Source organism: Centropristis striata, chromosome 19 (genome assembly GCF_030273125.1).
Source record: "Centropristis striata isolate RG_2023a ecotype Rhode Island chromosome 19, C.striata_1.0, whole genome shotgun sequence".
Lineage (NCBI taxonomy): Eukaryota > Metazoa > Chordata > Actinopteri > Perciformes > Serranidae > Centropristis > Centropristis striata.
The window spans coordinates 17,189,343-17,333,521 of record NC_081535.1 but is presented as its reverse complement, the minus strand read 5'-3'; the positions used below and the strand labels follow the sequence as shown (position 1 = coordinate 17,333,521).

General features: G+C 39.1%; 3 protein-coding genes and 1 long non-coding RNA gene across 5 annotated transcripts in view; 2 read left to right on the top strand and 2 right to left on the bottom strand.

The window, feature by feature from the left end:
• Positions 1–53,351, top strand: part of LOC131992978 (uncharacterized) — a 68,053-nt gene extending 14,702 nt beyond the window's left edge. The window contains exons 2-3 of the long non-coding RNA XR_009396257.1: positions 37,634–37,726; positions 52,011–53,351. This is a non-coding gene — a long non-coding RNA (uncharacterized LOC131992978). The remainder of the gene's footprint in view (positions 1–37,633; positions 37,727–52,010) is intronic.
• A 6,016-nt stretch (positions 53,352–59,367) lies between these two features.
• klf4 (Kruppel like factor 4) lies at positions 59,368–64,870 on the top strand. 2 transcript variants are annotated; one of them, XM_059358701.1, is made up of 5 exons: positions 59,368–59,474; positions 60,411–60,522; positions 61,185–62,061; positions 62,755–62,925; positions 63,353–64,870. In XM_059358701.1, the coding sequence occupies exons 1-5, from the start codon at positions 59,368–59,370 to the stop codon at positions 63,526–63,528; spliced, it is 1,443 nt and encodes a 480-aa protein (XP_059214684.1). In that variant the 3' UTR covers positions 63,529–64,870. The 2 variants fall into 2 exon arrangements, with proteins under 2 accessions (XP_059214684.1, XP_059214685.1); XM_059358702.1 differs by lacking the exon at positions 59,368–59,474 and adding an exon at positions 60,030–60,295.
• Positions 64,871–66,486: 1,616 nt separating this feature from the next.
• rad23b (RAD23 homolog B, nucleotide excision repair protein) lies at positions 66,487–74,390 on the bottom strand. The gene is made up of 10 exons (XM_059358474.1): positions 74,189–74,390; positions 72,518–72,599; positions 71,197–71,276; positions 70,077–70,258; positions 69,910–69,965; positions 68,740–68,867; positions 68,016–68,139; positions 67,769–67,896; positions 67,202–67,390; positions 66,487–67,011 (listed from the first exon to the last, which is right to left on the bottom strand). Exons 1-10 carry the CDS (start codon positions 74,252–74,254, stop codon positions 66,898–66,900), a joined length of 1,149 nt encoding a protein of 382 aa, XP_059214457.1. The 5' UTR covers positions 74,255–74,390; the 3' UTR covers positions 66,487–66,897.
• Positions 74,391–79,469: 5,079 nt separating this feature from the next.
• znf462 (zinc finger protein 462) lies at positions 79,470–140,278 on the bottom strand. The gene is made up of 13 exons (XM_059357611.1): positions 139,998–140,278; positions 114,320–114,567; positions 108,302–113,535; positions 106,810–106,944; positions 102,926–103,350; positions 101,004–101,122; positions 98,160–98,357; positions 94,088–94,343; positions 93,267–93,406; positions 92,466–92,689; positions 86,970–87,276; positions 85,320–85,446; positions 79,470–83,877 (listed from the first exon to the last, which is right to left on the bottom strand). Exons 2-13 carry the CDS (start codon positions 114,525–114,527, stop codon positions 83,655–83,657), a joined length of 7,596 nt encoding a protein of 2,531 aa, XP_059213594.1. The 5' UTR covers positions 114,528–114,567; positions 139,998–140,278; the 3' UTR covers positions 79,470–83,654.
• Positions 140,279–144,179: the final 3,901 nt, after the last annotated feature.

Genomic DNA, 144,179 nt, shown 5'->3' with positions numbered 1-144,179 from the left:
ATATTGATTAGGGATGATCTGCCTCCTATGAGGAGAAGCTCGTTAAAAAACATAATCCCCTGAGCATCCAGCCAGCAGAAAAAGATCAGACGGAGGTGTTTATGCTGAAGTTGACCTGCTGAATTAAAGATCAACAAAAATCAAATGTACCCTTAAATGAGCATCAATGATTTATGCCTAAGTCCTACATTCAAAAACAAGTATTTGTTTAATATATTTATTTTTAAATGGACACAATAATGTCTCAGAGGTGTTAGTATTTGACATTTTCTTCCATACTTTTTTGGCTCATATCACATGTATTATTAAGTTATATTGCTTCTCTACAACTGGCAAATTTTTGACTATCAAGGTTATTTTCAGCTTCGGAAAATGAGAAAATAGCAGACAGAATAAGAGATGAAATAAAGAGGACATTAAATATTTTTATGCCCTCATGAAGACGTGTGCAGATAAAAACACTGCAGTGTTTAAGCACTAAAGACCAGCTCCTTCCAGTACACAGTTTGCTCCTTGGATAGTAATATCTTTGCACTGTTTTTAGTGCTTGTTAAGCTGCGGGAAAAGCAGCACATGATGATGCGGCCTGCAGTGTAGCATGACCAGCAAGGTGTGCTGTAAAATACGGTCTTTATGTTGCAGTTTATTGAGAGGGAACTCTGTCCAAACAGGTTTAGCTGGTTCCTCAAAGCAGCGATCCACAGTGAAACCTGGGAACACGAGCGTAAATCCTTTTCTATAGCTGCGTCCACGCCCTTGTATGCAGCCGTTGTTTCTAGTAATACACACGCAATGTCAAATGTGCTTTGTGTTTGCATGGTTCATTTTCCATGATGACAGTGAGGGAATCCTGTAGTGCAGCTGAGGACAAACCTTTTGTAATTATTATCTCTGTGAAAAATAAAGAAGATGTTGACAGTCGTCACATGACAACATCAAAACCATTCATGTCTGTGGATGAAGTATGTGATGCTGCCAAGGGGTGATTAGCTTAGCTTAGCATTAAAGCTGTGCAACTATTTTTGTAGGGGAGTACTCCAGTATTCTTTGCAATAAAAGTGATATCTTGATTATTAAGGATCAAGCTCCAAAAACACTGTATCCTACACTTCCCATAAGGCAGCAATATATTGTGTTAAAACTAGGGCTGGGTGATATATCGATATAAAAAATATATCGATATATTTTTAAATGTGATATGGAATTAGACCATATCGATTATATCTATATAGATCTTTTTTTCTCTTTCTTTATATATAAATGCTGCCCATAGGGTTTGTCATATTTAGTTATTTTGTAATGTTCTTTATTCTTTTTCTCATATAAATATATTTATTTCAGAAAAAGATTGGCTTATTTTATTTCATAGGCTATTTTTATTTAAGATATTTTTTTATTTAAATGTGCACTTTATGGAGCTTTGATTAAAAAAATAGGTACTCCTGTTATACAGTATTTATGTTCACTTAAATAAACAGATTCAATAAAACTATTTGTCACATCTCATATTTGGCTTTGACTTTGACTGAACATTTGCTCTCACTTTGTGATAAAAATATTGGGATATATATCGTATAGCAATATTCAGCCTAAATATATCGGGATATGACTTTTGGTCCATATCGCCCAGCCTTAGTAACCTCCCTGTCTGGTAAACACCCACTTTCTAAAGCTTTCATTTTAAAAGTTAAGTTAGTCTCCAAGACCAAACTAAGACACTCAGGTGATGTCACTTGAGTGATTTCCACAGACTTGGCAGAAGACATTACACCACTGTTTTCGCAGGATTAGCAGTACAACCCATAATATAATGATTTAATTGACTTTGACATTTAAAATGACGGACTGCCCCTTTAAGACAGACTGAGCTGAACTTGACCTAACTTTGCCTCTGTAATGACCCCACTCATGTTCTCTCTGTACTTCTAGTGTTACAGGACTGAGCTAACATTATGGTGGATGCTCTGCTGGCTTCAGGTCACAGATGGCTGACAATTACAACTCTCATTGTGTCTCCAACAGTTTTCGTACTGTTTCTCCCCCCCGGCCTTGTCTTTTCTATATCCCAGCTTCCCAGCCGCCTTCTGCCCCCTTAATCAAAGCAGAGTAAGATTTAGAGAGGAGGTAAACACTCTGGTTTTATGATTGGGCCCCTTCTTACAGCGTGGCCTATGTAATTGAAAAGCCCTCGGTGACTATTTTAAGACACTAGTGGGAACAGACTCCCATGTGTGTGTGCTATGGCTGGGAATGGGGCTCTCTTTTTCTCTTGTGTTCACTGATTGCTAAACAAGTTTGGTGTATTTGGCTTGTTCTTTTCTATGATTACCGTATTGTACTGAATATACAGAAAATCAAACAAAAGCTTCAAACAGACAATCTGCTGTCTCACCAGGGCAGTGATCTGTCACTTGTGTAAGAATTTCACAATTGAGAGGGTTAAAAAAAAAAAGCTCTATTGTCACAACTGGCTGTGTTTTTCAGCAGGTTTTTTACTCAGACCATCTGTTCTTCACACCGCTCTACAATCCCCAACCGCCAACATCCCGCAAACCAAAATTAACGTTGTTTCACTGTGAGTAAAATGTTTAAACAAACAGAAATATCAGCAGTCAGCGTCTTCGCTCCTTCCCTGAGTCGGCCATAATAGACTCTTTGTTCAGCTGAAATTATAAACTCTTATTTTGGATGTTGTATGCATGTGTCGACTGGTGCCTTGTGCGTCATGATGATAAATGCTTTGTACCTTAAGTTAGAAACTCTGTAAAGGGAGAAACATGTCCTCAAATAAGTCACAAACTGAGTTCATCACTCTTTAACAGTGACATATGAGGAGAGCAAAAAAAAAAAGAGAAAAAACAACTGAGGACATCCTTTTAACAAAACTCATTACATAGCCAAATTACTCTTCAACAAGGTGAAGTGAGGTAGTCTAACCGCACATAGTGACAGATTTATGGTCCACAAGAGCTTCCCAACCTGAAGTGCCCTGAACTCATTACATTGGATAATGAAGGTGGGGAAATCTGATTCTAGATGCAGCGCGAGTTGGCAGAGTTGAGACTACGTATTCCCAATGTTGCTGAAAATAGAACTGTCAGACTGACATCACTCGCCCACCTTAAATATTGTGAATCACACAGACAGGAAGCACCTGCTGCTAAATTACTAAACTTTCCCCAGAGTTTTTAATAATAAACAAGACAAAAAGTCTACAGCCATGGACGCGGCTGTGTGAGCATGTAATTTGGCACTGGGGTGCTTTGAGCTATATGCTAACATCAGCATGCTAACATGCTGATCCCAGCAGGTGCAATGTTTAACATGTTCACTAAGTTTTTCTAGGGGGTTGCATGGTAACATTTGCAAAATAGCGCGAAAAACACACAAAAAAGGCTGGGAATGGGAATGATGTGTTTTATAAAAAGGGTCTTTTTTGGGTCTTTTTCAGCTTAATTTGAGAGTGGTAGAGATGCATAGTGAAAGGAGAGGACATGCAGCAAAGGCCTCCTAGCTGGATTCGAACCTGAGCAATTTGAAGGACTAAGTCTTGAAGGTATGCCAGATAAGACACCGTGACGCCCCAAAGGAAAGAGGTATTGGACAGAAACAAATTCAACCAAGTAAATTAAAGTTCAACCTAAGGGGAACAGGGATGTGTGTGCAGAATGTCATGAAGATAACAGCAAATGGGTTATAAAATTTGGGTTATAATCATACTTGAAGTCAGTTTATTTTGAAATGAAAAAATTATGTAGTAGGTTGAGAGAGAAACCAAGAGCTCTATATCTTCACTACAAAATGCACAGTCACATGTAAAAATCCCTCCATGGTACTTGTGGTGAAACAATCTTTTTTATATATAGAAATATAGTCCCATAAAGCCATTTAAGTAACATGAAGGGACGGTCCCCCAACTCCAACAAATAGGCCTATTACCACATGAAAGACACGCTCTGCTCTAATTCCATTTGCCATTATAGCCTAACATGCCTCAAGTCCCGGCTTCACTGGGTGTACGTCTTCAAACAGAGGCTCATTTTATCAGTGTTCCAGCATATACTGGTGTTTGATGACTAGGGAAACACAATGAAGAAAGTCCCAACTAGTCAACAGCAGCAAAACCTATATGTAAAATTATTTAGTAAAGAAAAACAATAAATAAATGTGCAGCAGGTTGAAGTGATGTTCTGTTACTAAGAGTTAATGTTATCATCAAGCACAAATAATGCAGAAGATGAAGAGTAGGTATAAAGTGAGGTTGCAATCAACCTTCACTGATTTAAACAATACACATTGCTAGTGTAGCAGCAGTCAAATGAAACTGTATAACATTGGTGAACACACAAATCACACTTTCCAGAAATAAATAATTCAACACTGCTTACACTGTGGCCCACTAATACTCTGATGCAATGAGGTTCTGCGAGTATGCCGGATTCATTTCACCCAATTGTGACGCATGAATTCCTGCGTGATGTAGTGTCAGGACTGAGTCACACATGCAAACTTTGGACTTGAACTTGCTTGTGGAGGCGAAGTAAAATGTGGTGGTTTTATGTAGAGTTTGTACTTTGGGAGCTTTGGTATCAGACTTCCTGCCATTGACCACTGGCAAACTGTCTTGACGGTATTGACCTTTTGAGGGAACAGAGAAAATTGAATGCTCACTTTAAACTTGGTAATCTTTCCCGACCTTTTTAAGGAGCTAGAGCCAGCATTATTTAGAACTGGATACCGGCCTTAAAGATGGTGCCTGTTCAAACCAATGAAAGTTGCTTGCCTGGTGCACATAGTACACCAAAAAAAGTTTGTAGGTTCCAGGTTTACTTTCAGGGTATGTGCGGTAGTTTCTCTCCTCCTCATCTGCGCCCGCAAGTTCCTGCTCGGCACATAGACTTAACATTATGATGATTTCAGTAGTGATGAAGTAATAATTTAACTTGTTTTCGGTTTGATGTGTCCTATTAACAGTTTTAAATTGGCCTCTTTCACAATAGTGTTCTATGGGGAGGATTTTTTGTTGCAATACCACGAGTGGACACTGGAAAAGAATTGGCAACAAGGGTGAATAGCGGCTCTTCATTCAGTTCATATACATCCATGCGACGTGGTTAGCTTCCTTTAGCATACAGACTGGAAATAGGCACATGTTTGAGCTTTAGAGGGGTTGTTGGGTATATTTTTGAACTTTGGAGAGAACCATGCAAGCTGTTTCCTCTTTTTTTCAGTCTTTATGCCAAGCTAAATTAAACTTCTCCCAGCTCCAGTTCCATTTGCATAGATATAAGATATCTTTTCATCTAACTCTTGGCAACAAGGCGAATAAATGTGTTCCCTTAAATGTCAAACTATTCCTTTAACAATCTGGTGCAGTCTGTTGACACAATGAACACCTCATGACACCTCTACACGAATGAGACAGAAACTGGTCATTGGTTTATTGTATTTAATCAAAACGTTCCAGTAGTTCAGATGAATTAAACAGCAGAACACAGCAGCTCAAATGTGCCAGTGAGAACCGTGCAAAGCAGCTCTGCAACGAGACACAGCAAGTGTGTTTCCAGATTTCAAAGTTAGCCACAATCATTACATTTGATTCCAGAAAAAGATCAAAGAAAGTAGAAGGGAGCCCGCACACTGCAGGAAAAGCTCCTCACCAGAGGGCTACAAAAATAGATGCTTTTATACATTTTAACCAGGCTCAAAACTCACTGCACATTTCCGTCAATGGATCCTCCACAGTGCACTGTATCATATACAATGAAAAAGATTTGAGTGCAAGAGATTTTGCCACATGTGTTACATGCAGTAAATGACAAACAAAATTAGAGAATGACTTGTTTTATGGGTGTCCGCTGTGGCAACAACCAGCATCGCCACACTGTCTCTACACAATAAAACCCCATGGCAGTAAGTTACTTGACAGAGATTCTGGCCACATTCATTGTTACAAACACGGATACACCAGATTTCCAAATAAGGTAAACAATGTTTATGAAACTTGTGCAGCAGTTCACATAAACATCTGAGCACATGGATGGCTCATTAATAATCTAGGCGTCCTTTTACTCTTTAAATAATGTATAATGTAGATATATACTTTATCCAAAATGTATATTTCTCTTAATCTAACTCTGTAAAGTCTGAATAAAATGTAATTTATAGCTCCTTACTCAACTTTGAGCTTGTTTCTTGCGTTATAAAAGCGAGAACGCTTTATGACTGTAACTAAAACACTTTGTGGGAAGTCTTTTAAAAGAGGCAGTCATTTTTTAGTTAATTAGCCAAGATGGTAAAACAAGGGGTTTCCAGATACAGGTAGGACATGCTTCTTTTGATTAAAATAAATGGGAAACATTATCTTATTAGTTACTGTTTGGATTAAATGAGATAAAACATATCTATAGTAAGCTTTAGAAGTGCTGCACAGCAGATTTTTTTCCACCTTTGGGCAGAACTGGGGAAAAGTAGCTTCAACTACATTGTTACTGTACAGGCCATAGATTGTATGAAATAAGTGGACTTAACTATGGTGATGTCATTCATTGGTTTCATTGGTGCTGAGTTTGGCCTTTTGGTTGTATTGAAGCTGAAACTGTGATTGAGAACATAAAGTCATTAGGAAAATGTTGATAGTGACAATAAATCAAGTAAAAATTAGGATCACTTTCTCTCATTGGCTTCACTTCTCAGACTTGGAGGTTGCTGCTTCTACTGACTTTAGAGCAGTATCAGCCTTCTTATCTCATTGCAGAAAAAAAGAATATTTACTGAAATGTTGAATTATTTCTCAAAGCTTTGCTTCTTAGGATGTGTGCAAAAGCAGAAACTATATGGTGCCTTTAAACAAATACTGCAAGCAAGCACTCCCTTTCACACAGGCAATCTTCAAAAAGTATTGCTGAAGAGTGTACCATGATCCCTAACTCCACTCACTCTTCATTATAGTTAGCTTAAATTAACAGCCACTTCAATAACAATAAAGCAACAGTAGGCAAGCTAATGAAACACTGAGCTGTTTCCAGCGTGCGAGTCTGACCCAGACTTCACTCACACCCACCAGCATACTTTCCCCTTACATCAGCAAACAAGAAAACGGCAAAGCTTTTTATTATTCATAAAACAAGATAATATAAGCTGTCACTGGCATCGCAGACAACATTGTGGAGGTTTTTTTAAACTGTGCATTACGCTCTCATAAAATCCCCACTTTTTATTCAATACAGCATGTCTAGACTATATTTTTATTATCATTATTGCCAGTAGCTAATTAGGATTTTATTGTGCAACTCAAGTGGGGTTTTGGTGTGCCTTTTGTTTTTCTAAGTTTTTGTCATTCCTCGTGTCTCTGGGGGAATGCCAGTCGACCAGCTAGTCAGCCACCCACTCAGATTCAGAGCTGATGGAGGAACCACAAGGAACCAGGAACCGTCTGAATGTCTCCTCCAGCCTCACACCAAAATAGAAAAAGAAGAGCTGTGCTGTGTATCACACACTGAAAAGAAACTCTACAGCCAGGATGTTTACCAGCTGATATAACAAGACCGTGTCACAATGAGATATAAAACTTTTTCTACACACTGTATATTTTTTACATACTGTGTTTACTCTACATAACTTTATCTCAGAAGGTTGTCTACTCAGTCCTAAAAAAACTTGAATGGGTTGCTAGTTCATCACAGGACCAACACACAGTGAAAACAGTAATTATGCTCCTGAAAGAACTTGGCAATAAATATTAATAGCAAACATATTTTGAAGAAGAATGGGCTGCACCTTAAAATCATCAATGTAATTTATTGGCAAGTTAGTGTCTCCAATTCACCTGAGCGGTGGAGCATGGGAAGAAACTCAGGCAAACAGTGAATCACACTGTAGACTTTTGTGTATCTAGTACTATTCTACTGTTAATTAATTTGGTTTTAGCTATGTTAGTGGCTCTATGGGTGGCAGTTTCAGCTTGTCGGTGGTTGGCTCAATAAAATGTCCATGCTGAAAAATATTAGATTAAGGGTTGAATTGCCATGAAATCTGGTAGATCTGGACATTCATGGTCCACAGAGTTTGAATCCTACTAAGTTTGATGGTCCTCTGTGCCACCATGAGGTTGCCATTTGTGGTTTTGAGTGATATCTTCTAACTTTTAATCTAGCATCACAATCAGGTCAATATTTCAGTTTCTCCACTACTTTGGTTGATATCCAAGTACCTGCAACTCTTAAGACATTCCCATCATCCGCTGCTGTGCTTGGTACGTTTGCGTAATAAACTAAGTTGGTAAACTGTAGACCTCTTGGCCTACTAAACATCAGCCTGCTAGCATTTAGCTCAAAGTAGGGATGGGCGTTTGGAAGAAACCTGCCAACTCGTTAACAATCAGTCGATTAATTGCTATGAAAAAACATGTGTACATGGGCAAAAAAAAAAAAAGATATATATATATATATATATATATATATATATATATATATATATATATATATATATATATGTATACTGATACGCAGTCATAGATAAAATTAGGAGGAAACAATAGACAGATCGATTGAAAATTCAATGTGATCGACCAAATTCTTAATGACCATTCATCAATTAATTATTCTTACCCCTAGCTCGAAGCATCACCACGCCCATAAGTACAGCCTCAGGAAAGAAAAAACCAGCTGGGGTTCCTTGAAACTTAACCAATTAGTTATATATGCATTTTTTAGCCTGACATCTAACACATGTGTTCAGTTCAACTACTCTGCTTTGCCCTCAGGCATGCTGAGACTTTCACACATTACTGTATCTGCATTTACCCACACACACACACAGTTAACTTGATATCTTAAATAACAAAATATATTTTGTTCATGATTTAAAGCCAGCTCATGGTAACCCGTTTCCTCTGTAATGTAGCTAATGGTCTTCCCCACTAGTGGTAGATGAGTAAATGGAGCACATTTCTGCTCTCACAGCCTGCATGTTTTTGATGCTATTTATTTGATGCTGTTGCTCCATGTAAGTACCCAAATCCTGAGCTGAAATACTCATATTATATCATAATATATGAACCATTAACACAGTGTATAATAAACCAGTAAAGTCTTTTGTGCTAATCTACACTGAAATTTACATACTGATGCATTTCCCCCAAAAAGTGAAATGCAGCGAAATTTTCAGCTTCCTCTACAAGAAATGTATTCAGTCATCTCCAGGGTGCATTAAACCTTCACTTATGAGCTCATGCACTTGAATGTATACACACCACTCTGTGACAGGTAGTAAAGGGGGGGCTGTGGGAAGCTGTGGAGCAAAGACGATTGAGAGTCTCACAGATCCAAAGAAAGAGGGGAAAACTGAAACTGAAAGCAGCCCACAAGCTATATATAGTGCAGATGTGGTGCTGGTGATGCTCCTTATAATAGAGGTAGTGGTTGGTGTCAGGTTACCCCCCCTCCCTCTCTCTCCCTGTGTCTCTTTCTTGCTCTCTCCCTCTCTCTGGCGACTTTGGTCCTGGCCTGCAGCTCTTTACTTACCCCCTTAGACCTCACATTTACAGCGCAATTACCCCTGAGGACGTCATCAGCTTGCTCTCCACTCCACAGCTGTTGGTGGTGGAGCCCAAATGAGAGAGAAAGAGAGAGATGGGGGGAGGGAGCACAGAGGTGGGGTCTGAAGATGTCACCCTCCATGTGCTTCCTCGATATTCAAGAGTTTCATCGAGCCAGTTTGTGTCCCGATGACTGAGAGGTAAACAACAGGTGTTACATATGAGATGCCCGGGGCGATAATCTAAGAAGGGATTAGCTAAAATAGCATACAGTAGATACGGTGACACAACAAGAAACTTGAAGCATTGTTTGTGATGGCTGTAATGCTTAAGTGACCCTCTGGCGCGCACGCGCACACACACACACACACACACACACGTATGCTGCTTGCGTGCACTTTTACATCTCTTGTCTGTTCGTTTGTTTCTTTCCTCCGGGAGGTGAAGCCCCTGCAGGACAGTCCATTAAGTCCTTTCATATAACATCATCATCTCGGCTGCACTACTGAGATAATAAATCAGCTTTAAAAAAAGTTGTCCCCAGTTGCTCAGAAAAATTAATATACTACTTTTTTTATCATTTCACACGAAGGCTCAGTCCTCTAACGGGGCTCTGTGGGTTTAACCTCTCATCCAAGCAGATCCAGATACACTGAAATTAGCATAATGCACGTCCAACCAGCTGAACCATTAAAAAGGAGACATTCACTGACCACAGCCGCAGCCTCAGACCCATGTCCATATTAACACATGACCTCTGGGTGCTAGAAGCTTCCCATAATGAGATTTTATATTGGTTGTTGGCCCATCTAAGAGCTGATTACTGTCTTCTTTGATCGTTAAGTCTGTCCATTTCTTTCTCATTCATAAAACGACAGCTACATTTGTGGTATTAGGATACAGCTTGCTATATTTCCTCTAGTCAAGAAGGTTACACTAACAGCTACTGATACAACAAATAAACACGAGATAAGATATTGTATACTTTTTGCATAGATACTTGCAGATACCTTCATAGATCTGTAGCTTGTCTTTGCTCTTAGCAAGCTGCTCGCATTGGAGGTTGAGCTCTGGACCTGGAGAACTAGGAGAACCTGCTCAGGGAGAACGGATGAAGTTTGAAAAAAGCACCTCAGTTCCCAAGTCTTTATCCAATTTAATTCTTTATGCCACACCTTACCGCCTTTATTATAGTAGTTATATCATAGCTAATTACCTAAATGAAAGATCATTGAGTGCACAAAGGCCTAGTCCACATATACACAGGTTTTTATTTTATTTTTAAAGTAGCTCTTTCTATGCATTTTGGCGTTTTAGGCCATGGAAAACTAGGGACGGGAACTGAAAACTGTTTCCAAATTTTCCAATCCACTGGAAAGGATGCCTCCGAGCTTATCACTTCCTCTTGTCATTGCCTGCGTGTTTTTCTGACAGTTGCGCATTGCAAAACAATGATTTGAAGCTCATGTGTCGATACTGCTAGAAACTTGCAACAAGAAGGAGTCATGGCAGAGAGGAAGAAACGGTCCAAAGTGAGGCTTCTTTGTGAGAAAGGCCTACTTTTTTTCAGCACAGAAAACTGACCAGAAATTAACTAGGAAACTGATAAAGAATCTGACCTACAAGCTGAATCAATGACGTTATCAATACAATCCTATCAATTCCCATCCTTACTGAAACAGACCGTATATATTTATAAAAGGAATATGTGTTATCACTGTATAATAAATGAATGTAGTAAAGTAAATATTATGTCTCATAATTCAAATTCTATAAACACAGACATGGCCCTCAAACTTTCTTACTGTGCCACTCTACAAGATGCTGAACTTTTCTAAATATGGACTCAATAATTTCTAAATATATTTACATGGATGGAAGGTTAAACCCATAAAGCCTTGATAGAGAGACATTGCTGATTTTGTTGGGCACTTCAAATTGCAGAGAAGTTGAGGAAATAATCTCTGCTTTTCATTTTTTGGCTCTTTCTCTTCTTTTGCCTCTATGTATCTGTCGGTCTGTGCCTCTTTTCACTCTTTTCTCTCTCACACACACACACACACACACACACACACACACACTTGGCCGTGCAGCTGCGTGCCAAGCAGTAATCTGATGGGCAGAGCTGTACCCAGATGGTTTGATTCATATTCCTGCTGTTAGTTGCTGATGTTAAACAGGTGCTACCTGACCTTCATTCCACCGCTGCTCTGCCCTCCTTCGCTCCACCACATTTCCTCTGCAGAAAAATCACACTGTATTACGCCTCTTCCCAGCCATGCTATTTTTACTGACTGTGGTGTTAACAATGAAGTGCTGTAATTACTGAATGGCAAATTGACTTTTAGTGACACACTGATGCCTTTTTATTTTGCCATTATTTTAATCAGAAGCCAATCACTGTTTTGTATAAACTCGGCCTGAAGCCACCGTCTCCCAGACTGCATTTTGGTGCCTACAGTTATTATCTTGTGTTAATGAGGGCTTCTTTCCACTGTAGTAAACAACACAGTTCTGTATGTGCCATTATGGCTGTTAATGTTGATCAAAACTGTTGGCAGTACTAAACTTAGTTGGATTGCTGGGCACAGGCATATCGAGGCGTGTGCCCATTTTGCCTAATGATCCATGGTGTGATGATTGTTTGTCTATTTCTCTAAGGGAAACCATTGATTAGGCAAATATTTTTACTGGAAGCAAATCTGATTAAAATTCAAAGACCATGCATTTCAGACGTATTTGTTTTTTCTAATTCCAGGCCTGTTTTTGCCTGTATTTTCTTCATGCCGTACAAATGATCATGTAGCCTTATCTAACCGATGCCGATATGATTCAAAGCAGCGCAGCACTAAAAAAAGCCTCCACATTTAATTACTGGGCTTGCGGGCAGGCTGATACCCTCTATTTATTTGGCCTAACATTACAGTTCCGGTTGGGACAGATTAAACACACTCCTGCCATCAGTCCCCTCTTTGGTGATGCTCTGTGAAGTGTTTAATTATGTCAGAAATTTATGTTCTGAGAAAGTGGATCATTCAGATTAAGTTTCCCATGGCCTGAGTAAACATCCATGGAAAACCTCCCCCACTCCACATGTACGGGTTTAAAAAGACCTCTGGTGTTTCCCTCGAGTGAGTACAGAGGTGGGAATGAACTGTCAACTAACTTTTATAAAGTGTTTTCAAACTGTTTAAGCCAACAAATGTTTTAAAAGTCCTTCCTGTTTAATTCAAAGGCGGTGCTAACGAGCCACCTCAGTTCCCAAACGCCGTTAATCTCACCTCAGGGCCTAAAGCAGCCCTAGTTATCTCTCTCCCTGCTGAATGGAGACGTGAACAAAGAGAAGAGCGTAAGGTGGTAACCCAAGCTTTGGGCCTGTGTTGCTGGATAGCGTGCTGACTGTGAGAGGCCTAGATTGCGTCCTGTGTTTCCCGTGCCTTGGAGAAAAGAGTCAATTCTCTTCTGTGGTGTCCGATGTCACTAGATCCACTAGCTGCTCTGGTTACCGGTGTATCCTAGTGGGAGAAAGCTGAGGGAAAGAGCTTTTTAATATAAATTGTTCTACATAAAATTTACATGACATATTTCTTACATAAAATGGACAATTCATGCCATTTTATTTTGCAAGCAAATGGAGCCTATTGTTAATATACTAACATAAAAAATACATCTTTATTATCATTTTTAATGAGTTGCCTGCTATTTTAGAGCACTTGGCAATCATCCCATACTCGTTTCTGGGAAGGCCAGGATAAGGTGACGAGAGAGGATGTTCTGGGATAAAGTGACACAAAGCAGCAGGTGTGGGAAGAAATAGCTCGGTCTATTCTGCCCAAACTCTGGCATTTCCCAAGGTAACCATCAATAGCTTAGATTTCCAACCGTCTACTTGACCTGAAAATAGGGGGAGGGAAAGGTTGCAGAATATGAGTAAGGGGTGAGAAGCATGCAGAAGTGTGACACCAATGACTGTGTGCACTGTGCACATTAATTACATCCTGAAAGGTAACGCAAGACGTCGTGATGCTGGATCTTTGTTGTTGTTGTTGTTGTTGTTGTTGTTGTCTTTAACTCTCTGATTATGCCGGCGTGAACAATTCATATGTCTTTTTACAGTTATTTTTGTCACAACAACCCTGCTTGTTGCACAATTTTGTATGTAAGTTTTATTACTTTTGCAAAAAAAAAAGAATTTGAGAAAAAAAGTTTAATTCGCATTCTATGTCATCTATGTATACTGTATTATTTTAATTCAAACCATGATCTTTTTTCCCTAAACTTATCCAAGTCATTTTATAAAAAATATTTGGAAAACTGTGATCATCACATGTTCAAACGTTTCAACATTTTACATGGAACATATTCATAGGATATCATATACATTTTTAAATGAGGATATGTTGGGCTACAGCAAGGGGGACAGTTAGGAGCGTGTTTAGCTTAGCATAAATCAGCTAAAAAATAAAAAAAACAGTAGCCTGGCACTGTACAAAGCCCAGTTCACTGATTTACATGCCATCTCATATGGAGAATCCGTACAAAAACGAAGTGTAAAAAGAACAAGTTGTGTTGAATTAGGAGGGTTAACGATATGCTAATTGTCTCTTGCTTGACATTTAACAATATGAAAGTGGTATTGCTCTTCTCTCTGCAAGAAAGCAATTAGTATATTTTGATAAATGTCAAATGCCTTTCTTGAAGGGGCAACAAAAGGAGATAACTTGATGTCCTCATTACAGAGGTATTCAGGTATAGCTGGAATAAGACAAGACACAGCATAAAGTAGACAAAAGATCAACATGTGGAAGCCTGTAGAAGTAGTCTGACAGTCATTATTTGGCTCATATTACACTTACTATAGCTCTCTTTACAGCATATTAGCAGCTTGTGGTTTGAGGATGCATACGTTCATGAGGCTTTGAAGGGCAGAAACATTTTTTGCTCTGATGTGTGTGAGGCTGTTTGGTTCAGCATGTACCCCCTCTGGCCTGTAATTACTGTAGTTGAAATATGGAAGAGTCCTCACCAGAGAACACAGGGTTGTTCATTCGCTACGAGAAAAGCTCAACTCATTTCTCACACTGCTAATGAACCGTACCTTGTATCTGCACAAGACGGAGAAGTGGAGTGGAACACGACAAGCCTAAAACAGACAGATGACTTGTCATACACAAGTTTGAACTCAAACCTTGATAATACATAGCAGCTTCATCCTCAGCCCACAGCAACACACACTGAAGACACTCCAGAGAGAAAAGCAAATATGCTTACTCAGTTTCCCTGGATTCCCTCTGAAGTGTTCCTCGCTGTTTGCTGCCAAACGAACAGCATGATTTTGTCATTATTTCTTATCCTTGTTTTCCTCTCCTTCGTTTTTTTCCTCACTTTATGGCACACCAAAACCCTTGTTGCTGTGATATGCTGCTTTGTTTATGTGTCATCTAATCTCGCCTAAGTAAATGCATCATCCCTATGCGTTCAGTGAACCTCATGGGAAAGCCTTGTAAATGTCCCAGAAGGTGCACTGACATCGAAGAAGGAGTTTATATGAGGGTAAAGTACGTAACTGTACATGGAGGAGAAGCAGAGTGAGGCAAGCGCAAGAGCGAGACTGAGATTGGATGCAAAATGTCACAAACATCTGTTCCTCGATGATGCAATTGCATCAGTTTTGCAGCTCATTGTAGCAGGAGCTTTACGGTTTTTCTGAAATGGACCAAACCCTTCACATTGAGGTTGCACCCGGAGATCATGTGTGGACATGTTATATGCAAACCTGAAAAAGAAGTCCTACCTTTCTTAAACGCTCACATGAATCATCAACAATACAGAAGCGTGCTGCCTTTACACACCCTTTCCTACGCAGCGAGGAAAGCCCTTTTGTGTAATCTTATTGATTTAAAGCGCACTGCTATGCATTTACACGCACAAAACAAGTGTGACACCTTCGTCACATGGCGTGATGCCCAGTAATTCCAGATCCTTGCTCCTGCCTTGATGCCAAAAAAGAAGACTCCCGACGCCTTGATCTTGCCTGAGTCAGCAGAGCGGGGATGGTGCCCTGCAGATTTAGTCCGTGTTTGTGTGAGCGGGGCACAGCAGACTTTGAGGGGGGGTTGGAGACATAATATCATACACAAAAGCTGAGCTATAGCTTAGGCAACTTTAATGACATAGTGTGTGAGAGCGAGTAAAAAGGTATTTAAGAGGTAATTACATAATCATAGGAAAGCAAGGGCTTCAGTTCTGTTGTACTTCAATACAATAGAAGTGACTTAAACAGTCTTCCATATTGAATTCAAATAATCTGCTTTGCTTTGTCATGCTAAGCAGACCTATGAAATCACCACTTCTGGATTATTCACAGGTAAAAATCTGACATCAAGGGATATGAAATGGTAACCATAGTTTCATAATATTGGCAGGAGAAGGAATTTTTTATGTATCGGTGATGAAAAGGTTGGCAGGAACGCCCACCACAGACATTAAAGGGATAGTTCAGAAGTGGGGTTGTATGAGGTACTTATCCATAGTCAGTGTATTATCTACAGCAGATGGTGGTCTGGGTGTCCCCAGTTTGGAGAAGCAGGCGGGAGTACAGCCTAGAAAGCTGAGCAATGTAGTGTTGTTAGGGAACACATTAGAATGTATTTTGGCACAAAAAAAAGTTTAAATGTATACTATATTTTGAATATTTTTACTGCTTTACCTTGACATTAAACAACCTTGTTTCATGTTCAGGCAGGGGGAACTGAAGCTGCACTCATCAAAGCCACCAGACTCCATTGACAAAAACAGCAATTTTACCTCATAAAACACATTTATTTTTTTCTTTAGGTGGGCCTTTTTTTTTTTTTAGGAGGGTAAAATTATTGTTTTTGTTAAATGAGTCTGGATTTTTGATGACAGCGTAGACCGGCTTCACTCCCCCCTCCCCCCCGACACTTCAACTGATATTGATTTTTTTTGTAGATAATACACTGGCTATGCAAGTAACTTAAGCACCCCCACTTAAGTAAATCAGAACTTTCCCTTTAATGGAGCTGAATTTGATTAAATAGTCTGGTCAAAATTCTCATATAGATTTGAATTTATATGTCACATAACAAAAGGCCTTGTCTCTGACATAAGTGCTTGGAGCTTGCTTCACTTCTCTCCCTTCATGGAGGTTGGAAACATTGACACTATCATAATTTTATTACTGAATTTATTGCGCCCGCTGAGACATACATTACATGTCGCCTGTGTTTTAGAGGCGAGTGTTGTTACTCAGCTTTCTTTAAACAGCTGCTCGGCCTCTCACGAGCAACATAAGGCTGATGTATTTCAGGGGATGTTTCAAAGCATCGTTTGGAGATATGAAATTTTATATCAGTCATATTCTGGAAAAGCTCATGGAAAATTACTTCTCGGGCGTGTTATTGGGTTCAGGGCTAATTTATGGACATATTGAGTGCATAACACTTCAGCCACTCTGTGTTTGTTGACAGATATCTGGAAAGTTTCGAGTCGATCAGTAAAGATGTGTGTTTACAGAGTGAGACAGCATTCAGATCTGAAATGATCCGGACATAAATAGCTGAAAAGATACTTTTACAAGCTGAAAGCAGCTTTAGAGACAAATTCAGCATTTTACAATGTGAGATTGGCCCAAACACAATACTCAGAAGTAATGAAATTAAAGCCTTTTTGTTAATAGGGCATATTTAGCTTATGTTTCTGAAACGTCTCAAAAAAAACCATGTGTGCAAGTACTTTAAAATGCGAGTGCGTATGCATTTATATTAAATATAATAATTTCATTAAAGGAAAAGTTAAACATTTTTGGATATACACTCTCTTGCTGTAATCCATATAAAGAAAAATCAAAAATGGTAAAAACAACACTTTGTTGTTTTATGGGGGGTAATGATCTAGACTATTTCTTGACTGGGCTTGGTGACTTTCTATGGTCTCCGTTGGTTGTCTTGCAACCATATTCCAGAAGGAAAGTTGCGTCTGAGTCAAGACAGAGCCAGGTATCCTGTTTCCAGTCTTAATGCTAAGCTAAGCTAACTGTCTCCTGGCTTCAGCTGAAATTGGATTCTTTTTTGGTTATTTTCAAGAAAGTCATGGAAAATGGCTAGATATCAGCTCTTAAATTAAACTTGTATGAGCTATTTTTGTTGTTATCATTATATTTGTCCAAATGTACCATTAGTTGAACAAGGCATTAAAATGAACAAGAAATTGAAGAAAAAGGGTGGTCTAATATTTTTTTCCATGACTGTATATAATACATCATGCCTAGTTTGCTCCAGTTAATTGTTTTGTAGTATTACCAGTTGGAGTAGCAGTAGCTGGATGTTTCAACCAGTTATTATTTTAAGCAATTTCAACTGTTTATCCATATTTTAGCCAGTATTTCATTGTTTTATCCATTGCCTTTAGTGTACTATTTCGACTTCTTCTACTCCCTTGCTAACTCATTTTAGAAACTCTCAACTGCAACATGTGGTACTAATATGTCAAAACTGACTCCATGTGATCTCTCCATGTGGGCATCTTTGTGGGCATTGTAAATTTATTAAGATCAGCGTCACTTAATCTGTAATCTTATTTGGCTGTTTATTTTCCTCTTTAAAAGTAAGAAACTATATGTGGAAATTCTTTGGAAGTCTTTAGTTGAGTTTTCAGCTAAACCTGGTTGTTAATGCTTTATATCAGTGTTATAAAACATTTATTAAATGTTTTTATACTGCTTATAAATGCTAAATAGCGGGCCTTAAAGTTCTCCGAAAACATTGAAACACAACACTTAATGGCTTTGATTATGTTATTATAAAGGTTAAAAATGTATTATACCAAACATTTACTATATATCATTGTTGGACATTTAATAATTTTGTCACAAGTTGTTCTATGCTGAAATTGTGCTTGTAAAAACCTTAATTACTAACAGAATGATGAGTCACTTATCTGCTGTTAAGCTATAACATAAATTATGTAGCAGTCAAACTTATTTTTTGCCTGATCTTACCTGGATAAACACGCCACCAGAGAGGATCAGAATTAAAAAAGGTGTTTATGTCAGATTACAACTTATGAGCAGAATCATTTTTATTTTATTTTCAATTTTCTGCAAATATTTGATTTTACTGGAGTTTAGCCACATCCTAAACCTGATCTGTCACTTGGCTACATATTTTTTGCTTTATATCATGTTGCTCCTCTGTAATGTATCCAACTGTCTGAGGTCAGAGCTGTTTGTTAGTCCACAGAGAGAGAAAGAGAGAGGGAGAGAGAGAGATGATTGTGAACAAGAGGAAAGAGAGAAGCAGATGCTCCCTCAGGAGGAGGCTGGAGCTGCCCACCTCCTCTCTCCCTCCATTCCCCTCTTTTAATTCTAACAACATATGGACACTAAAGAAAGACCACAGGATAGGACACATGCTGGAGAGGACAAACAGAGTGAAAGCAAGGGTGTCGGAACAACAGAGAAAAAGAAAAAGGCAAGAATGTTCGTGGAGGCAAGAAAGAAAGGGAGAAAAAAGTGGTAAAAACATACAGAAAGAGGTGTGAGAGGGACCGCATGTTTTGAATAAATGTGTTTTCTTTTCTGAAATTAGAGCTGGAATGAGACTGAACGATGGAAAATAGCGAGCATAGTATTGCGCATGAGGCAGCAGGCAGCACGCCTGCTGAGGCAGGGTGCGGTGAGGATATCCTTGACTTAGTTTGCACCCTTTTCTGGCCTGAATCTAATCACGGTCAAGCTGTAGGAAGTCTCTGAGGCTTATCAGTTTAATAAAACCATGTGCTTTGATTGGGTGATTGGACATTTAGTGAACAATGACAGTTTTGCTTCACTGAGAGTTTTAAATGTGCCGTTAAATCTGTGGACAAACTTTCCTAAGGAGATATCCTATAAATCAATCTAGATAAAATTAGCAGTGCTATGAAACTGTTATTTTCTACAGACAAAAAATAAAAGATTTATGAAGACTGATGGCTGGTCTGAAAGTTATGTCTTATGAAAAAGGAATAGACTACAGTTCAGATGAATTACACAGACTTTCAGTCTACCCAACATATGTTTGGCTCAGAGGTTTGAAAACTTGGAATCAATTTTTGTTACATGCACTCTATAGCCTGTGCATGTTGTCTCACACCAACCTCATGACAGCATGATGTCTCCTCTAAGGCCTTGTTCAAACTGCAGCCCAAATCCATTTTTTGGCATTTTCCGACTGTATCCAGATAGATGTTTTAGAATGTCTGGACTGCAAAAAAACACATGAAATGTGCTTTTTGTAAATCTAAACCACTTTTGGAAGTAGTTTGAAATGTGATTCCAATCGCATTTCCAAAGATGCATGTCTGTCTCAACACTATGTGCACGCTCTGACGATGGATTTAGCGTCGCTAAATGTCGTGGCTCATTCTAAAATTTGGAAGCTATACCTGCACCATCAATCATTCCTACTAGTCCTCAGCAGTGGCACCACACCTCTCTCAGCAGGTCTGAGGCACCTCTGTGCAACTGACACTCCTTTTTTGTAGCATCAATAGCTGCATTGGTGAATTTTGCTTTGCTTGGAGGAGACTGGATGCAGCTCTGGGGATGGCTAGTTAGCTCGCTAGCTAACCAGCACAGTAGTTTACCAGCGAAAGGGAGAGAGACAAAGCCACTGCCACCAGTCTGCTGCTTTGTTCAGTTTTTCGTAACCAGTGTAGAATGAAAGCATGGCAGATTTAGCAAGCTAACTAGCTATCTAACTGCTACACAGCTGGGTAGTTAGCTTGCTTGCTAATTCCACCATGCTTTCATTCTATGATAGGGTGACCAAGCATCCTCTTTTGCCCGGACATGTCCACTTTTTACGTCCTGTCCGGCCGGGTTTTATAAATTCACGAAAATGTCCGGTGTTCACTGTTTTTCATAGGACCAGTACACGTGCACGTAAATTGACCGGCGCTTTGCACACAATATTGCGAGACGTAATTACCAAGAGGCTGCCTAGTGGGCGGGTCAGCGCCGCGCACACACACAGAGAGAGACAGAGAGCAGAGCAGACAGAGGGCAGATCGAACAGCGGAGCAGCATTGCACGGGAAATTCCGAAGCGTAAGTGCAGCTTCACAGATGAACTGCAAAAAAAATTTCCGACGTACCGTCCCGGTCGGGACAGGTGGGAGGCGAATTGCACCATGTGCAATGCTGGCACAAATGTCTCATTGTCTAATAAAGGTGCTGGAGATCTCAAAGCTCAAAGACAACTAAAGATGAAAAGTATAGATCCTTTTTTTTTGTTAAGTTAGTATCTTTGTGAGACTCTTCTATTATTTATCTTATTGCAGTTATTAAGAGATATATTGTTGAAGCTAGATTTTCTAACAGAAGAGTTCATATTTAGAACATTATTTCATATTATTTATTCATTTATTTGAAAAGAGTCTACGAGAGCTATTATTTTGTTACAAGTTTTTACAGATTTCATTTTATTTTATTACAGAAGTTAATTTTGCACCATTGAAGCATAATAAAGCATGTTCATCAACCTCCGAGAAGCCTGTCTGAATTTGTGTCTCGAGGCCGTGCCGATTGTCCTCTTTTTTGGAAATCAAAATATGGTCACCCTATTCTATGAGCCCAACAAAGATGCCATTCATCTGGTGATAGCAACATGATAGAGTGTGTGAATAAAGCTGGAAGATGTTAAATTTTACTCATTTAAAAGCTTGCTCATGCTTCCATGTTAGAAAGCCACGTTACTGGTGCCTGTGTTTTTACTGCTTAATTTCACCTTGCACACACACAGATTCATGAACACACATACATGCACCACCCCTTATTTTTTCATTAGTCTTTTTTAGTATATCTTGGTATTTTTTTTATTTTTTTTTTTTGTCGTTTGTTGTTTATTCCTTTTCTTGGAGATCCTCATGTGGGGAATACCAGTTTGCCTTGTATATATGTTTGTCTGTTTACCCTATGTTTTGTTATTTACTTTGTGAATATATACCTTAAAAAAAGGGGGGAGGGGGGGATGCAAGGTACAATATTGTAAAGAAAACGAAATGACTGATCATGTTTGTGAAAGTAAGAAGCCTTGCAATAAAGTATTTTTAAAAAAAATTCACATTGTGTACAAAATGGACTGGCAACTATAACAAGGCAATTAGCTAATAAGTGGATATGCAAATTAAATGAGATGTAACAGAACATACTGTATGAGATATGATGTGAGTAAGACAGCTGGAGTCATTGCTTTTCACTATTGAGGGAGCGTTCCCAGCATATCCAGTTGTTGTGCAGAGCTTTATGAACTCATCCTGGAGGTACCACTCTGACCTACAGGCATGAAATTGTTATTGATATTCTTGACTGAACAAGACAGAAAACACTTTTATCTAATGTTCCTCTCAATCCTAAATATCTCACCGCTGTGCTTAATGAAATATTCATGGTCATAAAAGAAGAGCAGCACAAAGGCCGACCACTATTATGTTTGATGTGAGGTCATTCTCTGAGTGCCGTACTACAGTGTACTGTCCTGATATTCAACTTCAGTTTGCTTACCAAACTCTGCAGGAAGTCTGGAGTCATAAAATCCAGTTTAAGGTTTATTTAATTTTATCACAATAATCAATTAGGGTTTTATTACCTGGCAAGGGAATAAAAGGAATATATGTATTTTTTTTAGCACCGGGATGTAATGAGAAGCATATTGAGGCTTAATAACATATGTTGTGTTTGTTTTCTTCGCTTCATGGCACCTTGTAAAAATTTCTGTAGCTTCCTCTTTATCTCACTCTGTCCATCTCCCCTTTCTTTCATGCAGCACACATGCGTCCAGTCTTCCAATGGTTATTTAGAGGAACACATTTATTGTCAGCATGTTATCTGTGTTTCATATCAAGTTTGTGAAGTCTTGAAAGCAGAGAGGCATGATGCTGCATTTTACTGCTCGTTTACTGTGATTTCACATGTTGCATTTTGGCTTATTGGACATTTATATCATTGTAATTTATGGAGGGTGTAGTGCTCTTTCCAATTTTACACAGAAATCATTAGAAACTGGTTATTTTTGTTCGTTTGTTTTTGTTTGAATCACAAAGGCTGCCTGACTGGCCTGGCCTGTTGAACTTAAATTCCTACTGACTCCACAACTATGTCCAGACCAACCTGGGGTTGCCAATGCTGTGAGATTTGTTGATTCTTGGGTTCTGCTGCAGCCAATGGGTATCTAGATAACAGATAACAAATTAAATTATAGCTTAGAGAGATGACAATGAGGCAGATTACCTTTTTTTGGGGGGGGGGGGGGGGGTCTTTGAGTGTGGCTTTTCTCTGAATTTTGATTTGAAATGTTTCATATTTAGCAATGTATCATTTAAAGTAAAAAAAAAACCTCAGGATTTGAAAAGCCAAGTTTTCAGTGGCTTTAAAGGCCCCCAAAACAGTTTATTTTTCAGTGTCAATGAACAATGAGGTCCTACAGGAACAGTTTTCTGCCAGATTTTAAACAGTTTTTTAAATTTATTATTTCACTTGCAAGATTTCTATCTGTGTTGTATCAACTGTGCTCTCCTCACCGGTTTAAAGGGAGCCGGACCCAGTACCCTCCTGAGTACTTCCGTGCACCAATCAGGATGGAGCCAATATGCAATTACTATCTGATGACAGTTGATGGGTTCTTGCCAGGCTGTCAATCAATTTGGACGAGCAACAGCCACACATGATGAAGCAGATTTTTTGGGGGTTTAAAACTCCCTTTAAATGTTGCATACAAAGTAATTGATAATTAATGTTGGAGATAAAAACTCTAAGTCTTACATCTGTTTTTAAAGGTGAAATGACTTTCTCAATCAGAACTGTTGCAGTTGCTCATTACACCCCAGATGTTGCCTCATGCGGTACTGATGAGCTCATTTTGTTGGCCAAGCGACAAATCAAGCTCCTTTTCACTTGCAACAAAACAGTATCTGAAGCGCTCGCCTCGGGTCAGTGCAAGTATTATTTGTCAGATGAGACTTTTTAACCTCTGAACTTGGCGAGAAATATCATAAGAGGAGCATGCACTCATTTCACAAGAGGTATGGCTCCTCTGAGCTGCCTCAAGGTGACGCATGGAGCCAAGAATGTGCTGATTTCAGATGTGGCGAATGGCAACCATGATGATTGTCAAATCATTAGAGTGTTGTTATTGAAACCATGTTGCGCTCGGCAGGAGACGCGATCCATTTTTGAGAAGGCCAGTGAACCACAGCAAACGTAACAGTGAATAATTAGTAGATCTGAGAGCTGATTTAAAAGCGTGTGATGAGTCAGATCAACACTTGGATAAAGCAACAGTGGCATATGATCATACGATGATTGATTCCCTGCCTGTTGCAATTTCAGCTTTTAATCAGCTTTTTGGATTGAACCACTGCATTTTATACTGTAAACAATCTTTTATTCAGTGTGGGATGTGATGTTTTCTGGAATTTAGTTTCCTGTTGAAATATTGGCGTCGGTCTAACAAAGCTCAGAAGAAATCCAATGAAGCAAAGACTCACTTTGAACAAATACTTTTCTTTAAAGCACATAGACAATGAAGGATTGAGCAACATAAACAGAAATGACGCAGCACATTAAAACAATGCAACAGCAAAAACCCCAGCTGAGTCTTTATATTGGCTTACAATTATATTTGTGCTGTCTGGAGTTTGGTATTTAACCAGGATTAATAGCAGGAGTTTGTCAAATTCCTGTGGTTGAAGCCCCCAGAGAAAGTCATTGTTTGCAAATGCTAATTCATTTAGCAAGTAAGAGACGTTAGTGTCGTATAACTGGTTTAGATGGAGCGGATTGCTCTGAAATTATTGCATCTTATTAGGAATTAGGAATGTTCCCCTCGAAAGGCTGTAAATCATTTTCACAATCTTACTGGACAGCTTATTTTATAAAACTCATAATGAATCTTTGTTATATCAACATTGTTGCAGGGTTTCAAAGGGTTCCTCGGGGAACGGTCTGACTGGCCACCATCAATCTTTCTGTGTCGAGGGGGGAAAAATTGGAGGTGGTTAGCACATTATATCATTATAGTAATCATAACTTCACTTAGGCAGAGTGTTTGTGGGTAAACTCAGTGATCCTATAAAAGTGTTTTCAATAGCAATCCTAAACATAATGCGAGATCATGCTGACTATAGTATTACTCAATCCACAATGTTCTGCTATTATTAATTTTGTTATAATTACTGTTATATCTGGCAATGCATCTCCTGCTAACTGCTCTGGCCCAGTATTACCAAACTGAATCGTAAAAATAAATGTAGATATAACAACACCAACTTCTATACTATATTGATTTAAACATGTTTACACATGTATATATGTATGCAAGCTTGTGTGTGCGTACATTTTTGTGTGTATTCTATAGCTTGTTTAACAGTGGTGGCCTAATGAAATGGTTTGATCTCATTGTGAGCTGCTGCCATCAGCGCCTCAAACATGTGTTTACTCAAGCAAAGGGCTGCTTTTCTTCCCTGGCCTGAATCCATCTAATCATCTTCAAACTAATACTGCTGCGGGGTTTGTGGCGCTGCATTTTCATGATAGATAGCAACAAAAGATTGTCCCAGAAAAGAGGAGGAAACAGCAATAACAAAGTAATATATCCATATTAGAGAGGTATATGCTGACATTGTGTGTGTGAGGGTTTTGTTTAACACATAAATAAATTGAAGCAGCATTTATTGTCAACACAACATAAATGTGTTGTCATTCTTTATACAGCAGGCAAACAAGTGTTTTTCTTGCTTCTATTGAACTATTAATACTATTTTTTATGTGTCACAATGAAAAATGCACTTTAATTTTAGAAAAAAAGTCCAAGTTAACCATTTTCAGTCATTTCTAATGTCTTAGCAGAAGACATTCTGGACATACCTGAGTGAATTCAGTGTCCTGTGTCAGCGCTAATCCTTTTCCGTCTCACTGACTTAACACCAAGAAAAGATTACAGCTTCTACTCCTCAGGAGTGGATCCAGGTTTGCTATTAGGATAATTAAATGAACAATACTAAGAGTTGACAGTCGTGCCAGGAGCTCTGCAAAGCGGTAGTTTTAAACAGCGGTGCTCTGAGCTAAATGCTAATGTCAGTATGCTCACATGCTCACAATGTCAATGATAACATGTGACAGTTTAGCAGCTATGAGGCCAACACCAAATGCTCTATCTCTCAGTGTTAACAAATCATTGATTTTTGCTATAAAGTTGGGCATTTTAACCTGGATGTTTATTGGGAGCCAGCCTCAAGTGGTCATTCGAGGAATTGCACTTTTAGGCACTTCCACGTCATTTTTCAGCTCCAGAGGTCGCTGTTTGCTTTTTCCTTGGCCCATACCACACCCTTTCACTAAATTCAATAAAAAAATCGGGACACTAGTTTTTTCATTATCTTGCTGACAAACGGGAAACTAGAAAAAACTAAGAGATTAGATATTCTTTATTATGCTTGAAGAGTAATTTGGTCTGCAAACAGTAGTTCACACGCTCAATACATATAGTAAAAGAGAAATACATGGACATGAATTCATTAGTAAAGAGAAAAAACACAAAAACATACAACCATACAGTGGATCTCATCATAAAATTGCAATGATTTATGAAAGCCCAGGAGTCTAGCAACAAACAGACAAAACAATTAGTCAAACAATAAAAAATAAAACTTCCTTGGTTTTTTTCATTACTAAATGGAAAGTACAAAGCTCAGGCTGATGGGAGTATCATTAGTAAATATTGGTCAAATTGGACCTGATGGTGGCACTAATTGGTTACAATTTATCCTGAGGGGAACACGAATGCGTGCAACATTTTGGGACAATCCATTCAATAGAAATTTCACCCAAAACCCCAAATGTCAACCTCCTGATGGCACTAGATAAAAAGTTCGGGAGTAACCAGAGTCAGTTGGCTTTATCCTCTGTGGAACAGGCATGACTGTACAAAATTCAATTGGCAATCCATCCAATAGTTGAGATATTTTAGTCCAAAGTTGGGGCTAACTGAAAGAGCAGCATTGAAACCAACAAACCAACAGCCACAAAGCTAATGTGGCATTTTTGTGACAGAGCTGGATAAAGTTTGGAGTGAAACATGTTACTTATGTTTGTTGGATTCAAGATGATTAATAATGGGACATTTTTCAGCTTTATTGCATAGTGCACTGACAAAATAAAATGTCTTTTGTTCAATATGCTGTCATCCTACCCAGAGTTTATAATTGGGGACATAAATTTTTGAGCAAACATTTAGTGAAGTTGGCTGTTTGCTGCATCCTAACTAGTGGATTTACTGTACTAATGATATGCACATGATCCAACAAAGTGAAATGAACTCTTAAATTCAGATGGCATGTTCTCGTCGTAAATCAAGAATCAGCTATAGTGTTATGCTCAAAAGTATTATGGTTTGGCATGTAAAGCAATTTGGTTCAGATTATGGTTAAAATTGAGAAAACTGGAGTTAGGACATGGTTTTGATAACGGTTAAGTAAGAAATGTGTTTCCCTAAAAGCGAAACCCTCACTCTCACAGGAGAAAACTTCTCGGTATGAGCTGAGAATTAAACCCAGGTCACCAGAGTTTAAGGCCCTATCCACCCATACCAACCTGACCACAACACCCTCACTTTCCACCACGTTAGTCCGATGTGAAAACCACTGGCTGTTTCCTTCACATAATCCTCATGTGGTGGGAAAATACCTCTGCCACTTTTCATGGATGAATATATTTGCATTTTAGAATTTTTTGAGAGATTTTTTAATACATTTGAGTGGTTCATATGAAGGATTTTTTTTAATCTCTGGTGGAGAAACGAAGCCCTCTTTCTCAACTTTTCTGTGTCTCTGTTCCAAACAGCTCTGACAAAGTTCCTAATTAGAGCCAGATATGAGCTGCCAAATTCTTCTCAATGGTTAACGGAGTGCTGATGTCAGAGATGCAGCGGAGGTGAAAGTTGAAGCCAATGATTCAGTTTGCATGTTAAACTATGAAAAAGTTAATAAGATAATATGGCTTTAACTTCTACTCCTTGTTTGTTTTCGACAGTCTGCTGTACTTCGTGTGGAGTTTAAAAAGTCAGTGTAAATCTACAAAGCTTCTCACTCATTTAGATTCATTGTTTTGTGCAGAAACTTAATAAAAATCCAATTAACGTTTAGCCTTTTAGTGTTTAAAGGCTTTAGGCCCAACTGGAATCAATCAGCTTGAAACAATTATATTTAACTTACTGGGTTTACATTGTGGACTCGCCAAGATGACAACATTCTGACTTTTACAACATGTACCTTCATTTTGAGTGCTGTATTTTAACTCTGGTTACTTTAAACGTTTTCCTGTTCGTTTTGTTTGTGTTTTATTGTTTTTTTTAATACCCTTTTTATTAGTTTTTAACAGATAACAAGTGCAAAACAAAACAAAACCTCCCCAACATCCTCTTATGGTTACAGAAAGAAGAAGGACATTTTGAAACGATTAAACAAATAGTCAAACATTATTATAGCTTATTAAAAGAAAGCAACATGTTCTTTAATAATCCTATAACCGACAAAGAAGACAAAACTAATCCAGAGTTGTAATCTGCTTTCCAGGATTGGTCAACCGTGTCCTTTTCATCTTTTTGAGTAGAATACACCTTTTCAGCACAGACACAATCACATTATGCATATTAGAGGACCAAGTTGCATTGATGCCAAACAAGGCAGTAATGCAACAAGTCCTCCAAACCATACAACCACATTTGTTGTATGTTCCTTCAAAATTAAACAGTTGTCATTTTGAACGGGTTGTTAATGTTGTTCATCTTCAGCTGTCTATATTGTATGTACGTTGTTCCCAATTTTATATAATTGTTTAGAGTGTTTTACTTTTTTATATTTCTTCTCTGTCTAAATTATTAATCATTTTAAATTTCTTGTTAACATTGCTTGTTTCAATTTTTTGTTATTTTATTGATTGCTTTTATTTTTACTGCTGTTACACTGAAAATTTCCCCATTGTGGGACTAATAAGGGAATATCTAATCTAATCTTAAACCGTTGCAGTTTGACTAGGTTTAGGCAACAAAATTGATTGCTTAAGGTTCGGAAAAGAAGCTAGATGGTTGGGTGTAAAAGAAAGAAATTGGAATAAGTAAAAGTAAAAGCAAAGTTAATGGTAAATGGGGTGCACTTATATAGCGCTTTTATCCAAATCGCTTTACATTACACACTAAGCTCATTCACCCATTCACACACACATTAATACTGGTGGCCGAGGCTACCAGGGCACACTGGTCCCACCTGCCACCATTGGGAATTGTTTCACACACCAATGAACGCAGCATCGGGAGCAATTTGGGGTTCAGTATCTTACTCAAGGATACTTTGACATGTAGGCTGCCACGGTCAGGGATCGAACCACCGACATTGCGATCAGTAGGCGAGCACGTAGTTACGTAGCTCATGTAATGTATGAGGTAGGCATGCGTTACACTACTTTACTTTTGCATGTATGTTGTTGCAGAAAATCTTTGACTTTTGGTTTCACATGGGGCACAAATACCAGTCTCCTGGGTCAAAGTACTGGGTTGTTTGATGCATCCACCACCTCTCCCGCCCCCTAAACGGACCTTGTCATTCTTTATACTCCATATCCCTGCTTTTGCATTTGCTTTTACCCTCAAACTTGGCATCCTTCATAATTAGTGGGGAAACTAGAGGGTATGCTACTTACAAACATATGCAGTTTATGTATTATATATACGTTGTAGGCTGCTGTACAGACGACTTGTGTGTTTTTTAGGGAGGCCCATCTACAGTAATGGGCTACACACCAATAGTGATACCAAATGCTTCACGTAGAGAACAACACTCTGCCATCCAGAAAACACAAAGTCTGGGGTTAAATATGTTTTGTTTATAATGATATTTGGCATCTAGAAAAGAGTTTGAACCTTCTATGAGCCTGGTGACAAAAATACTGCAATCTCTTAGTATCAAGAAGGAAGACAAAGAGGTGTTTCATGCAACTTTAACTGATTAGCCTTTCTTAAACATGGGGTCATATGAAAGCTCATCAGAGTTCTATTAGTTTCCTCTTTGGGCCACACATGGTTTAGATTTTAAAGAGGTCAGGGGTCATCATACATCTTAATCAGCCAATAATAAGTATCAGCATGAACTCTCACCTCCATCATCTTTAGCCTGTTGCTCTAGACGAAAGGATTAAATCTCAAAAGTCTTTCTCATAAAATTATGCTGCATTGAAGTTCACTTGCACCACCATTCAGTCTATTTTCTTTACCTTACTAAACTCAAATGCATCATTTTTTAACTATAATTCTCCCTCCTTGTGTGTTTTCCTCAATAGTATCTACATTAACCTTTTATACACAAAGCTAAGGCAACAAAGCTCGTTCTTTGTTGGATTTATGTGAAGAGGTCACAAATAGAGGCTTACAGAAAATATATATATGGACAGTATGATGCACTAGAGAGACGGAAAGGACAGAGCAAACATGACACCCTCAGGAGAGATAAGTCTGACAGACCCCCCAGACGTCTGTGTGTTCTGCAAATGTGATTAGGGGTCAATTAGGGGAGGAACATTTTGACACATGTCTTATATTTGGAGTGAGAAGAATGAGATATCAGCGGCGCAGAGGAAGGTGGAGAATTTGTGGTTGATATTCAATACACTGCTGATGTTAGAGAGGCCATGAGGTACTGCTGGTGTATTTAAGTTTGACTTGCATTCCTACTAAAATATGACTTTTAGTGAAATTGCTTTCGCTAGAATAAAATGTTTAAAGGGGACTTATTTTCCTCTGTTTTAGGTTCATGCTTGTGTTTTGGGTTTCTACCAGAACATGTTTAACTTTTTTAAGTAAAAAAAATTGTTGAATTCTTTGTGTTTTTTTCTATTATTAGTTGTAGTTTTATTAGTTCTTGTACTGTGGACCTCCTTTGAGTTGTGTCCTTAATAAGATGACAACATTGTGACTTTTACAACATGTTCCTTCATTTTGAATGCTGTATTTTAACTCTGGTGACTTTAAATTAGTCTTTTTTGTTCGTATTGTTTGTGTTTTAATGTTTTTTTAATGCCCTTTTTATTGCTTTTTAACAGATAAGTGCAAAACAAAAAAAACCTCCCCAACATCCTCTTGTCGTTCCATTTTGAAACGATTAAGCAAATAGGCAAACATTATTATAGTACTTATTAAAAGCAAGAAGTCTGTACTAATCCAGAGTTGTAACAGATTTTCTAGGATTGGTGAAACCAGTTCTTTTCCATCCTTTTCAGTAATCTCATTATGCATATTAAATAACACATTTGTCATTAGTATGTTGTCATTAGTATTTTTTTTGTATTAGTATTAGTTGTGCTATGGACCTCCTATGAGTTGTGGCCTTAATAATGCCAGTATTTAAACACATCATACTGCCCATAGCTGCTGCACCTACTGTATATTCACCCTCTGTCTGAGACACAAAACCCAGTCTGCTCTAATTAGTCAGCTTTTCTTCCACATAAGTGTTATGTTAGCAATATTAATGTTGTTAAATGGTTGCTTAAGGTTAGGAAAAAAGTACATGGTTGCAGTCGGGACATGACTGTAACGTAGTATCGTTGCACTTTCTGCCGTTAAAGTCACCAATGAAAGCTTTTTAAACCAAAAACTGCACAAATCAAACATGTTCCCACAAGATTGTGATCTGAAATTTGGGACAAATTAACAACATTAGCAACCATGATTCTAGATTTCCTGAAGTTAGGATGTAGCTACATGTAGCAGTAATGTAAACGCTGCATAAGGTTATCTGCCTGGGGCAGCACAAACTGTTAGCTTGAGCTGAGTGTAGAGAAAGCTGTTGGAAATGGCGTGTTCAGAACAGTCAGAAACCTGAGAGTTTTGCTCTCAGGGATTACTTTTATATATGATGACTACATTATTTGAAACTTTAGCTGCATTTAATAAGAACGTCAGACTAGTATATGTATATATGTCAGGAAACAAGGAAAAGCTTTTGCAGGCAACAATTTTCCACTCTTTTAATGTTTGGAGCAAAGTTATCTTAACAATTGTGCTTGTGATCCATTGCAGGACCAGGCTTTAATTCTCTTTGGGCATCAGTCCACAACATAGCACATTCTGGTGAGAAAGTACACTTACAAGACTGACATGACCTCACATTTCTTCATGCGTACATAAACTCAGTAATATGTCGAGGTTTCCTACGTCACTGGAGAGCTCTGTGAAACCGCTGAAGCAGAGCTGGAAGTCTTGTTTTGGTAAACACTCCTCTAGAAACCACTCCGATCAGAATGTGGCTCGGCGGCTGCTGCCAGAATTAATATGCGGTTAATGACATGGTTTGGCAAGCTGCCCTTTGCTATTGATCCAATGAGAATTCTTCCAGTCCACTTTATTGCCCTAATGTAAAACATTCATCACTGATGATTTCTGCTGTCCAACTCGGAAGAATACTGTACAGAATAGGCAGTATTTTCCCCTTGGCAGCCACAGACTTCTCTTGCAGAAACTGCATATTTGAGATCATCAGATTTGCATCAGATTTACATACTTTTGTCCTCTACTCCTTTAAGTGGGTTAAAGGCCACTGCTTCAGTCATACAGTAAGATATGCAACATCTTCCTTCACAAGGAACATTTTTTCAGATTTCTGTTAAGTTAAAAGACTGCAAAAAAACAGTCTAAAACAAACATAATAAAAGGCAGTTTATGTCTCACATCATGTGCCTGGAGTGTTTTGCTTTAGTGAATGTAAACTATACGTGACAACATCTGGAGGTGATCTGTGCAGCACGATGTTAGCACTAATGCCTGACAGCCAGCAGGATGGAGAGAGGGTCCCTTAAAAGCAGCATGGGCTGCTCTGAATGAAGCAATTAATCCAGCTTTAGGCTTAATTTACAGAGTGAAAAGAGCTGCAGAGCTGTGAGAGTAGGGGGGCTGTCACGAGCTCATCCATCCGTCTCTGTCTCTCTGTCTGTCTCTCATTCTCTGTCTCTGTCCCTGGGATGGGCTCCAGGTGTGTTGTAACAGTGTGGTTGTTTCCATGGTATACACTCACCGCACAGGCGCCAGAGTGCTGCAGTTCTTCACGATAAGTTTTCATGAACAGTTGGTTTGGATGAGCCAGAACCACTTCCAGTGATACAAAGTCATAAAGTAACACAGTCTTAGTTAACTGTCATCAAGGAAGTTTGGGGTTGAGCTTCTTAGATTCATGCCGAGCTCATCAATATGCCTGAGTCCAGCAGCTGTGTGGTATAACCAGTGAACTTTTTTTTTTTTTTTTTTTACAAATTCAGCTCACCCAATGACAGTTGCATGGTTTGATTTATCAAGTTACGAGATAGAGCTTCTTCCTTTCTGCCATAGAGCTCCACTGTTGTTACAAACAAGAGCAAATTTCCAATAGCTGCAACCTTGTTCATACATACATCCACATGTTCATACATTCACACACACACACACACACACACACACACGACCTCACAAACACTTGACCTCCATGCCAAATTTCAGCCTCCTAAGGCAAAAACTGTCTGCCAAAGGGTGGGGAAATTTTTGTAGACCAACCAACTGACCACCCAACAGAACGAGTTATGGGGCTGCCTTTCGCAGCTAAAGCCACATCATTGCACAGGGTCACTTGTTCCTTCTTTTTTTTGTAGCTTATTATTCCTGTTTTTACAAATACTCGAACACTTAAGCACCAAATCCACCAAAAATCTTTTAAGCAACGAATGCCTTATTTATTACTGTTAGAATTACATTTTATGAAAAGCCACTGCCCAGCTGTTACTTACTATATTTGTGAGCAGTTCTTAGAGATCCACGCCTTCAGTAGGAACAAATGTGCTCGGGGCCGAGCGCAGCAGAGAAGGTTGGGAAGTTGGAAAATATCGAGAGACAGAACACATTGTTGGTTTTTGGTCTTTTGAAGGGATTTGTTAACAGTACCAAAAATATAGACTGTCGCCAGCCTTCCCTTTTTTCAGCATTGCTCTCTTTTGGTATGCGCCAGATGGTTTGTTCCACAGATCCATCTGAGAAGCCATCATTGGAAACTGATTGTCAAATGGAGGTCAGTTGCAAAAAATACTTGGCAGGTGATTGGATGAACCATCTGTCTATCAACATCCATAACGAGCAAGTTGGGAGAAGAACGAAAACGTATTTTCCATCGAAAAAAGCCTTCAGCGCCATTCTTTGGTCTACTTTCAGTGAAGAAATACTCTCCAATTCTGCTATAACTGATGCTAAATTTGTACAAATTATTACCCATAGCTGCCAGTAGCTCCTGATTGGTCGCAAATGCATGACTTGAAAAAATGTATTCTCTTGTGATATTGTAGAAATATAGCTAACATGCAAGGTAACCATTTTGGCACTTGTTTGTAATTGTAATAATAAGAATATATCTAAAAAGATAAATGCAAAATGCCTTTTGGTCTCTACATATTATTTCACCTTGTTTTCCTCTCAAAGTTCCTTAATCCATCCATCCAATCCACTTTTTGCACCTGTCTTCATATTTTTGAACCACATTTCCTGCCTCTACCCACCAAGTGACACTGCACCTCACCCCGCTGTGCCATTCCCTGTCCTGTCCCATCCCATCCTGTCCTGTCACTCCTCGTCTTTCCCTGTCATCCCAACCCATCCTGTCCTGTCCTGTCCTGTCCCCTCTATGCCATCTTATTCCTTTACTCGGACTACCACCTTGCCTCTTCTTATGTCTATCTTTTCTCCCTTTCCCCCCTGATCTCTGCCTCTCCCAAGTCTCACATTCAGCTCTCCTTTTCCTTTTAATAAGTGCTGTAACTGTAATATGTACCTCACGGTTGAAATATTGACAAACACGATGTGAATCTGCCCAGAAAGCCCTTTTATAAACAGGACAAAGTAGCCAAAGAAAGCCAAGCTCCGTCTGGCTCAGATTGTTTGAATTAAAGCAATTGCGTCTTTTAGCCTCCCCTCTGCTCCCTCTGCGCGCGCACACACACACACACACACACACACACACACACACACACACACACACGCACACACACTCTGACATGTGCAAAGGGGGAAGGAATTGTTACAATCCAGCTGCCTCCCATCCGATGCTCGTCCACCGCTGCCAAGGGATGATGATGCTGATGATGAAGTTGCACTGGACAGCATGCCAGCATTGGTCCCATGATGACATCACAGACTGATGTCATGCAGTCGGGTGTGGTGATTGGACAGGCAGCTGAGAGGGGTTATGTGTGTGTGTGTGTGCGTGCACATGTTAGGGCAGGGTGAAAATATGCAGTATCCTCTGGGGCTCTCTGCAGTCAGTCAGAGTTTTGGATGGACACTCGTTATTGCGTTTGTGCTGGAGGAGGAAAAGATTGAGGAAGAGAAGTAGAGGGAGGGGGAGGTGGGAGAGCAGGAAGGAAAAGGATAGAAATTGTTGATGTAACTGTGGAAATGGTAAAGAAACAAAACTCTAGAGAGCAGCTCTGTGAGGCAGCAATGCTTCGAGCTAAATGCCAATGTCGGCATGTTAACATGGCATGCTGATATTAAACACATAATGTTTAGTAAATTAGCATCCTAGCATTTGCCAAATAGCATTAACAAAATGAACTAATGGGTATGCAACAATAGTGTTGCAGAGATTATTTATTTTTGTTGGCCAACCCGGAAGTTAACATCGCCCTGGTTCCCCTGCCAAAAAGCCAAGGGGATTTTTCCATTGGATTTTGGATTGTTGCAGAAAATACTTACATGTTTTGCACAGCAGATAATCTTCACAAATGAACACCACATTAGACTATAAACAAACTACCCCACAGCTGCATGACTTCAACACCACTACTGCTAAGCTGACGATGACATTTAATGTCCCAGATGACCTCTGTAGTCTCATGCATTACTGTCTTTTTTAAGACACGTAAAAGCTTTACCACAGACCTTATTTCAGGCATCTAACTAAAAACCCATTAAAAACTTTTTGACTTCAAGGCAAGAGAACCGGAAATGCAAAAACCAAAATTAAAGAAAGACCAAATTATGGCCCTTTATAGAAAGAAAGGTAGCACTTGAATTGTTACGATTAAACCTGAGGGTAACATGAATGTGTGTATAATATTTCATGGCAATAAATCCAATAGATGCTGAGATATTTCAGTTTATTTCAGACGGAATCAATTGAATGCAATATAAGGAAATTGAGCATTAAAATATAAATTTAACACTACTGTGTTCCCTCTGTAACAGTTAAACAAGTTGAGAGTAATTACACTGGAAGTGAAAAGTTCTGCTATGAGGTATGCAGGTCACTGGAAACCTTTGAACAAGCTGTAGTCAGTGATTCACCTCAAAGGGAATCCAGAGCACCACATTCCTCTGATAGCATGTTTAATCTAATCTCCCAGTGTCCCATCGGAGACACCAGGGGAGTGGGTTTTCCTTAAAGCTTGTTTTTTCCGTTCCTGAGAGGTAAACCCTATGTCATTTCTTGGACTTTGGTTGGCCTCCTTGTGGCAGTAAATTGCAGCACAAACCTCCCACGCAGTCCACAAGCGATAAGAGCATATCAGCAGTTGTGGCTGCTCATAATTTGATGTTGTCACAACAGTGAAGGAGACACACCGTTATACTGCACTGACCGCACATAAAGTAAAATATATAATGGATCTGTGTGGAAAAAGTAACAGTAGACAACGAGGTAGACAAACTTGTTTCCTCAAAATAGAGGAAAGCACAATGAGTCTTTATCAGATAGCAGGACTGCGATGAGTCATGTGTGGGTGAAAGTAGGCCAACCTGAGAATGAGAGACACAGGTATTCAGGTGTGGGACGTAACCATGGAGTTCTGCCACACACCAGGACCTCACCCGAGTATTTGTACATGGCAGGATATGATGGATACGTGTGTGTGTGTGTGTGTGTGTGTGTGTGCGTGTGTGTGTGTGTGTGTGTGTGTGTGTGTGTGTGTGCGTGTGTGTAAAATCATTCATACATCTGAAAGTTGGAGGAGTGGATAGATATAATGATTTCCAACTAATTTCTATAAATAGTGGAAATCAGATATCCATGCAGAAAATGTAAGGGGAAGTTGTGATATGACATTTATTTACCAACGGTCTGCTGGTACCTGATGAACAGACAAAGCTTGATTACAGCAAACCTGTTTTTAATGTTAGAGTTCAAACTAACTAACTAACTAACAACCTGTGCTCTAATTTCCCTTGATTTTACTTTTGCTTGGAAAAAGTTGATGTTAAACTGTCAGCACTGTGTTGGTTGTTAAGTGGGGCTGAGATGAAGCTTAGGATAACTTACTTTGTGATTGGCGGCTGTATTTAAAAAATATATATTTTTATACATATATTGACATATATTCTTTAAGCACTATTTTTTTTACTGAATTGAAAATAATTAACCTCTAGCCTGTCCAAGCAAATATCACCTAATCCTTGGGATTTACTAATTTCAACAATGACACAGTTCAAGATTGTGTACAGGTAAACACACTGTAAAACTTGCAATAAAACTTGCAATTTCCTCAAGAATTTATAGTGAAATTTCCCAATTTTCCGAATTACGAACTACTAACTAACAACATGGCATACTCATTAGTATTCATTTATAGTATTCAGCCTTCAGTTTTGATTGAAGATTGCTTAGCTCAGTTTCTCACAAGACTGAAAAAAACAGCCCATGGCAAAACCATATATCAGCACTATTTGGAAGGTTTGTGTTGTCATTAATAGCCCTAAAGATATCTCCAACGGTGGAAAGACACTCCAATCTATACTCTTGTTTTGGTTCTTTTTAAGACACTTTTTTGCCATTTTAAGGCATTATTGACAGTGGGAGAAAGATGGAGTGAAAGGGGGAGACAGAGGGGAAGACATGCGGGAAATGGCTCTGAGCCTGATTTGGACCCTGGCCGCTCGCTCGTGAGGACAAGGCCCCTGTAGTTTGTGCTCTGCCAGGTGTGCCAATGGACCCACAAATGTGGTTTCATGCCTGGGTGTTTACGTTGTGTTTACTGTCCCACCAGGAGCTTTATTTTCAACGCGTCTGCGGCTCTACTTCTTGATCCTCTCCTGCTGGACTGACTGGACGCTACAGTGACTCACTTTCGCCTCTTGAGGTACAGTTGTTATTAAAAGACAGCTGGGACTAGCTTGTTAGCATACTTATTTCTGTAGACACCTCTGCAACACAGTTCATAATTAACTTTGATATAACGACAAAACTGTTACTTCTGCACATTCTGTTAATCATGTTAGTTAATGTTTTAAATTTATTCTTGGCATATCTTACACATTGCACCTTTAAGTAGAAAATTAAGTTTAAAGGCATTTAAAACTGAACACTGTCTTATTATTGGGGTCTAACGAGTCACAAAATGAGGTGTTAATGGCAAAAAGAGATTATAGGACTGAAGACTGAAGCAATGTCTTCACAGTTTTACTGTAGACTCACATCCGTGTGTGTTTGTGCGTCTGCTCACATGTATGCCAGAGGAATGTGGGCTTTTGTCAGACAAAAAAAAAGGATCATGAACCAGTGAGCGAGATTTCTTAAGAGGAATAAATATATTTTATATCTGAATACCAACAGCTGCTGAGCTGAGAGAACCACCACGACTGTGTGTTACATAATTTAGGGTTTGTTTTTCTGCTATGACGCAACTTCAAATATGGTCCCACAAACCCAGGAGGTTAGTTTATAGACATGTAATTTACTTTTATAAGCCCAGCTTTAGTAGTTGGGAGTCAAAGATGAAGCAAGAAAAATAACTGGCAATGTTTGCATGGCCCACTTGAGCAACACTCCTCTGCAGAATGATAAAAGTTTATATGAGAAAATAAAGACATGGCTCTTCAGCATGTGTTTTTGCTGTTTAAAAATTGTTCATGAATTTATTCTTGAAATGAAATGAAAAGTATTGGATAACAGGGAAACTGGTAGATAACAGTAAACATACAGATTTACTGATACAGTGCAGTTTGTAAGTATTTGGACAGTGATATGACTATAATTGTTTTGGCTCTACTCCAGCGTGTTGAATATGAAATAAAACAATGGCTTGTAGGTTAAAGTGCAGAATTTCAGTCTTTAGGGTGTTCAGAGTGCGGGACTATTACATATGTACATTAAGGTTCAAGTAAACAAATTATCTCATTAATTAGCTTGAACCTGTTTCTTGTCATTATGTAAAATTAAGCTAACAATCTCTTGGCATTAGCTAGCCACATGAGGCCTGTATCGATCTTTATTTTTAACTCTTAACAAGAGAGTAAATAAGCACATTTCCCAAATTGTTGAACTTTAAAAGAGACTAAGGGTGTCCTTGGCTAAAGAAATTCTTAGACGACAAGCACTCGTCCAAATTTGAAGTCTAATGGATAAATTTATTTAATCGACAGATCTATAAAAGTAAGTTCCTTTACAAAGCATCATGCTGTAGCACCATTTTACCAGACGGGCTTATTCGTTTCATGGAAATAATTCATTTAGCATGAAAAAAATAACTAATGGATCAAAGAAAACTGAGTCCACCAAGACCAAAACGACCGATTAGTTGAATCGACTAAGACGAGGGAGCCCTAACAGAGATTTTAACACCCACACATATTCTGCACTGCTGGGAGATTAATGTCTGACTGCTACACTGACATACAAGGCCGACAGGTAGTGAGGTCTGCAGGAGTTGATCCCTGGCCAGCAGGGCGTGGGTTCACTTCCTCTGCCAGCACTGTGTCAAAACTCTGGCACACACAGGGCTCCACGTCCTCCGGTGGGTGGAGAGATTGTGTGTTGTCTGGTGATGAAGTGTCCCGTCATTGCACATGAATGAAGGAGGGGATGGGAGACTTGGAGAGGGCATGGACATTGTATGAGGTGCATTTATACGCATCAGTAGGTGTATACAGACAGAAAGATATCTAGCATGTACAGAGGTACTTGTGCTTGTGTTTGTGTGCACAGGAACATGGGCGTGTACGCATTCCTTGATCATGGCTGGGCCCTTCTTGTGTGTGTCCCTCCAGCTGACAGGAGCTTCCTGTTGTAGTAATTGTCTTTTTATAGCCAGACAGAGGCGCCCCTTGGCCCAGGGCAGACAAACAGGCAGGTACTTTAAAATCACCTGCTAGTCAGTGAAGAAGAAGCTCACTAACTGACAGCTAAGGAAAGTGAAAGAGATCAGACACGACTAAGTGCTGTGAGGTGATTTTAGGAATGTGTAAATGTCGTAGCGCCCTGAGGCCAATCAGTAAAAAACTATAAGTGGCAGTAGCCACTCAGCCGTTGCATAACTTCTGCTTCATTTTGTTTCTCTTGAACTACACTTATCTGAATCATGGCCCCCATAAAAGGAGACTTGTATTGTTACTGAACAGAATAGTAACAAGATTAGACCTGGCTGGGCTTTGTGTGTATAATAACTCCACCTCTGTGGCATTCATAACACAGGCCTGGGTCACAGCTAAGAGGGAGAAAGGATAAAATAAAGCAACGGCAGCGCTCTTATCCGACGCTCCCCTCCCTTCTCCTTTCCTTCCTGCGAAATCAGATCTGAGCCCTGGCCTGTCTCTCCACCCGGCCCCCCGAGAGGGTGGCTGTCTGTCGCTTCCTCCCCGGCCTCGGCAACACGGGTGGCGCTAAGGCTGTTGCGTAACTACAGACTGAAGGCATGATGTTATGAGGTCATCGCCCTGTGACCGACATTATGCCTGCCTACTCCTCTCCAGCCGGGCTCAAGCTCCAGTCTGTTCCTCCCTTCCTGAGTGCATCCTGTCATGTAGTGAAAGTAGGTCTGAGTCTGAGGTTAAGTCATGCTCCTGCTACAGCAGGCACACATACAGGGGGTGGAAACAATTACATGAGGCTGTTTATATGTCATGATTCAACACAGCGAATATATCATAAAGTTGACCTTCTGTTGAAGATGATAAGCATTAGATAGTTAGCATTAATTGAATAGCTTTGTGCCGTACCTTATTACATTAAATCCTTGACATCTAAATATATTGTTGTGCTGTATTTGAAGTGTTACAAATATGACAACTTTCCTTTGAGCCACTTAATCTGTAATCCTCCTAATCAAGGCTGGTCTGAAGTGATGTGATTGATTTATCTTACACGTATTTATGACTTGAAATCATGTTGTACGGTGAAAGGAACAGCAACCAGATGTTGCATGCTTGTGTAGGAGCCACTGTAGAATTGTTTTTCAGAAATGTACTGTATTATTCAACAGATCAAGTGCAAATGCCTTAGAAACTGTAAATTATTTTTTATTACAAACAATAAAATGGAAGTTGAAGTAAATATATATATATATATATATATATATATATATATATATATATATATATATATATATATATATATATATATTACAGTATTATTCAATAACTTAATGGTCTTGAATGTAAAATTTCAGTGAATTCTATATAAAAAAAATACAATAAATACACATTATATTGCTGAATGTAAAATAAAACGTTCTGTTTTCTCACAGTAAAACCTAAACTTAAAAAAAATGTGAAAAGAAATCTAAAAAAAAACACTCACCGTCACTGTATATATACATACATATACACATACTGTATACATGTATTTTCCATATTTTCAAATAAATTGTCTGTAAAATTACTTTTATTTTACAGACAATTTATTACAGATTCTGTCTTCTCAGTCATGCCTTTTTTTTGTTGTTGTTTTTCAGTGCACACAAGTGCAACGTTCAGACAAAGACAGTCCTCCAGTTATTGTTGTTTTCTGAAGTCCCCTTTGATCATTGAGTCTCTGTGACTTCCCAACTCCCTGGAATCGCCTCTCTGTGGGGTCCAACAATCTGAGTGAATCAATTGAATTTTGTGCAATCTTAAAATTAATCATTATATATCTGTAGTAAGATTTGCAACCCTCTAGTGTTCACCAGACATTAGTTTTATTGATGATTATTTCTGTCACTTTTCATAGAGATGAACTTAACACCAGTGATGCCTTTGAGGAGAGCCGGCTGAAAGTATGTGGCATTATCCACGTTTTTACATACGTATATCTTTATGTCAAGATAAACAAAGAACAAAAGATACAGAGCTCCTGGAGAGAGATAATTGAGGCAGTGTGATGCAGCCAGGAGGAGGCTATGACGGCAGGCTTCTCACTCCGCCTTCCAGTGGGGCAATTTGGTACGAGTATAAATACTTTTTCCTTCAGACGTGGTCGGACGACACGTATTAGCTCATTTCAAGCATGTTGAACTCAACTGTCTGCCACAAACAGAATAATGCTCTTTTATGCTTTTTTGAACTTAGCTTAGGTCTGACTTCAAGGGGCCTTGATAAGCAGATGTTACATTGGGACAGTTTCCCAAAATTCACCCTTTATCATAGAACTTCTCTGCTTTTGGATCGGCGCCTGCACTCTCTGACGACACAAAACTGTGTCTTTGTGTTTATCTACCAGAGCATCAGTGAACTCAAACAGGAAATGTTTTTTAAATGACCAATCTGCCCTTGTACCGTAACGCTGTGCTAGCCAATTAGCTGCCAATAATTACATGCCTGTGTGTATTTCAGAAATGGACCCTGGCTCTGAACAGAGTTGTTAGTTTTGTTTAGACAGCGAGGGGGGACAAAGTCACAAAAGGTCTCTTTGAGAAGCTCCTCAGGTGCAGTTTGTCACTGCGGTCTGCAGCCTTATCTGATGAACTGTGAGATGAAGCTCACATTCTGTGGTCCACTTTAACATTTCCTATCATAAAAACTACAACATTTCGACCTGTAAATGGTCACGACATGGAGTGGAGACCAAGTGGCGCACAGTAATAGCGATAAGCATCAAATTGCTCCCGTTACTGACAAACACTGTCTCTGTTTCTCACATTTGTGGCTCAGGCCGTGGTCCCCAGAAAAAGGGCGCCTTTTGAAATGGAGCTGAATAAGAAACATTATGGCAGTGGAGAAAAAGCATTTAGGTAAGAAATGATAAGTGGGCAAACCATTTAACATCTATCTTAGCATGCACGTTTAATGTGTGAGTGGAAAGTTTTTATAACTTTTGCTTGGCTCATTTCCTTTGCCATATTTTCATGCTCATAAATGAGAGTTTTTATAGGGAACCTTAAAATGAAGTACCTCAGAAAAAGAATTCAGTCATGTGTGAACAAGTGGCCAAAATCACTTCAACACCTAAACTGAAACAGGAGAAGCCCCACAGACTCTCTGTGGTATGGCTGGATAATATGGGCACAGCATATAACATGCTATATGGGCCTGAACTCAAACCGATGCAATGATTTAAGTCACATGTTACCAGTGTTGTGCATGACCCTTGTGCACTGTGTTTTTAAGGCACCTGATGATTTACAGAACACAACGTGCAAGTGTTGAAGTCTGTTACCTCGATAGATAGTCTTCAGATCCTGTTAAAATTATATTTCCATTAGTGTCAACTCTCTGTAGTTACTGTTGGGGATCAGGTTTGATTCAAAATTAGAAAGGGGGAAACACCTATCGATGGGGACACCGTCTTCGACACAACAACTGGCAATTCGGACAATTTCAGTTTGACAAATGACTGTGTTAACTGATGACTCGGCTACATGCATCGTGGCTGGCCATAGAGACGGTAGCTGTTGAAAACACAAACAGAACTTGTAAAAGCCTTTATTTTTACTTGAATCATTTTTAAATACAGACTTGTGTGATTATTATCGACACCAACCATGTACGTGAGCTACTGCAAGTAACCACAGACAAAGAAAAATTCCAATAGAAAAAATCTGACATTTTTTAAACATTGTGCACTAGGTCTGAAAAAATAATTGTAAAGTTCTGCCAAATGGAAGAAAAGAATGTAAACTACATAGTTTTTTGTAAACTTTGTTCAAAATTGTGAACTATGAACGCAAACTACTTAATTTGAATCAGTGTGAGCTGAACTTTGAGCTAGATCATCTGAATCGTGAACGTGCACTGCACTGCATATCATTAATTCTTGATATTTCCCGTTCTCACTGAAGATGCTCCATCAGCTTTTTCTCACTTTTCAGTGCTGCTATTTTTCTGTCCTGTCACTGTTACTGAGCCAGTGTGTGTACAGTTTAAGATAAAAGGCTGCTCCTATCTGTGGGCAGAGGGTGTGTACACCAGATCAGCACGCACATTATCGTCAAGTGAATATTTACTCTCTGGCACGGTGCCCTGGCTTCTCTCTCACGATGGCATCTTACTTGGTTTTTCTGCCTCTGTGCTCACTGACACACTTTGATCTGTCAAACATTCTTTATTCTTGTACATTTTTTCTCAATTTTCAGAAAATAACCAGAACTAGGTTGTATATTGTCATATAGACAAGCTGATACAGTGACAGCCTTGATACGCCGTGGAGCCAAGTGTAATAGTATTGCTGGCAGTGTCCACTGTGACATTATAATTTAGGTAACACCCTCATTATGGCTTAATGGGGCTTTAAGAGTGACATAATACTACAGAGACCGTCAGCTCAATGGAAAACCCCCTCGACAATGATCTGTCTTTGACCCACAGTTGTGTTACTACGTCCTCAACACCTGCTGCTTGCCATTCTGCTGCTTTTCAAACTTTTTCTCCCCACATTCCTCTTTTCTCTTCGCATGTTTCTACTGCCTCTTTATTCTTTCAATCTCACATCCGCCTTTCTTATTTCATAGTTGTTTTTTATCATTCCAGTTTCAGCCTCTATCCTTGTTTCTTACAGTGAAAGAGAAACATGCTGTCAGAGAGAAACTAAAATAAACAGCCAAACATTTCCATGGAGATGCATTATCTACATTCAGATCTGAGCCTGGCGGCCACAGTTGCTTTCTGTTTTTTAACATTAATTTACACCAGCCTGGCACAGGCAGCCAACAGTACATCAACAGTGATGATGAGGATGATGAAGACAATAATACTGGTACGAGTAATGGAATACTACTCTCAGGTCTGTAGTGGCTGCTTACGCACGCATCAGAGTGAGTCACAGGGAGCGGAGGTCCTCCCTCCCTCTGCAACTCTGTGGTGAGGTATTAAAATAGTGAGGCAAAAAAACAAAACTGGTTTGACAGACAGTTACACAATCTGGATTCTTTGTTATGGAACGCAGGGTGAGTTGCGGTGGAAGTGTTGATGAGGGGTATGTGTCCACATTACTGCACTGTAGGCCCAAATATGAAGAACAACAGGCAGGAATTAAGGAGACAGTTAAAAGCAGAGAAAAGGAAAATAAATATGGTAGGGATGATATTTTAATCCAATCAGCTCTTCATAAAATTATCTTGCTGTGCACTTCACATTAAAGGGGTCCTATTTTCATAGTTTTTACCAAATGATCGCGTTTTACTCACCAAAGTGATCACTGAGATCTGGGAACACTTTCACAATGCTACAATAAATTCAGATGGGGCAAGAAACCATTAAAGTAGAATAGTTTTGGCCTTATTTATCCCTGATTCACCCCTCCTTGTGATTGGAGGAGGAATCTGTTCTGGGATCTTGGTTCATACCGATGTTTGTCCCAGATTACCCGCTAATGTGAGAGTTCTTCAGATCTAGTTTTAAACCCACTGAACTCGTCACTCACTCATTGAAGCTGCATCATTGATGTCTGATATTTAGTTAAAATCAGGACCACAAAAGCCGATGAGAGAGACTATCTGGAGCAGCTGACGGTGTTGCCTTGCAACGGTAAACACTCTAGCCCCTGAGGCTAGACGTAAATGTTAGCTAGCATACTACTGTTGACAGATATTAAAACTGACACTTAGATTCTCACCCCCAGGGTTCTCATCGGGGTTAAATCTTCTGCTTTTTTTTTCTTCTCACGGCAGAGCTTTACTGCAACAAATTGTTGCACCATGTCAGTCTCCACTTTGTTTACATGTGTGTCCCCATGAGACCAGTGAAGTGTTGCATGGCTGCATCTGGCAAGATGATCTTGAAAATACCCTGTAGTGTGTGATGCACCATTATTTTATAATCTTAGTGGGTGCGTGTGCGAGAAGAGCATCTGGCAAGTTTCTCTTTATGTGCATGATGAAACACGGTTTCAAAATCAGTTAGGATTTTATAACACAGTAGTCTGTAGTCTGAGCCCGGCTTTAGAGAGATCAGACGAGTTGTGGACAAGCCACAGTTAAGCCAAATAATCTAAACCACTTTACTGGGAGGTAAAATAGTAAGGGAACATCAAATGTTAGCAATAATCCTTCATGACACAGGAAAACTGTGTACACACACAGCGGAGTCATTGTGCTGTTAAGTATGATAGGTCAGTTGAAGCAGCAGGATGGTCTGTAAACTGTGTCGGATGTTTACAATAGACAGTTGTTTAGATGACTAAACCTAACTGATATTTTCTCTTCTGAAAGGAATCTGGCTGAGGACTTGATTAAAATCATTATTTCTTACTCGTATAACCTCTTTGTAGTCATGCTAACTACAAGGATAGCTGCAGTTTGTTAAACTAAAATATCTAACAACTATTTGATGGATTGCCATGACTGATTTCATACAGACGATGAACTAAAACTACTTTGATGGTTATCTAACTATTCATCAGTTAAAATGTTCGCAAAACAAATTACATTCCTCAGCTGTACATGGGGCCTCATTTATTGGAACAACTTGTACAAAAAGATTTGTTCTTGAGTGGATTGTACAAGGGTCATGAGCAGTTTTTCACTAATGGATAGTATTGTATTGTATTGTATTTCATTTCTTTAGATGATTAAATAAGAGGAAGTTAAGATAAGAATACTTGCACAAGGAACATTGTGTCTCGTGCTGTGTAGAAAATGCTAGCACGCTAAGATGGTTAACAAAGCAAACATTACACCTGCTTAACATCAGCATGTTAGTGTAGTTATTCTGAGTATGCTAGCATGCAGACAAACTATCACTCTCCATTGACTTTGTATTGAAACAAGCTGCCTCCTTGACAATTTCGTCCGCTAGCAAAAGAACAGAAAAATGGTCAAATGCTGTTGTGTGGTAAAAAATGTACTACCAAGAAGTTTAAGAACCCAGAACTAAGTTTTTAAAATCTGACATTGTATGACATGTTAAAGTCTAATAGTTTTAGCTAGAAACAGATATTTTGTGTGTGTTTCAGCCCAAGGTTGTCTTAAAGTTAACTGATTTTCAGTGTGCCACAGTAACTGCTGATCTGTATACATCTGTATCCATATCTGTCTTTTTCTAAAGTTATTTTTTTCAGTTCTGTATTTATTAAAAAGCTACTGTCTGGAAGAATGCACTAACATTCTTCCAGACAGCAGCTTTTGGCCATTTTTCTGTTTTTTGCTACCAGACAAAAATTGTCAAGGAGGCTCCGTCTTTCAATACAAAGTCAATGGAGAGAGATGCTTTGTTTTCCCCCGTGAAGGTGGTGGGGCTTAAATGTGCGCTGTCTCTGTTTCACCTAAGAATAGCGTACATAGACAATAGACAATAGCAAAACCGTTGTCATAAACTGTAGTCGTCATTAAACTCTTCCACAAACATTTACAAAACATCTGCCTAAATAAGCATTTTTCATATTTTTTTATTATAATTACATTGTGTCATGGCCTTGTTGGAAATCCTCTGGGGCAGTCTTTAACCCAGATGGGAAACAGAGGTGAGCTGCTCCAAAAATAGCTTAATGTCCTCCCTGCGGTGGTTCCCAGGTCTGTGACAGAGGAGAGAAACTAACACACTAAACTATAATTTTTCCAAGGTATACAGTACACTGCTCCTCTATTCATGACTCTTTCAGACACACACACACACAAGCACATGCGGAATGTGGAAATGAGGATACTCATAGCTCCTGGGTATGTGTGAGCACAATAACGCAACCGCTTAGTCGTAACGACACTTCAGTCACAACAAGGACACACACTGTTGATTGTTCCTCTCTTCACTGTGGAGTCCTGCACTTGTTTGCTCTGTGCAGGAAAGTGCTCCTTACTTATTTATCAAGAAAACACAAATACAAGGCCAGCTGAATGAATCCTTTATTGTTAACATGGGTGTGCTTTAAATAGCTAAATGACTTCTTCTTGCTGTATGTGTATGTGGTGACACTGGCGCTAAAGCCTCCAAGACAAACAAAAAGTTGTATTTTTCCCTAAGCATTCAGAGTGGAGGTGTGCAGGAGTGTGTGCGCATATGCCTACATGGTGTTTGCATGCCCACGTTCTACTGGCTTTCTGTGAAGTTCCATTTTATGTCGACATTTCACCACAGCGCAGTATCCCACATCACATTTTCCCTGGTACAGATGTGGCTAGCTCACGTCTGCCATGTATGTGAGCAGGCATACATTCTGTAGCTTGGCATTGTGGGGTAGTGGAATAAGTCCACACACTCTCACACCGTCAACAAGTTGGACAGCATCCACTCTGGCTGTAAGGTCTATAAAGCAGCGCAGAGCAACGAGGTCACATAGTTAGAAACAAGACCACTGCGTGAGTCACACGGTTCTCTTAAAAAAGGCTTGTGGTTTGAGGTATCGTTGGAAAAGCACATAAAGAATTCATGTTATAATAAAGTGAGAGAAAAGTTTGATATGTTTCAAGATAGTTATCCAAATATTACAAATCTGTCAACTGATGAAAGCTTTGATTTAAAAACAGTTGTGGATTTCTCAGTTAAAACTCACATCTCCTTGGGTTCCAAATTGGCATGTTCATAAAAGGAAAAATGGCAACTTTGGAGCAAAGTATGCTTTAAACACTGCAGCTTGTGGAGGCAGTAACCAGCAAAATATGTCAAACTTTTCCCAGTGTCTCATTCACAATCTCACCATGAACCAACTGTAATGTCAACAATAGTGTCTGATTCCCTGTCTTTTCAAGGGCATCAATTTCTCATTTAGATCTTTGGTTGGAGGAGTTTTATGCTGCGTTCACACCGAATGTGAAGCAAATTTTCACATTGTGCTACTTGTTTGTTTGAGCGTGGGATCGTTTGTGTTTATTTGTATTAGGTGCTGGTGTAGATGCAACAGTGTCTCTTTCTACCATTTATTTCCATCATCAACCTGAAATAACCACTATCGCTGCTTTGTATCTATTGTGAAAGTCACAGATACTTTCATGCCTATTACAGCAGTATAAACCCAAAATTAACAGAATTTGCTTTGATTTGATTGTAAAAATTTGATCAAAAAGATGCAAACCATTTTTTAAATGCTTGTTTTCTGAATGGAGATCGTGTCAATCAGGGCTATGCCATGCAGGAAAACCCAATGTTTATATTCTTTGTGTCACATTATTTTCTCGCATTAGTTGAAAAATTTAAGCTTTGTTGAATACGTGTCCATTTGGTGTGATCACCATGAGACTCACATCCACTCTACTCCACTTAAAAAAAGAGTCACAGTTGACAGTTGAGTACCACTGTATAATCTGCTACAATTACAGCTCACAATCTCCTCCAATAGCAAATATGCCACTAAACAGTCATACCATACAGTCACGATGAGTAAATTGGCCTTTGCATGCAAATTCAAAAGTGGACCGGAAAATAAAAGTGGCTTAAGTAACAGCAAATCCATTTGTGGTTTTATAATTTATTTGTCCATCTCTTACGGAGTTAACTTCATAGGAGGTAATATTATTAAATATTTGTTAAAGCTCTGTGTCCACTTATGTCAATAACATACATCAGTCTTCCTGTAAAATTATCTAAAACATGTTGCCAACTAATGTGACCAGGATCAAGTTTCTTACTGATGATACTTTTCCCCAATCTTTCCAATATATTTAAAAAATAATGACCTTGTTTTCTACTTCTCTTCTAGGCCATCTTTACACAATTTACCCAGTTCCCACAAAGGAATATGATAAATAAAATATGTGGGCAAAAAACACACTGTTCCGAGTGTTAAAACAGACTTGCATGTACTTCCACTGATGGCCAAGCTTTAATGATTACCATGCTTTTGTCATGTTTATGGGCATTTATGTGGAAGGTTTTGCCAGGGAAGTCCTAATTTAATTCCAAAGAACTTTTTTTTTGCCCTTCAAGCCTATTTGATTACAGTACCATAGTCTACAAGCTGCAACATGAATGGCATTAACAGTTGGTGAAATTACTTTAATGCCTTTAAAGTACACTATTGATCGCAGTTGGTATGAAATCAGAAAGTCTCTGAAGTCTTTTCAAAAATGCCTGCAACTGAGGAGTGCTTTGCTGATGTGGCAAATTTCCCATTTTAGTTCTAAAGAAATCCATCTGAACCTACTAATTTAGTTCGCTTCTAACAGCCAGTTTCTTTCAGACTCATTAAATCCATGTGTCTAATGAACAGCGTGTAGTAGCTCTCTCTCTCTCTCTCTCTCTCTCTCTCTCTCTCTCTCTCTCTCCCTGTATGAGTGTGTGCACATGAGTATGTCATGTTGATGCTCTGTATTGGAGCTTTATTTTTGACTCAAAGGAATAGTTTGACATTTTGGGAAATAAGCACTAAATATGTTGCCGGAGCTGACAGCCAGTTAGCTTAGCTTAGCATAAAGACTGGAAACGGGGAAACGGCTAACTTTGTTCTCTCCAAAGATCAGAAACCTCCAAAGCTTACTAATTAGAAGTCCTTCTTTCTTTCCCGCCATTGAAATAATCAGCACATAAATGTTTTCACACTTTGTTTTTTAATTAACAAGGTAACTTGTTAATTAGTGAGTTTCAGAGGTGATGGTATGTGGATTTTATACCCATTGAGAACGAGACTAGCTGTTTCAATTCAATTCAACTTTATTTATAGAGCGCATTTCATGCACAAGGCAGACTCAATGCTTAAAAAAAAGGTTAAAAAACAAAACACAGAAAAACAAACAAACAATAAAAAAAAAAATTACAAATTAATTGAAGAGTGCAGGTAGACAAGCTATGCCATATTCACCACATATACACTTACTTACTCACACATGCGCACCCACTCCCACAACCACACTTTCTTCTGTTTGCAGTCTTTTTTTCAGCCAGTTATCAGCTAAGCTAATGCTGCGTTCCTTTTTAATTCAAGAAGCAGATCTGGGATGATGTCACACCTGAGTTGACCGTGTTCCAGTACAAGGAACCTGAAAACCAAGATAGATTTTTTTTACTTCACAGGGTGGGATTTTTTGCTCCAACCAGGTTAGCCGTGTTTAGAAATACCAGAAATAACAATGCATTATGCCGTCTTTGTGCATTCGAACACCACAGTTAGTTGGAAAATACTATATGTGCAAGCAATTTATGGGACAAAAGACAGGCAGACAGAAGTGCTATTAAACAGCCGTTTTGAATTCTGAAGTTGGGGTTGGTGAGGTTCTTCTGACTGCTCAAAATGAACGCAACATTTGCTAACTGGATGGCTCTGGCTACATATAAAGCATACCTGCATAGGAGTGGCATTAATCTTGTAATCTAACTCTACACAATAAAGTGAATAATCTGATTTTCCAAAAAGTCACATTTTTTTCTTCAAGTGGATTCATTATTCTGTCCCCAAAGGAAAATTGATACAATATCCATGAAGTTCGGCATGTAAAGATAATGCTTTCACCACTTACTTTCCATTGCCAACTTTTTAGTGTCTTTATGATAAATGGCATGGTATCAGATTCTTACAATGAATTTAAATTTGACCAAATAGGTCAGTTTTATGACATTTCATAGTTAAGTATTTCATTGAGCCAAAATAGCTGTAAGAGAGGGAGAGAGAAAGTGGTGGGTGGAGAGAGAGGGGAGCTGTTAGTTCATGAGCTGGTGGCCCATCTGGTTTGAGTTACTGAAACCCCCCTCCTCAATTAGACTCAGCATGATGTCAATAAAACGTCAGACTGGAGAAGCTATCACTTAAATTGGGCCTGTCAAGTATTGTTCTTTCCTCAGCATTCCAGTGGGGACGATCAGTCTGAAATGATTTGTAGTTTGATTAAGGTTACCACAATGTGCCATTTCTGATTTGATTTGGGCGCCTGGCTTAAAAATGTTGCCATAAAAGTTGTTTGCCTATTACTTGGAATATAGACACAGAGAAAGGAAAACTAATGGTAGTGAGTGGGAAAAAAGCAAGTTGGTTTCAACTTTGAACTGTTCTGACAATAATTTTCCATGTCTCTCCTGTTACTCCTTCACAGCATTCCTTTTTTATTCCAAAGTTTTGCCATCTAACTCCCAGATTTATGCTAGAATATTAAAGCTCATACCATAGGGAGGTTTTGAGAAACAGCGGTGACATTTATGTTTCTCTTCTCATATTGCACTGCAAATTTATAAGGAGTTCCCTGGTTTTAGCGACGGGAGTTTCCCAACAAGGCTGTCTCCTCTCTCCTACAAACCATGGATCATCCTGCAGCGCCTACGTGCTGATATCCAGAATCATTATTGTCATTCTACATTTCTGTTTGCACCGATTTGCAGGCATGTTTCCAGAGAGTCAATCCAGGGCCTGAAAAGCGGCTATCCGTGGAAAAGGTCACACATTCCCAACCGCTCCCAGTGGGAAAACAGGAGAGTCCACACCTTCTCAGGAACGCAGAGGCCTACTACCCTGAAATCTGACAACAATTACCACATGAATTTCGGCATATTATAATGCCAAACACTTTTTTCTGCAGACCTCGACTCAGCAGTGTTCAGCCAGTCTGGGGATCATCAGGCTATTTTGTAGTTTTAACTGCCCATTTAAAGTATTTAGGCTTCGACTAAATCTGTTGGAGGACTCAAACTTCACATTACATTTGCTTAAAATTCCAATTCACAGGCTCAAAGCTCTGTAAATCACAAACTCTACACGTCTATGTCATGAACCACTGAGCCTCTATCAACATTGCATCTCGGGTTCCAATGTGCCTCACGAACATAAAGATTTAATCAAAATGTGACAGCCACGGTTTAACAGCAGCGCATTGAGAGCAGAGACGACCTACTCGCTGCCTCTGTATCCGTGCCAGAGTGCTCTTGAAGGTTTAAGAATGCTGGTGATTGCGGTAATTGCTGTGCAGCAGAGGTTTGATACAACTCGTACAGAGAAATAAAAAAAAACTTTCAAACTCATATGTTTCTATAGGAACCTCTCTAACATTGTAAAGATGTGGTCTTGGTTTAGTGACAGCCTATACACTTAGTTTTTATGGTACAAGCGTGACTGAAACGGTATGTGTTAAATTGGATTGTTATGTAGCTCATGTTCCTTTGGAATATACTTTATAAGCCATACATACAGGGGTGGACGAAATAATAGAAACATGTTAAGATAAATTACTTAATCACTAACATTGTTACAGACGTGGATTCCATTAAAGCAACAATTTGTTGAATTTGTATATTATTGCAGTTCTGACACAACACTGATTTTGAGACTGTTATTTTTAGGTTAAAGGTTGCATAATGTTGTTTTATGTTGCCAATACACTGAACTGTATAGATCAATGTACGATAAATGCCAAACATACTGTACGCCTGTTGATCAGCCTCCATCCTTCCCACATGTTATCCTGCTTTGTGAGATTGTTCTTGTTACATATTTATTTTTCTGCACCTGCACTTTAGGCACAGATGACTTGGCCTACTTGCAGCTCTGTTAATTGTCTCCTTTTGCGTCAAAAAACTTTGAAAACTCATATCAAAGAGCTGATTGCCAGATTGTTTTTATAGCCGACAGATGCTGATGGCTGGTCTTCAACCTTAAACGACCGATTTGTGAAGCAATGTTTGTAAATGTGATGAAAGTACCGCCGGAATAAAGTTATTTTCCATGTTTACATTATATTGTCTGCAGCCTGTGGATAGATGGTAAACATTGTATCGTTTTTATTAAGGACGCTGCCTTGTTTATACAGACGGATCAACAATTTGGGCTGTGAGTCACTTTTAAATAAAACAATAAGTTTACAGCATGAAAAATCAGGTTGAGGGGATTCAGTAACTTCAAAATGATTGTATTATTAGTAAAAGTTTTACACAAGCACAATATTTCAGTCTGAAATCCCATGGATTCAGAAGTGTTATTTCTCTTGAGAATTTCTTTGATTTGCACTTTATTTCATCATAGGGATGAAACATCCCCAAATTTGAATCCTGCTTTGTCTTTAAACTTTTAGTTGTTGGTATCAAAGTGATGCACCACCATTTGAATGGTTTCAACATCAAATATGCTGTGCACTGATGAACACATGAACACATGTTTATGGTGGTTCTATATAAATGCAGATATGTTTAAAAATAGATAAAAAGAAGGTTAAAAAGAAGATAGCCAAAGAATGTCATGCCTTCATATGCAGAAATCTGTTTACAGAGGTTAATATAGCCCTGACACAACTCTAGTTTAACTTAAGCCAACTTTTTTTTCATGCCTCCGCAAAGAGTTTTACAAAAAATAGGATAATTATTTTGTAATTCTTATATTTCTGCTACATGTTGATCGCCTGTTGATTTTATTCCCTTTTGTTTCATCTGTGCAGCCACAGGTTGAAAATCTGATTTAGATTTATTTAATTAAGAGCTTTGGTACTTTCAGTACTATTAAATTCATAATTAACAGAGATCGTATGTAGGCATGTAGAACCAGGAAAAGTATTGAAATATCCACACCTTTTTCTTTTGTTTGACAACCTTAATACTCATGATTAAAAAAGGTGTTATTCTTTATATTAGGTTATTTTTTTAACCTTAAAACTGTTTTATATGTATCTTGAGTTGTACAGAACTGTAAAGTATAAAGAATTATTGACAATCAGTACTTATGGTGACATTTAAGTTAAAAAGAAGCGAGAGTAGAGACCAATTTTTAACCAAGTTAGTTTTAGTAAGTGTTTGAGACAAACATCCAATGGTTTTGTGTGTTTTGAAACTAAATTAAGGATGACATTCTGTATACTCTTCTATTTAACTGACATGTGTCCACTGTGGAAGTGAAGCAGTAGACATCAGTCAACATTACAGTGTATGACGTGAGCCTGGTACTAATTTTGCTGGTCGTGAGGTTGGTGGAGATTGAGACATGAACCAGTCCAAGTTCTCTGTATGTCAACAAGGTGAGCTCATGGGAAGTCCCTGATTCTCCCATGTCAGACAGACAGAGAAACACATTTTCTCCAGCTCTGGCAGCCCAAGTCCCAAGCCTTTTCTTTTTAGAGGCTTCTAATCCTGGCGGGTCCCTGGTCTGACGTCACAGGGCTGTCCCCCACCCCTCTGTCTGCCGATGTGCCGTACCCACACTCTCATTTCCTCCGCAGCTCACGAACACCAATCTCTGCTTTGGTCCTGACGTCTGAACATCTGATTAAAACAGACTGCCTCATCTGGCCAGCTGAGGGGTTAAGCTTTGGAGAAAGGCGGTGCTGAGTGAATATGTGGGCTGGTGTGGGTATGAGGCAGCCAACCAGGCTCCCCCTACTCCCCTCATTCGCTCTTCCCCACTTCCCCTGTTGTATGGCTCCTAGAGCTGCATCATGTGACCAGGAAGTGTGGCTCCCCTCCATTTCCCCTCCTGACAGAAAGGAAATATTGTAACAGAGGGGGCCGGCGCTGGGCTCTGTTACGTAGCTGGTTAAAAATAACTGGCATATTTAAGGCTGCCGAGGAATCCCAGGGCAGGCAAAGGCTGGACAGCCTGCCGCCCGGCAGGAGCTCTCTCCTCCCTCTCAGTCTGTTTCTCGCTGACTTCTCGCTCTCTGCTTCCTCTTCTTAACCCATTTTAAGCCTTCAACATGACCACGACCACCACCCCATATACCTCAACCACACTTTCCTACACCAGTGGAAGCCCACCACTAAATTATACGACGCGATGAAAGCTCAGTGTTGGTCCGTTGCATCCTAGCCCAACCGCAGCTCTGTCCAGCTATAGAGACTTGGCTAGGATTGTCCAAACAAACAGTCCCCACTGACTCAGAACTCATCCATATGCATACCATCACACAGCAGAACTGTCAACCAGCCACGTCTGTTAACATAGGAGCCCTTTAGAAAACAAATACAGGACTGTTTTGTCATGAAAATGACCAGTGCTCATTTTTTTCGCCAGTGATTTATATACAAGGCTCCGCTTGCTGGTGGATGTCTGGACCACAGTAACAGGTGTGGTGAACTCTTTGGGCCTTAAAACAGTTGAGCTGAACACCAGGCCTGGATCCATCAGAACAAAAACAAAAGAAATATAACTAATCAGAAATCGTGATGTGTAGTAGTTTTTAGAGCTCCACAAAGGCTAAATGCCCTATCTCTCAATGATAATGAAAATCAAAGTCAATTTGAGTAGATCCACTCTAAAGTCCAGTGGGTTCTTCCTTGGCCAAGGCTACACTCATCCACCAAGTTTTATGCAAATCGTGCCAGTAGTGTTTCTGGAAACCTTGCAGAATGAATCTGCAACTAATCATTTGATTATTTCAGTCATTGTTACAGGATTCACTGCTTCCACTTTGTCAAATGTTATAATTTCCTGCTTTTTGCCATTTTATATCACTGTGTTAATTGCATATCTTTTAGGTTTTAGGCTTTAGGTCAGACAAAAACTAGCACTTTGAAGCTGTCACTTTGGAGTTTAGGGAATGGTGATGGACATTTTTTTGTTTGTTTTTACATTTATAGCCTAAAAGATTAATTCATGATCAAAAAATAATAAAACATTTTTTTTTCTTTGCATCAGATTTTAAGGATTATCTGATCGGCAATATGGAATGGGGTTGATTTTGAATTGGTCCTGCCTGGAAATTAGTGTGATCTCTGAACAGATGTTGGGGTCGAGGCAAAAGGAGGAGTTTGAATTTGGACTTCAGGTGAAGGTTTTTATTGCAGATGGGTTTTTTTTGTGTTTTTTTTTAAGATACAGCACATAGCTCTGCAGTGAAGTCTTCAAATTATTTCTGAGACGAGGGACTAAAACACTGAACTAAACAAAAAAACCTGCAGTACCAGAGGAAAAGAATATCATTTAGGGCTGTTCAGAACGGGGCAGCTGTGCCCCGTGGAAACCCCTCAAGAGGACCAGGATCGGGTTTCGCCCGTCTTTTAAAGAAAAGTCCTCCAGTTTCTTCCTTGCTGTGCAGTCACTTCTTCTTTGGATGCTTCTCTATCGTCGTCCATGGACGAGAGGAGCTCCTTTTCTTGCCCTCCACTTGAAAAAAATATCCCTGCAGCATTCAAATACTGATTTGGATGTCGATTATATTGGCAGTGGTCAAAGCTTCGAAGCATTCGGGTCAATTAGACCTGTCCTCTGTGCTTTGTTGCCTTGGTTGTTCAAAGGTTCTCTGGCTTTGCACTGTAGAGTTCCTACATATATAATTGCATTACAGTTAATGGGAGGTGGAGTGGAGGGAAGTGCAGCACGGAGAATCAAAAAAGCTTGACTCAGCTTTCAAGAATTAAGGAAAGAATGAAAGCTATTTTTTAATTACTGAACAGCATCTGGAAGAGAGCACTGAGAAACCTCAATATCTGGAGTTATGATCCGCTGGTACTCATATTCACTTGGGTGCTTTCCAAGAAGGGGGAACCACCAGTGGAAACCATGGCAGTCACATGCACACTAATGGGGGGGAAAACCAAAATACTAAAGATTTGTGCAGTCCAGTTTTTTGACCACTTACACTTTTATTTACTTATTATCAATGTGACTGAATTATCAACTGTGTTTGAGCTTGATTTGAATAAAAGCAAAACCACAGATCACGTCAGCGACACTGTGAAAATATTAAACATCTCCGCAGTCAAAACTATCAGCACTGCCAAGAACAACACCTGAGCTCACCTTTTAAAACAGTAATCATTTTGAAGGTGCTTCTTTAGGGAGGTGTCATGACGCCCACTCTCAATCCAATCCACACTGATAAGCGGAGTCACAACATAATCAGGAAACTTGTTGAATTAATGAGAGGAAAATGTGACTCTAAAGTATCAAGTTAGTACTCAACAGTTATCCATGTTTCTACAAGCACATTACCTCACATCCGATTCTTGCAATTATGTCACCAATGGCGTTAATATAGTGTCAATATCTGGAACTGTGTAACACGTAAAATGATTCATTGTGGTTAGAGTATTTCATATTCTCAGCACTGCATCCAGTTAATACTGTACATGTTGCATTAACATATTCCACACAAGAGTTTGGTGTGAGTTACTAAATTACCATGACTTCATTGTGTCAAGAAAAAGCACACAGTGGTGTCATCTTCTCTTCCTTTATCTCTTTTCTCTATTCCTCATCTCTCTGTCATTATTGCCATGCAAAGCACCTCAGTTGTCAAAGTCGAGCCTTTTGTTTTCAGGATCATTTTCAAAACCATTATCTCCCACCATAAAGAATATGGCTATAATGACACAGCTGCCATTGTGTTCCTACCTGCTGTAGGAAGCAGGTCTTCAAGGAAGAGACATGTAGTTCAAACATGTTTGAAGTCATTGCTTCTAACCACACAGTTGGAGAAGTTGAAGACAATACACATATTACTGTTTGGATGGTCATTAGATGTAATGTCTTACTGTTAATATATCAAACGATTAACAATACTTTGCCCAACAGGATACACTTTTTATAATTACAATGATCCATTGTACTCTATACTTTTTCCCACAAGCTTTTGTTTGCCAGCGGGGAACCGTGCATTCATGCAATTTAAACCTTTCAAGGAAGAGGCCGACATACACTGACAGTAACTGTGTCCTGTTGGAGTGACGGCATGTTTGTTGACATGCCTAACGGACAAGATCCTGATGCAGCAGGATCAGTGGCGAGCTCTTTGTTTGCTTTTACACTGAACTCTTGAGTCAATGTGTCTAATTATGTTGGAGAGAGAGAGGTTTGTGTTAGCTCGCTAGCTCTGAGCAAACACTGCCTGAACCCAATTCAAACTCAACACTGAACTCATTTTAATGTTCCCAGGTAAGGTGAGGTTTTTTCTTTTCCTCATACTGAATTTTCTTTACTAACCCGTAGTGTTGAAGACTTGTCAGTGGGCCTTATTTTAATAGTAGGCAAGAGTGTGATAAATAGTGTTTATTGGGTTTATAAGGGTTGCTTACTATAAAATGATTGTCCCTAACACCTGTTTCGAAAAACATTACTGTAAAATTTAGACACACAGCAGCTCAATGTATAAATTATTATTCAGATTAGACCTATTGATAATTTTATAAATCTCAATTGTCTTGACAGTTGTTTTGTGAAAATAGATAGATAGATAGAAGTAGGCCCTATTTAAGTTAGATACATGTATCTAAGTACCTGGCCGTTAATACAGTTTTCCTAACGGTCTCTCCATTTCTGCATCATACCTGTCTGCATGTGTAATGTAGAAATATAGACTACTTCTGTTGGCTGCTAAATTATGCATATCCATAGAAATATGATAATAATAGTGTTTAAAAACCCAACGTGTACCCACAGTACTTTGCTTAATTACCCATAAGCTCTGGTTAAACTCATCTATTATCACTTGCAGACATACAAGTGGAGCAAAAACAGTTGAATGCCAGGGTTTAATTAAGATGCGTTTTTATATATGTATTAGTGTAGGCTATTGTTATTATTATTATTATTATTATTATTATTATTGTGAATTAATTAATTCATTATCCACAACCGCTTATCTGAAATCGGGCCGCAGCGGGGGTGGGGCCGATCCCAGCTGGCACTGGGTGAGAGGCGGGGTACCACCTGAACAGTTCGCCAGACTGTCACAGGGCTGACACACAGAGACAGACGGACAGATATTCACGCTTTTATTCACTTTTACGGGCAATTTTAGAGTCACCAATTCACCTAAGCTGCATGTCTTTGGACTGCTTGAGTAAGCGGGAGGACCCGGAGGAAACCCACGCAGACACGGGAGGAACATGCAAACTCCTCACAGAAGCCGGATTTGAACCCATGTTGCTGTGAGTCCCCAATTTTTGATTGTTATTATTATTATTATTATTATTATTATTATTACTCTATTCTAAGTAGGGTGAATACTGGTAAAGTGGGACAGTTAGCTTAATCAATGTTATCTTTACTTGTAGATAGGCTACTTCCATTACTAAAAAAATCTGAGCTAATCATAGGTAAAGTTTACGATAAAAAACATTGGTTCTGACATCACTTCTGACGCAGAAAGTGTCCCACTCTACTAGTATTAACCCAAATGCAATAGGTTATGGTAAGCTTTTGGCAATCCAGGTGATGCTCGTGCTTGCAGGTGAGCCTCCAGGTGAGATTAAATAATACTCACTGTTATTATCCCCGCTGCAGCCGGTGTGTGAAGATGCGCTTCTTCACCCACATTTCTCAGGGATAACAGCAGAGGATAGGTAGCCTACTGTTGCTATGAATACAAACAAGTGCCTCCCTCGCGCTAATGTTTTTCCGTGCCTGTTGCTGAGCAACGAGGGCGTGGCCAGCTCCAGTGATTTAAGGATACCTCTCACGCGTTTTCTCAGTTCAGGCTGCCGGTCTCTGCATGGCTACAGGCGCGAGGGGTTCCCCCGTACGTTGCCGTCTCTGTCTTTGCCGTACAAAATAGCTTTAAAAAAGAAAAAAACAATCAATCCGGCTGGCTGCTTCTTCTCCTCCCCGGCGCGCCCATCATGTACTACTGCATGTACTGGAATATAGTATAACGCGCGACGCGGAGCAGAAACTTTAAACCCGGGGATTTCAGTGCAGTCTCAGCGACTAGCGGCAGAAAGGACTCCACATACAGATTCTTATTGATGAGGTGTGGACCCAGAGAAACTTTTAACAACATTGTGACTGATGCACTTAATGTGGACTATGGCAGCTGCTCCAGGATCCCTCCACAAGGATTTACCATATTTTCTGTTTAATTTCAGGCAGCCTCCAAATGACGTCGAGATGGCTTTAGGTGGGACGCTTCTGCCATCCATATCCACGTTCGCTAGCGGACCCACTGTCAAGAGTAAATCCATAGGAAGTGCCAATTTAGTAAGTAGCCTGTGGTCACTTCTTATTACATGTCAAATAACCCGAGGCATCAACGGATCTGTTAGAGAAAACATGTAACCTGTGCAGTTTATTTACACTGTAGTTGTTTTGTGTCGCTCCCATGTTTATTATAGGCAGTTAGGGCTTGACACCACGCTCTACTGGGGCGTGCACCAGTTTACACAGGCTTTCAGCGAGCATAAACGCACATGGGATACTGCACAAAAACATCCAAATGCCCACTATGATTATTATTGATTCTATTCAGAATTGGTTGTTCAGATGATTTTTTTAAAATAATTTGATGGCAGTTTGAGCTAGGTGGTACTTATATGTCACCACTAGTGCAGTTTCTTTTCAAGAGAGAATAATCTGTATTCTAGGAAGTGCTCAGTGCCAAGGACACTTGCTGCACCAGACTGAGCTCTGTAGCTTTGCTGTCAAAATAATCATCTACATTACACAGCTTGCCTCTTTTCTCCTTGAAGAATTGACTTATACTTTTATCTGATGCTTTTATATATTCAAAACAAGCACTTTCGAAGTAGGGCAGGGAAAGTGTGGTTTTCTTTGCAACTGTCTGTATTTTCTAAACAGTAACATGACACAAACAAGCTGCTTCTAGTGGTACAGTCATTAATCCCTCTGTAACTTTATTCTAGAGATGGAAGGAGGAGTTGTCCCTACTTAAGAAACCCAGCGTGCCAACCGGAAGCAGCTGCTCTGACCCAGACCATCCCACTGCCACCAGCACAACAAGCCCCAGCATGTCCAAAAAAGACACAGAGCCTGACCTGGACTTGGACTACGACTTCATTCTGTCGAATTCCATCCTGCAGCAGCAGCAGCAGCAACAGCAGCAACAGCAGCAAGAGGAAGCCATGGCATGCAGCTCTGCCCAGACCCTGTCTCCTTCCCCCAACTCTTTCTCCTCATCTTACCCCCTCCCCTCCCCTCAGAGCACTGCCAGTGAGCTCCTCTATACCATCCCAGATATCAGTGACGTCTCGCCCTCTGGAGGTTTTGTGGCAGAGCTCATGCGACCCGAATTGGACCCGGCGTACCTCCACCCCACCAGCCTCCACGGCAAATTCATAGTAAAGACAACAATGGACATGGGAGAATACAGCCAAGGCGTGACCGTGAGCAAGGCCTGCGTTTCTGCTGTGTCAGACCCAACTCCTTCACGTGCCTCACAGTCCTTTCCAAACCACAGGATAAAGCAAGAGAATCCTAGTAACTGCACCATCTCGCAGCCCATTGACCTACACCTGGCGGGGGTGAACTCCCAGGGCCGAGGGAGCCAGCAGCAGCGCCCATGCCAGTTAGAGCTACATGGCTTCCCTGGAGGAGGGAGGTCCATCACAGGCGGCAGGTTATCCTCATCCTCTTCCCTCTCCCCAGACCATCCTCTGAGCCGGGAGCACCAGATTCTGGGGCATCCCCACTCTCAGATCCCTCTACCTCCCCAGGGATACCACCATAGCTCCCCGCAGGGCTACACCTCCTACCCTCAGCCGTCCTCCCTGCAGTACCAAGGTTAGAGCATTTCTCTGTTCCTCATTATTCTACTTTTTACTTTTTCTTGTAATCCCATGTGGCTACTGAATGCAGTAAGTTAAATGTGGGAAAAACTTAACACAGAATGGATTAGACAACAGGAATATAAAGTCTGTAGAGTCTATTTAAATACATCTTATACAACCTTAAGGGCTTTAATTATACTCCAAAACCGGCAGTTCAAAAGGAGTAAAGCCTACATGGCATGGCCTTGGGCAACAAACCCTCTTTTCATCTTAAAGTTCTTTAAACAAAGCCAAAAAGGTACAAGACATTACCAGATGTTGAAAGAAATATACAGTTTAAGTTTATTTTGTTAATTTAGTTGTTTTTATAAGATTGGTGTTTATTGTCCATTGTTGTGCACTTTTTACACCATAGTAAAACTAAAGTTAAATTTTTTAAACAAGTTTTAAGAGGTATACTTTTTTGTTTTTTTTCTATTCAAGCTGATGGCAGAAAAATATGGGGCGTCCTGTATTTCCTACTGTATATCGACCTATGCATGTAAAGTTACTAAGTGCAGTCTTTACACTATGACGGGCTTTATAACCAAAGTATAACGACCTGTGACCTTATCACACTGTTATATGTGATGCATTTATACACTTAATATTTTTTCTATACATGTGGTAGCATGATGATGACCATTATCTTTCAAAACCCCCACAGAGCCCCTCATGATCTCCAGTGGCGACTGCTTGCCAGAGGAACCAAAGCCGAAACGTGGTAGGCGCTCCTGGCCCAGGAAGAGAGTTGCCACACACACGTGTGACTATGTTGGCTGTGGGAAAACGTACACAAAGAGCTCTCACCTCAAAGCGCATCACCGCACGCACACAGGTATGTTACTATATGTTAGATATTCTTTACAGTGTTTTTATCAACCATGTATATTTGGTTAAAATTAAATGCAAGTAGCATTCTATTCAAGAAGCGTTTTTTATTTTTTTGTTTACTGTTTAACAGTTGTTTTGTACTTTTTAAATTCTTCAAAGCTAATTATTATCTAAAACAAGCATGTCACAGTGAATAATCATGAATGCGGGTTAGATAAATGGGGGATGGGGAAGGGGACTTGTTTGGCAGGTGCGGTGAAACAGGTTGATACTGATCCCTGTTCAAATACAAACCCCAGGCTGATTAACTTGGCCTTTATACGCTAGCTGTAGGACAGGACGGACCTCTTTAGGTGGAGGAGGTTGGGCCAGTTTAACCACAGGGCCAGCACTAACTGCTCCATGTGTGTATTGTGTGTTTTTCATCAAAGGGGAGAAGCCTTACCACTGCGACTGGGAGGGCTGCGGTTGGAAGTTTGCACGTTCGGACGAACTCACACGCCACTACAGGAAACACACAGGCCACCGGCCATTTCAGTGTCAGAAATGTGACCGGGCCTTCTCAAGGTCAGACCACCTTGCTCTCCATATGAAGAGACACTTATGAGACTTGGCGATGGATGAAGGCTCCGTATGTTAACATATGTTAGCAAGAACTCTGAACAAACTTGTGACCTACACTTTACGAAACCATAATTTGCCTTCAAGCCGTTGTCAAGCAACAAGACAAGCTGTGGTGTTCACGGCAAAAACAGCATTACTCCCTCAAGAGCCTAGAATTTCTCTCAAGACTGATCCCGGCTTCGCACATTGTGCAGGTGACTTGAAAAGACTTCTCAGTCAGGGTTGTAAACTTTTATGAAAGGGACCAAACTGGAATTTGTCTTATTTAACCGACAAAACTTGGAGGACCAGGTGCCAACAACTTTTAACTGGAAATGTATTTTTGTCAGGGAAACCAGGAGCAACAGACAAACATCTCCAGAGGCCTTACACCAGCAACATGCCAATATAGGCTCTGTTATCAACTACACACTGTTCAAAATACTGTATTAATAAATACATCTATATTTATATACACATTCCACCTGCAATGCCATTAATTTCAGGTACAATGTTAATTTATACAGAAAGGTGCTCAGTGACTCTGAAGAAGGTTTTTTTAATTAAAGAAAAGGTACCAAAGATGAATGAAAATATACAAATGGTAAAAAAAGAACTATGAAAAAAGTGCCATATGGTTGTTTGTGTGTTTCTTGGAAACCTCTCTTCCACAATCTGACTTAAATCAGGTGAAATCTTCACTTATGAATGGTGATGGCAATCTTCAATGCACTGCAGTTGCAAAGTGCAATAATTTATATGAGACATTCATATTTTTGTATTGAATGAGTAACTCTGAACAAAGATTTTTTTGTTTATAGCCAAAATATGTAATATAATCTTGAATTTTGTACATTTGTAAATAAAAATGCTTTGTTATTGTTTTGTATTTTACACTATCATAAAATAAAATGTATTTGAAATAAGAAAACAATAAGGACTTAATGCTATTCTACCATATCAACAGCATTATCTCATTGAAAACATGATAGATTTCCCTGGTTAGTGTAATGGAGAAGCACATTTAAATGGCAGCAATATCTCACAGTTGGCTCACACATAATATCCCCCCTGATAATAGCGATATCGCCACAGGCAAACTAACACAATGTTGCCGTTAAAAAGATTTTCAAAAAAATACACTCCTACAATGTCCTGTTTCCATGGGATTCTCTTTCCACCTGTCAGTGGGAAGAATGGGGAGGACAACCGAGTTACCGGCTGACATTCAAGGGTGACACCAAATCTGACTGCCGCTCTGTGCTGGAGCTAGAGCTCTCAGGTGCACAATGTAAATAAAACCCATTAAGATGCTACAGTGAGATAATGTCTTGATATGATTATTTATCATGTGTGTAATGTATCCAGCTGCATGCAAAAGTTATGACAATACTATGAAATTACATACATGAAACCCTGCTTAGTTTCCACTTAACAAGTGAGTGACTGCCCAACACTGAAAGGAACTCCATATAAAGTTAATTTAACTTTAATTTTAATTTAACATATGCTTTTAACGTATGCGAAAATAAATGTTATTTTCCCCCATTACACCACACCATTATTTTTCTTTAGTCAATCGAGATCATGATTGAAGTTTAACAAACATTTTGATAATACGTTAAAGTAGTTTTAAATTGATTTAAACTGTGAGCGCATAATCTCCAAACGATTTGCTAGCCATTCATTTATAAAATTACATTTGTCAAGTGTGTAATCTTATTTTACATTATGACACCAACATAACACTCCGCAAAACATGTCTTAATACATGTCAAAATTCATAAAAATTACAAAAAGCGACTAAAACAAAGATTAACATTCTATAATTAGTGACAAATGCTTTTAAACATAAGAGCCTATGTTCGACGTGTACCATTTGTTCTCAAAAGGGTCACAAGATCTTAAATATGTATTCAAACTGTGTTTAAAGTCACGGTTAAAGAGGTTAAACTACTGCACTGCTGTACTTTAACTGCTTATTAATATAAAATCAGTTTATATGTTGCCACATTTATTTCCAAAGAGTAAAAAATAAAAAGCATTCACTAATTTTGTGGCATACAGGTCACACATGTTCAGGCTGGCAAATAGAGCTTACTGTTGATGGTGTTGACATGTTGTGGTCTTTGTTGCCCCCTATAGGTTTACCCGGTTTTGAGCACACTCAGGACTCTGGTCGTTCAACTTTTATTACTGAATGGAGCATTGTGGAAAATCCCTTTTAGGCCTTTAAAAATAATTCTACATTTTGTAGCTCACTATAAAACCTGAGGTAAAAGGAATATAAGGAGTGGGTTAGATGCCACGGACACAGCTCACACGAGAGTAAATTATTCTCTGTACTGTCTAGAAAGAGTAACTTATCAAACTTTTTGTGCAAGAAACTAAGTTTGTATATTATGAATTATCCTGTTGTCTGTTGCATAAAGCCAACATCCTAAAAAAAGCCAGGCTTATTTGTTAGTCTGACCCCTTCTTTTGAGTTTATTTGGTTTCATAAAGCAAATCTCACTAGTTTCTGAGCATAAATTGCCATCATAACTGAGCTTGAACTATGTTGAATTCACTTTATTGAACCAAATCCACTGGTGGGCTGAGTTACTGGACTTACTCTGGAAAAAAGGCAAAAATTGCCAATAAACTGGCTTATTTGACAATGTAATAAAGTGACTTTACACATAATTTACTACAAAAAAAATGTTAAGTGCCTAATAAGTACTTCAGTGTTCTGCAGTCACACCCCATGGAAACACAAAAGGCAATTCTCTTATTTTGAAAACTTTATTTTTCTGTAAAAATTACATATTGCAACTAAACCTTACCACATGTATGTAAATCATATACATGTTTAAATGCCTTCACATATTGTGCATTGCAGTTCGGACTACACAGCTCCTGCCTGCACTCATGTTGGTTTACATGCAGATGTTAAATAGAATAAGAACCAGTGCCATGTGTGTTTGTTGTGCACAGCTTTAATTTTCAAATCTCCTGTCAACTTAAAAAACAGAACAGTAAGAGTGCATGAATACTGTCAGATCTACCCTGAACAAATCACCTTATAATGTGACGCATACTGCAAATCATATTTATTAACCAAAGTATTAAGAAAAAACAATAGCACACAGGTGATTTCTAATGCAAAGTTATTGTTCTTTAATTGTTCCTCCATTTCGAACTGATCAAAAACAACAGCCTGTCCTTGTACACCAGCTGATAATGATCCAGTGTTATTAAGAAAAGTAAAGGTGGAAGTGGTGAATTTTTTTTTCTTTTTTTTGGAAATGTAAAAGGCTTGTTGTACACGTATATTTAGCAATCAAAAAATAGAAGGAAGAAATAAGAAAAAAAAAAAAGTCAAAATGACGATTTAGTCATCGTCAAAATTCTGTTGTAAAAGGAAGTTGGCGGCCAAGTTCTCGTTCTTCTCACAAGCGAAGTAAGCTTGTATAACGAGTCCCTCTGGAAATCCTAAAGCTTTTAGCTGCAAATAGGAGAGAGAAGAGTTGCAAATTAGCCAAACAATACTTCAATAAGCACATGATAATTAGTGCTTCATGTATTTACTACTTGAAAATGAGAGTGATGGTTTTTGATGAGTTGTGCATCATGTTAAAGCACTTCTAATACAGCTGTAGTAAAAGGAAAAGGTTAGCGACTTAGCGAATCCTCACCCTCTCAATGGCCTCTTTCTCCAGTGGCGTGACCTGGATGTAGCTCATGTGGCTGCCGCCGGATGTGTCACCTCCCATCCCGCTGGCTCCTCCTGCTCCTCCCGCTCCACCTCCACCACTTGCTGGCACTGCCTCTGGATTGGGTTCATTCAGCATCTGGATGAACTGCTCCTGGTGGCTGCTGATCTCCTACAAAGGTAAATGAACAGTTAGGATATTGTCTGTGGGGGCAAAATGAGTTTTAGTCTCTAATATAGGTCAGACTTCAAAATGCTGGATCCTACATTCCTATAATCCCACAATACAATTCAGTAGTTTGTAAAGCAAGCTTGGTCAAACTTTCAACCCCCGTGTCCTAAGTGCAATATTATTTTTTTAAAACTGGGGGAAGCTCTCTCTCAGCCACAAAGGACATTACACAACTGTTTTTGAATCCTGGGTAGTCCCTTTGTGGCATTTACAGAACTTCACATGTAAAATCAGTGGTTTGCTCCTTTTAAGTGAACTGTGACTGCAATGCTTAAACCAAGAACTAATTTAATCAGAACTGTGTCAAGGCTGCCCTACCTGCAGCAGCTCGGGGTTTTCCCTGCCGATCTCCTGCAGCAGGGCAGGAAGCAGAGCGGCATTCTGCTGGATCAGCTGTCGCATCACGTGGAACTGGGGCTGATTTCTTAGGAAACTCAGAGGGTTGCCTGAAAGGATGAAATGTTCGTCGGAAAGTTTAAGCAGTAAGAAGAGAGATAAGAGAGGATAACAACTGAAACATTTTGCTCACTATGCTGGAGTATGCAGCATAGTTTGGGCCACTTACCTCCCCCAGAGCCCGGGTTGGCGGGAAGGCTGATACCACCGGAGGACACAGCTGAAACTCCACTCACTGGAGGCACCACTGCATCAGGTCCTGTTGCTTGGCCTGAATCTCTTCCTGGAATGCCCTGAAAGAAAAAGTCATGATATACAGGAATTATTAAACAAGTTTTAGTTTGTCTGGGGACATGTGGGTGGGGAGGAGGGAGTGCAGCTTTATTTAAGGTGCATAGAATCATTGAATGGCATTGTAACCAAGCGTCCTGGGTTTGCCTGACTTTACAAACTTAATAAATGGGTCCAAAATGATCAATTTAAGCATTGTGACTGATAAGATTCTGGTGGTATATGATAAAACAAAAACATTGTGAGCTGTCAGCTACAAGCATGGAATCGTTATGATGGCTGTGGTGCATATCCTGACCTGTTTCAGAGAGACAAGAACGCCTATTTAACAGTTTCTAAATGTGAATCCTGACGCTAACTTGAAAGGTTCAAATGGCAGAAAAAAGCATTGTCTGCTCACCCTTTTCTCTGTCAGAAACCGTATCTGATTCTAAGCAAAACTTTTCAAGCCACAAAGAATATCCAATGCTACATGTAGAAGACACAGAGTCTACAATTGCCCCAAACCACACAGAGGTATAACCTGTCCTGGCTTATGTATCAATCCAGTAATATGCTCAAAGACACATTTGCTATGTCCACAAATTAAAAACTGTTCTCACCGTGAGCAGGTACTCCACAGCTCTGTCTGGGTTGTTGAAGCTCGCTCTCAGAGCTGCCACCACCTGCTCCCTCTCATATCCCATGAGCATCATTTCGTTCACCATGGCGTCGTAGGATGGGCCCGTTACTGAAGGGGGATGGGGACAGACGGACGGACACACACAGACACACACACACACACACATACACATCAGTGGTGGGACTAAAGAGCTTTGTAGTCAGTCAAAGCATTTGTTTTGTCCAGAACAATGATTGGTCATTTCTTGAATTTAAGTCCAATCACTTTTAAATGTTTATAACCCAATATTTGCTAATTAATGTCAAGTTGTTTTAGTATTGAGCATAAAAAATGTGCATTAGTCATTTACTTTAAAACGTGTCAAACTGTCAAGGCCACCAGAGTGGAAGACATTAACATTTTTAAATTTGAAGAAAACTACTTATCTTTAAACATTAATTCATGTGGCACTTAAATTAAATGACATAAAATATCAGCATGCTGTCAAACAGAAAACATGCTGTTTATGTTTTAAGTTTACAAAAACAAAAATTAATATAATTTTTGTACTAAATTGAATACTGACAGCATAATAAGCAGTTGAGCTTTAACTTTAATGTTTTTAGGAGTAAGCAAACATAAAGTTCGATTTCTCTACAGTGTCCCATAAAAATAAACAATCTGCCCCAAATGCTGAAAATCACATTGATGATTACACAACATAATTAAGACCTACAGGATTTACTCTGAGCAAAGCTAAGCGTTTGTGGCCATGGGGAACTTTGGTATTATTTTTTGGTCGAGCCACAATATTTGGCTGTTTATTGATTAAAATACTAATCTAATATGGATATCTATAGGAAATAAGGTGGACCAGTAGCCTTGATTGACATGTGGGCCCACAGATTTATTACATACAAGATAATCCTTTAAGGCATTGAGGCAAAAAGTAATTTTTTCCGAACAAATGGTGTGGTATTTGTGACAAAGTTCTTATAATTAAGATTACTTTATTAATCCCACAATGGAGAAATTCAACCTCTGCATTTAACCCATCCTTTTTTACACACAAGTGAACACACCCACACACATTACATTTCCGTCAGATCTACCACTGACTAAAAGCTGTACACTAATGACAGACTAATCGTGTTCACAAATGCAGCCTTACCTAGATTTGAAACTGCCTCATCAATCAGGTTTGTGTTTGTTGAAGCCTCAGAGCTCCTGCAAGAGACAACAGACCTTGGGTGAGGCGCGATCTGCATGTCACTTCTCAAAAGAAGACGCATTGAAACCAGATAGATAGTTCAAAGACAAACATCTACCCATCTTTACCCGACAGGGGTGGAAGCTGGTTCAGCAGTGGAAGACTCTTTCTCCTCAGGTTTTTCATCTGTAGAGGCACGCTCTGATGAGGTTTCAGAGCTGGACGATGAGGCAGGAGGTGCTGCGGGAGCTGCAGTGCTGGAAGCTGAAGTGGCGGGGGAAGGCTGCGGAGTGGCTGAGGCCGTTTTAGGCTGTGAGATAATTTTTAAATGAAAAATATTACTTTTTTATTTCTGACCAAAATTACAAACTCAAGATGTTAAAAAAAAAGTAGTCCACAAACCAATGAGTGACATCAGAGCGGATATGTCCTTCTTTCATACGATCTATAGACCCCTTATCAGAACATGTCACTCTATTGTAACACATGATTGCGCATGCACGTCCGTCTTCATTTTTATACATATACATATACATTATTCTTTTATACTTGCTGAGTGACAAGTTGTTATAATAGAGACAGTTTTGTTATAGGTGGTCTGTTGTTTTTTTTCCAACCGGCAATCAATAATTGGTCTACACATCAAAATTGATTTTACTTTGCAATGTCTTTGATAAACTAAATTATACTAATAATGACCATTACTTCCATGATATAGCTTTCTTCGATATATTCTAATTAGAAATTTTATTTTACTCCTGATTTGCCTTGCTTAAATAATGTTTTTAATATTGTGCATCAACAGATACAAATCCCTCTGATCTCTCTATCCAGCATGGAAAAAAAAAATCAAGCAATCAAATTACATTAAATACAACAATATGAGTTAAATATGCTAGGAACAAGACTAACTCGTCTTTTTGGGAACAAGTTCACTGCAGTGTGTAGGAATATATATAGAAGTAAACCAGAGCCAGGCAGTGAGGACACTGACCCCACTCCAAGTCAGCAGACGTGATCACATTGTGAGCCAGCCGGTTTAGTGCCCCATAAGAGGCTGTTCAACAGCTCCCACAGACAGACACAAGTGGTTGATGGTTGAATGTGAAGGTTACAAAATGTAATCACAGTTCAGTGTTTGCTCATATTTATAACATTCAAGGGCTTGCTGCTCTACAAAAACCATCATGAAATCTGTTCGATAAAACCAAACCTACCATTTACCGAAGCGATTTCTAATTTACAAACCTTTGTCACCATGACAACCACAAAGTTCTTCTCATTGATTTTGTATTCTTTGAGGGCTGTGTCATCGCTGAGGACTTTACCTGTAAAAAAACAAAAAACAGGGAAATGAGTCACAATGCTATTGGCTTTACCGTGGACTCTGAAACAACATGCAGGGATGTTACAATAGATAACATCATATTTTATCATTGAATAGAGTTGAGAAATAACCTGCCTGTCACCACAACTGGTTCTTTTTGTTAGATTGTTTTTAATGGATTATATGTCTGACAAGTCACTTTAAGTACGCCACACACACACACACACCCCTCAGTCTAAAATGCTACAATATGCTGATTCATGAACAGTGAATGTATTCCGCCTCCCTTTGCATTTGACATGTTTGATTCATTTGAAACACAAAGTACAGAAGTGTATTTGGGAATTTTTGAGTTTGACATAATCTTTATAACTACCTGGTTTACCCCGTGTTGCATAATGTTTATCTCTTTTGAAAGACAGATTACCGCGGCTCTTGTTTAAACAGCGAGTCATGAAACACTTGCTCAACCAAACTATATCCTTTGCAGTAATCTTGCAAACATTTTTATTTGTCCAAAACACTGACATGTTCTTTGGCAGCAGGGTTCTTGCTGTAAGTGTTGCACCACTGGCAGGAGGAGATTATAACGGTTTGAGAAAACCAGCCTTTGCTGTAGCTTTATCTGCTAAACAGACACTGCAAGATAAATTCATGTAAACCTCTCAATGCAAAAGTAGAACAAATCCAGTGCTTTCAGCAGCATGACAATGCACTGGTTATAATATATGTAGAAACAGATCTTTATTTATAATTGCATAATTTACAACAAATCAAAATTTGGCATTACTTGATTGATAGGTTATCAAAGAGTTGGGCAATTTCTGTCTCACTGAAGGACATTTAAAGGCTAATTCCTTGTGAACAAATGCAGTCAACAACAACTTGCAACAACATGCCACACTGAGTCAGTTTTCATTTTTAGTAATACAAATGCTTATGTTAAAATTATTACAGAATACCATTAAAGGAAAGCTGTAATACACTCAATATAGTCCCACTTCAGGCTTCAAGAGCACTGTGAATCAAATCTACAAGCTTGGAAGATCCATGTTAGCTTTCATGATACATTTCGGTCCCCTATGATTGTACACAACATAAAATCTAGATAAAAATGTGGATCCCAGTACGCATCACACTGGAAGGAGAGAATTAACTTTAATCCCAAAAAGGATAAACAAGGTGCTTCAGTGAGAAACTCATATCAAGAAATGTGAGGATTTAATAAGGGTCAAAACATACCAGCATATATCAGCTTCAGTCCAGCAACTGAAAAATGGTCCTTTCCTTTCTCCTCTTCAATCCTCTCTTTTAAAGTCTTAACCTGTGAATAAAATCATGACACTTTCCTTGATCCATGTAGTATAATGCAATACAATAACATAAAATGAATCATTTCAATGAACCTTAACCATAGCACGAGTTAGAAAATAAAGTCCAAAGTGTGCTTCATAAAACAGGAGTTGTATACACCGTCAGCTTAAAGCGAACTACCTCAGAAACAATGTTAAACAATCAATTCAAAATTACAGACAGATAGCATAACAACGTTTTGTATCCAAAAAGCGTAGTTTTCTTGGGGACATAAAAAAAACTATGTTACCTATGGTGGCTTCGTGTTCAACGTTTACGCATCGTCACACTGTTAAAATAATTGTCTAAGTCATTTTTTGTCAAAATTGTTTTTTTTGCCTAAATCATCTCCTCATGACGCCGGCCACCTATGGTAAATTCGCCTACATCCTCAGTGGATCATATCATGAGATTTTACCCCTTTAAGATCATCACTTCTTCGACAATTTGCCACATTCATAGGCATCAGATAAGAACCCAGCAAAGAAGAGCTAGAGGGAGATTGTTTAGTTTATCAGTGTTTTATTGTTGACATTAATATTGGTAACACTTTACTCTAAGGTGTCTACATAAGAGTGACATGAGCGTGTCATAAACATGACATGAGATGTGTCATGAACATTAATGACACTTTGAAGTAACATTAATGCTCATGATACTTGTCATGTCATGTTTCTGACAGGCTTGTGTGACTCTTATGTAGACACCTTCAAAATAAAGTGTTACCATATCTTGCTTAAGTCACAAAGGCATGTTCAAAAAATTGCCTAAGTCATTTATTTCTCTTAAGTTACATAATTTACACACAGTGTTATCCTTTTTGAGTGAAATGATCAATAAATGCCATATGTTACACTTTTGGTGAAGTTTTTCGTGTTTCCTGCAAAACTTGAAAAAAAGAGTTAGGCGATTATTATAACAGGATGACGATATGCAAACTCATCGAAAGCAGTCGTTTACGGTAAAAGATGCCTTCCGTAAGCGGCATGTAAAGTTTTATTAAAATGTACAGTAGACCTTAGGCTTTCGTAATCAAAGATAATGTCAAATTAGATTTTTTTTCCACCAAGTGCTGTTTTATACCAACTAACGTTACTTCAAATGTGTACTGATGCGAACTTTAACGCCATAGTCAAACGCTATAATTAACTTTACGTTAATTAACCGCATATGTCATCAATGTTGTGCTAAATTTAGGTTTATTCCACAAAAACTGTGCCAATTTGTCATAATTTAGTGGTTCACAAGCACTAAACGCTAGTCGTCAGCCCCCCCCCCCCCCCAATCTGGAACGACAAGTGGGCCACGGCTAAATGCTGACAATACAAACTACTTTCTGACCAGTATATAATGAATTACACAAATTTGTCTCAAGACCCGCATTAAACACAATTTATATTAACCAGAACAGTTGCTAAATCTATATTATATCTTTCGTGTTTACGCATACCTATCTATTGATCGTCTTATTTGAAATGGTCAAAAACTAAAGTCCTCCGTTCCAGGACATACCCTACTCCCACTCCACCCCCTTCACAAATGCATGGTTTCAAATCTCACCGTCTCCTCTTCATCGATGTCGATTTTGAACGTCTGCTGTTGTAAGGTTTTCAGAGTTATCTGCATTTTGTCGACAGAGTTTTAATCCCCAGGCCTAGTTTAAACGTTGTAGATCCAACTTGCAAGAATCTTATGTGTTTTTGTTGGCTCATTACAAACTGTCAGCCGCCATGACTATTCGCCTTTCTTCTTCTATGTGAGGCATTTACGCTACAGCGCCCCTACTGGTTAGCCTTGGTAGTGTAGCCAAAATAGACAATTTTACCGTTCTGCTTCATGTCACTTCAATAACGTCACACTGTTAAAATAAAAATAATATAAAAATATTTTTTTTGTCAAAATTGTTTTTTTTGTTTGTTGCCTAAATCATCTCCTCATGACGCCGGCCACCTATGGTAAAATCGCCTACATCCTCAGTTGATCAGATCATGAGATTTTACCCCTTTAAGATCATCACTTCTTTGACAGTTTGCCACATTCATAGGCATCAGATAAGAACCCAGCAAAGAAGAGCTAGAGGGAGATTGTTAAATTATCAGTTTAGTTTATCAGTGTTTTATTGTTGACACTAATATTGGTAACACTTTACTCTAAGGTGTCTACATAAGAGTGACATGAGCGTGTCATAAACATGACATGAGATGTGTCATGAACATTAATGACACTTTGAAGTAACATTAATGCTCATGATACTTGTCATGTCATGTTCCTGACAGGCTTTTGTGACTCTTATGTAGACACCTTCAAAACAAAGTGTTACCATATCTTGCTTAAGTCACAAAGGCATGTTCAAAAAATTGCCTAAGTAATTTATTTCTCTTAAGTTCTCTAAAATTTACACACAATGTTATTACTATGCCAATAGCCATCCTTTGTTACATCCTTTTTGATTGAAATGATTAATAAATGTCATATGTTACACTTTTGGTGAACTTTTTTGTGTTTCCTGCAAAACTTGAAAAAATGAGTTAGGCGATTATTTTAACAGGGTGACGATAAAGTGTTCATCAGTGGCGGAGGAGGCATTGAGATTACTGAAATAAAAGTACAAGTACCACATTGTGAAAGTAAACTGTTGCTAGTTAAAAAGAATGCTACCTCAGTAAAACTAAATAGGTCTAATCAGGAAAATGCACCTAAATTCATTAATAAATAAATTCAATTAAATTAAATGCCAAATAAACAAACAAATAAATAACATGACTTAAAAATAAATCAACATATAAGTTATTAGATGGTTGCCAATTTCCTGTCAATCTTCTATTTGATTAATTGACCGTTGTTTTGACTTGTACAAACTTGGCATGTTGGGTAGTTTAATTCATGACAAAACATCATATTTTATAGTCTTTTTTTATGTGTGTTTATGCAAAAATCTTAATTTGTAAAGTAAAGTACAATATTTTCCTCTGAAATGTAGAGGAGTAGAAGTATAATCAAAAAAATCAATTACTTTATTTATCCCCGAGGGGAAATTCAGTTAGTCTGGTAGAATCTCTTGAAGAATGAGACAGCCTGATGGCTCTAGGAGCGAAGGATCTTTTGTATCCGTTCTGCAACAGAGAGAGAGGAGCCACCCACTGCTGTTTTTTTGGTCCATAAAGGTTTTGTTTAGCGGATGATCCGGATATTTCAAGATGGCCTCGAACATCTTGACAGTGCATCTCTCCACCACCTCCTCCAGTGTGTCCAACCTGGCTCCAACCAGAGAACCAGCTCTTTTGGCTAGTCTGTCCCAGCTGACTGCAGAATAAAACAACACACTTGCCACCACAGAATGATAAAACATCTACAGCATCTTACTACAGATGTCAAAAGATCTGAGCTTCCTTAAGAAAAAGAGGCGGCTCTGCCCCTTTTTGTAGAGAGCGTCTGTGTTTAGGGACCAGTCCAACTTATTATCCAGGTATACACCTAGATACTTATAACCTGGCATGAAAAGAAAAGACACAAGTAAAGTACCTCAAATTTCCTTGAATTACTTAAATTCAGTTGATTAAATGTACATATTTAAATTCCACCACTGGTATTCATTGTCTACTTTATAGTATAGGAAAAGTCTTGCATTCAGGTTTTGATAAAGTAACAAAAAAGAAGTACTCAAGTTAAGCTAAGTACACTACTTGAGTTAATTTATTTACTTAATTTCCACCATTGCTTTGAGTACCAGTTTTTCCTCTAGCTATGTCCTCTCGAATGAGCCTCTTTTGAATTGAATTCTTAAAAAGCATTTGAATTTAGGTTATTTTCACCATGTCATACAGTGCAAGGCAAGAAAGAGGTTATATTGAGCTTTTCATGCAATAATGTAACTTTACCCCACTAGAATGTAGCGCCAATCCAGTCTGTGTCTTACTGCACAGAATAAGAAGCAAACTCAATGCCTTTAGAAGATGCATTGCTAAGTGGCTAATTTTAATTTCAGTTTGAAGAACCTTGACCGATTTCACATCTTACATTCACTTTTAATTGACGTGATGAAGACTTTCCTTGCATTTTTCATTTGGATACATAAGTGTACGGTGCTACTTCGTCATGGCCCTCTCAAGTCTGACATTTTCTGGAATAAACGTGTTGTCCTTACTGAACTTGAGTTTTCATTTCATGCTGTTATCACAAGTTTCAACAATCCCGGGTCCTTCAAGCATGGAGGAATTTCAATATTATCCATCCAGCGCTCAGTATTCAGAGGCTTTATTGACTTCTGTCTCACATTCTGCACAGCTCTGACTCTGAGAGGACTGTTAAGTGCGAGAGATAATATGCTGATAATATGCCCCCCTCTTGTCATCCAGTTATTACGACAGGAGTGGTGCCCTTGCCTGCTTTGGCCCCAGCACATGCTCATCAGGCATTCCTTATGTTGCTCCACTCAGCAGCAGCAACAGCAACAGCAGCAGCAGCAGCAGCAGTGTCCTCCTTTCCCCTCTCTCCATTGTGGCTGTGCCTCTTGCTCCTGTCTCCAGGGGTCGTCAGTCTGCCATCGGGCCCCCTCTGAAGTTGTGAGCCACAGAGATTACAGTCTAATCCCTGGTGACTTGGAGATATTTTTAAGAGATGATGTTAGACATGTGAAATAAAGACTTGGCCCCTTCTAAAACAGGCAGGAGAGGAAATCCAGAGGACATGTGTGAAATGCAGACTTTCAATAGAAAGACACTCCAGACAGACTCCTCTAAGTGCTTTTTTTTTAGTGATACGGGCAGATGTTGAGGAAATAAAAGGACCAACTGTGAAATATAAGGAAGCATGGCCTGCTGATCTCAATGACTTGTGGTATTTAGGGCGCAAGAGCCGCAGCATTTCATGCATGTACATTACATCGGCACACAAAGGCGTACCACAGCACACACTCACGACTGGCATTTGCAGGGTTTGCGGTTTTGGTCAGCAGAGCTCTTGCTGGGTGTGTGGAGGGGAGTAAAGAGAGAGAGAGAGAGAAACAGAAGGGTGGAAGGGTGTAACACAGAGTGAAGGCCACTGAGATGCCTTCTCAGCCTGAAGCTATTTCCTGTGGACGAGCTGCTGGGCCTATAATTGGTTGTTCCAAGGGCTCTGTGGACATGTTACAGAGGAAATCCTACATGTCACTGAAAATGGGAAACATTTTGCACTAAGTGAGAAGAGATAACCATGAAGACATTTTACAAAGCTTATGATTAACTTTGGAGAAGTAATTAAATGTGTGAACAGCTGCATTATTACCTCCACCAAGGAGGTTATGTTTTCACTTTAATTTGTTTGTTGGTTTGTTGTTTGTCAGCAGGATTAAGTAAGAACCACCAGCCCGATTTTTATGAAATTTGTTGGAAAGATGTAGCATAGGGCAAGCTAGAACCCATTAAATGTTGGATCTGATTTACAGGCTTATACACAGGTTTTTTCCACTATTGTTGACATTGCAAGAAAGGGCATGGCCTTGGCAGAGGTCCGTGCTCTCTGAGTGCCTTACTTGTTAGACAAGAATGTTTGGGTATTACCAACAGATACTCCATACAAAACTGATGAAGGTGTCAATCCAACTGTTAAGCATAATTGAAAGGGTTGATATGAACAAACAGACTGAGGTTTTAAATATGCGTATATACCGTACAGCAGGTTTGGGGAAACTACTTTGAAAGCAGTTACTTCACACTAGACCAAGTTACACTAGGGAGAAATCTCGTTTGGTCAACTAAAGCTATACTTAGAAAAAGTAATTTAAACAGTTTCTCTGTGTCCATGGGTCTTTTATCCCCATCCACCAAATATCTTAATAATTCAAAATTAGTGTGTGTTTGTTAAATAATGCTGCTCTGTAGTTTGTAGATACATTAGTATAACTACACAAAACATGGCAAAAAAGTAATTTAACTACTTTAATTACTAAGCAAATATAAATGCAGTTAAACTACCAGCAACCTACTGCAAAATGCAGTTAAACTACCAGTTCAATTACATTCAGTTCACGACTCCCCAACTCTGCCGTACAGTAACAATCGCAAATCACAATAGCTGCAACCACATGCGCACGTGCATCCATGCATTCATATATTCACAGGATATATTTAGGAGGATGGCACTTCATGGCAGTCCAACCAGTAGTTGTTCCATGTGTACTGTAAAGCTGTGGATTGTCCAAAAACAAAAAGCATGAGGCTGGCATGGCTAAAAATATATTTATATATCTATAATATTTAAAAAATTAAAGACTTTTTCCCCCCAAGCAACCTGTTCTTCAGTGATCTGCCACCTGGAGAAAGATATTTGCATTGGCTGGGTATTTGTATTAATACAAAGAAGGAAATAAAAATGGCTTCTTTATCCTGCCCATGAGAATCATATCCAACATAAATGGCAAGTAATGACAGGAAGTACTCACCATTTAATCCAATTTGAGAAAGTTAGTTTCTAAAGAAATGCGATTTGATGAGAAAAACACTTTGTTCTTGTGTTTTTCTGACTCGTTCCTTTGGCATCACTTCGCCCTTGACATTGAAGCACTTCACTTCCATTTAATTTTCAATTTGCTATTCAGGAAGCTTGCTTATTGGGGAGTTTTAACAGTTTGACATTTGGGCTGATATGCATAATTCGCTGATTTAGAGGGCAGCGTAAGTCATATATCATACATGAGAAAGTGATACTTTGCATGATATCAAGTCTATTATATCTGCAGCAAATAAAAAAAGAGTAATTCTTCAAGGTAAAAGTGCAGCAAGTTCCCACAATTCTGTTTTTAACCCATAAAATCTTTGTTTTGAAGAAAATTCTTGTTTGTACAAAGAGGAGATAAACCCAATTAACCGTTATCTGATAACTTTATTATCAAGTTAAAAAAAGACAATGAATTACAATATTTACAGAATATCCAGAGATAAATGGAATAAAATTGTAAACAATCATTCTAGGCAACATCACGACCCACCATCAGGTAATCAGATTTATATGGGAAGAAAGGCAAGAAGGAGAGATTCTAGTGTCAAACTATGGAGACAACAGTCTGAAAAGAGAAATGCATCGGAAACAAACTAAACATATATACAAGTATCCAGTGTGTTGTCAGCAGGGGTTTAACTTTGGGTAAACTGGGAACATCACAGTCCAAAGACTGCACACAGTGAGGGATTCATAGTCATTTTCTATTAAAATGATCACAGAACAACAAACAATTTTGGGTTGACAGCTTCATTACCCAGATTGTCCCAGTTTATCATCTGGTTTACACTGGGCTTTCAAGCTGGGCAACAAGCTGCCTTACAAAGCTTATTTCTACAACAATAGTTTTCAAACAGTTTTACTTTCAAAAAGCTACAGGCTGGTCCTGAAAAACAGAAAAAAGGGCTTTGAGATTCAGCACCAACTCAACAGGTTTTTAAGGTATTACAAGGACTGAGGAGGTCAGTGGGGCTGCTACATTCCCACCTCTTGTTGACTGGGTAGACTACAGGCAGGCCTACTTGGAGCAAGTGAGCTGACACCCTTATTGGTTCATGGAGTGTCAGATGTTGGATTGGAGTCATGAGTCAGCTAGATCTCAGAGGGATCTATAGTCAACTGGGAGCCCAAATGATGGTCAAGCCCAGAAAAGGACCAAGCAGTTTAGGTAAATGCTCCCAAAGGAACATTGTTTTTCTCGTCTCTTCTTATTTTGCCAAGTTTATCTTCTTCACAATAAAAGCCCAGGCCATTAATTAGTAGAGAACTGCATCTTTTCCTTCACATGTTTAAATATTGTACAACCACACTGCTCTTCATATCTGCTCATTCCCATTACAGTACAAAAAAGGAGATATTTTTCATTGTAACCAGACATTGTACAACAGCGTAATAATGTTGGATTGGGGACTCAAAAAGCCCCAAACGGTTAGCTATCATCTTTAGATTTCTTTTTTTCTTTTCTTCTTTTTTTAAAATGAGAACACCTAAAGGAAAAAAAGGGTTAAAGTATCCTTTCTGAAACACCACGGTTTAAACACTTAACGAGTAGTTTTTGTTTTCTATACATGGCTGCAAACGTGGTTCTCCTAGGTTCCAAACCCAAATTTCCCATTTCCATTAATGGTTCAATGCTCAGTAAAGACAATCACAGCAGCAAACACAGCAGGCTTGGTAAATATTTTGGTACCAAGAACACAATTACATTAATTGTGCTCCTCTATAAATTTGATTTTGTCGTTATCAGCCATTTTATCTCAGATTGTTTAACATTGCTTATTGGTCTTATCGGGATTTGATATAAATTTAACTTTGATTTTTTTTTTAAATTGCTATTCATTATCTTATAAGGCTTAAGGGCATTCAAGCAGCAACTTCCAACAAATACAATCTCTGCCTTTTGTCAGTATCAACAACAACTTTTTTCTAAAAAGAAGCACACATATGCAGACTATGACAGTTGTGCCGATACAGAATTTAAAGGGGTTTAAGTCGGGGGATTTGACACCTTTTAAAAGTCAAACTTCAACATACAGTCCCAGTGGCAAATATAGTCTTTATATGTGGAAACAAATGGTTTTAGGGCTTTCCAACTTGGTTACATTTGTCTTTTCAGTGTATCCCATCGTGTCAAAACTGGACAAAAACATGTCTGTGGTGTCTGTGGCATCAGCCATAAGTTTCTGAAGGGACGTCTTGAAGCAAAGATTTGAGTTTAATGCTTAATGCCAACCTGTCAGTCATTTGAAGCCTAAAAAAATCTGAATTTGGGTGATATGTTGGAACCAGGATGGAGCTGAGGTAATCACTAGGGCTGACTGTGAACGGCAGAGACATCTGTCAATCACGCATGGCTCCACTTATACACAGTTTAGCAAGGAACATAATTTGTGGTACTCACAGAATAAAAACACACTTAGCAGCATTTCTTTCCATAAACAGCAATCCCTTTCAATCCAGATAAAATAACACGCAATGAATAATGCTCAAATGTTTTTAATGCTGTGAGTATAACAAACTAAATTCTATCCACTTCCTTTGGATCGGCAGAAATCTCAGGGTCGGATATTTTAAAACTTCATCGAATACACTAAAAATATCTGAATGGTTCAATACCACCAAAAATTGATGAGATTATATTATATATTATTTTTGTAATCTGGTCAAACTGACACTTTAAGTCTCAACATCCTCTTTGCTGCTGTTTTGCACTAGTGCAGGTAGTACTAACTTCACGCAGTTACAAAAAGGTCAAATTTACTTTAATCCAATATGATGTTGGTAAAGATATGATGTATTTCACATCACAGCAAGAGGGTCGCGGGTTCAAATCAGGCTTGCCCCATCAGTTCAAAGACGTGCAGGTTAGGTTAATTGGTGACTCTAAAATTGCCCGTAGGTGTGAATGAGAGCGTGAATAGAATCTTTCTCGGTGTGTCATCCTGTCCAGGCCCAGGGTGTACCCCGCCTCTCGTTCATTATCAGCTGGGATTGGCTCCAGGCCCCTGTCACCTGAGTTCAGATAAGCGGTTAAGGACAGCTATAAGGTGGAGTTTTCAGAAAATCCTTAATTGAACTTCAGTTAATATCTTGTTCGAGCATCCTGAACATTGGCCCAAACAGTGACGTAACATATACGAGACTGAACGCGATTGACCATATTGTAGTCATGTTCATGTATCATCATGTTGATACCAACCAGCTTGCCGTATGCAAATTATCGCCAATATCTTACTGCAAATAGAAATAAAAGTTTTCTTGGACTAAACTTGTCCTGACTGACATGAAATTACCATACAAGCCATACATTTTTTACATTTTGGAAGAAAGATTGGGGCTGATTTTCTGTTATTTCAAACTAGCTGATTTTTCTTTAAAGCAATTAAAGTGGCTGCATTTTAAGGCACTTATGCACTGGCTTCAATACTCAGCCTCCTCCAAACTTTACATTAAACTGTCAACATGTGGACAGAGCTGGATTCTGGCTCATCATATTACTATTTTGCACTGAAAAGACAAGTGTAATCTCTGTCTACTGATCATGATAATAAATATCATGCCATGTTGTAAAAACCTGTAGTTATGTCCCAGGCTAACTCTTGTTACGCTCAGCTTAACGGATACCTATATCATACGGATACAGTCATGACACATTAAAAACGTCTCTGTTGTTATATTGTTCCGCTGAGTGCACAGGTTAACTGTGATGTTGTTTAACCTGGCCTACAAACAACATTATATCTTAAAGGGGGACAGGAGATTTAAACTACTCCCATTATTTCCATGATCTCATCAGTGAAATTACTGGACAATTAAATATTACAGTGAAAATATGAAGGGTGCCACAGGCTGAAGGCTTATACGTAGTATAATATTAAGGGACCTAAAATATAGCAATTTGCTACAAACATTTGGGGAAATTGTCAGTATTTCTACAAATGAAAAAAAGATGATTTGTGGTTTTACTAAAATAGATAAGGTGCGACTCTTTCTCAAGGGATACTTCTACACATTTAACACAAGGCTAAGATGAAAAAAGTCTCAGATTTCAACAAGAAAAGGTAGCGCTGGGGTGGGCCACGGTTTTAAATGCTTTCATATCTTGTTTGTTCCTTTTGGGTAAATTTACAGGACCCCTGTTTTGGGGTAGTGTAAAAGGTGCTTCAAATAATAAAATACTCAATTTAGTTAATCATTTTGGACAACATTCTTTATAAATAGCTTCGTTTTATCTAGGTGGGATCTTTCACTGTAGATTTGACCAGAATGTCAGCAATAAAGAGTTCTGTTCACTATTGGTTACCAATATATTAAGATCTGTCCTAGGGGACTGCCCGTTTTAAGAGCTCAGCCGTTTTATGCAGCACAATCTAATACTTAAATATGTAACACCTAAAATCTAGTAATGCGCCAACTCATAACAAGTCACTTTTTTTTCAGTTTCAATCTTTTTGTTTCCTTTGATGTCCTATTTTAAGATCCAACTCAGTGCTGATCCTACCCAAAGTTATCAGTTTCTAGCACAATATCCCAAGAGGCCACAATCAGTTCAACCAAACTGTTGATCCTTTTTGGTGTTGAGCATTTCTTTGTCTTCAACATACTGGCTTGGACTTCTCAGTGATAGATCAGCTGGGTTCCCATCCTCGTGGTTGGTGTTGGTGGACAGGTCCAATCCTGTGTCCATCAGGACAGAGGAGCCAGTGGAAGAAGAAGCTGAGGCCTCTAATGCGGAGGTGGTGCTGGTATCCATTTGACTGTTGTTAACCATCCTAACAATGAGGAAGGGAGCAGAAATTAGTGCTTTAACCATGTGGAAAGATATCAACAAACATAAGATAAATAATAGAAGGGGCGCAATTTTAAATACATTACAAATAATAACTTACTTCCTGCTCAAATAGGCAGTGGTAGCATTAAGCTAGCATAGACAATAAGGTCAAGTGGCTGTATTTTGTTATACATGTTAAATTAACCACTGTAGTCAAGTTGAAGTTGCTTGTTTTCGTCCAGAAAAGGATCACATGATAAGGGTGAGATGAATTATAACATTATCACTGACAAGCAGTGGTGGAATGTAATTAAGTACATTTACCCAAGTACTGTACTTAAGTACAATTTTAAGGTGCGTGTACTTTACTTAAGTACTTCATTTATGTAACTTTATACTTTTTACTCCACTACATTTAGCTTAAAGCTTTAGTTATTTTTCAGGTCAAGATTTAACATAGAAATCATGATCAATTTAAAGTGGTTTGACATTTTTCTGAAAAATAAACCCTCATAACAGTATATTGAGTAGTTAAATGAGCCCAATGTTTACAAGATTAACGTGCTGCTAACATAAATGCATAAAAAAAACCAAAACCTAATAATATATATGATATATTTATTTAGAATATAGAAAACAATCTGAGTGAGTCCATTCTGCATAATGAGCACTTTTACTTTTGATACTTTAAGTACATTTTGATGATGATACTTTTGTACTTTTACCAAAGTAAGTTTTGAATGCAGGACTTTTACTTGCAGTGGAGTAATTATGCAGTGTGGTATTAGTACTTTACTTAAGTAAGGGATCTGAATACTTTTTCCACCACTGCTGAAGACCCAACCAAGAAGCAAATGTACATAACTGTTTTCAAAGGTCTAAGTATCTGTCCGTCTCGAGTAAAATGCAAAAAACTAGGGCCAGCACTAACCAAAACTCTGAAAGTCAGGAGTAGTGTGGGCGCTTTGTTTAAACGTAGCTAAAGTTATGTGTATGAAAACCAAACTGTGTGAAAGTCTTAGGCAGGTGTGAAAAAATGCTGTAAATAAGAATGCTCATAATTAAGTTTATTAATTTAGTTAATGGTTTATTTTAATCAATTAACAAAATGCAAAGTGAGTGAACAGAAGAAAAATCAGTATTTGGTGTGACCACCCTTTGCCTTCAAACCAGCATCTTTTCTTCTAGGCATTTTTTGACACCTGCCTAAGACTTTTGCACAGTAATGTGTATTCACCATGTTTACCTTTTAAGTTTAGCATGATAATATTTGCGAATAAACACAAAACACAAAGTACACCTGAGGTATGATGAGAATATCCATACTGTTGGTACAAAGACCAGAAAGACAGACCACGGTGGGTCACTGTACAATAAAAGTACACAAGCTCACACGCAAAGTAAGTAGAGTAGAGAAGAGGAGAAATATGAGAAAATACTAACATGCCATGTCGAAGCACATGACGTTCCCACTCGAGGCTGTTGGTGAAGCAGCGGCCACAGAACTCACAGGGAAGACGCTTCTCTGCAGAGCTGCTGCTGCTGCTGCTGGTGGGAGATGCAAGGACCTCTGGGAAATAGAGTTCAAATTATTGGTCAGTCTCAGAATAATTTAAGAAGTGTTCATTTCCTTTTTGCTACAATATTTGACAACAATAGAAATATTTGTTGCTATAGGTTATTTATTAGCAGGCATCAGTACACTATACATGATTATACATCAGTCAAAGTAAAAAAAGGGTAATTTATTAGGAATGAATGGCTTATCTGTAGACCAGGGATGATTAGTAATACTTTGGTATGAATCTACCTTTTCCTTCAGTGTGCAACCAATTACCGTCACTCAGTTATTAATAAACAAGGAGAATGAAATGCAGAAATCAATTCAGCATTAAAAGACTGGCTATTTTGAAAGAAGAATAGCAAACAAATATTTTGAAAGCATATGTATGCTATGGGACTTCCAACACTCTGGCAGCATGATTGTTTACTTTGTTTCCTTACTTATAGGCCCATTTATTTGGCTTAAAATGAGTCACAGGAGATTTTTCACACTGATCACAATTTGATATAAAATTACTGGGAACACAACAGAAATGGCTTTTCAGCAGATACTCATTTATAGTTTAATCCCAGTAGGTTTTGTAAAGAAATGTGTTGTGTGATCGGCTCATATGCAGCAGTCAGAAAGTATTCACTGGAGTTCTGGCCGGCTGTGAGGCATAATGTGATCTTTCAGCAAACATCAGTGGTTGTATTTGACAGTATGAGGGGATTGTCCTTTGGTTTTGGAAGTTTGAATGGGAGTAGATGATCTTATAGGGCTGGGCAATTAATTAAAAGTACTTTCAATTATGATTTTGGCTTCCAACAATTATAAAAACAAGATAATTGATAATTGTTGCTCTTGTTTTATCTTGTGTTATACGTCCAGTATACCCTTCCTTTACACATTAATGCAGAGTTACTGACTGGAATAGGTTGAAAACAATTTACCCAAATGTTGAATAAATATTATGGAGTTTTCATTAGATTGTGGCAGTGCACTATAACATATTTGATCTGATTTCCTCAGGTCAAATTGATTTAATTTATTGTTTTTATGTACTGAATGGTAGTAATTTTAGTAGTTTTCATTGGGTTGTGGAAGATATGCCTAGTTGATCTTATTTATTTTGATCAAATTTATTTCTATTTATTATGTTTATATTATTTATCTCAATATATATTTATATATTACAAAACCGATTCCAAAGAAGTTCCAACGGATGAAAACAGAATGTATCAAATTCAGAATTCAGTGTGCACTTTATATATCTTGTCTACATACAGTATTTAACTGAATATAGGATAAGAAGGACTTGCATATTGTTGCATTATGTCTTTATTTACGTTTTCACAATGTCCCAACTTTTTTGGAATCAGGGTTGTATTTATTTGATTTATTTATCTCTTTTTTCTTGATTTAAATTTAAAGTTTTTCAGTTAAATCATGTTTAAAGTTCAAGAAAATCCACAGTTAAACAAACATGTTAAATAATCCTGTTGATTTCTGCAATAATCAAGTAGCCCTAAAATGTTTCTTTATTTTACCTTGTAGTCCAGGCTTCTCCTCCTCCACCCCCCTGACTTCCTCTTCATCTTCTTCCTCCTCTTCGTCCTCCTCCTCCTCTTTGATGTTGTTCTCCATCTCTTCATCATCCATCTCTCTCTGTTCCTCCACCAAGTTCTCCATAATCGCCATTCCTTCGTCGTCATCGTCCTCCTCAGCCACTTTTTCATCCTCAACCATTTCCATAATTTCTCCATCTTCTTCCTCCTCGCCGCTGCTCTCTTGTTCCTTTATCATCTCCAGCTGGTCCAGGTTGACGCGGCCCATCAGCTCAAAGTTCCGGACAACCTGATTAGAAACAGACGGTTTTCATCAGTTTGGTGTAGTGCACTCTGAGCAGTTCTTATCTATGAAAACTCCCTTTTTTAAGTGAAAGTGTGGACACTAGATTTTCATAATGCATTACATTTGTGTGTGACAGAAACAGCTCATATAATTGTTTTTGCATCTTGTTGCAAATGATGTCACTCCTTATGAGCAATTCCCTCCTCTCACACTCCCTGAGGACTCTGAGAACTGCAGCCCTGCAACATCCTTCCCAGCAGTGACAATTTCTGATCTTCCACTCCTCCTACCATGAATAAGCTTTCTGTTTCACCCACGAGGAGCCCTGCTCTCTCATTCTTCCTTTAAACTAAATGTCAACAATTGACATCAAAGTTTCTACAGGTTTGCGGCTCATATTCACATGATGCCAAAATAATATGGACTTCATTGCTTTCTGGACCTTTTTGACCTTCAGCTACACATGAAAGGACCCAAAACTTTATTCATGATGTGCTAGTCCTCATACCTACATCAAATAAAATGCATAAAGACAACCAGCGTCAGTGCCAAATATGAAAAAATACCCAGGTTGACCAGATTTTAAGTTTTTAATCTAGCACATCTGTCTTGTGTGCAGTAACTTTGTAGTAACTGTGACCTTGAGCTATTATACAATTGCAAGAAAAAGTATGTGAACCCTTTAAAAAGGCCTAGTTTTCTGCATTCATTTGTCATAAAATGTGGTCTGATCTGCATCTAAGTCCCGAGTACACCAAACACAACATGCTTAACCCTAATACCACACAAACAATTATTATATTTAATGTCTTAATAAATATATCCATTCATAATGCTGGTAGAAAAAGTAAGTGAACCCTTTGGCCAATGACTCCATTAAGAGCTAATTGGAGTCAGGAGTTAGCAAACTTGGAGTCCTAACAATGAAATGAGATTTGAGTGAGGTGTAGAGATACTTTGACCAATAAAAAACACTCAAACTTTTTGAGTTTGCTATTCATAAGAACCATCTGCTCATGTGAACCATGCCTCGCAAAAAAAGAGATCTCCGAAGACCTACGATCAAGAATTGTTGATTTGCATCAGACTGGAAGAGGCTACAAGGTAACCTCAAAGACTTCATGTCACAGTCAGCCCCTCCTCTGCCTCCTCCAGCTTCCCACCTGGTGGTGGCCCCGCCCCCTAATCACACACCTGTGTCTCATCACCTCATTGACTCTGTATTTAAACCCTTTGTGTCCCTTTCCCCAGTGCCAGATTGTTAGTGTACCATGTGTCCTACTCTCCAGCGTTTTCCTAGTGTGCTTCTTTGTTTTGACTCTTGCCTGTTTTTGGACTCTGCCTTTGCCTTATCCCTTTGGATTGTTTGCCTGCCTTGCCTGACTGAACTCCCGTGTACCGCAATGCCTGTGTTTAAAGACTGGTTACCTTCTGTTTCTGCCTCCCGAGTGCTGCATTTGAGTCCTGTATCCGTGCTGTCTAACACTTTAGGTATTCACAAGTCCACAGTTAGACAAATGGTCCACAAATAGAGATGATTTAGTGCTGTGGCTACTCTCCCTAGAAGTGGGTGCCTAGCAAAGTTCACGCCAAAGGCCTAACGCAGAAAGCTCAGTGAGGTAAAAAAGAACTCCAGAGTAACAAGTAAAGACTTGAAGGAGTCATTGGAACTGGTTAACATCTCTAGTCATGAGTCTACCACACACACAAGATTGAACAGGTGTGGCGTCCATGGCAGGACACCAAGGAGGACGCTGCTGACTTCCAAATCACTGCATGCCTGAAGTTTTACCAAGCTCAGTACAAGCTGGGTGATGAAGCAGAACAATGACTTTAAACATCAAAGTAAATCGACTACAGAATGACTTCAAAAAAAGAAAATCTGCCTTTTGGAGTGGCCCAGTCGGAGCCCAGACCTCAATCCAATAGAGATGCTGTGGAATGACCTCAAGAGAGCCGTTCACACCAGACATCCTGAGAATATGTCTGAAGCAGTTCTTTAAGGAAGAATGGTCCAAAATTCCTCCTAAACGTTGTGCAGGTCTATCTAGCTATCAGTGTTTGGTTGAGGTTATTGGTGCCAAAGGAGGTTCGACCAGTTATTAAATAAAGGAATCACTTACTTTTTCCACCATCACTATGATTGTTTAATGGAGGTGCAGAATGCAGAAAATAGGTAATTTCAAAGGGTTCACACACTTTTTCTTGCAACTGTATATCACATCTTAAAGCAGGGGGTAGGCAGTTGTTTGAAAATGCAAAAGAAAAACTGGAAAATATATGTAGCCCCCTTCCTGCTGCTCTCTCCTCTCCTGCACCTGTGCAAGTACTAGTCATTAATTTTGTTTTGTGTATCATGCATTTATTTTCAGACTCTCTTTTAGATTTTTGAAGTCCATCTTCCTTTTTTTTGGTTGCTTTGCAATGTAGGCAGTTGCCAATGACGGCAATGAATAGCAACTTTTTCTGCAGGATCTTCCGCCACTGAATCAGATTTTTACTATCTGAAGGGACGTGCATGCAACCTTTAGAGCGTGCATATCATGAATGCTGGGTCTTGTTGGTTTTCTGAGAATCTACTGCACCTACTGGTACCTTGTTTGCCATGTAGCAACAAAAAATATACTGAAAACCAGGATTAATCTGGTTAGATACACATTGGACACATTGGACTGCTATTATATTGAACACTACTGTAGTTGCATAAAAATAACATGCACATAAAAATTATTCCAAAAGCTGTCATGTTTCTTCTACTCCCAGTCCAGGAGATGATGCATAACAGATTCTTACAAATGTCCAGTCTCTCTTGCACAACAACTTCAGGTTTTCTAAGTTTCTTACCCAAAGATCCACTCATATTCTACCACCCAGGACCACTGATATCTAAAGCACATATGCCTTTAAAACTCTTTTTCAGAAACCTACACACACTGATCCATGGGGGTAGATTATTATACTCATATCTGCTGCTTAATTGAAAACAATAATTTTCTTCGATTTGCTACCTTTGACATTATCAAAGTATGAATACATTATTTTCATTATCTATGTATGAAAAGTGTTACCATAAGTTATACGAGCTTATTTCTTCTTGCTTTCCAGCATGCAATGGTTAAAATGAAAGACCTAGTCATGTAAAGAATTGAAAAACGATAACTGGGTGCCCTTTAACTTTAATGTACTCTAAACTTCTAAAATGCCATCTGCCTTCTCACATCAACTCATAAATTATCCCCATTAAGACACGATAAGAAACCTTTCCTCTCCTGAATGTGGTCAGAATACACTGAACAACCTGATATGTATGCAACACCCGGTCACCTTATTCTCCTGTATCATTCTGAAGTCCTTGATATTTTTATCGCCTTAACAAGGTGCAGCACAGAGTTAAATTTTACCTTCATAAGCTTGTGTAGCTTTGCTGCGTTATTGTTTTAATAAATAACCTCCATATGGTAATATACACTTTAAGGGGCTGTAAAAGTTTAAATGAAAAATAAGAAGGTGAGAACAGAGGGGTTTTGTGGGCCAGTTTTCATACTTTCATACTCCTGATTGACTTTACGGCCAACTGTAATTGAAATTTTCTAATAATTTCGCATCTAATAAAGTTTTATTACATGTGTTCAAAAAATTACACCACACACACATTAAGTGATAGCTGCGAGATGGTTATTAACCAGGTTTTCACTGCCAAAATATAAGGTGGGCTGATGTGGATTTTTGGTTTGAAACTGCTGCAGGGAGTAACTTATTTATGTTTAAGATTACATTAGTGGTGTTGAAACATAGCATTCATGGCTGGCCCCTTACTAAATGTGTCTATACATTGTTCTTTTAGGTATATTCTACTCATTGTGCCTTTAACATACTCTAAAATACAATCATGGAAAAAATGATTAGACCACTATTGTTTTCTTCAATTCCTTGTTCATTTTAGTGTCTGGTACCACTAAAAGTACATTTGTTTGGACAAATCTAAAATTAAAATAAAAAATAAAAATAGCTCATAAGAATTTAATTTAAGAGCTGATATCTAGCCATTTTCCATGGTTTTCTTGATAATCACCAAAATCATTATCAAGAAAATCATGGAAAATGGCTAGATATCAGCTCTTAAATTAAATTCTTATGAGCTATTTTTGTTGTTATCATTATATTTGTCCAAATGTACCTTTAGTAGTACCAGGCATTAAAATGAACAAGAAATTGAAGAAAACAATGGTCTAATAATTTTTTTCCATGACTGTACTTTCAGCTCCTTTTTTTGTAATTTGATAAGTTTTAAGCCGGTGAACAAGTTTGGCAAAGAGCCTCCAGCACTTACTAAAGTTTAGAAATATTCAAAAAGTTCTGGGTATCTGGGACTCAAATATTTAAAATGTTTTACAACCCAGCAGCTTATCACACAAAAATGATGGCTGCGAGATGGTTATTAATCAGGTTTTCCTCTTACAAAATTTAAGGTGTGCTAATGTGGATTTTAGTTTGAAACTGCTGCAGGGAATAACTTATTAATGTTTTAACTTATGTTAGTTTAGAAACACATAATTCATTGTTGGCCCCTCTTACCCAGCTCAACTAAACCAGAACCACCCTGCAAGCTGTTATTGGCTGGGGCTGCAAGATTGAGAGGGATTACTTAGTTGTACATTAGTCTGTACTGTTCATTTAGGAATATGCTACTCATTGTTCTGTTGAGATGCTCTCAAAATGATTCTGTAATTTGATAGGTTTAAATCCAGTGAACACACTTGGCAAATAGCCTCCAGCACTTACTAAATTTCAGAAATGTTCAAAAAGTTTTGGGTTTTTGGGAATATATTTAAATGTTTTACAATATAGCAGCTTATTTCTGAGGATACTTTTGATTTGGGAGTTGGAATTACATCTTGACACTATGGGAATAAAGTATACAGTTGATTGACACAGGCTTCATGATTACCTCCTATAAAACCAGCACAGATATTGAACAGTTTGTGTTAAGTGTGTAGCTTTAAACATCTCATGTTACAACCATTAAGCAGATTGACTATTAAAACATGTTCTTATGAGTAAACCACGTTTTATAAGAGTCTCAGTCAAACATAAGCCAGAAAGTCTGTAATTATATCGAAGAAATCATCATCTATCAGTTTAAATTTAGTTCAATAAAGAATTCTGTGTATCCTATGTGGACTCTCACTGACCTTGTGCTCAAGGCGCAGATGCTCCTCTAGCTGGCTCCGCTGACTGCTGTCGTAATAGCAGAGCTGGCACTGGTAGGGTTTGATCTCGGCGTGCTTCTGCAGGTGCAGCTGCAGGGCCTGGTCGCTGGAGCATGTGAAGGTGCATTTGTGGCAACGGAATATGAGGCCCTGCAGGTGGCGCGACAGCTTGGAGCGGCTGACCTCCAGCGGAGCCACGCGCTCCTCTGGTGGAGGAAGAGGAAAGAGCGGATGTGGATTATTAGTTTGGAGAAAAAGGAAGTAAATGGTGGAGCAGGGGAGAGGGAGAGAAGAGCTAATCATAGTAAAGGAAGAGGAGATGTGGAGGCGCAGGAGAGATATCAAATTACATTTGTCACATATACACACAAAGACAACAGTAATCCCAGTGGCTGCTTTGGTGGTTTTGTCAGTTTTAACACAAACACTTCCTCCAAATAAGTGAAGATAAAAACTAACAAACACTCCCCCAAACAATGTATGCACCTTTCCAATCACTTCGATCCCTCTGTGTCCTTTCAGTTCCAGCTCTCATTTGATTTGGCCTTAAAGGGGTTATTTTATGAAGAACTCTTGTGCACATACATTTGGGTATTTGGAGTGCCTGCCAACCCACAAACTGTGAAATAAGACAACCCAGTCAGTTTTTTGTCGGCTGCCTAGATCAGAAAACATGGTATTCAAGAAGCCATTCAGATTTGGCTCTCCTTGTCACATGCACGGCATTAGAATATACTGTGAGTAACTGCATATCCCAAAACTATTCCTTAAAAAAAAGTTTACCTCTGTGCAGGACGATGTGGTCGATCATATTGCTCTTGTGTTTGGTGTGGTAGAGGCAGAGAGGGCAGCGCAGGTCTTTAGGGAGGTTGTCAGGTGCATTGTTGTTGTGACCGGCCTCCACATGCATGGTGAAGGTATTCCTGAGACAGATTCAGAGACAGAGAGAGGGAGTTTATCCAGTGCTCGTCTATCTACAATTCTACAATGTCATTTAGCAGATGCTCTTATCCAAAACAATGTACATTTGAGAGTTAATACAATACAAGTAAAGATCAAGTCAAAGGCCGCAAGTTCTATCAGGCAGTGCACAAGGACAGTGCAAATATTAGTTTTTTTCTGTGTAGATTATGTGTGAAGGTGTTCAGTAAAGAGCTGGGTCTTTAGTCTCTTCTTAAAGATTGAGAGGGATTCAGCAAGAGTGTAGTTTGACACTGGAAAAGAGTAGGGAGCATAAGGGTTTGTGGACCTGAATAAAGGAGTTCAGGTAGGCAGGAGCTGTGCAAGTTGCTGTTTTGTAGGCAAGAGACAGGGTTTTGAATTTGATGCGGGCTGCAACTGGGAGCCAGTGCAGAGAGATGAGTAACAGAGTGACACATGCTCCTTTGGGCTGGTTGAATACCAGATGTCCCGCATCATGCTCTGGATCATGCAGGAAGATCTGCCAGTAGAGAGTTGCTATCGTCTAAACATGCGATCACGAGAGCCTGTACCAGAAGTTGTGTTGTTTGCTCTGTCAGGTATGGTCAGATCTTCCTAATGTTGTAGTGCTTGTACAGTTGAGTTTACATCAAAACAGCAAATAACATGAAGTCTTTGCTTACTTGTAGCAGGTGAAAAAGGAACAGTCTTTGCACTTGAAGAGCTTTTTGCCACCGTGGCGGTCCCTGTAGTGCCGACGCAGGCTCTGCATGTATCCAGAGCTGAACTCACAGAACTCACAAGTGAGGATGCTGTCTGGTCGATTATCAGCCACTGTTGAGCCACCAGGTGTGGAGCCGGAAGACATTTGACTGCGGGAGGCCAGCTGGTAATGACTAAGCTGCTGACGAACATCCGCAGGCTCCAGGTATGACGGATCTTAGAGAGGGGCAGAGAAGTTTTTGGTTATTATTGTAACACACAGTTTTCAATTCAAGTGGAAATAAAAATGCAATGCAATGTTGGATTCCACCAGTGGTTTCTAGCCTTTTTGGCCTGCGGCATCTTACAAAACAGGAAGTGTCTACTTGGGGATCCCTGCCATGTCTCAGATGTTTATAAATTGTTAGCAGTTCCACCAAAGAGACATTTCCCCTCCTAATGGCTCAGATGGTTTCATTTAAATACCTGTTTGAGGCCAACCAAGGTACAACTCCAATATTTCACAAAAAAGCAAAGATTAGAGAAAAGTCCAAAAAGTTAATGCAGATTTATGTAGCCAAACTTCTTTCTTCTTTTGTAACCCACTAATCCTCTCACGACCCCTCAGATTTATCTTGTCAGCCTGGAGGGAGCCCAACTCCAAGGTTAAGAAATACTGGACTAAACTACCTAAATGTAGATTAAAGTGATATTCAAAATTTATAGAAGTGGGGTTGCATGAAGTATTTATCCACAGCCAGTGTTTACTTTTATCTACAGTAGATGGTGATCAGCATGCCCAAAGTTTGGGGCAGAAGGCAGGAGTGATGTAAAATGATTATTTTTATCAGTGGGGTCTGGTGACTCTGATGACTTTTAATTAAGTAGGATTTTGAATGCAGGACATTGCATGGTATTGAATGTTTTCCCAGTGTTTTCTTGGTACTTTTTCTTTAATTTATGGTCTCTGTATTTAATCTATTTTTGGGGGGAAAAAAATGTTTTTCATATGGCATATGTTTACAGGCTAAAAGTATATTTTATTATTGTCTTTACTGATTATTTTTATAACATAAACACGATTTAACCCCTCAAACAAGAACACATCATGACTGAAAATAAAATGGTATCTTTTCTGCTAGTTTAAAAAGTATTTGGGCACTTGATGTCAATCAACAAGAGTCAATGAACATCTAAGACTTGTGTTGTTTCAATGCACATTTCTGCACTGCAGGATGTAGTTTAACGTATATGATGTATCTTCTCCAAATTGAGTCATCTTCCTCAAAATATCCTGTGTATGTGTGTAATATTTAATGAAAGGCTATCAGCAGACAGACAGCTTCCCCCTCCCCCCTCTTAGATACAGATGTAGAACTATGACTGTTATCATTTGTCCCCTACCTCTTCCCCTCCTCATTCCCTTTCTCACGAGTCTATAATATCAGTGAGCAAGCTCATCTTCTCGCCCTACTTTGAGCCTCCAACACATCAATAAATAAACCACAGTGACACTAATAGAATATCTATCCATGTGAAAAATGCCTCATTCAGCACTCAAAGTATGAGGGAGCATGGGAGAAAAAAAAAACTTTTCTTCTAAACTTTTCCTTTATAAAATGCTTGAGATCCAATTTTTCACTTCTGCTAGAGCGGCAGAAGAATTCACACAAATCAAACAATGCCACCGTTGATTCATGCTTTTAATATCCTCTCTGCATTGTGGAGATGTATGGAGATGGGATAGCTGATGGAGAGTGAATTTTGTCATAAGGTGGTGATGTGTCTTCTTGAATGGATTAAGGGCAAAAACTGTCTATTACATCCCATAAATGAGAGGTGGAATACTTCTGTGAGCAGTAGGAGAAGGCAGAGGAGGAGGAGAATGCCTTAAATATGTTTTAGGATGACCTTAAAGCAGCAAACACTGATTAGCCATAACCTTATAATCACTGATGGGTGGAGTGAATAACATTGATTATCTTGTTACATTGGCCCCTATCAGTGGTTGGGATATATTAGGAAGCAAGTGAACATTTTGTCCTTGAAGTTGATGAGTTGGAAGCGGGAAAAATGGACAAGTGTAAAGATCTGAGCGACTTTGACAAGGGCCAAATTGTGATGGCTAGACGTCTTGTTGGCTGGATATCAGCAATGGAAGAAGGTGGCCAGGACTGATGAATCACATTATTTGGGTGTGTGCGCGTGTCGGTTACCTGGGGAAGAGGCAAGCCTGCAGAGGCAGTGTGATGCTTTGGGCAATATTCTGCATGTAAATCTTTGGTCTAGCCATTTATGTAGATGTTACTTTGACACGTACCACCTACCTAAACATTGTTGCTTAAACAGAAACGCTATTCCCTTATGGCAGTGACCTCTTTTAGCAGCATAGTGCACCCTGCCTCTCTGCAAAAATGGTTCAGGAATGGTTTGAGGAACACAACAACGAGTTCAATATGTTGAATTGGCTTCCAGATTCCCCAGATCTCAATCCAATCGAGCATCTGTGGGATGTGCTGGACAAACGAGTCCGATCCATGGAGGCCCCCACTTCGCAGCTTACAGGATTTAAAGGATCTGCTGCTCACGTCTTGGTGCCAGATACCACAGCGCACCTTTAGAGGTGTCGTTGAGTGCATGCATCGATGAGTCAGAGCTGTTTTAGCGGCAAAAGGGGGAGCTACACAATATTAGGCAGGTGGTTATAATGTTATGGCGGATCAGTGTATGAAGCACGGTTGGGTCTTGTAGTTTTAGAGCCAATCAAATGTTGATCTTTCCACTACTCCACTTCAAATATCAGAATTTTAGACATTCGACTGAAGATAGCTAGCTTGGCATGGTAGTGAGACATTCAATATGTCAGCTCTGCTCTTTCTCAATGCTTCACTTGTCTTGGTAGGGCACAGCTGACAGTCTTGGTTGGTGCATTGGGGAATGCTGCCCTGCTTCAGCTCCAGGGAAGATTCCACAGCTCCAGCAGCAAGGTGACAGCTGCTGCCAAGAACAGTCTGCAAGCTGTGCAATGCACAGCCACTGAAACACCTAAAACATGACATCACATCAAGGAGATAGCTTCTGCACCAAGCTACAGTGATAGCATCTCTTTGATAGGGAATATTCTGTAAAGACAGGTGCCATAATCAACATTAAAGGAGGCTGAGCTAGTCATGTCTGCAGTCAAATTCCTAAATTCTCATGTTATTTATTGAGTCAATGTGCACATTTCCTTAAGACTATGACACTATATTGTTATATCTAACTGCTGATTTTCCATATGTATAGCAAAGTTAAAGGTCCCATATCATCTTTTTGATTATAAACCATCCCCAGGTAATATATAAATACTATGAAAAGCCGTCAGGACTGTTGTGATATCACAACTACACTATATAGAGATGGAAAGTGCAGCTAAAGTGTTATTACAGTTAATCCTGATGCAAAGATGTTAAGAATGAAGGTGCAGAAGACCCAGAAATACTAACCAACCAGTGCAGACTGGGCTTGTTTGGGAGGGAGGCTTAAAGAGACAGGCACTACGACGGAGCGTTTTAGACAGAGACTGAATACAGCTTTATTCAGAAATGAGAAAAATGTATGCATTAGAAAAATAGGGTTTTAGTTTTATGAACATTAGAGCATATATACGTAGTATCCTGAAAATGGGGATAATAATAATGCCCCATTTAATGTGTTATATTAAACAATTAAAAAGTTTATTATTAATAAGTTTTAAGTTTACTAGAAAATGTACAACTTTAAGAACAAATTTGCCCTTAAAGATTAAAATGTGAAAGAAAAACGATACATCAATAATTAATCAACTACTGTTTTGATATTTATGGTGCTAATTTTGTGAATTCTTTGTTCCAATAATACACAATTTGTCACTATTTTTTTTATATTTCATAAACCAAATTATTTTATCAATCAAAATATAAATCCCCTAAAAGATTCTGCTTTAATCCTCAATTAAGATTTTCAAAATCTGTCCTGACAAGCCTATCATATGATCTTACATCTATTAAAATGACATTATGCATGATCTCATACCATCCGGGGCCAAGGAAGTCTGCTCTGTGTTACTGGTCAGCCGTGAGGGCCTGAGGGTGCCATGAGCAGCGTGGGTCGCAGCCCGGAGTTTGGGGAGGGTCAGGGCCTCGCCATGGTCTCTCAGAGAGTGCTCCTTCAGCTGACTGATGGTCATGGAGGAGAAGGGGCACGACAAGCACTTGTATGTGTGCTGCTCACCTGAAGGAACGCCAGGAAACATAAGTCAGCAACTTGACTGTTGTATTCAATTTGCTGTACAAAGGCAGTGTTAGATGATGATCTGAAAAGACCTGTAAGTGGTTGAAGATTCCTTATAATAAATACATAGACAATAAACACATCCTCCTCCACAAACAAAGCTATTCCCCTCTGAGCAAATCTGTAACAAATATGTCACTTAGTGCTCCTCTTGGACTAATTAGTGTAATTTCAACTGAAAAAACATTGCAATGTTTACTAGAAATGTCTTGAGGTATCACACATAAACAGGATCCACATTCCGACTTCTTAATATAAACTTTACTTGAAGGCAGTTTAGAAGCTACAAAGCTGAATGTTAGAAACACAAGCGCGAAATGAAACAATTAATTTAGCTGACTAAGTTTAAAAGGTGTTGAAAGTGAAATTGTTACTTTTTAATCTCACTCTGCCAGAGGAAGGCAAGTAAGAAGGGGGGAATGTGTAATTGACAAATATTTTTCCATATTTAGCATGGGGTCATATCCCCGTGTTCCCATGGTCCTGTGTTCCCCAGATTTATAATAGGGACATGACAAAAGGTCAATGGTGGAAAAACTATTCAGATCCCTTACTTAACTAAAAGTACTAATACTACACTGTGAAATTACTCCACTGCAAGTAAAAGTCCTGCATTCAAAACTTAAAAGTAAAAGTACTTGTTATGCAGAATGGACCCACTGAGATTGCTTTATATGTATTCTAAAGGTATTCTTAGATTTCTATTGATGCATTTATGTAAGCAGCATTTTCATTTTGTAAGGATATAAGTCTTTTAATTACTTAATATACTGTTATTAGGTTTGATTTAAAAAGGTCTAATTACTTTAAATTGATCATGTTTTTCATGTTAGAAGCTAAAAATCTGTCAGCTAAATGTAGTGGTGTAAAAAGTACGTAAAATGAAAATTTTCAAGTAAAGTACACATACCTCAAAATTGTACTTAAGTACAGTACTTGAGTAAATGTACAGGGTCCTATGTTCCACAACTCTCTATATGTTATATAATGGGAACTTAAAAGAGATGTTCCCCAGCTCTGTATTCACTTAATATTTCAACCTCAAACATAAAATAACAAGAATAAGTCAACTGTTTCAGAGAAGGGAAAAAGAAAAGGAAAAGGTCTTTAAAAAAATAAATAAAATAATTATTAAACATTTAGGGGTTAGAAAATTAAGTATAATAACTACTGCCATTGACAAACTCATAAGATTAGGAAAAACGGTCCAGGGCCAAAGAGAGTTTGAACATGTCGCCATCTTTAAACAGATTAAGAATAGGAAAGGGGTCAGAGTGCAGATTAAGGTAAGAGAGCTCAGTTCAGATTGGGGTTAACTGTATAATATTTCTTTTAACTTTAAGGGGTCAAATTTGACCTGAACACAAAAGGAGGATGAATGTGTGTTCAATGATTATTGAACTGGGGAACACAGGATAGTGGGAACATAGATATGCTCCAATTAGCATGAAGCTTATTAGCTTAAATAAAGTTTTGTGGAGATTTGTGAGCAATGCACAAAGGACAGTATTTGATATAACATCTACAGCTAATCTCTGACACAGTCATATATACCAAACACACTTTCTTTGATTTATGCCTTAACAGTATTTGACTGAACTCATGTTGTGTGTTTCTGGCAGCTTTGATAGAGTTCTGAATGCACCCACGGGGAGTTTAGAGCATCTTGCTTCCTGTAGCTGTTGAGTATATTTGCTTAACAACCTAATGCAAGCATCCTGAGTGGCGCCATTATAACCAAATCTGATCTGACAGTAACATGTTCTTTCCAGAAGTGGATTTTAATAAGGAAACTGCTTCCTGATTGAACTATTTCTGGCAAGATCATGGTTTTAATAAGACAGCTCCTGAATGTGGATGCATCAATCCAAAGTCTCTTTAAGGTTGTTGGATTGAAAGCAGGCACACAAAGGAGAAGAACGGAGCCGCAATGATTCAAAATGTAATGCTGATTGTTTTCACAAAGTCTGCAAAATCACCAAACTTTTCAAATGTAATCACAACTCAAAATTGGTTTGTGCCAATTATCTGCAGCAGTTCGTAACTGTTAGTGCTTTTTCTTGTTCAATCAGACAGACGAGAGCACTCAAAATCCTTTTGAAAATAGATCTTTCTAGTTCAGATTGTATCTTTTGCTCACGTATTGATTTCTCAGGTGAAGCTTTTTTACATTGGCTTGAATGCTGTTTGCCTCCCTCAATAGAAAAAAAAAAACGATTTCAGGCGAAAAATCAAACCTAACTAAACGCACCTGTAGGCATTCACCTTTTTATTATGCAGAGAGTTTTGTCACCATATTCCCAAGTAAACAATATAAATTCATCTGAGCGATTTGTGCTGAAATCTTAAACCAAATATGAAATCTTTTGGATGTGCTTAATTAGGTGTATCTAATATACTCGGTGAATGGTGAAGCCGCTCCTGCAGCTAATCCACTGGTTACACTGCGCATGATAAACTAAATCAAGCACAGCATCTTTCTGTGGAAGATGATAAACAGTAGGCTGCTTCTCTGACCTGGGAATACCTTGTTAGTAATGGATACAGCTGTAAGATGTGATTTAATGTGCGTCTGTGTGTGTTTACCTGTGTGTGCCTTGTGCAGGTGGCTCTTCAAGCGACTCACGTAGGCAGATTTAAAGGGGCAGAGTTTGCACTTGAAGGGCTTGTGGTGCCCGTGGTGAGACTGCACATGTCTGTCCAGGCTGGCGATGAGACAAAATATACAAAACAGAAGGGAGGATATGAGATAAGAGGATAAAAGATGAAAAAAAATAGATGGAATGAGGACAAAAGGATAGCAGATAAAAAGAGAAAGTGACAAGAATAGAGTACAGGAAAGAAGGAGAGAGAGTGCTCTTCTACAGCATCCACTTTGATGATTTCACCAGCAGGGTTTTTTTCAGCAGCATCTAAAGCGCTCAATTCTGTTTACTTCACAAACAACAGCCACACATTTCCAATGACTACAGAACAAGGAGCCGTGGGGTGAACTCATATACCCACAATCCCTTGGTGGGAGTGAGCGTGTGAGCGCCTGTGGGGACGGTGGCTGTGTTTTTAATGCCAGCCTCCTAGGTGGCATGGGAATGCGGCTTCTTTCTGGGTCAGGGCACATACAGTACAGAGGGATTACACCTGGGAGCTCAGAGGAGATGAGGACTCTCTCTTCCCCTCTCGCTCTGCGTCTGTGATGGATAAAACAAATCACACTACCAAAATGTCTGTCTCGCTGTAATGTTTGTCTTATTCTCCTAGGAGGCAGGAAATCTTAGAGAAGATTGAGGATTCAAAGGGATTGTGATAGGGTAAACAGAGTAAGGTGTAAAATGGTGCTCTGAACAAAATGAGTTTAACATCCAGTTGATTTGCAGAGCAGCCTGCGTGGTTGGATATATAAGACTGGTAGGGTATATAAGGGTGAGAGCTTAAGCTATACTGCTACCAGGGCTACACTTTCCACACCATTCATTGTAAAGCTGAAGCTTACAATATAGTTATTTTTGTGGCGGAGTCCGCCAGTCCCGCATTGGATTTAAATTCACATTAACACGCATGAAGGATTCACAGGAAATGATGCGTGCATGTAATCCAGCATTATGTGTTTTCTTTTATCTCATTAATATAAGCTTCACTGTTTACTGTTCCCTCTCCTCCAACAGCTGTATCATATGTTGGGTTGAAGCTGCCAAAAATAAATAAGTGCTGGATAAACAAATGAATGTCATTGAATGTACCAGAAGTAATATTAAAAATAAATATAGGCATTATTTAGTTGATATAATATCACGTAAATTGCTTTTTGATTTAATTTGCTCTTTCATTTATTTACCTTTGTATTATATTCCCCATATTTATTTTAATACCTATTTAATTTCCCCTTTTATTTATTTATTTGTATTTATTTGCAAATATATTTACTATGTTGTTAATTTATTTGATCACATATTTATTATTTTATCTTATATTTGCTTTGCATTAATTTCCCTAAATGTATTTATTTCAGTATTATTTTCTTTATACATCTTTTTATTATACAAATGCGGGTCTGTCATCTCTGTTTATTTTTAATAACATTTTAATACATTTAATAGCAGATTCATTTATCTATCAAGTAATGTATTTATTTGTGATTTTGACATCTTCTGTACACTATAATATCACAGCTGTGTTAAGCTACTGCCAATCTAAACAAAGCATTTCCTCCTAACACTGCTTCACAATAAAAGCATTCACCTGACAGGGTGGCTTTTATTGTGAAGCTGACACACAAAACTCACTTTGTTTGTCACTGTTTGTTAAAGCTGACGTTCCTAAGTGACATTTCATTAAAATTGCATTTAAAAATTACATTTATTGATATATAATTTCAACTGATCATTTTTACTATTAAACTGCAATTAACTGCTGATCAACAAGGTCTAAATGTACCATCTCATGAACAGGGGAGTGCACTGTAGAAACAGTGCTGCAGGTGTTAATCATAAACTCTGTTCCTCTATACTTACTTGTGTCTGAAGGGTGAGACAAACTGGCAGTACTGGCAGCTGTATTTGTCTTCTCTGCTGAACAGCGCCATGGCTGAGTGACTCCTCTCGTGGGACCTCAGTCCCTGCATGGACATGAAGACTCTGTCGCACTGGGCACATGGGTGACCGCCTGCTACTAATCGCTGCTTCAGTTCACCCTCTGACACCACGGCCCTCGCTGCAGCCACGAGGGCCGCTGCCCTTCCTTCAACAGCATCCGTTTCTGCTTCCTGTGTCTCCGCTGCAACGGCAACACCAGCAGAAGCTGTGGAAACCAAGGGTGGGCCCATCATCGTAGCCGCGGGTCTCTCGAGGCTGTCGGCTTCAGCTGCTTCATCCCCCTCGAGGTCGCCATTAGTCAGGCTCTCTGAAGGCATCGTCAGGGGGACCTCGCTGACTTCCTGCTGCAAAACAAAGAGGAGAAGATGATCAGTAACCATTCTGCGCCTGTTGATTTTGTCACTCAAAGCCTTTTTGTTATGCGGATGCACAGCGCTGCAATAAAAAGAGAAAGATTAAGGGTAACAATTTATTTGGATAGTCCAATGTTGATACTCAATCAGCTACCAGATGACAAAAATAGCTGTTAACTGAAGTATCACTTAGAGTCTGGCACCTCTAACGGTTTTTCCTAAATCAGGCGAATCATGTTAACAGCACATAAGCAACAGTTAAGCATCTGTCTAACACCTCTGGTTCTGTCTGTGCTCTATCAGTGCAAATCGTTTTCAGTAAAGTGTTAGTTACAGCTCTCTAACTCGCACTCTGTATTGCCAATTGGCTACATTTGTGCTGAAGATCAACATGTGGGTATACCAATGACCTTTCTATGCAACACATTTCCCAAAAATACTTCAAGCTTCAGTGTGAGCCTGTAAGTGTTTCTAGTCCAAGAATGAATGACTGAAAACATGACTGGGTCGAGTCCAGTGTAACCTTAGGCCGGCTCCAACGCTGACCTGAAACTCTGTAGCCTGCTGGGATTGACTGACTCGCCATACTTAGCTGATTGCACCATTCAAATGGAATGTGACACGAAAATTCAAGTCCAACCCCTCAAATCTGTCCAGGAGCTTTGTGACATATCATTCACAGCTCTTCGAGACCGGTAACACTCTATAATAATCACTATTAATGACAAAACTTTATAAAACCCACCAGCCTGGGTAAGGTTAGGGTGAGACCAACACACTTTTTGAGCCAGAGCTTATAATTAAAGAACCGTAAGTCCTAAATACATGTATGAAGCCTTATTTGAAAGGTAAAATCTTCAAGTTTTTGACATCCTAAACTAAATTAGCTTTTTTTTTTAACCCTATCACTAACCATTGGCAGGCAGGTGGGTTTTAAGAGGCTAAACTGTAGAAAATAGTTATTTTTGAGTTAACAAACAATTAAATGATAAGTAATGATGCCATCCAAATCATTTTAACATTATTTGAAATGATAACTTTAATTAAATGGCTACAACAAAGTTGCAATTAATGCTCATCATTATTAGCTTTATCGTTTACTAGTAATCTATAAAAGAGTGATTATTTGTGCACCAACAACACATATTTAAATGTTTATAGATGCTTTACAAAGTAGTTACTAACATTATAAGAAGGTATTGTAATCATTACTTGCAACTTTATAATAGCCATTTATATAATATTTATAGATGTTTACAAATAATTGATTTAATACTTAATATATATAAATGTTATAATGTGTGCAACAATAAACTGTTCAATTACAAATATAGCATTATTCATAATTAGAAACAGTAAAATAACTATTAACCAAAGCTTAATTAACTATAAATTAACCATTTAATAATGACGCTTATTATGAAGTAGAACAAAAAAAGTTTATAACAATATGCACCCACTCTTATTTTGAGATCAAACCATAATTAACTATATTTCTAGCTGCTGCTGCTACGTCACCCAGGAAACAACAAAACAGATTAACACCTAAAACAGAAGACCAGTGTATTCGCCCAATATACCAACAAAACCACAAACCAACCGCAAAACAAAAACTCCTCTATCTCTTTCCGCTTCCTTCATCTGCTGGGGTGCTGGCTGGTTTCTGTAGTCATCACAAGTAGACAAACAATCACCATGACTTTTTTATTGCCCCGAGGAAGCTCATTCTTTCTGTGGAAGGACCTGACCCTGCACTTCATGCAGCCATAAATAAGATGTGGCATCCAGAGGCCCAACCTTGCCATCCAGTCTGCCCCATCTGCACTGCACTGTCAGCCTGTTCCTCCTCCAACTGGATCAGAAACCATTGCAGAGAAGAAGCTGTATTCATGGCACTATAAAAAGCAACTTTCATCTTTACGTTCTGTAATATTTAAAACAAACATTATATTCCATCTGGTGGAGATGTTATAGACCATGAAAACCTGCAGCTAACCCACACCCCTGACATGTGCCATTAGCTTTACAGGCTAATATTTTATACAGACTTTTACACAGAATAGATCTAAAAGTCAAAGTTGAGATATAATAAGTACATTTTAGTAGACCTCAGTTGCCACAGTACATCCTAAATACATAAAAGACTGACAGAGTGTCTGACGGAAGAACCAGGCCTCCGTTTGGGTGAGGCGTTGAATCCTTAGGCCTGTTCCCCTCACTGGCAGCCTCAGTGGAATACTAATGTTCAAATGGTTACCCGCCGCTGTCCTAAAAGTTATGGCTCACCACTCTGTCCTCCACCCCCCACCCCCATCCACTGCGACGGGACAGCGTTGCTTGTTTTCTCTGAGGGAAGCTGACAGACTGCCTACCCAGAAGCCACCGTCAGTAATAAACAAAATGGGAAACAGAACCCAAGTCCAGTAAAACAGATCACTGCAGAGCTTGAGGATGAGGGGTTGGTTTACAAGACAGAGACACCAGGGACAGCCAGAGTGTGTCTTCTAAGTACTGTTAAATGCAAATACTGGAAAAAAATAACATAGATATCACATACTAGTTCTTTGCAGGATTTCTAAAGTGGTACTTTTCACATTTGAAATGCTTTGTGCAGATTTCAGTTGGTTGTTAGAGTATCGGAAAAATTAATTCCTGACTGGAAAAATTCACATGCACGCCCCCTCAAGTTGAAACGTTAATACTGCGAGACAGGGCATGTCCTGTTCCTCCGTTTTCAGTCTTTGTGCTAAGCTAAGCTAACCAGCTGGGTGTAGCTTTATACTGATGGAACAGATATGAAAGTGACATCAGTCACAATCTTGCCTTTTTGCAAGAAAGTGCATTTTTCTTTCGTTTATATCCCCCTATTTATTAAAATTCTTATTTAATTTCCCCTTAAATTTATTTTTATTATTTTATAAATATATTTATTATGTTGTGCATTTATTTATTTACTCGTTCATACTTTTCTCTTTGCATTTCCCTCATATTCATTTCCCTAAATGTATTTATTTCAGTATTATTTTTTTTTTATTAAACAAATGTCAGGGCTGTCATTTATGTTTATTTTAAATTTTTTTTTTTCTTTTTCGTAAATTCAATGGCTTATTAATGTATTTAGCAAGTAATTTATTTATTTATTTATGTATTTGGGTGAAGGAAAGAAAGTGTATTTTTTCTTTAAAGCATTTTATAATTAAGTAAACAACCAATGGCAATTTGAATATATATTTTTTTAATTAAACCTTGCCACCACTGAATAAAAAAAACATATATTAACATGATTATTATTTACATTTATTAATTAAATCTTATTTTATACAAATATGTTTTAACTTTGACCTTTGTAGTCCACATGAAAATATTTCTAACTTAATGTAACAAATGCCCCAGTTAAAGAGGACTATCAAAGCAAAAAAGAAACTTCAAAAATAATCCAACTCCATCTACCTTGACATGTCCCTCTTTGACTTCTCCATACTGGACGTGCTTCCTCAGGTGGTTGCAGATGGCTCGGAGGGTGGGGTGCATCTCTATGCAGAAGTTACACCTGAACCCAATGGGAGCTTTATTTACAGGGCTTTCCTGTTCACATAGAAAAAAAAGCATATGTTTTAACCGTTTCTTAAGATATCTTTGAAAAGATAGTGAATAATCAGATGATAGCAGGAAATGAACCTTTCTCTCTATGAAGTTAGAAACAGACACAATTCTCAATATACATTAAATGAGATCAATGGTATTTTTTAATTAACTTATTATGAAGTTAATTATTATCACACCTCATTATCACTGTTTTATATTCCCTTTGACAGTGAGGGAGCCATTTAAAATATGTAATTATCTCTTTAATTCCATTTAGGCAAAATATGAAGTGCAAGTGTAATGACTGTGGGTTTATAAAGTCATGTTATGTTAAATTAACAACACTCTCAGTGATAAATTATGTCTCTATGAGCTGTTTTCCAAAACCATGGGAGCACATAACTCCCAGGAGTTAAAGAACAGCTGATAGACAGGAGTAGCTTACAGCAGCAGAAGATTTATTATATGCCCACGGATATTAATAATAGAAGAAAATTAAATTAAGCCTGTTATATTATTTCATTTACAAGTTTTAAAGGGAAAGCTTGGATCTTTTGAAGTGGGGTTGTATGAGGTACTTATTCATAGTCAGTATTCTACCTACAGTAGATGGCGGTCAGACCTCCCAAGTTTAGAGAAGCTGGCAGGAATATCAATATCAATATCAGTTAAAGTGTATGCTATATTTAGAATATTTTCACTGCTGTACCTTGACATCAGACAACCCTGTGGAAGTTTATGTGGGGTGAACTGAAGCTGTTATCTATGCTTGCTTCAAAGCCACCAGATTCCATAAACCAAAATAGTAATTTTACCTTATAGAACACAAGAGTTGGTGGTTTTCTGCTGCCTTGATTGTTTAGTTTGTGAGTGTTATTGTGTGATTTTGGTGTTTTAAACTGTTAATTTAGATTCACCAAAGTCACACAATAATGCAAATAAACTAACCACTCGAAGCATCGGTTGACCAGAAACTCCAGTGTCTGCGAGGTAAAATTACTGTTTTTTTTTAATTGAGTCTGGTAGCTTTGAAGACAGCATAGAACGGCCCTCAGTTCCCTCTGCATAAACTTTACCGGGATGTCTGAGGGCAAGATAAAGTAGTGAAAATATTCTAAATATAGCATACACTTAAACTGATATTGATGTTTTAAGGTGGGCTTTTCTTTAGGTATTTAAAATGCATTTTGTTGCTGCCCCCATCCAACATTGTTAAGCTTCAGTGTCTGTCCTCTTGCCTGCTTCTCTAAACTGGGGGCTTGCCGACTGCCATCACCTGTAGGTAACAGAACCTACCTCATCACTGTTTCAAAATATCCAAACTATTCCTTTAAGGGATGCTCGTATCTCCACTCACCTTCTCAGGTTTTATCTCAGGTAGTTCTGCTGCCTTCTGTTTGCAGAGCAGCTGCCTCCTCCTCTCCTGCCTCATGGCCCTCTTCTGAAACTCTTCATTGTGGTTCAACAGATGTTTAGCCAGAGTTGGGAGAGCCAGGAACTTCAACTCACAGTGAGAACACTGGTACAACTCGGAGTCCTCATCCCCGGGACTGGGCGACACCAGAAAGTCCCTCTTCAAGTCATTGCTGTGGTGGTCGTTGTAGTGCATAGAGAGCAGCTCGCCTGTGCTGAAGGACAACTGGAAGCATTTTAGACACTTGAATGGCAGCCATTCAACCTCTCTGTCCTGCTCAGGCTCAAGCTGAGCCTCCAGCACTTCCTTGTCGTCCTCTACCATTGCACCGACAGCGTTCTTCTCAGGTTCTTTGGCATAGATAACGGTAAAGTAGCGACCAAGCTTGCTCGAGTGCTGCTTCTTGGGGAAGACACCAGGGTGGCGTTTAATGTAGTGTGAGACAATGCTCTTCCTGCTGAAGGCCTGAAAAGCGCAAAGAGAACACCTTCGTCTCTCCACAGCCAAGCGCAAGTCTTCACTCATTTCTGAATTTTCCCCCTCTGGCGGCGGGGGTGGAATCACTTTAGCAGGCTTTTCGCTTATAGTCTTGGAAGCAGCCAGACAATGGGTATAATAAGCATCAATATCATGCCGCTTCTGGTAGTGTGCTGCCAGACCTTTGCGTATAGGGTTTGTGTATGAACATAGAGCACATTTGAAGACATTGTTTTTACCCTCAGGCTGAGCACGGACATTGTTGTGCTTGATACGGTAGTGACGAGCAATGCCTTTCCTGGTGGAGCAGAAGTATTTGCAGAGCTGACACTTGAATACAGCATGCTTCTCTGTCTTATTGATGGGTAACTGGGAGAGGGCAAGGTCCAATTCACTGACCTCCTGGACTTTTGCTGCGCTTGATATATTACCAGCACTGCATTCGGCTACTGGCTCTGTATCTTTCCCGGGAGAGAAATGTGTCTGAGAGGCAGTGAACATATCAGAGGCAGACTGATTGTGATATTTCTCATAATGGATTTTGAGTTTCTCCAGTGTCCCATGTGTATACGGGCACATTTTGCATCTGTATGCTCCGTAGCCTTGCCTTTGAGTTTTGCACTTGTCGTCTCCTTCATTTAAGTCAGGGATTTGCTCTATATCATCTGCAAAATCTTCCGCAGTGACTTTCACTAATGGGTGTCTCTTCTGATAGTGAGTCAGGACACCGTGGATTCGGGAGTTTACATACGGACAGTGACGACATTTGTACACAGAACTTGGGTTGATGTCTGCCTCCTGTGCAAAATCTGCAGCTTTTACTTTCATGCCTGGGTGCTTCTTTCCATAGTGAGTGAGAAGACCATGGAGACTGTTGTACTCTGACAGACACACAGTGCACTGATAAGGATTGTTAGAGATGGAAAGACGTGGGTGGGAAGGATGGGGATTGCTGTCTTGAGTTGGGGTGACAATGACTAGCGCTCCATCATCTTCAACAGCCTGGCAATTAAAAGACACATGTTCTTTGACAACCTGCTGGTGGATCTTTTCATCTGGGCCATTTCCTTTGATAATATCCAAAAGCACAGATTCATCCCCTTTAATGGCCCATGGGTGGACTGCCTGATAGTGACTTGTGATGTCCCATATTGTACAGGCCTCAAAGGCACAGTCTCTGCATTTGTAATGTTTAGTTTCCATATTGCCCCCTTGTTGGGTGGTCTCCGGACCAGCCCATAGCTTGCTGGCCATGTACGTGTAATCGACATTGTGCTCAGGATGGCGTCTTTGGTAATGGAGCAGCAGGCCTTGGGGTTCAGCGTGGGAATAAATGCACCACTCACAGTGGTAGCCAGCCTCAAGAATGCCATCTTGGTAAGCCCAGTGTAAAATGGTCATCGCTGTGGCTTTCACAGTGGGGTGCTCTTTCTTCAGATGCTTCTTCAGGGCATAGACGTAAGGGGACGTGTAGGAACAGTGTCTGCATTTCAGGGAGCGCAGGGGCGTAGTGTTTTCAGGGTCTGGAGGAGCTGGGATCAAGGCAGTAGAGACGCTGCTGGACTGAACCATCTGAGCACGCTCGCGCTGACTCCGGACAACTGCAGTGTGGCGACGCACAAGGTCGGCATTGGCCTTGGTTTCTCTATGCTTTTTCTGGTAGTGAATAAGCACTCCTTTTACAGTGCGGTTGCCATAATCACAGTGCTGACAAAAGAACAGCTCATCCTCACCTTTCTCACCACTTCCTGGTTTAGGGCTTGTGTTGTTAGATCCATCATGACCGTTATTTTGAAACTGCTTTAAAAGCTGCTTGGGAGCCGCAATTTGCAATTCATCCATTAACTTCATCAATCCAGGGGTGGGGGCGCCATGTTTGATATATTTTGCTGTCACTTTTACTTCTGGGTGTCTCTTTTGATAATGAACCAACACGCCAACAACAGATCTGTTGCTGTACACGCAGTGTTTACAGTAGTACATTTCTTCATCTGTTCCATACAACGCTGCACTTGGTTGTTTTGGAGGTGTAGCCATGCTGAGATTAAATGAAGAGTTTGCAACGGGCTGCGACTGATCGACCGATATGACCTTCATGGTTTTCTGTATACGGAAATAAGAAGCCTTTTGCTCTGGGTGTTTTTTCTGATAGTGGACCAAAACGGAGTGCATGTTGGGACTAGCAAAGGAACACATATCACAATCATAGACGACAACATTGCCACCTGTAGATTCTTTAAGAGGATCTGGCTCAGCAGGGGCTTCAGGGGTCTTGGGCACCGTTTTCAGCACTGGGCTGGAGGAGGACCTGGGGGTTGACGTGGGGGAGTTTAAATTCTTGGGGCCAGAGTTTAATATTTCCCTCAGGGTTTGCGATTCGCCCGTTTTGTGGGACTGCTCGACTACATAGCTGGAGAAGATCATAGCGTTGTTGATTTTCACTGTGGGGTGCATTCTTTGGTAATGGGGCATTAGGCTCCTGACATTGGGGCTCGTGTACGAACAAAAGCGGCACATATAAACCAGATTTGGTTGGTTGAAATTGAGCACATTGCTTGCTTCAGGGTGGTGATCCATGTAGTGTTGGTGCAGGTCATTGTAATTTGTGTATTCGATGTAGCACTCTAAGCAACGGAAAACTGCACTCTGGTCCTCAGGGTCCAGGATGTACTTAAAGCTGAACTTGATGTAAGGGTGCATCCTCTGGTAATGGGTGCTGACGCTACGAGCTGACTTGTTGTGATAATCACAGTGTTTACAGTAGAAGCGTGTCGTTCCTGGTTCCTCTGAATAATCAGTATTCTCCTGGATAGCGCTGTCATTGGGGTCAGCAGAGATGTTCTCACTATCATCTGAGAGAGTCATCGATATAGGAATGTTTCTAGGTTTTGACTTAGGGTTGCTTTTTCTTTTGCCTATTCTGCCTCCCTCGTTAGAGATCATCGATTCTCTTGCATGAAGCTGTTGTGTGTTATAAGTGAAGACAGGGGTTTTATTGTCATGGTTTCTACCCTCTTTATCAGCACTGCTGTGATTTTCTCCTGCATCTTCGTCATCCATGTCATCTAGGTTTATGATCATGTCCTGCTGGCTTTGGCTTATCTTACTTTGAAGGTTACTGGCAATTTCATCAATTCTAGTTCTCTTCTTAACTGAGGACAAATCCAAAGGCAAGTCATTAATGGACTTCCTGGCTCTTTTCCCTGTTACTAAGGGCTTTTTGGTGGCAAGTCCTAGAATGGAGGTCTGGGTTTTTTGTAGAAAGATTGGAGAAGCGTCCGCTTCAGAATCTGGCTGGTCTGTCAGCTGGCTTTCAAAGACAGTGGGATCTAGGTCATCACAGTAGGAATGCTTATGCTGCTGGTGAACCCTCAGACCTTTTAGAGTGGTAGTAGAGAAGCTGCAGAGTGTGCAGCGGTGAGGGTTCTGCTGGTCATTCGGTGTGCTGGTTATCTTTTTTCCATTGACTTTGGAGCTTACATTACCCCCATTAACTGGCTCTGCGGCGCTATCATTATGAGGATCTGGACTATCACTCGTTAAGTCCATGGTGTCTAAATCTGAGGATATGTGGCTCTGTTTGTGCGTGCCTAGTTTAAGAGGGCTGGTGCAAATAAACGGGCATTCATCACATTTATACACTGTGGTTTTACCAGAAAGGTGAATGTTTTCAATGTGGCGGGAGATGCTCCGCCTATGCATGGTGAGGAAGGAGCAGAACGGGCACTGAAATCGGTTCATGTACTTTCTAAATGGTATTCCTTTAGTTTCCAGTAATTTATTATCCTCATCAGTTAAAAGCTGCTTTGCATCTGCTGACAGGGTCCCGGTATAGCTGGGATCATCTATATCACCCAAATCTTCCTCATCATCATCCTCTAAGCTGCTTCTAGAGTCCTCCTCATTGAGCAAGTTGGCATCTATTTCTACGATGCTGTTGGAGACGTCAGATGAAGCGAACCTCTTGGACAGAATGGAGGAACCTGTGCTGTTGGGTGTTACTGCACTAATCTGTGCATATTGAAAAGATGAGATCTCTGGGACTGACTCCTCTGAGTTATTTTCTGCTGTTTTTCCTGCTGCCTCTTCCTTTCCTTGGACATCCGTGAAGCTCATCTTTGATCTATTCGGGCTTCGGGAAGCGGTGGGAGAATCTGGTTTGGGTGAGTTGGCACTTGCCTCCCCTTCCAGCTCCGCAATGCAGGAAACGATCTTGACCTTGTCACTGTGTTCCTTCACCACGTGATTAGTCCAGCTGTCCTTCTGGTCAGTCTGATAGTCACACCATTCGCAAGCAAATGTTCCCTTCATGAGTCCACTGGCTGAGTCTGATTCCTCTCCGGTCTCTGCGTACACTGAAGCATCCCCAGCGCCCTCTGAGGGAACCTTGTTATGATACATTAGTTGATGTTTCATTATCCTTGCTTTGCGTGGAGACTTGTACGTGCAATACTGACAGGAATACACTTTTGAATGGTCACTGTGCATTATAACGGTGTAGCTGGGCTGCTTCGCTGTCTGTGAGGAGATACTTGCATCCGAGTCGTCCTCTACAACATTATGCACTTTTTTGGTGTGGTTTCTTAAGAACGACTTCGATCTGAAGTAACGGACACAGAACTTGCACTGGTAAAACGGCAGGTGTGTTTCTGCTGTCTGCTTCTGTGGTGTTTGGCTGGAATTGTCAGTAGAGTTGGGGCCTGAAAAAAGATAAGAAGGTATGTTAGGTGTCTGCTAAGAAATAGTAAATGAGTAACATTTTGCAATTCTTTAACCCTCTGAACTCCTGAACTTATTTTGCATGTTGAATTTCTTGGATAATGTTTGACAAAAATTGAAAATAAAATAAATCTTTATAAACAAAACATTTTTCCAAGTGCCCACATGTGTTACCAATTTTGGAGAAAATATGGAGGTTCCACATGATCTACATATTACACTATTTACAATTTTGTAACCTTTACTTACAACCTCTCTTGTCCTATTCTACTCTATGTAAACAGGCAATTCACTCAAAGATTCTGTAATTTTTTACACATTCTGGTTGGTGCGAACAGTTTATTTTTTAGTAAAATTTTAAATTAGACCTGTAGAATAATATGATTATAAATAGATATCAATATTTTACGCTATGATTGAGTTAATTTTCCTGATGGAAGCATTCATCACACATGACTATTCAAGGTCCGTCAGAAATCTTAAAATCCTACAAAGAATTTTGTTTTTACAGTATGGGGCTATGATGAATGGTGTATTTTTGGCAATTTTTTTTAAAGAAAACAAACGTTTTACACCCAGAAGCAGGTCTTGGGGTTAAACTTTCTGTTGTTTCAGTGAATAAAGCCAACAACAACTCATAAATGTTATGCCCCTTGTAAAATATAAACTCATTCTGCTATGAAGGGATATTTGAAACAAAAAAGAAGTGTTTCCTAATCCTCAGCAAATTAAACTGCAACATCTGATTTAATGTGGTGGACATACTCGTTCCAGCTTTAGGAGGCGTATAATCCTTGTCATCCTTGTCCTCATATTCCTCCTCTTCCTCCTCCTCTTCCTCGTCTTTCAGAGAGTCAGACTCGTCTGCATCTGCAGGCTGCAGGAAAACAGTGTGCACTTCCTGAATGTGGGTCTTCAAGTCATCATATGACTCTGCACGGAAGTCACAGCCATCACACTGCAATACCTCCATCACTGAAAAGAGGGAGCACTCCCTGGAAAATCAGGGAAACCTGCAAAGAGAGAGAGAAAAAAGAGGACAAAATCATGAGGACATGCAGCAATTTCCAATAAATACACAGCAGAATACACTTGTCTAATTAAGTGGGTGTGACTGAAAATAAAAGTAATTCATGAGAATCAAATTAAAATTTTAATTGAAGCCATTAACAGTGTTAAGGGGTATTTACTATAGCATGGAGTCTCATATGTACAGAGCTATTACAAAGCAGGGGTTATATTATTCAGTAATACTTCGACATTCAGTGTAGTGCCTTTCCATAAAAATGAGCTTGGTGATGAGCTACTATGATTAGCAAAGGCAATTCCTGCTGTGAACAAAGAATAATCAAGTGCAGGATGGATGACGCACGTTTTCCACATGACAAGTAAGACAATGGCCAGCAAAGGATATAATTCTTTCAAATGATAATGATTATGCATTCAAAAGATATCCCCTTTAAAGCAGAATCATCTGATTTCTTTATTGAGCCTCTTCAAGTTGCTATTGCAGGAATGTGCAACAAAATGTAGCACAATGTTTTGAAAATTGACTCTGGATGGAAAAATGTTCTTTGACCACGACTGTAATTTGAATAAGGATGAAATAAGACACAACATATTGTGCGTTTATTTCATTATGATTGCTTTAATGTAGAATTTGACACTAATAGTTTTTATTGAAAGTATTTCAAATGTCATTGTTTTTATTCTGTGGAAGAAAAAGTCTTGACATCTGTTTTGCAGCACAAAAAAAACTTAGATTTATAATTTCCTTTGGGTGATATTGGTAGGAAATGTCTTTAGTTCATTATTTGCACCCGAAAAAAATTGTGAAATGAAACAGCCGGGTACAATGTCACTAAAGTATTGAATATGCTTTGATGTTTGTGATGAGATATGTGGCACTGAAATACATGCAAAACAAACAAATCATGCCAAATTAAAATGATTGAGTTTTTTTAGTGCAGAAAGTAATATTCTCCGAAATGAAACAAAGGATTTACACTTGTTCATTTATGCAAAACTGCAACAAATTTCTTTCTTCTCATAATGAAGACAAAGTGGCACAAATAAAGAGTCACACATTCATATAAGAATGAGATTATTTTCAATCTCCAAAACGACTGGAGCTGTCCACAAACTCCGATAGAACGCCTCACAAAACATGACAAAGAGCAGAATTCAGCAGATGCTGATGTTACTCAGAATACTAAGAAGGTCCCATTTTTTAGCATACCATCATTCTAAGAACAATGGAGGGACTGAGGAGGGATTATGGGCTGATTTGTCCCATTTTTATTACCTTGGGATAAGCAACAGCTGGAGAGCAGCTCCACAGCTCAGTATTTAGAGCAGACTATTCCATCAGATTGTATCAACTGCTCTGAAATAAGATTGAATGAATCAACGGAGAGATGAAGGCTTTATGTCTTTCGGCTTCTCTGCAGTTTGGACTTGGCCACAGAAATGGAAGTTGATGATGTGGCCATCATTTCACAGCTCTTTCATCATCGCTTTCTAATCAACTGTCATTTTGTCTCGCAAACCGTATAATATCACAAATAGCGTTTGTAGCTCACTGGTTCTGAGATGGGTAGTTAAAGGGCACGCTTTACAACCTTGACTCTTATATCAAAACCTTTTCAAAATGATTCTCAAACTAAAAAAAAAATGTTTGTTTGAAGGTAGAATCTGCAGGATTTGCCTTAAAACACCCAAACACAAATAATCCCTCTCAATCATCACTTACGACCCACTAGAAGTGTGTATCGGTGTCTGTATCTGCAGAAACCCTGCCTTCTGCCTTCTGCCTGTATCTTCTCTTTTCTATTCATGTTGTTGTGTTCAGGATGTTTCTGTGTGCTACTCTTTGGACATGAAGCACCAAAAATGCAAATAGAGAAAGGTGAAACACCTTGCAGACAAAGCTTGATCCAAAACTAGACTGAATCTGTGGTTAGCTTAGCCAGGGAGGAGGGGGCTAAATTTGAATGTTGTGGCTTAAAGGGGACATATTATGTTCATTTTTCAGGTTCAGACTTGTATTTTGAGCTTCTACTAGAATATGTTTGCATAATTTATTGTTCAAAACGCCCTCTAATTTCCTGATACTGTCTGTCTGAATATACTTATATTGACCCTCTATCAGAGATGTGTCATTGTAGCGCCTGTCCCTTTAAGTCCCCCTCTGGGAAAAAAAACCCAGTCTGCTCTGATTGGTCAGAGTTATCAGGCCTTCTGAATTTGAATTTTTGCTCTGTGTTTCTACATTGTCAATGCAGCGGGGAAATGACTGACCGAGTATAGCTGCATTTTCTAAGAAAAATCACCAATAAAACTTGTGTCGAGTGATCAAGCATGATGAACCAATGATCAGCAGCCAATGCGCACACTGTAGAAATGGATCGGAGAACCATATAAAGAAATCTGTCAAAAGCTTACGTCAACTAGAGTAGAAAGAATGCATCATTTTGAATGATCGGATTACTTTTACAGAAATTTCCCACATTATTTGAAGCTTTGGCCATGAAACCAAACCACAAAGCACCTCTTTTGACTCTTTGACTCTGCACAAGAACTGTTGAGTTCCACAAAACTGATATTTATAACAGTGCTCCCATTCATATCCAAACTGCTCACACCCAAGGTTCATGCACAACGATGCTACTAACATGGAGGATCTGTAGTTGTATGGGTATGGCTATGTAGTGGAATTTATTATATCTGTCGATTGCTCTCCATGGATACATTACAACCTTAAAGTACAAGGCCATTTTACAGGACCAAGTGCACCCAGTGGTACAAATATATTTCCACAATTCAAGATGATTATATCCCCAAACCACTAAATAAGTGTAAAATTGGTGTCATGGACACTATGGACACTTTCCAGGTGTAAATAAGCTGGGCATTTTTTGGCAGCATTTAAGGACGGATCAAAGCTTTTCCTCATGCTCCAAAGTACATTCTGAGAATAAAAGTCTTCCAGTATACCAATCAGACATTCTGGCTAAATGGCACAATGTTTTAATGATTTTAGGTGCATTTCTGTGTCTTATTTTGATCGATGTGTAAATAGATTACTTTTATCAATCATCTTATGTATGCATATGACCTGGCAATTCTTATTTAATACGGTGCTAGGCTGCAGCAATTACTGAAGATGTGCTCATAGTACGGCACAGTTGATGACATTAAATTTTATGCCAGACAGAGTAATGTCATGATGGAGATGGAGTTTTTCCTTTCTCACTTGTGCAATAGTACCCAAATGGCATCCAAAAAAAATTAAATATCTTGGTCATTTTCTCACTGAATATTTAAATTATGACACCGACATTTATCAACAGTGTTGTCGACTGTATGCTCAGGCCAGTTTGTCGCTTCTTTAGTCAGTGTTCTGTCAATGCAAAATGTTCATTATGTAGAGCTTTCTGCACACCTATGTATACAGCTCATCTTCGGTGTAGCTACAGTAGAAGTAGCATGCGGAGGCTCATCGTGGCTTACAGTGATGCAATAAGTTGTTGCTTCAGGTTCCCAGATGGCGGAGTGCCAGTCAACTGTTTGTGTTCTCTGGTGTTCCTACATGTGAGGCACTTTTAAGACATCTGATGTACAATTTCATGTGTCGCTTGGATGACTCAGAGAACAGCATCAGAGAGGCTTAAACCAGCCCTAGGAAGAGCTGCTCTCTGCACTCACCCAGCGTCAGAAAGCACTCACACGCCCTACATATGAATATTTTTATTTTATTTTATTTGAATGATGAATTGTTGTAGTTTTATCTTGTATTTACCCTTTTCTGTTTTATTGCTTCTCATCACATTGCTTCTTATCACTTGTGAATGAATTAAATTGAATAACTGATCTTGATATAATGACAGGCGTTTTGTTTAGTCTATCCAGCCCTACATACCAGTGTCAGCTGGAGAAAAGCGACAAGAAATAAAAGACTAATACAACAATCAAATGAAAACATGGAAGCTATGTGCACACTAAGGTATGTACACAAATCTAAAACATACGCATACATGTTGTGCATGTCAGTTCAGTTTGTTACTGTTAAAGATGACAAGGACAGAAGCCACAGCTTAAAACACCTTAAAAAAAAATAAAAAATGTGTTACTCTTTTGCATCTTTGTGTACTGGTAAAATAATGATATTTTAGTATTTTTAAATACTAAATTACCAAGGTTTTGCCTTTACTGTACAATAAAGAATAACTATAAATATGGGAAGTGAAATAAAAGATAGAGATGGCATGTAACTAATTTCGGCTCAAAATAAAGACATCACACATTATGACCCATGCTGACATACAAGGAAGAAAACTTTCATTCAAATGAAATTAAATGCAACTTACTGCTGAAAATGGTAACACACTGTTGGGCACACACATTTTGTTGAGTTTGAATACTATTTCTTAAATGATAGTATTCATCTGCGTATTCTATTAGGCAAAGACAGAAATATTTTGCATGTATACAAAGAGGATTAATGGTTCACAGTGTGAAGCATGACCCTTGGTCGAGCCATTGTTCTTAATGAAAAAAGTCTGCACCACAATGCACCATGATTCCAGTCAATCCAACTAAATCCAATCTTGGATCATCATCAGTTCTCCTTATATTCTAGCTGGAATGCCAGAAAATTAAGTTTCTTCAGTGACTGTAGTAATAATACCTAAAGAAGTAATAATACAAATCATTGATAAAACAATGTCATAATCAATATTTACTGCTATGATTAAGGCCTGTTAAAAATGTGAGGAAAAATCCTCCTTAATAACTATGTTCAAACAACATTTTCATTTAGAACAGATATTTATTTTATTCAGCCTGATGTCGCATTTAATGTAGGCAACCCCAATAGGTCAGAAAACATTTTTAAAAGTTCCAATGCTCCAATGGATAGTTTGTATTTTTTTGATGTGGGGTTGTATGAGGTCGTCACACCCGCAGTTTGGAGAAACAGGCTGGAGAATCAGCATGGAAGCTAAGCAATGTTGTGCTATGGACTGGAGCAGCAGTAACACAGACTTTAGACACCTTAAAAGCGTTAATCAGTTGAGTGTACGGTATATTTAGAATGTCTCCATCATCAGACAGCCCGTTCTAAAGTGGAACTTAAACCGTTATCTATGTTCTCGTCAAAGCCACCAAAGAGTAAACTTTGCCCACTTCCTCATATGTCAATTCTTGCTTGTGCTTCAACTCATAAACTTTGTCGTTACTCACTGCTATTTTCTTGCAAGTACCCCAATGGTTCTGCACATGTGCAACTCTCAACATTGATAAGAAGGACTTACTAGCCAGATGTGGCATTTTATTTGCTTATTGTTGAGTCCTGAAATGTGAGGTATCAACAGATCTGACTGGTTCAAATTTTCACCATTGGCTTTAAGAGTTTAATTTTGAGAGAAACAAATACTGGGGAAAAATGGATGTTGTGTTACATAATCAGCAATTATTTGACCAGAATAGTGAAGTCTGACTTTAATACCAGGATCAAATTCAGTCTACTAGTCTTGATACTGCAAACAAATTTGAAGTGAGATCCAGCCAGAGACGGTTGGGAATCCCGCCCTGCTTCCCACACCCAACTGGCCAGCCAGTGGAGAGCTCCATGTGAGCTGGCCGAGCTGCCAGCATGTCCCTGAGCAACCAGGGGATCCATTGTTGTTCAGGGTCAGGTTACAGCCTCACCACGGGGCCCCACCCTGCTCTCTTGGCAGTTCACTGCTGTTTTGAACAAAGTTGCCTTCTAATGCCAGGTTCCTTGACATGGATATCAAGAGAATCCTTTCGGAGAGAAGCGGAGAGGAATGCCTGGGGAGGAGAAAAAAAGCCTCCTACACAACAACCATCTGCCTTAGAGTTGGCTGTGTCTTTTCAGTCTGTCAGTCCCTGCGCCACACCAAGTTAATGGGTGAGATTGTGTAACTGCTTTCATCTAGTCAGCTGGGGCTCTAACAGGCAGCGACTGAGCTGCTCAGATCCTCCTCTGAGCCGAGCTTCAAGGGCAGCCATTTTAGGAGCTGACTATGTGCGCTTAGGTGTTCAGCCAGCACACAACATGGACCCACAGATCTGATCCTCTTCCTCAAAGGCAGGCAGCCTGACACTGGAGAGCTGCTGACAGAAATCTATCTGCCAGATGTACGCTACTGTACCCAAGCCCTCTGCCCACACAGCTCAGCAGAAAACATCTCACACTCTTGCCAAGCTGACTTTGCCCCGTCCCTTTCATTTCTCAGGGACATTATCTCTCACATGAAGGGATTTCCAGAGAAATGTGAGAATCCCCGCTCCAAAGAAAGGAAGAATAGGTCAGAGCGAGCAGCATGCACCGACACTTGGAGAGAAACTGCCAACTATGTTCCACAAGGGGGTCTAAAAATGTGAGGCATGTCTGAACTTCTTTATCTCAGAGCTCTGAAACCCTGAGGAGAAGAGGGCAGAGAGAAGCAGGAGGGGAGAGCAGGCCTGAAGGGGACTTGGGGGGAGGAGAAGTGAGGCAGCGAGAGAGCATGACAAAGCCACCTGGAATACCTTCAGTAGTAGGCAGCTGAGGACAGAGCCATTAGACTGGGCTCCCCAGATTCCAAAGTCTACTGACATTTGTTAATCACCAACCGGTCTCTCTGCATGGGCGAGCTCTGCCAGCAGTCACACCCTCTACTCAAACTGGCTGACAGCAGCTGCTCTGTCTGAAAGAGGGCCTTTGAATAAGCCAGCATTAAGCTGATTAGGAGTACAGAGGTTTTGTCCTTAACTGTTGGTTAGCACTACCATCCCATGCTGCCAGGGAGAGAGAATATTATTATATGGTGAGCATCCTGTCTCCAGATAATTCATCTGGCAAACAAGAAGGGATGTGCATCTTGTCAACCTGCACACCCTCAATAATTAATGACCCATTGATTGGAAATGACAGCCTGCTTTTTAAAGGAAAAATACAGTGGCAATAACAGCAGGTAGCCAGAGCCATGGAAATTGATTTTTGCAGAGATGAGATGACAACATCAGAGAAAAATCAATACATTTTTGTTTCAAGAAAGTTATTTTTTTTTAAAAGAGAGAGAGAGAGAGCGAGAGATAAAGAATACTAAAAGGTATAATAGTTTAAATTCTGATCTCTTTAGCCCACATCCTTCACCAGGTCTATTCAGGGAAAGATCTCATAGAGTCGGGCAGAAAATGTTGCGTCACAGGAGCAGTGAGAATTTGGCCTCATGTACAAACAGGAGATAGGAAGCTGGAGATCAAGATGGCTACTCCCATCCTCTGATGTCATCAGCCCAGGAGAACTCAACACACCAGATCTGATAGAGCGCCTTACAGTTGCTCATAAACAAATGACACATTGCATAATACAATACAACAAACTAGGGGCTCAAAATGGCCAAAGAGTTGAAACGGCACCTCTGTAACGTTAACAAAAGTAGCAGGATGTTTGCAAAGCTGTTGTGCCGGATTTGTATTTACACAGGTGCTCATCTGCCCACCTGCCCCCACCTAAATGTCTCACTTTACCTAACAGCAACGGCATTGATGACAGACCATGCAACCAGTAGCGTCTACAAGTAGTCCTTCATAACTTGACAGATGTTTGTTAGGGTGGCACAGTTTGAGGCAGTAACAGAGTGGTGTATTAAATGGTTTTAAAGCTACTTAGGGTGAAAGTATTGAAATGGACAGTGGAAGATTAAAATATAATGCATGCACATGTTATTGTGGGGCACCATTGGCATACTGGCAACACTTTTAGCAACTATGATATGGATGAATTTGAAGCTATGAGAGATAAATCAGCGAGAACACGTACTAAAAGTATGGGTTCTATTGCAAAACAAATAAAAGCCTGTACATTAAAAATGCATGATTTAAGAAAATTTAGAAAATTTAGCACTATCACATTAAATCCAATATCAGTTTGATTTATATTCCCTGCACAAAACCAAACAAATAAATAAAGAATATGACTTAGGGGGAAAAAATCAAATCAGACACACCTGAACTCTTCAAAAGTAGCAAATTCATGGCAGATCTAAAACTAAAATAGGAAATTAAAAATTCTAACTATTATACTGACTATATTACATTTGGCTCAGACAACATGGCAAACTGTCAACTGTCAACTGTCATTTTGTGCAACAGAAACAGAAACTTTGCTAGTGTAAACATAAAGGTACTACGGTAAAGGTAATCTCCAAAACACCAAACCTGGCTTTAATGTCTAAAACCTTCAGCTTCAGGATCAAGTATTAGATCTAGATAGCAGTACACCATTTGTGAATTCAGCTTTTGTAACTCTTTGCTGTAATTATTTATCATCCTTATACAGCAGGCACAAGAGACAAGAAGTGGCAAAGCAAACATGTTCAAACCCAGCAGCTTCTGCATGCTGCCACACTGGCTAACTGTGTAAAGTCAGATTCTTTGACAATCTCATCAATGCCAGAAATTGGTGCCTTTTCTCAGTAATTCCCACAGTAATACTGTGCACCTGTCATTTGGACACATTATTCCACTTTAAAGCACTCCTTGCAATGAAATATGCCAACTTGTGACAGGATGCTACAATAGAAGAATTCATTCAAGGGAATAATACGTCTGGTCAACAAGAGAGAATGAGCAGTTAAATGCATAATGCATAACTTTTATAATAATAGAAGTAGCTGTTAAAGAACGTACAGTATAATTTGTATAAAAATTGCTGGTACTAAGAAACTTTTTTTAAATTAAGGAGGTACAATACTGGCAGCAATGACAGACTTTTACTGTGAAGCAGCTGCAGGCACATGTATTCTGTGGGGCTGCAGCTAGGAAAGGATTTGTTTTTTGATCAATGATGATTTTGTCATTCAGTTTACTATTAATTCTGCACATTTGAGAAGGTGGGCCATCAAATAGTAGGTATTTATGCTTGAAAAACAAACTGATCTGACTATGAAATTAATGGCTGATTCATTTTCTCTCCATCATCTCATGAATGAAAGAATGAATGGACTAATTGATACAGATCCTCCTCCCATTCAGTTATGAACCGTAATCGAATCATATTTTGTAGGAAACACTGAAGGCTATTTAATTCGGATTAAATTACATAAATTGAAAAAAATACATTAACTCGCTTATTAACATTGTTTCTGCCTGAGTCACATTAGATAGATTTTCATTGACAATGGTAGTTGTTGGATAATAAAAACAACAAGTCCCATGATCCCACACTACTTCATGATTTCGTCAATGTTATCAAACATCTTTTCTTATTGTTTTGTTTGAGAGACCCTCTAATGCCAGAAATTACATACCGTGCCTTTAAATAGAATAAACTTGAACTTTGACTTCTTTATTGAACATATCAATGTTTTTAACACCTTTGTTTTTAGTTTTAATTCTACTTTATGCAAAGAGACAAGGCAAAGATGCTGTTGACAAGAACTAATGCAAAGTAAACTTGTTATGTAGTATAATTTGTATTTGTCTGTTGGTCAGTTAACGCACATTTCTTCTCCTTGGCTCAGATACAGGGGTATTGTGTTCCCATGCTGTGTGCAGGCCTGCCCACCCACCCTTGTTATCACACTTATAGTTGTAAGTTTAGTAAACATCAAACTGCACAACCTGCTTTTCCTGAATGTGCAAAAAAGAAAAGGCCTCTGTTTCTCTGAATCTATGCAGCGTTCCTTTACACAAAGTCATATTTAGTGTATTTTGTATTAAACATAATGAGATTCTAGAAATGCATATATGACTCTTGAATGAAGAAAAATCTGTTGTTATTTAAATATATGTCTATTATAACTTTTATTATATTAACATTTAGGATAGTGCACCATTTTTATTAGGTAGTTAAAAGTTCTTAAAGGTCAGGTATTTTCTTTTCAAACTGAACTGAGGGTGTGCAGGCTGATAAATGACAGTAAACAGTGAAGCAAATGCTTTATCGAAGGATGACATTTTAGTCAAACTCCGGAGGTATTAAAAAATATTACATCTTCTGTTATTTTATCTAAATATTACGCTGCTCTTAATGCACTTACATCAAATACATCTACTCAAAGACCCTTTTGGCTGTTTCTCAACAATACCTGTCTTTATCACAGTATGACAGCCTCTCAGTAGCTTCATATCTGAAGGCTCAAATCATCGTCCTGAAATTCAACATCTGCTGATGCAAGTATGGGCCAAGTCAAGCAGCAGCAGCAAGAAATATTTATTTTGGCACCAAAGCTTTCATCATTCCCTTTACCAGATACAACTGAGGGACTTTGAAACCAGAAAAACTGAAGAAAGAAGGCTTTGGTTTCAAAGTCAAAGTTATTATTTTTTACTCATCCGACACCTGGTGACTGCATCATTAGGTGTAAGATTTAAAGTGACGATTAAAAGTCTGTCAACGAGATCATTCACTGCTGTGCTGGTTTACATTACCTTGCAATATTAAAGTTACAATGTTATAATATTACAGCTGAGAAAGTAGTGATTTGGCACCAAAATAAACAAAAATGCATACTTATTCATTGAAGCTCAACAGTTTAATAATCATGAAATATATTCAAATAGACAGACCTTATTTGGCGTGTAATGTGGCGATGGACGGTTGAAGTTTTACAGTTTTATTAACGGAATTATCAATTAGTTGACTGACAGAAAATAAATTGGAAACTACCATTTTTCATAAAACAATCCTGAATATTCTTAAGTATCAGCTTTTCAATTGTGAGAATTTTCTGCTTTTCTTTATGATGGGATCCACAATGAATGAAGGGATGTGCATAAAACTAACATGTCACAAAAATGAAGGAGTGTTGTTTATGAATGTTTATGACTGACGCTCAATTATGTCATTTTTAATAGGTTCAAGGTTAATTGACCAAATGACCATAAAGTTTCCTTATGCGCACCCTTTTAAAAAAGTGGTACTGTCTGATGTTAAAATTGACTGTAAAAAGTTTCTTTCATGTGCAGATCCTTTAACAAACTGTCTTTTAATGCTACTTCAGTATAATTACCCCCTACAGTTTTTCAATTTTGACACTCAAAGGCACCTACATGATATGCAAACTGCATGAAATAGTAAAAATAAGAATATTCCAACATGTTGAAAGGAGAGCTAAAACCGTTAAACAAAAGGACAGTATGTGGAGCTAAAGATTTGACAGGGTTTTAACTATATTAACTTGAAAAAACTGTCGTGGCGCTCAGATGGAACACCACCACAGTTCAGACTCATTGACTGGCGCTACGATGCCAGCTGCAACGAGCTGCAAATGCAGCCACCACAGACACTGACTGGAGGGTCAGGACGACTGAGTCACTTGTTCCACATCTGTGAGAAATCTTAACACGCCATTTCTGTTTGAACTGACTTAACCTTAGCACCCTTTTTAACCACAAATAGTTTGATCTGCAATGACCACACATTCCATTTGATCACAGCTCTCGATATAAAAAAAAAAATGTTATAATTACTGAAATTCTAATCTTAAAAAGAAGCTCTTCCCATCTAAACTCGCAACTCACGGGTATTTGTTGTCTTCAAAAAGTACAAAATGAATCTTAATATAATTTCCCAAGAGCCCAATGTGGCATCTTAAAACTCTTTATCTGATCATTGATCCAAAACCCAAAGATAAAAAGTTTACTGTCATACATGCCAAAGTAAAGCAGCTAAACCAGAGAGAAAATATTTGGCATTTTTTGACAAAATGAACAAACAAGCAATGTAAAATGACATTATAAACAGTGTGAATATACTATGTAACATATATAAATAATCTCTTTTTTTTTATCACATTCCTGTTATATTATTTATGGTGAGCAGACACAGGGCTGCTTCAGGCCCATAAACCACAGCCAAAGGGTGACCAGGAAGCATAATTAACGTTTGGACTGTCGTCCTGTCGGCTAACATGCAACCATATGTGCACGTGCTGATATTCCCACAGCCAGGCATGCAAAACGTTCTTAAGACAAAGCAAATACACGCACAGTCAACCAACTCCACCTCAAACACACACAAAGGGCTGAATTCTTCTGAACTTCTCTTGGATTTTCTGCCTCACCTGAAGGTCTCAGAACACATTAAAGCCATGAATATGTCACAAAGTATTATTCCCCCCAAAAAAGGATCTCCTAAGAATTTCTTAATACATGCTTTGAAAGTTATTTTAGTTCAGATTAGTAATGGTGCCCTCAAATGCAAGCCAGCCAAAATAAGAGCGTCTGGTTTGCAGCGATTCTTTGGCCTGCGTGCAGCTCACACTCTCGTTGGCTCACAGTTGGCTTTTATCTGTCGGCACTGTAGCCGATAACAACACAGGTTCAAAAGAGAAAAGCTGGTCCGACCTGAATGACCTTCATATTCCAATACTGTGCTGCTGCCTAATCCCCACACAGAAGAACAACATATTGACAGATACAACCACAACACTGCACGGGAGTCTATTATTGTGTTAGTAAGCATGTAAAGTGGAGACACTGTAGGTAAGTGCTCTGCAGCATGCTCGTCATTGTCAGGTTTTTACAGATTTCCATGAAAAGCAGATCGATTTAAAGTGATTTTCACACTGTTGTTTGCACCCAAAACTGCTCAGTTTCCTGCTACATGAAGACGCCAAAGTTTACAGTAAACACGGGAGAGCTCAGATAATGAAGAGTGGGAAAAGAAAAGTGAACACGCGAAGAGAAGAATAGGGGAAAAAAGCCAATGTGCTGCAGATTTTGCACAAGAGTAGGCGTTTAACAAACAGTTTCATTATTAGTCTGTTTAATATTTCTCAAAAATGTCAAAAAAAAATATTGAAAAAATGACAAACAAACCAAGTGTGGTGTCTTTAAATTGCATATTTTGACCAACCAATAGTCCAAAATTCAAAGAAACTCAGTTTACAACAATGTAAAACAAAGAAATACAGAAAATCTATAAAATAATGAGCCCTACAGCACAAAACGTCCATGGCTTAAAGTGTAAATCTAATAATATTCCATTTAAATAGATTTTGAAAGCAGGATTCATTTAAAATGCCACCATCTAAGCACCTGAATCTAACAGATCTTGGTCCTTTCTTGATGAGCATATCTGTTCCATTACAGCTGCCTTTCAGTGATAAGAACAACAGTGATCTGGACAGCGACCTCACTCCTCTCTGCCTGTGATCAGAGCAGTGAGCTTCCTTAAATGATGTGATCACATGGCGCTGCTTATTTGAGAAAGTCTGAATACACAGAGATGAGACATCGATCCCACCTGGCCGATCAATGGACCAGGCCTTTTCAGAGGAGATGTGAGGAATCAATAATGTTCGGTATAAACGGTTTGTCATAACATTCATCAGACATCTACTGGAATGAAAATGAAAGGGAGGGGAACGGCATGAAACACAACACAGAAAAAGCAAAAAAAAAAAAGAGAGAGATGGAAATACAGGCACAATGCCATCACACATGTCCCCGTAAACTGCTGGCATGCATATTCACAATATTATGATTTTTATTACTTCAAGTTTAAATTACATCCAAACTTTCAGGTCCTTTCCAACTCTGATGATAGTTTTTATAGATTCCCTTTGTTTTTATTATCTAGGGTCAATATGTTGAATAAAAATGTCTGATTTATGCAGCAACATTAAACTAAATCACCACCTCTGCAGCTAAACATTTACACATATCATATTAATAATGAATTAACCAAGCATGGATGGACCAAAACCCAACAACATTGTCATAAAATAGTATCTGCCACCTGACTAAAAACACTGGTGTTAATCTGACCACAAATCTGTTTCAGGAACCATATGGCATCAAAAAAATAGGTCAACCATTAACCAGCTAACACGGCCCTACCAGACACATTCTTCCAGCACTGCTTCATCTCATATCCTTCTAAAACAGCTGATGGAAAGCAAAAAGCTCTGCATTAAACCCCTTCTAAATTAAATGGTGATTTCATAAGGAATAAAAAGCACCATTGCCCAGTTCAACACTCAGTGAATGCTAGCACCGTCTGTTGTCTCATAGCTGATGGTGGCTAATGTTAGCCACCATCAGTGGTTAATGTAACTGATTCTGAGTCAGTTCTCTAACCACTTCTATACTGTTTAACTACATCTAAGCATTTACCATCATCCTGTAATTGGCAGGGCTGGGCGAATAATCTAATTTTATTTTCAATTACAATTTTGTCTTCCAATGATTTTTTGAAAACAAGATAATTGAGAGAAAGCGATTATTGTGCTGCATTCTCTTACAAATCAAGCGCACCCCTTTTTATTGTTGTTGAATTACTGACTGAAATATATTGAATGTAGTATACCAAAAATTTTGAATAGTTTAGTAATGTTATAGGTTGTGGCAGTGCACTACAACATGTTTGATTTAATTTATATTAGTCTTATTTATTTATTGAAATATGTTTGGAAGTTTCAGTAGGTTTTGTCGGTTTATGTGTGTGTGTGTGTGTGTGTCCTCTTTTTTAACATTTATTAAATTTGTTTTGCATTTTACATTGAAAGAAACTCTACTGTTTCTTAAGAACTGCATACATGCTGTATGTGGATTTAGGATACTTTCTTTTAGTGAAATGAAAAATCCTGTTCTCTTCACCTTCTGTCTGTCTTCTGTCCTACATAACAGCTGTGTAGTGTTATGGACCACCACTGTGCATTTCAGTCGGCATTGTTTGACCAGTACTCAAAGTACCATTGCTCTGTATTTAGGAGTAAAGATCAAAACATTGAACCTTAGTTTCATGTGATCACAAGTTCCATTTCCTGTCATGGGAATTAACCACATGGCTGCAAAGTTACCATGTGGTTTTTGGTGAGAGGTAGTCCGACCACTCAGCTCAGAAGTGTTAAAAACACATGAAACTTCTGTGAAGTGCACGTTGTGGACAGACTCTGCTATACAGTCCTTCAGTTATTTTTAGCTTGCTGCTGTTGGCCTCTTGGTAGTTTTTCCTTTAAAGCTTCCTCTTTACATGACCATCCATCATAGCAGGATGACCTGATCTAGATAAGGTCCTGATGGTGCCATAATTCCTCCAAGTCTTCAAGTTTGTCTTCACTATGTTCCAGAAAACATTAAAGGGTCCTAAATCTAATTTTATCTCAAAAATGTTGAGTTGGCTCCCTGCTGTCCATGCACTGACAGCCATTTAAAATCCAGATTATTTGATCTAATTTGAATCACTTCACTTAAGCAAAAGTGGCTCACTTCTCGATTTTCAATGCAACTAAATTAATCCCAACACAATTATAACCCACAGTTAATAAGGTATGTGCATATGTGTAGAGAGTAACTTTCTTTCACTGGTTACTTTTCTGAGTGAATCAGAAAAAAAAAGTATTTTTTGGTGAATGTTCAGGAAAGCAGCTCAATAACCCCCGATTGTCTCAGAGGACTGGTAAATACAGGTGCAGAGCCTTACACACACTGCAGTCCAGCGAGCTATGCTGATCTGTCTGCAGCCTGACCTTCACTGGTGTCACATTCAGAGGGCGTTTAAAAGAAACACTTCACTGCTGCAGGCCGAGGCGACCCTGAAGGATTCTGTGCAAAGGAAAGGATCATGTAGGCTTACCGCCATACTACTAAATGCACAATATGTCATTTCTGCCGCTAGGGGGTCTCTCAAACAAAACGATATCAGCAGACGAGGTTTTGGTATGGTCAAACTGCGACCTGAAGCACCTTCAGTCAGTTTCTCCCGGTTAGGATTCCTTCATTTTTCATCATTGAGGGAGCCCAATTATCCGCAGAGGTCTCCGCCTCTCTAAAACAAATGGACCTGGTGATTAAAATCAATAAAACACTGAATAAAGCAGTTTCAAGCTAAAAATGTGTGTTTCTCCAATGCAGTTTGGCAGACAGCTGCTGCTAACTTTAGCTCAGCTTGTTTCTCAGATAAATTAAGATCAAGACATCTGACTACTAAAAATCTTCATCTGGTTAAAATACACAGTTAAAAACAACCAAAATGAGAAGAAGTATATGGTACAAGTGTGGCTTAAATCTGGAAAACAAGCTTTGGGCAACCACAATGCCAATACATGTAAAGAGGATATGACGCCATTGACAGATGACCAAATGAAACAGAGCCTTGATTAAAATTTGAGTCATCTCTAGGTTGGAAAATTGCTGAAAACATTTGTAATGTTATAATACCGTTAAGTTGATTCAATGCAAGTCTTATACAAGAAAATAAAGAGGATGCAGAACCAGATTTTTTTATGGGTGTTTATACAGTATCATTGCCCCTTAAAACTGGTTTTCATATCAGTCTCAAGCTTGGGATATCATCTTATTCACCATCAAAGCCAATGCATTGCATGAAACTAACATGTGTCACCTCAGTAATAAAGGACGAGTCTAGAGAATTGCGGGATTTTGATCTTTGGGCCTCAAAGTATTCTGCTGACTGAGGCCTTCAAGCAAGACCTCACATCAAACAGAGAGCCAGAGAAGCTGAAAGAGAGAGGGAGGAATGCCTTAAGTATGGCTCCCAGTTGCAACACTATGCTAATCCCAGGAAGAGATGATAGTTTTCTATTTTATGTCCGCGTCGTCCATACTGCAAGGTCAGACGGTGCATGTGTCAGCCTGTCCTCCTCTGACAGATGGTTACCTGACATCACCCACCCAGTCAGACGGCCTTTAATACTTAATATCGCAGCACTCACTCTCTGCTTTATATTCGCTCTCTGCCAACCAAACCAGACAGTTCCTTTCTCAATCAAAGACAGCCAATTTACTAATTTGTGAAATGTTTCTCTGTAAAGCTGCACCAAAAAAAAAGAAAAAACCAAGAAGCTGGCCATCGTGGTACAAGTAACCTTGCTCCAAGGGTAGGCTTTGTGTTCAGCAAAGGGCTCGGATTGTTCCTTCTGAAAAGGGGGACGGCTGCAATACAGAGCACGCAGTAGCAACATTTGCCTTCTTTTGCACAGAAGATAATGACCAAGCAGATTAGGAGGAGACAAGCATTAATGGCCATTTTCCATGTGGCCACTGTCCTCAGGTTGTAATGGTGAAAACTCACCGTAAAGACAAAAAACAAGACATGCAAAACGTAGCTGCTTACAGTCTTTTATATCTCCTGCATTACCTTTAATCATGAGATATTTATGTGACCTTCAAGCCTGAAATTTTTGCAAAGCAACAAAAAAACAGAGGGCTAGTAAATCCCTGAGCTAAAGCCTGCTGGGTGTGAAGGTTAGATAATGAATGCCCTTACATGGCCGCTCCGTTGGTTCATGTTAACAATACCCAAAAATCTTTTCATCTAAGCCATTCTTTTCTTCTTGCCACCGTGTGTCTCCTCAATACAAAAAAAAAAACAAATTAAAAATAAAAAGGCATTTAATAACACAAGTCAGAACCCAGGAAATCAAGTGCTAGAGTGGCGATAAGAGGTGGAAGCAAGCAGACGTGCATGGTTTGAGTTCTCTGGAAGCTCAACCTTCTTTTAGTACTGTACAGTCACCTCACTTGGCTTGCTCTCTCGTCTCTCTCTCTCTCTCTCTCTCTCTCTCTCTCACTCTCTCTCGGGGCTGACAGAATTATCTTCTGCATCAGAGCTGAGGCTGGGCCAACGCTCCACACAGAGGACTCCATTTCATGCAGCCAGCCCCACTGTGGCCAAGGAGACACTGCCAATCACGCTGGAGTATCAGTGGCATGGCCATCCACCATTTTGTGCTCCTCAAGGTCTTTGACTGTCCTGCTCAGCTGAGTGGAGCTGCTGCCTCCGCTCGCTCCGCTATCTCGTTACACAGATGGAAGTGTTTAACTTTAAGAGCACGGACCTGAGCGAGCAGCTTCCCCTCCTGTCTGTTCCTCTGCTGACTGTCATGGCAGTCAGCAAAAGCAGAAATGAGATGTGTGAGGGTTTTTTTGTTTTTTTTGTTTGCTGCAAAAGATGGCCACCTAGAGTGCGGCTCTGCTGTTCCTCACAAGCTGAAGACAACGTACTAGAGAGATCTGACGGCTGTGCCTATAAATATGGAGCTTTCAATCACCCTGTCGTACCAAACTTTCAGAAGATATGTGTAAAGCTTCAGTAGACAACATCAAACACAGGTGACCCAACATGTTCTGCAGTAAACATGTTTCTACGACTGATAAAAATCCTTTTTCTACACTGAAAAGCATAAAAAGATAAAACTTGGGGCAACCCGCAGCAACATGATTAAATATTCCATCCACAAATGATTAAGTGCACAATTTAATTAATAGCCTTAGGCGTGCTTATTTTTACAATTTTATATTGGAAGGAATAGGTAGATATATTTGGTTTTCTCAAGAGGTTTCTTCCCTCGAGCTGGAAGAGAAAAATTCTCAGAAAACGAATTCTATCAAGAACTGTACACAAGTAGGCTAAAAAAAAATAAAATAATTTATTTGCCTCTCCGCACACACAATACATGAACCATACACATTCACAGTCAGGCGTACAGTATGAGGCTGCTGCATTCAGTCGTCTCAAACAGAGACCCATGGGTTCATGGGCTAAGTAAACACCGCTGAAGAGTCGGGCAAGTGAAGGATGTCCAAGGACAGATCTTGGAGAGAAACCAGGAAGTGTTTTTCCACAAAGACAATCACTCCAGGAAACCTTACATTCCTTGCGGCCTTGTAGTCCATCTCTCCAAGGAAACCATTTCCTGACGCAAATCAATCTGCTGCTGTCTCAAATGAATTCTGCATCATCTCAAACAACATATATGGGTAACTGGGGACACAAAGTCAGCTCTCAAACCGAACTCCAATCCAATAAAGTATATTATTTGTACGATGTGATTTCCTTCTTGCTATGAGCAAAACCACCTTCAAACCTCACCTCAATCAAAAACCTAAAAACCATCCCTGTTTTCCTTGTATCCATTGAAATGCCTTCAGTCTCCAGTTCTACCCAATTCACCAAAAAAAAAAAAGAAAAAAAAAAGATTACAAGAAAAGGCAGCGAGATTCACTGAGGGTTTCTTGTAAGTGGTGCTCAGTGGACAACTGCCAGAAAACACTGCAATGCTGACTTCCTTGTAAGCCTGACATGGCAGTTCCTACAGTTACAGGGAGTGGGTGAGGTTACAAGCTAGTCAGGATGGAAGTATTTCAGAGTGACCAAAAGAGGACACGGGAAGCAATAAAAAAAGAGCAGAAACGGCAAACTGAGTCAGGTTGGCTCCCAAAAACAATGGATGACCAACATTTGTTTTGGACATCTTCTTAAAGGAACACTTCACCCTTAAAATGAACATTTGCATATCAGGTGATGGTGAAAAAGCATGTGTTACGGAAGTGCTGAGCATACAACAAGATGAATAAAACTTGGATTATACTGGACGAGTTGTGTGTGTGTTTTAAACTAATGTTTTGATTTAGTTTTGCTGCTGCCATTTAGTTCAATTCATTCAGTTTTCTGCCATTTTCAGATTCTCTGTTAACCGCGCAAGAAAACCAATGTTTTCTTCAAGAATACCAATGTTTTCTTCAAGAATTCAAGGCAACAAGGGGTGAGTAATTGATATAAAATAATTGCAATTTTAAGGATGAAGTGTTCCTTCAAAGCTACTGGTAAGTTTATCTAAGAAGAGAAGAGGTGAGGTTCCTCTCCAGGTTCACCAAACCGACCTCTTGAGGCAGCTCAACAAGTTTGAGAAGGGAAAGATGAGAGACCCATCAATATTAACTTACCACTGAGACCTCCTTTCCAAGCTCTTAAATATTTAATCGTCCTTGGACAGCTCTGTTGCTTCGTAGGCTGAGCCAGTGTGGATCCCTTCTACAAGACCACTCCTGTTCCTGCTCAATGAAGGCCTTGTCCGGTGGCACCACACTGCCCAAGGAACGGGCGTCTCCAAAGAATTCAGGATTTTTTTCCACCACAGGCAGCTCGAGGCTGACAGAGTTGGTTCACTGTGTCTTATAAGAGACGGGCATTAATCCTGAATTCAGGCTGGAAACCTGAGAATGCCGCGTAGATGGCTTAATTCATCTCACTAGACAAACTGTCTCATCAGCTCAGCCACTTTATACCTGAAGTCTTCATTTTCTATGGCCCACTATATAGACTGGCAGAGATAGACACAAGTGTGAGCAATACTGAGCTGCGTATTCTTTCCAGGAGGGGAAAGGTGACGCTGAACTGTTGATGTTCTGGTGGAAAGCAGAGAGGAGGAACCAGTTCTGCAGCAGTGTAACGTGGCAACTGACAACAGAAACTGGAATGACACCTCTAGCAAGCCACTTCCTTGTTCCACTAAAACCCTGACATGATGTTGCTTTTTAGTTTTTCAAATAGGCCCAGTTACACAGTATTCAATTATTCAAAGGATCCTGGCAGGTTTTTTTTTTACTGTAACAATGCCGTGCTTTCATATCCAAATCAAATATCTAAATCATGAAAGAAATATGTTCATGGAGCCAGGAAGGTCAGTAAAACACAAGCAGATAACATTGAGGTTTTTGCTGTGCTGTATAGTGTTTTTTTTGTGTGTGGATCTGGGGCCTGTGTGTTTCAGCGTACTTACAAGTGTAGCAGCAGAGCCCGGCTGCATCTCATGAGCCATGCATCATGTCAAGAAAGCACTCACTGGAGCATTTCAATTTGCTTTTGTGCGTCTCCCTGGCCTTCTTCACTGCCCCAGGTAGAGAAGAATGGAGAAGTGCATCACCCAATGTGAGTGAGTGAATGAGGGAGGGGTAAGTGTGTGTGTGTCTGTGTGTGTGTGTGTGTGTGTGTGTGTGTGTGTGTGTGTGTGTGTGTGTGTGTGTGTGTGTGAGAGACACAGAAAGAGTATCAGAGTGAGTGATGAGCTTCACAACCACTTCCTTCCAGCGTTCAAACCATCACAGAAGTCTCTCTTGTTTAATCCTCTGTCCTCTCTGTCGAGCTTTTTAAGCGTAATCCTGAAATACCTTGCAAAAATCCAGTTATGTAATTTTTTGGGGGCGAAAAAGTATCTACCATAGTTCAGCTCTGCCCTGTCACCTTAAAGCTGAACTGCATAAAAAATGTCAATGAAATATGTTATGCAAAGGTAAAAACTCCACCAGTTTGATGGTGGATTGCTTGTGTAGCACTCCAGGTAGTATACAAATGTTTAATCACAAATTTTGAAAATCATCAAAATTACAATAGAAGGGGTCAATGGAAAAAAATACTCTTATAGTCTCTTATAGCATGTTATTAATTGAATTAATCAATGCTGTAAAATGCTGAAGAAACCAACCTGTATATCTACTTTACAAAAACCTAGCCCTATGTTAGTTTAAATTGATTAAAACGCAAATTTGTTTTAAAATGCATCATGGAAGCAGAATCAAATATCTGAAATACTAAATCCAATTTGGCTGCAACTTAGCTATTTCTCAATTCATCTTTTTGTCTTTGTCCACTAGTCAAGGCCACATTATCTCATCTTATCCCATTTAATTAACAGTCTAAAATCCAATAATATTCCATTTACTATTAGTATATGACCAAAATACCATCTCAGTTTGCAATGATATAAAATAGAAAAAGCAGCAAATCCTCATTCAAATAATTGACTATTCAACTAATCTGATCAGTTTTACAATTAAATGCAGGCATGCGCCACCTTAAGGCCCTTTATATTTCAGCTTTTAAATGACTTTAGTGGTGCTTTACTGTATTAGGTACACCTGTATAATATATTGCAATTCAATAGAACAGTTATATCATAAATTCTACCTTTATGAAGTTTATAATATTCTAGTTTTTGGTGACACTGTTGAAAATGTGTAACATTAATAATAAGTTTGTTATAGAGGTCATAGTTCACCGAGGTGTTGTACTGGACTCCATTTTTATAGTTTCTATTGTTTTTGTGCTTTACTATACATACATGAGGGGGGCAGAATATAAGAAGCACCTTTGATTACAACGCAGTCCAATACAACACCACCACTTACTATGACCTCAATAGTAAGAGTAGAGATGGGATATAAGAACTGATTCTACTGAAGACGGTTACAAATGGTCCAAACCTTCACAATAATATGCCTCAGAGTGTATTAATTACTTTTATCATTGATAGCACGTTATTCTGTCAGTTGCACAATGCAAAACAATGATGTCTACGCCGCTTTAAGCTTATAACAAGACTTATTCATGGCAGACAGGAAGAAACGGTCCAAAGCATGGCTTCAATTCACAAATAAAGATGTCAAGAGAACAGTGCTGCTTGTATGAAAATGGTAAATTCAGTGAGGATGGAAACACCAGCAATATGCTGAAACATCTTTCTACAAAACGTGCTTAAATTCCAGGTATGTTATTTGGCGATACAAGTGCCATGCTTGAATGGTTCTGAGGTCGCTTTACTTAAAACAAACATTCTCTTACTGAAAACCTGTCAACCTGCTTTTTCCACATGGAAATGTGATCAGGAATCAGTAAGGGGAATGATAAAGAATTGGGCCGATAAGCAGAATCGATAATGTCAATTACTGAATTATCATCTCTATGATAAAGTCAAGAAATTTTATAGCAGAATATTTGTATTGGATTGCATTGAATTGTACCAGTGTTCCTAATAAAGTAGCCACAGTGTGTAAATAAACAGACACATTTCTAATTAATCTAATTACAATAGAGTAACTGCCACACAGAGAAGCCGGGGCCTCTGAGAGTCTGGGGCCCCTGAGCTGTGAGTAATCCATCCTTGGTGGACTACAACACTACAACACTACACTACATGAGTACTAGAAATGCTTTCTCTGCCACAGCAAAAGCAAACAGCCCGACCCCCATGACCTTAGCTAGTGAGTTGAACTGAAAACCTGAGCACACAGATTAGCTTCCAGAGTATCAAGAATAAGCTTTTACAATTGAGACAGAGTCAAGAACGTGTTGAAGGTTTGTGAAAGTTACTACAGGAAGTCTGAGTGCACAGCAGACAGTATCCCAGAGACAATCTGTGCAGAGAGAAACATCCAAAGGTAAATCAGTGGGCTCATTTGCAGAACATCCACCATCCAACAGACTATATCCATTGCACCCGTCTGTGAGACAAATGTGTCGACCGCAGCAGATTCCTGCCCGGCCGTCCTCTATCAGCTCCTCCTTGAGAACCTGTTTGCCCTGCCACGCCAGGGAGAAGGAGCATCGCCACCATTTTGATTGCTCTTCTCAGCCCCAGCATTGTCGCAGCACAGTGTGTCAAGCTCACAGTCTCCTTGTCAGCAAGATTTCACACAGTGGCCAGGGGAACTGCAGAGCGTAGCACAGCCACACACACACACACACACACACACACACACACACACACACACTACAGCTGGCAAACACACCTCCTTCTCTCTCCTGACAGGCTGGTCAACAAACACCTTTAGGATATAATGTGTGAAAAGTCACCTAAGGCTGTACAGTGGACATAGAGTGCATTACAACACGAGCTTTTTCATAAATCACCAAATCTGTTCACCTAAACAACTTTTAAAGTCTTTAAATAAATGTGAAACAAGCGACTAAATAACCTCACAATAACAGGCACACGTGTCACCCAATAAACAACAAAACCCACCAACTCCTCTGTATATAATTAGTAGAAAAAAGACTATACAGACTTTACTTTTGGGTTTAAAGCCATCACAGAAGCTACAACTAATGATTAGTATCATTGTTGATTGGTTGGTTAAAAAAAGTTTCCCAAAGCCCAGAATGCCATCCAGAAATGTCTCGTTTTGTCCACAATTATACAAATATTCAGTTTACTGTTAGAAAGGAGTAAAGACAACAGAAAATATTCACATTTAAGAAGCTCGAATAAGAGAATTCAGATTTTTTTTTTTTTTTTAAATACTAAAAACGATTAATCGATTATCAAAATAGTTGGTGGTTAATGAAATAGTTGACAAATGATTAATAACAGCAGTTTAGTGCAGATGGCAGCATGCTGAGCTCCAAAACAAGTAAAACAAGAATCATCTTGAGAACTTCCTTTAAGAAACTATCTGCAGCCATTACTTCACTCTCTCTCTCTATCTCTCACACACACACACACACACACACACACACACAGAAGCAAGAGAGAGAGAGAGAGAGAGTGTGTGTGTTGACACCACTTTGTTGAACATTAACCACCTGCATGGCCAAAACACTGCATTATTCAGCATTAAAATTCCTATCTCATCCACGTGTCCCTCAGCCATCACAATCACAAGCATGTACCGTCCAAAAAGTGCCATCAACAACAAACAAAATCCAGCATATTTACACACTAAATGTATGAGTAATCATGCAAAAATGAAAGTTCATGGAGTTAACCTTGAAAGCCCCCACTAAAGGATCTAACCTCACTTTTCAGAGTTCTTCTGCTTCCTGTAGCAGACTCAACTTCCGAGCAGAAAAAGGCAGAAAAAGAAGCAGAAGAAGAGAAAGGAGAAGAAGAGGTTGTGGCCGATCATTTTATGAACACAACCTTTGTTCTGGCGTGAGGGATCCTGCCTGTCTGACTCCAGGGCTCTCCTTGGAGACTCATCTGCTTTCCTCCATTTTATGGTGAAGCCCTACTAGTATGACATACCTGACTTGAGACCAGTGACAGCAAATAGGCATCCAAACAGTGCAGGGGGGGGACAATATAGCAGTGAGAGCAAAAACAAAATGAGAATAAAAATATATAAAGCAACCATTTCTCAAGCATCAAGACATATGTAGCTCCAACCCTGTGGAGATCCGACTCATAATCGCCACCAGATAAGGTTTCTTTTTTTAAAAATTGAGAGGAGCAGGGGAGGGGGGAGAGCACATATAGCTTCCTCACACTGGACATGGCTTTCATAGTGAGTGTGTGTGAGTGTGTGTGTGACTGGACCAGCGGCTATGCCAGCCAGCTCCTCTGTGTCGCTAATGGAGGCTGGTTGGGAGAGGAGAGCAATCCGTGCAATGGCTTCTCCATGAAGCTAACGCGCAACAACACGCACGGCCGGAGAGGGGACGCACAGCCGGGGCCAGTAATTCCCCTGACCAGACATGTCAGAATAACAAAACACTCCGCTCCGATGCTGCTCAAACACGCAGGCGACCCCTCTTTACACCGCCGCGTCCATTTCCTTGTGTCACTTTGACAACAAACCGAAAGGCGACATAGCGAGGAAGCGGTAGGTTGGTAAGGATATTAACTGGGGAAGCGAGAAGACCCACTTGACTTTGGCTGCATGGGTGCCAGCCGGAGCGCCCACCCGACTAAAATCGCCCCGGCTTCCTCTCCCAAGTCGGCTGGACCTGGACTAAAAGGAGAAACGCTGGTGGAGGGGGGGAGATCAGCTCTTTCCAGGTCATTCACGAGGCGCTCTCCAAATTATATCCCATGATCTACCATACCGACGTTCTCGCAGACCTTGAAAGCCCAGCCGAAATCTTGGCGAAACTGGAAATATAGTGCAAGAGGAAAAAACTCACTGGTACAATCTTCTCCTCAAGCGATCCTCCCAAAAGTTGTCCTCGTATTTCATGCGTGCGCCCGGTCGGTCTAATGGATGATCGCCATCTTTCCTGCTTCTCCTTTGCTGCAGCTGCAGATGACCTGAGATCCGTCTGTCTCTGAATAATGAGCAACCACACAGACAAGGAAGACAATCTGCAAAGCAGGCTACACAAAGAAGTTTGGGAGACTAGCAAGCACCAGAGGGTGCACAAGAGTTTACGATGAGACGAGGGAGCATCAGCAGGATGGACAACGTCTATGTCTGAGAAGCTCATCCTTCATCTAGACTGAAGGCAGATAGCCTGCAAAGCCTTATCAGCGGCTCAGACCACCAGCAGATACATGCGGGCTCTGTGAATTTTATATAGGCTTTCCATACTGTGTCTGCCACGTCATGGGGTTATCTGCAGTTCACTTTGGTGGTGATGATGCTGCTTCACACTTGAACCAGACAGAAAACAAGACAGACAGACACATATACAGACAGACAGACAGACACATAGATAGATAGATAGATAGATAGATAGATAGATAGATAGATAGATAGATAGATAGATAGATAGATGACACGTTCCAGTGTTATAACAAAATAAATATATCAAAATATGATATAATATATGAAAATATAATATGTTTAAAAATCACATTGCCTCCATCCACTTATCATTATTACACTCCCCCAATGGTTTATAATCTTTACCCAAATAAAATAAATACACTTTTATTTTATTTTATTTTTTTGTTTTTTCTTTTTTTCCAACATAAGAGTGTTAATTCATTCTGTTCCCAATTCAGAAATTAACGTCTGATGTGTTGCAGTATGTCATTACACAGACATGATGCTGCTGCTGCTTCTGCTGCTGCAGGCTGCTGCTCTGTCCACCAGCTGCTAACAAAGAGGGAGCCCAAGACAAAAGGTGCAGGGTCCTGCTCAGATGTATGTCAGTGTGAGGATGGGTGGGTGGGTGGTGGTGGTGGTGGTAGTGATGGGTGGGAGGGGGGTTGAGCGGCATGAGGGAACGCATTGGGAGGGTGGGTAGTGAGGAGAAGAGTCTACTTGCATGATTGAGCGGCTATAATGTCATCTGATGTGCCTTGATGGCTTTTTGTGAAAAGAATTGAACATGTGTTGGTTATGCTTATTATTAGCATGAATGGTGCATTTGAATAAGGCTGCAAAGATTAGGTAACTAATCGATTAGTTGAAAAATAATCAACTATCTCAATAATTGATTTACCGTTTAACCCCATGAAGTAATTTTTCATGCAAAAATTGCAGAAAATGCCATTTTCAGCCTCTCAGATATGGGGATTTCCTGCTTTTGTCTGTTTTATCTCACATTAAACTTAATACTTTAGTGGTTGGACTGACTAAACAAGACATTTTTTCTAATATTTCAATTAGTTTCAAAAATACTCCGTGGATTAATCAGTAATGAAATTACATAATAAAAATAATAAAAAAATTAGTTGCACCCCTACACTTGAATATAATCCACATTTTTTTTGTGTTTGAAATTATTACAATTTTATGAGAAACATAGAGTTTTCAGTTCCTTTATCAGTAGCACTTACATTCAAGCTAAGGCTGCCACAATATCAAGCTTTCACGACACAATTATCATAACCAAAATAATTAATTATAACAATGTCATAACTATAAATTGACAAAAAAAATCTATCAGTTAAATTAATGATTAATCTTTGACTTTGTTATTTGTTTTGTTTTTGTCTATTTTTTTGCAAATTAATTACACTCAAAATATGTGTTAGAGTTTGTAACCATAACTACATGTCAAAGTGAAAATATATATATTTAGAAATGATTTAAGAGGAGTGGAACTATTTACATCATGTTATCATATGTTTATTATTAACTTTATATCATTATTTTATTTTTTAAACATCTGTGTTACCAATATTTCAAACTATCTTAAGATGAAATATTTGAATGCATTGCATGATGTAAAGTTTTTTTTTCCCCACTTTTTTCTATAACTGACCTCAGGTGATATTTACTTCTTGCAGCTGAATGCATGATTTTAAGTTTACAATAAAGGATATTTCATTAAAAAGTTGCATTGGGCCTAAGATTTATTTATTTGTCTTGCAGACTTTTGGGAAAACACAACACACACAAATACAAAAGATTTGATTTATGTAAATGCCATTAAGTTTACTTCTTAATACTTGTTCGTAGTGATTACTGTGATCTGTATGATGTAGACTGCTGTGCGAGCTGTGTGAGACGTATTGTGTTTTTCTTTTGTCTCCTGCAGACAGTAGATGGCAATAACAACATCTGCCCTCATTATAACAAAAAGTGTGTGAACTGTTCTGCACAGTTTTCTTATTCAATTAAACGGCAAGTTTTTTATTCATTCAGGAAAAAAAAGTTGTTTTTTTACCTCTGCCTGTGACACCTGAAAAACCCTCAGCCACAAATCTTGTGAGCGGGCTCACTGGTGATTGTTCGCTGATTTACAGGCAGAGACACAGAGAGGAATTAAATTTGTGTAAGATACAGACGTAGTTAATCATGTTTGACAAGTGTTGGTGTTGCCTCTTGCGAGATTCGGTTATGAATTATGGATTGTGGAATACATTTCTTTTTTTTTGTGTGGAATTTAATAGAAAGCTTCAGATAAGAAATGATATCCAGTCAGTCTTTGTATCACCAACCTCCTATCCGTGTCACCAGTGCTAATACATGGGCTGGATTCTCAACAATGCTGTTAAACAGTGTGATACAAACTGTGTCTTAAATATGTGACACCTTGGGATCTGAATCATGTGAGAATATGAAATATATAATGTGCTTTTAAGCATAAGGTGACAGATGGAAAAAGGAATGAGTCTTTTTTTAAATGAAGGTCCGTGGTGCCAGTTCTCCTGCTGCAGTGACGTACATAGCCCCATGTATTTCCAAAACTCTTGGCCCAAAAATCACTTCCTCCTCCTTCAGGGTTACCTCTCATGCCCTTTTACTTCAGTCATGCTTCTTTTTTTAATCAGAGCAAAATCAAAAACCCACAAAAAATACCTGTAATATTTATGCCAATTACATCTTTGATGTCTCAACAGATCTTTGAAGGAATGTCTCCAGAGGAACGACGTGTGAAATGCACACACACCCATGCAGACACACACACACTGTGTTGACAGTGTGTCCTGTGGGTGCCAGGTAGCAGCCGGGGTTTATCATGCTGCTTGGACATATGGTTGCTGCGGCAAATCTGATTAATATGGGATGGCCAGGAGTCCAGCGTACAGCAGAGGACAGACTGCACCAGGACATCCCCACTGGTCCGGCCTCCCCCGCACACACCGTGCCAGGCCTCCATCCAGCACGGCTAAAAACAGACCAGTCGTCAGGGATTCAGATGGTCTGAGCGGTGGGAGATCGGCAGGAGTGGGGGGGCTGTACGGATTTAGAAGGTGGCCACTGACTTTTTGGATGCACCAATCTTCATGTATCACCATTTCACTGTAAGAAAAATATATCCCTCATAAAAAAAACATCTTAAGTTAATTATTTCTTTATGTTCTTGCAGTGGATGCAAGTAACTCAGTACATTTACTCAAGTACTGTATTTAAGTTTAATTTCCAAATCATCATAAAGTAAAACACAGACATTTCACTGCATGAATACCTTTACTTTTCATACTTTTATTATATTTATTTTTATAATGTTTTTAATTAAGTAAGGCTTTTAATTAAGGACATTTACTCAGTGCAGTATTTGTACTTTTACCTATGTAAAAGATCTAAATCCTTCTTAAACCACTGCAAAAAGATGAGGAAATAATAACTAAAGATACTTATTTTTAATTATACACAGCCACCCATGAAGTTGGAATAAATATATTTTTTTACCTCTTTCCATGAAATGATTGTGACAATGTGATTTATTCTTGACAAATAAAGTGTATATCTTCACAAAACTTTATTAATTAATCTCTTCCAAACATATCACAATGAAAATGAAAACACATTGTGTCTGAAAATAAAAGTATTCCAAGTTATGTGTGACCTTGTATAATAGGCATCTTATCTAAGATTTTAAATTAAAATAAAGTATTTTCACATTTTCGTATCACTTATTTTACTCAAGTAAAAGATCTAAATACTTTTTCTACCACTGCCGATTACTTTT

Bases quoted from the DNA above. Each gene is read 5' to 3' on its own strand.
- klf4 (XM_059358701.1), top strand. From the start codon at position 59,368: ATGTCTTTGGACTGCTTGAGTAAGCGGGAGGACCCGGAGGAAACCCAC. The intron at 62,062-62,754 runs GTTAGAGCATTT...AAACCCCCACAG, and splicing joins GTCCTCCCTGCAGTACCAAG to AGCCCCTCATGATCTCCAGT. The intron at 62,926-63,352 runs GTATGTTACTAT...TTTTCATCAAAG, and splicing joins GCATCACCGCACGCACACAG to GGGAGAAGCCTTACCACTGC.
- rad23b (XM_059358474.1), bottom strand. From the start codon at position 74,254: ATGCAGATAACTCTGAAAACCTTACAACAGCAGACGTTCAAAATCGAC. The intron at 71,277-72,517 runs GTATGTTTTGAC...GTTTTTTTACAG, and splicing joins ACTGAAGCTGATATATGCTG to GTAAAGTCCTCAGCGATGAC. The intron at 70,259-71,196 runs GTTTGTAAATTA...ATTATCTCACAG, and splicing joins TGGTTGTCATGGTGACAAAG to CCTAAAACGGCCTCAGCCAC.
- znf462 (XM_059357611.1), bottom strand. From the start codon at position 114,527: ATGGAGGTATTGCAGTGTGATGGCTGTGACTTCCGTGCAGAGTCATAT. The intron at 94,344-98,159 runs GTATGAGATCAT...CCCCTCTCTAAG, and splicing joins GACTTCCTTGGCCCCGGATG to ATCCGTCATACCTGGAGCCT. The intron at 92,690-93,266 runs GTAAACTTTTTT...TTCCTCCACCAG, and splicing joins CCACATCGTCCTGCACAGAG to AGGAGCGCGTGGCTCCGCTG.